The sequence below is a fragment of the Macaca nemestrina genome, chromosome 7 (genome assembly GCF_043159975.1).
Source record: "Macaca nemestrina isolate mMacNem1 chromosome 7, mMacNem.hap1, whole genome shotgun sequence".
In the NCBI taxonomy this organism is placed as follows: Eukaryota; Metazoa; Chordata; class Mammalia; order Primates; family Cercopithecidae; genus Macaca; species Macaca nemestrina.
The window spans coordinates 93528985-93673163 of record NC_092131.1 but is presented as its reverse complement, the minus strand read 5'-3'; the positions used below and the strand labels follow the sequence as shown (position 1 = coordinate 93673163).

At 38.7% G+C, this 144179-nt stretch overlaps 1 long non-coding RNA gene across 1 annotated transcript; it reads left to right on the top strand.

Moving 5' to 3' along the window:
- The first annotated feature begins 61005 nt into the window (after positions 1-61005).
- Positions 61006-91296, top strand: LOC139364117 (uncharacterized). The gene is made up of 3 exons (XR_011625398.1): positions 61006-61088; positions 76004-76086; positions 90898-91296. It is a non-coding gene; the product is annotated as an uncharacterized lncRNA (long non-coding RNA).
- The last annotated feature ends 52883 nt before the right edge of the window (positions 91297-144179 follow it).

The following is a 144179-nucleotide window of genomic DNA, read 5'->3' as shown; positions in this document are numbered from 1 at the left end:
GGATATTAGAATGTTTACATCAACTTCATTTAGAATCATGAAAACTCAGAAATAGCTCAGTGTCAGTCAGCAGGTAAACATAAATGAATTGCAGCATATTCATACTGTAAGTTAAAATTCAGCAATAAAAATAACTACTGCTATATGCAACGACATATATGAACCTCAAAAACATGTTGAGTGAAAGAAGATAGACGCAAAAGAAAATAGAAAGAGAATCATTCAATGATTCTATTATTTGATGTTCAAGAATAGTCAAAACTAACCAATAGACATAGAAATAAGAACAATGGTTGCTTCTGGGGCAGGTTGTTCATGGAGGAACTCTAGAAGATGATAGAAATATTTTACGTTTTAAAAGAGGTTGTGGGTTACAAGAGTGTATACATTTGCCAAAATGCATCAAATCTCATGCCCTTAATATCTGGGTGTTTTGTAATGTAATGTCAGCTATACCTCAATAACTGGTGTTAGAGCATATAACTAGAATACCAAGGCCTAAATTGGTTTTAGGGATATCTGAATCTAGGACTTCAAATAAGGTCATCGGTCCTTTTCTTTTCTCTCTCCCTTTCACAGCACCCCTCCAGCTTGCCTCTTCTTGCCTTTGTTGACTTTATTCTGAATCTGCATTCAGTATGTACCACATAGCCGTATGAAAGTTCCTGCAGAGATTTTAGCAATCATGAGATGATCTTCAATGCTAAAATTATGCAAGGACAGAAATGCTATTTTGACTGAACTTATTCACATAAGAGAAAAAACTAAACCGATTGTAATTCTCATTTTAATTGTACATCGTAACTCTCTAGTCTGCTAAAGCTGTTCTTGGTAAACTAAATCTTAGAGTTGATATTAGTCATGATTTATCTGATCCACAGAGGTAAATGACCAAATTGGGGGTTGCCCTCAGCCAGTTTAAGAAACTATCCTTATGTTATTTAGAATTGCACATTTATCAGGACATTTATTGCTGTTTTTATGAAAGTCATGAGAAACCTTAAAAGTATCACAGCCAGAGCTTTTGAGACAGACACATTATTGATTTTGCTCTCTGAAGAGGTCACATTGTGAAAATGGAACAGGTCTGAGTGGGAAAGGTGATGGCTCGAAGTTTCATTTCAGATGGAATCCTGTTGCATGACAAAAAAGTAAAGCTCTGTCTTTCACTCTACGCCTTTTACAAATACGGTTTGACTTCTGCATGCTTGTCTTCCTGCAAATGTTCAATGAGTCTTTCTAGAAACCATTTGTCCTGCAGTTCCCAAATAACATTGTCAGATAATTTTCTTCCCGGGCCTTCAGCCAGCTGGAGATAGGCTCTTTTATTTCTGCATCCCTTTTTGAAACTAAAAGCTAATTTTATACAATTTCTCTTTACATTCCCTAACTCAGAAAAATTGCTTTTCTTAAGTTCTGTGATAGTTGACTTAAGTGTCAACTTGACGGAATTAAGGGATACCCAGGTAGCTGGGAAAACATTCATTATTCTCAGTGCTTCAGTAGGCACTGACCCTGTTCCTCTTCTGCTGTAAGGAAAATCCAGGTGTTTTAGCTTTTGATTAGAATGAGTCGGCTGCTCAGGTGTGTCTGTGAGGGTGTTTCTGGAGGAATTGGCATGGGAGTTGGTAGACTGAGTGGGGAAGATCCTCCCCCAATATGGTGGACATCATCCAATCAGCTGAGGTCCTGAATGGAACAAAAAGTCAGATAAAGAGCAAATTCACTCTCTCTTCCAGAGCCTGGATGCCCCCAAAGGACCCAAGACTTAAAATATTTACTATCTGGCCCTTCACGATGGAAGTTTGCCCATCCCTGACCTATGCCATCACGTTCCTCTGTTTCCCTTCACAGTGGCAAATCTCCAGTCTTCTTTTTGAAATGGAATTATCATGCCAGGAGCTTAACAGAGAAACTAAGTCATGTGGGGCTGGCCATATCTATCTACATTTGAGACAGAAAAGAGTGTTACGGGAAGGTAAACCCCATATCAGCTAGACTTGGAATTTTCTTCTACCAACACCGTAATGACGCTCAAGATCAAAGCACGCCGGCAGTACTCTCCATCCCAACTTCCCACCCATTCACTCTTCCCCTCTCCATGAGGCCCCAGTGGAAGTTAAGTATTTATATACATATAAGCATGTTCTAATTTATAGATGATCTCTTTCAAAAAAGTTATTTTGTTAATCTCCCATGATGGTTAACCATAAAAATGTTATAGAAAATTCCTGAAAAAATACAAAAATATATTTTTGATCATTAGAAAATCCTTGAGAAGTCAGTAAACAGGTTGTCAATGGAAGCCTAGTATAGGGAGAAGATTGCTCACATAGGATCCAGAGAGATGAGGGACTCACGACTGATGTTCGGAGAATTCAAGAAAATTGTTTCACTTTAGATTCATGATGTGTTTAAGAGTAAGAACTGTAGGTGAATTCTCACTCAGCCATCTAAAATGAAGCTTCTAAGATTAGGTGGAGAACAAAAAGCACCACCGTCTAAATGTACCGTCTGAATGCACCCATCTGTTGTCCTAGGACCACCCATCCTCTCTCCCACTGATTTGGAGGATCCCTGAAAAACAGGTCAAGGTATGCATGGGCTGAACCACTGATATGAGTCATTGGACATGCTACTTACAATTATCTCCTACATCAAAGTCAAAGCAAGAAGAGGCCCCACCCTGTTCTTAGTCCTTTTTTTCTCCACAAAAGTAATGTGATATTTATCTTGCCCATGTGTTTTTAAAAATATTTTAATGCATCTAGATGTATATTAATATTGGTCATGTATTTTAATATAAATAAGTTTACTATATTGCATGTTTCATTCTACAGCTTGGCATTTCTAGTCAATACAATGTTTTTGTTTGTTTAGGATGTTAATGTATTGATTTGCTTTTTAAGATGTTAATGTTGACATATATGTGCATGATCTATTTGTTTTGATTGCTGTGTATTATTCCATTCATTTGAGAGATATTCAGGTTATACATTTTTCCACAGTTTCAAGCATTGTTCTGCAGACATCTTTATAACCTTACATTATTTTGCTTTTTTTTAATTGTTTTTGGTTTTTTTTTAATACTAAGTATTCTCATACACCTGACCCCACTAATCATTTACTTATGATTGCTGTTGCAGATATATATTGCCAACATGCTTTTTTCAACTTTTATTAATGGTTTTGTTACACTGAATTTTATAATTTTTGTGAGTTGAACTTATCCTAATTTCTCTTTGTAATTTTTGTGTCTTATTTTCAAAATGTTTTCTATCCAAATATCATCAATAGATTCTTCTATATTTTCTAAAGGTTTGGAAGATTTACTTTTTTTAGTTATAACTGCAATGCATCTGAAAGCATTGTTGCATCTAATTACTTTTCCAATGTGAATATCCAGCGATCCCAATGCTATCTGATATAGTCCATCATTTCTGCACTAGCTTGCAGGGCTACTTCTGTCATTTATCAAGGTTTCCTGTATATCTAGTCTGCTCCTGGGATTTCTATGGTTGGTTTATTTATTCTAATATTTTAGAATCAATTTGTCCAATCCAACAAAAATATCCTTTGAGGATTTTAGCTGTCATATAATTTATTTTATAAACCTAATTAGATAGGATTATCTATTTATACTTCTAATACTTCCTGTTCAAACATAATAATTTTTCTTAATTTAGAATTTTTCTTCTGTTAGATTTGGGACTAAGGAACTCACCAGTAATTTGGGGTATACAGGACACTTAAAAGGTTTTGTATTATTTTTATGATGGTCTTATAGCTAGCAAACTTGCTGAACTTCCTTGTTAACCTTAATAGTTTCAGTAGACTGGTTTGTATTTTTCTGTATTAGAAAATCATATTGTTGGCCAGATGTGGTGGCTCATGCCTATAATCCCAACATTTTGGGAAGCAAAGGAGGGAGGGTCACTTGAACCCAGGTGTTTGAGACCAACTTAGACAACAAAGTGAGACCCCATCACTACAAAACAATGTTTAAAAATTAGCCAGGCATGGTGGTGCACGTGTATAGTTACAGCTATTCAGTAGGTTGAGGTGGGAGGATTGTTTGAGCCTGGAAGTTCAAGGCTGCATTGAGCCATGAAAATACCACTGTACTCATACATGGGCAGCAGAGAGACCTTTTCTCAAAAAATATATACTGTGTTTCCAAATAATGTCAACTCTTCCATTCTAATATTAATATCTATTTCTTCTGTTAGTCTTATTGCATTATCTAGAACATCCAAAACTGTGATGAATAATAGCAGGGATCCTTGTCTTGTTCCTGATTTCAAGTAGTTGAATCTTAAGAATTTTACTTGTTTTATAGTATTAATAGAAACCATTTAACCAAGTAAGGAAGTCCCTTTCCATTTATAGTGAACTTGAAGTTTTTATCATCAATAGGGTTGAATATCATATAAAGACCTTTTTCTTTACCTATTGAGATTTTAATGTTTTTCCTTAATCTGGTAATTTAGTAATCACATCAATAGACATTCTAACATTACACAATTCTTTCATGCCTGAGTTAAACTCTACTTGTTTGTGATAAATTATTTTTAATACATTGCTAGATTTAGCTATCTTTCTAATTTAGTTTCTGAATTGCAAATATAAAGATTACATTTTTCCTTTAAGCTTTGGTAAACCATCTGGGCCTGATACTTTCAGAGAATCTACTGTTTGCTTTTTTATTCTTTTTGTTTGTTTGTTTGTTTAGTTTTTGTTTTCATTTACCCTTTCTATTTTTTAAAAAAAAATTATTCTTGATGTAACAAATTTTTAACTTGTATTTACTCACTCATTTTTAGCCCTCTTTGTTTTCTAATATAAGCATATACCATTTAGATTTCATTCAAAAGATACTATTACAGCTACATTTGCAAGTTTTATTATATAAAATAATTATTGCTGCTTAGTTTGCTGCTTATTTCTAAATCACTACGTCCCATTATGATTTCTCCTGCAACTCATGAATTATTAAGAAATGTATTTTATCTTTACATTCACATAAATGAGAATTCACAATTACATTCATAAACGTGAATATAAACACTTCAAAGACAACCTTCACTGACTGGTGTTCATGCCTTTGTGCAGTCCCCTTCCTTTGAATGTGACTAGAACTAGTGACTCTCTTCATTTTTTCTCATTAATTAATGTTTTATTTAAAATTGATACATAATAATTGTACATGTTTATGGAGTAGAGTGGGAGGTTTCAATGCATATATTACTTGCACAATGGTCACATTAGGGTAATTACAATTTCCATCACCTTGAAGTAACGCTCCTAAAACTCCATTCTTTTTTTTTTTTTTTCCAGTCAAGGTCTTGCTCTGTTACCCAGGCTGGAGTGTGGTGGTGCAATCATGGCTCACTGCAACCTCTGCCTCCTGGGCTTAAGGGATCCCTCTACCTTCAGACTCCCCAGTAGCTTGGACCCCAGGCATGTGCCACTACACTCAGATAATTGTGTGTGTGTGTGTGTGTGTGTGTGTGTCTGTGTGTGTGTATTTTTTGGTAAAGACAGAGTTTCACATGTAGCCCAATCTGGTATTGAACTCCTGAGCTTAAGTGATCCACCCTCCTTGGCTTCCCAAAGTGCTGGGATTATAGGCATGAGCCACCGTGCCCAGCCTTAGAACTCCCTTCTCATGAACATACTGTGGCAAAGATAAAAGGATGTCGCTTCCAAGGTTAGTTACAATGAGACTGGCTTCTGGCTTGGGCACTCATTCTCTCTTGCTCTTGCTCACTCTGAAGGAAGCCAGCTGCCGTGTTGTATTGTGAGTTGTCTTTTGGTGAGGCTCACATGGCAAGCAACAGAAAGAGACCTCTAGCCTACAACCTGGAAGCAACTGAATCCTGCCAAACCCATGAGTGAGTTTCTAGGCAAATATCCACCGATCCTCTGGTGCCTAGCCCTCAGATAGATCCAGTCCTGGGAGTTTGACCACAGCTTCATGAGAAAACTTAAGTCACAGCAACCCAGCAAAGCTGGCGTTTCTGAACCACAGAAACTGTGAGGTAATAAATGTTTGTTGCCTTAAGTACTAAATTTTGGTGTCATTCATTATATGGGAAGATACTAATACAGATTTTGTTTGTGAAAGAATAATTAAATACATTGATGCCATTATTATTTTGAACAAGCTCTTATATGATAGATCAGTTAAGAATTCAAAAAATAAGTTTCATTTTACCTTCATTTATTCCATCTTTGATGCTTTTTCCTTCTTTATGTAGACTCAAGTTTCTGATTTGTATTATTTTGTTTCTCTCTAAAGAATGTCTTGTAACTTTTCTTGCAAGGCATTGTTACTGGCAATAAATTCCCTCAATTTCTGTTGGTCGGAGAAAGTGTTTATTTCTCCTTCACTATTAAATGATAATTTTTGCAGGTTATAGAATTCTAGGTTGGTGGGGTTTTTTGCTGTCTCCGTCAACACTTTAAATATTTCATGACATCCTCTTCCTGCTTACATGGTTTCTGAGAAGTCAAACGTAATTCTTATTTTTGTTCCTCTATACGCAAGGTTTTCTTTTTCTTCTATTTTTCTACTAAAGTTTTAAAACAATTTGGCCGGGTGCAGTGGCTCACGCCTGTAATCCCAACACTTTGGGAGGCCGAGGCAGGTGGATCATGAGGTCAGGAATTCGAGACCAGCCTGACCAACATGGTGAAATCCCATCTCTACCAAAAATGCAAAAATTAGCCAGACATGGTGGTGCATGTCTGTAATCCCAGCTACTCAGGAGGCTGAGGGAGGAGAATCGCTTGAACCTGAGAAGCGGAGGTTGCAGTGAGCCTAGATTGCACCATTGCACTCCCCAGTCTGGGTGATAGAGTGAGACTCAGTCTCAAAAAAAATTTTTTTTAATGTTTGTGGGTACATAATAGGTGCCTATATTTAAGGGGTGCATGAGATGTTTTGACACAGGCATGTGATGTGGAATAATCAAATCAAGGAGAATGTGGTATTCATTCCCTCAAGCATTTATCCTTTGAGTTGCAAACAATCCAGTTCCAGTTTTTAAGTTACTTTAAAATAGATAACTAAATTATTATTGACTATAGTCATCCTGTTGTGCTGTCAAGTAGTAGTTATTATTTATTCTTTCTATTTTTTTTCATATCTATTAACCATCTCCACCCCCCACCCCCAAAATCCCCCTACCTTTCCCAGGCTCTGGTAACCATCCTTCTACTCTCTATGTCCATGAGTTCAACTGTTTTGATTTCTAGATCCCACAAATAAGTGAGAAAACGTGATGTTTGTCTTTCTGTGCTGCCTGGATTATTCCACGTAACATAATGATCTCCAATTCCAACCATGTTGGTGCAAATGACTGGGTGTCATTCTTCTTAATGGCTGAATAGTACTCCATTGTGTATATGTATTTTCTTTATCCATTCATCTGTTGATGGACACTTGGGTTGCTTCCAAATCTTAGCTGTTGTAAGCAGTGCTGCAACAAACGAGAGTGTAGATACATTTTTGATATACTGGTTTCCTTTCTTTGGGGCATATACCCAGCAGTCAGATTGCTGGATCACATGGTAGCTAAATTTTTAGTGTTTTGAGGAATCTCCAAACTGCTCTCCATAGCAGGTGTATTCCTCTATAGGTAAGATTTTTTTCCTTCGATTTTTCTTCTAATTTTTTTTTAATTTTTAAAATTTTTGTGCGTACATATTAGGTGCATATATTTAAGGGGTACATGAAATGTTTTGACACAGGCGTGTGTTATGAAATAATCACATCATGGAGAATGGGGTATCCAAACCCTCAAGCATTTATCCTTTGAGTTACAAACAATCCAGTTACACTTTTTGAGTTATTTAAAAATATATAACTATGTTATTATTGAGTATAGTCAACCATGATGTGCTGTCAAATAGTAAGCTGTATTCATTCTTTCTATTTTTTCTACACCCATTAACCACCCCTACCTCTGCCACAGCCCCCTACTACCCTTCCCAGGCTCTGGTAACCATCCTTCTACTCGCTATGTCCAGAATTTCTGCTTGATTCTTTTTTAGTATTTCAATCTGTTTCTTAAATTTATCTGATAAAATTCTAAATTCTTTCTCTGTGTTATCTCGAATTTCTTTCCGTTTCCTCAACACAGCTATTTTGCATTTTCCATCTGAAAAGGTCACATATCTCTGTTTCTCGAGGATTGGTCCCTGCTGCCTTATTTAGTTCACTTGGGGAGGTCATGCTTTTCTGGATGGTGTTGATACTAGTAGATGTTCTCTGGTGTCAGGGCATTGAAGAGTTAGATGTTTATTTTAGTCTCCACTGTCTGGGCTTATTTGTAGGCAAACTTCTTGTTAAGGCTTTCCAGTTATTTGAAAATACTAGAGTATTGTGATCTAAGCTTTATCTGTTATAGGGGGCACCCCAAGTCTAGGAACACTGTGGTTCTTGCAGATTCATAGAGGTACAGCTTTGATGATCTTAGACATGATCTATGAGAATTCTCTGGATTACCAGGCAGAGACTCGTGTTCTCTTCCTTTACTTTCTCCTAAACATACAGAATTTCACTCTTTGTTCTGAGCCACGTACAGCTGGAGGATGAAGTGACACAATCACCTCTGTGGCCACCACTAATGTGACTATGCTGAGTCAGATCTGAAGCCAGCACAGAACTAGGTCTCACCCAAGGCCTGCTTTATCCACTACCTGGTTACTCTCTGCATTCACCTAAGGCCCTGGGGGCTCTACAATCAGCAGGTGGCAAGGCAGCCAGGCCCATGTCTTTCCTTTCAGGATGGTGAGGTCACCCAGGCCCCAGGTGGCTCTAGAAGTGACATCCAGGAGTCAGGGACTAGAGTCATAGACCTTAGAAGTCTACCTGGTGTTCTATTGTATTGTGGCTGAGATGTCACTCAAATCATAAGATGTAGTCCTTGGCACTCTTCCCTCCCCTCTCCAAAGGCAGAGGAACCTCACCCTGTAGCTGCCACCACTCCAGCCCACAAGAAGTATGGTCAGACTACTGCTGGTGTTCACCTAAGGCCCAAGGTCTCTTAAGTCAGATTCTTCCGAATGCTGCCTGGCCCAGGACTCATCCTTCAGGGCAGTGGACTCCCCTCTGGCCCAAGGCAGGTCCAGGAATGCCATCTAAGAGTCAAGTCTTAGAATCAGGGACTCCAAAACCTGCTTGGTGCTCTACTCCTCTGTGGCTGTGCTGGTACCTCAGATGTAAGACAAAGACCCTTTTACTTTTCCCTATGCTTTTCTCAAGCAAAAGGAGTTTGGCCCCATAGCCACCATAGCTGGTAATGTGCTGAGTCTCTCCTGAAGCCAGCAAGTCTCAGAGGCTCACCCAAGTCCCTCAGTGTAGAACCTGGGTATCGCTGCTGGTTATTTAGGGCCCAAGGGCCCTTCAGTTAGCAGGTGATGAATGCTGCCAGGACTAGGTCCTTCCCTTTAAGGCAGTGGGTTCTCTTCTTGCCCAGCGTGTGTCTAGAAATGCCATCTGGAAGCTAGGGCATGGAATGGGGGCCTCACGATTCTAATCGGTGCCCTATCCTGCTGTGGCTGAGCTGGTATTCTAGATGCAAGACAAAGTCCTCCACCTCCTCCCTCTCTTCAAGCAGAAGGAAGAAGTCTCCTTTGAAGCCTCAAGCTGCGCAGCCTGGGTTTGGGTCAGGGGGTGGGGTGATGCCAACACTCCTTTGGCTGTCCCAGCTGGTGTCTTAAGATGTTGTATGCACCCTCAGTCCACGGTCTCAGCCTAGTTCAGCACTAGGACTTGCCTAAGAGTTGCAGTCCTCATGGGCTAGACTGCCTTTCAACTTTATGTGGAGACACAGGCTGCTGTAGCTGTCAGTGGCAAGATTTGCAGGCACTCAACTTTGAACCAGTGGGATCAGTGATTCTCTTCTGGCTAGAACTGGTTTAAATTCTCCCTCTGTGGGTGGCTGACAGTAGAGTTTGGTCCATTTTTTCTTTCTGTTCTAACAGGACAGCACTGAGTTTAATGCCTCACAATTGCTGTGTTTTCCCTCCCCCAGTGCCCTGAGATAGTCTCCACACCAAGCTGCTGCTACTGGGGATGCAAGAAGCGTGGGGTCAGTAATTCAAGATTGTTTTCTTCTATCTCTTCAGTGCCTCTTTTAGCAATATGAGGCTAAAACCAGGCACTGTCAGTGCTCATCTGATTTTTGGTTCTTATGAAGGTGTTATTTTCTGTGTAGATAGCAGTTAACTTGGTATCCCTCCAGGAGGGATGATTGATAGAGCTTTCTATGCTGCCATCTTGCTCTGCCTCAGTAAGGTGTTTTTAATCCAGCTTTTTTATGAGAATTTTTCTTTATCTTGGATTTTCTGTAGTTTGAAAACGATCCATCTAAGTAGTTTTTTGGGACATTTTTCTGGCTTGTTGTTCTCTGAGTTTCCTGAATCTGTGGTTTGATGTTTGACATTAATTTGGGGGGAATTTTCAGTCACTATTTCTCAAGATATGTCTCTATTCCTTTGTCTTTCTTTTCCTTCTGATCTTCCCATTGCAGATATATACACCTTTGGTAGTTGTCCCGCAGTTCTTGGATGTTCTAGGGCTTTTTTTCAGTCTGTATTCTCTTTACTTTTCCATTTTGAAGATTTCTATTGATATCCTCAAGCTCAGAGATTCTTCCCTTGGCTGTGTCCAGTCTAGTAATAAGCCTATCAAAAGCATTCTTCATTCCTATTACAGTGTTGTAGTTGGTTTTTAATCTCTAGCATTTCTTTTTGTTTTTCTTATAGAAGTTTCATTCTTTGCTTGAATTGCCTGGCTGTTTTCGCATGCTATCTACTTAGCCATTAGAACCCTTCGCACATTAATCAAAGCTGTTTTAAGTTCTAGGTATGATAATTCCAGCATCCTTGCCATGTCTGACTCCGTGCTTGCTCTGTCTCTTCAAATTTTGTTTTTTGCCTTTTAGTATGCCTTGTAAATTTTTTTAAACAAGACATGATGTAGTTAGTAAAGGAACATTAAAGTTTGGGGGAAAGGAAACATTTATGTCTGGCTCTGTGCTTGCTATGTATCTTCAAATTGTGTTTTTTTGCCTTTTACTATGCTTTCTAATTTTTTTTAAGACAAACATGATGTACTGGGTGAGGGACATTAAAGTTTGGGAGAGGGGAAGCATTCTATAGTGCCATGATTACGTCCCGGGCTTTTGGTGAACGTGTGCCTCTGGACTTGGAATTTCACAAATATTTCTTTCTGTTTGTTTCTTTTTCTAATTTTATTTTCTCCCTCCTTAGACAGGACAAGATGTCCAGAGTTGGCTGCAACTGGTATTTTCCTTTTCCCAGGTCTATTGGGGTCTAATAAAACCCCAGCAATTTAAGCTCTGGTTAAATAGTTTCTCTCTGGTGTATTTCAAAATAGTTATTTTTCCCCTTCCCCTGTTGGAAACATGAGGGGAATTTTCCCTGATATTATTGTGGGAACTTGGTTGTGCTCCTGGAGGTAAGACTCACAAAAGCGTGCACACTGCCCCAAAACAGGATCCCCTGGAGTTTTTAACTTAGTCTTGGCCACACTGAGTCCCCAAGGAACAATTCATCAATTACAGTTAAGGCTTTCCTACCCCAGTAGTGTTTCCCAAGGAGGTTTCTGCTCCAGGATGTTGTGATTCTCTTTACCTGCATGTTTCTCCAATTGGGAGAGCAGGAGTTTGCCCTCTGAGCTCACTTCTCTTAAGACATAAGAATATATATGATTTTTCAGTTTGTTCAACTTTTTACTTGTTGAGATACAGTGGCCACTTCCAAGCTCCTTGCATGTGATATGGAAAATCAAATTCAATATATATCTTTTTAATATTTAATACTAAAAAGTGACAAAGCGGTACATATCTTAAAGCACTTCTACGTATTAAAATATAATGTGTGGCCAGGCGCGGTGGCTCATGCCTGTAATCCCAGCACTTTGGGAGGCCAAGGTGGGCGGATCACAAGGTAAAGAGATCAAGATTATCCTGGCCAACATGGTGAAACTCTGTCTCTACTAAAATACAAAAATTAGCTGGGCGTGGTGGTATGTGCCTGTAGTCCCAGCTACTCAGGAGGCTGAGGCAGGAGAATTCCTTGAACCCTGGTGGTGGTATGCACCTGTAGTCCCAGCTACTCAGGAGGCTGAGGCAGGAGAACTGCTTGAACCCTGGAGGTAGAGGTTGCAGTGAGCCAAGATCATACCACTGCATTCTAGCCTGGTGACAGAGTGAGACCCTATCTCAAAAAAAAAAAAAAAAAAATTGGGGGTCCCAATCCAAACCCCAAGAGAGGGTTCTTGGATCTCATGCAGGAAGGAATTCAAGGCAAGTTGCAGAGTGCAGTAAAGAAGAGAGATAGTTTATTGAGAGCTATTCCATTACACAGTAGCACGTCCTCAGGAAACAAGTGAAGGAACGCACTGTCTTTGCTTTACGTTTTTTGTATATAGGAGTTTTGTCTATATAAAGACTTAACTAGGCTGTGAGATTAAACTACATGTGGGTGGGCTGACAGCATGACAAAATTTATTATTCTATTGTTTTAAAGAAAATTATCCTTTGACATTTTAACGTGTAAGTACATCAAAGCATAACTCTAATTTTCTTGAAAACATATATTGTTATGAGTATTGAGACATCTGGACTTTCCGTTGTGGTGGGAGTTTGTTTTTGCAGACATTGCAAAACTGATTCTTTAGCTGTAAACATCTTGGATCCATGGGTCATGACTGGCAGGAATGTACCTTGTCAGTTTTAAGATGGACTTGATTTTAAAATAGTGTCACGGTGGCTTTCCTAGCTTCCTGCTTCCCTAACATTTTGTTGTTATTGTTGTTGTTTGCTTTTTAAGGAAAATCACTTGTGGAACTGTTTGAATCACAAGATGAATTAACCATTTTTTAAATGGAACATCAGTTTTCCATAAACAAAAGATAGAAAAACTATTGGTAATTCAACATGGATATTTGGCAGATACTTTCTTGATGATAAACTAAGTGAGCCTGTAGTTTTCAAGGACAACTAATAGTGCAATAATTTTGCTCCTGAAAAAACAGAAGTTTAAGTTTGCAAGCCTTGTTTCTTGATCTTGACAGCTTCTCAATTTTTAAAAACTTTCTGATGAGACTGGTGTTGATATTAAGAAATATAAATGTTTGATATTATATACTGAAATGTGTTAATATTTGGATGATCTATATAACTTAGTAATACAATATTTTTTCAAACAACCAACACATAATGTTTCAAAACCATGCATGAGTAAAAGAGCCATTTAAAATGCAAGATAAAATAATATATTTTACTAGTATAGAATATGAATATTACATTGATTTTTTTAAAATTCTACATTGCAACTAATTTTTAAGAAACCATGACTTATAAAGTTTTAGTATATTATTTAAAAATCTATCTGAAATTATCTTATAAGTCTATTAGAATGGTTTGTCTTGTCCCAACTACATTTAGGTGTGAGGCTAGATTTTCTTTATATATTTTAACTAAAATAATATATTTTAACTGATTAAATGCAGATACAGATATGAAAATATAGCTGATTTATTTATTGTATGTTTATTTATTTGAGACAGAATCTTGCTCTGTCACCCAGACTGGAGTGCAGTGATGCCATTTCGGCTCACTACAACCTCTGCCTCCCAGGCCCAAGTGATTCTCTTGCCTCAGTCTCCCGAGTAGCTGGGATTATAGGCAGCTGCCACTGCGCCCAGCTAATTTATGTATTTTTAGTAGATGCAGGGTTTCTCCATGTTGGCCAGTCTGGTCTCAAACTCCTGGCCTCAAGTCATCCACATGCCTTGGCATCCCAAGTGCTGGGGTTACAGGTGTGAGCCACCACACCTGGCCCTAGCTGATTTCTACTCATTTAAACACTATATAATTTTTTAAAATAGAAGGTATTATAACTGTTCTTATTAATTTTTGTTTGCTTTGGAAAACAGTTACTTTCATAAGAATAAGTTATTTATGTTAATGTTAATGTGTTTATTTTTACTTTTAGATGAATTAATAACTAAATAAATATAAAACTTCTTAGTTTCATTTCTATTATGATAAATATCAACAGATAAAACCTACCTAAACAAAAGTTGTTTGGAGTTGTCAATAATTCTTAAGAATGTACAGTGTCCTAAGACCAAAAATTTGAGAACTACTATATCAACATATTAAAGACTATAGAGAGTCCAGTGGTATAGAGACTTGCTTAACTTTGGTAAAGCCCAGTCTTTTTCAAATATATTTTATCATACTTTTCTCTTTCACATGCAGTGTCCTTATCTCTAGAAATACATATTCTGTAAGGCAGAGTTGGGAAAATTCTTGCATAGAGAATGATCTTACCTCTTGTAATTCTTAAATTACTAAATCTTCAAAACGCAAGATCTTGAAAAAGTCATCTCATTCAGTTTTATCATTTCCCCAGTGTTCCTGAATGTCCTAGCCAAAATTGCCTTTGTGATGAATACTATCTTTTGTTCACAAATATGGTAAAGAAATTAACGTTGCCCAAAGAAAGGTCTGACCTTTAGTCTTGGCTCCTGAGAGGTAACCTCTAAGTCCTTGGAATGTCCTACCTGATGGGAATATCTTTGTTTCCTTGTGGGTCTTGGGACACACTAGATTGTCTAACAATGTGATTTCAAATGAGGCTGGCCATACCCCATAGTCTTAGGATGGGAACAAGCCACATGAGAAATTCAAAAAATATGATTTATGGTGACGACTTTGGGTCCCACCCAGAGAGGCTGGAACTAGACATTTCAGTAAACAATTATGCCTACATAATGGGGCCCCAATACAACTTCTAGTCACAGAGGCTCAGGTGAGCTTCTCTGGTTGGCAGTCCTGTGCATGCTGTCACACGTCAATGCCAGGAGAGTAATGCTGTCCTGACCCCACAGAGATAGGGCAATGAGGACACTTCACATTAGGTGCTGCCCTAGATTTTGCCCCGTGTGCTTCCTCCTTTGTCTAATTTTAATTTGTATTGTTTTTCAGTGTAATAAATCACTGCAAGAAGTACAACAGTTCTCAGTGATTTCTGTGAGTTTTCTAGTTAGTGTAGGATCAAATGTGAGCATGCTTTATGGGGAGCCCCCCAAACTGCAATTTGTATGAGAAATAAAAGGGAAATTGTGTGGACTTGTTAAAGGACTGCTCCCTTTAACTTTGCAGTTGGCTAAACTCTTCCTACTATACTTATTCCTTGACTTCTTTACCAAGTAAAAAAATAAAATAAAGCAAAACGAAACTATTTTGTTCAGGTAGCCATTGAAATCTCTTGATCTTGGAGAAGGCAGGTATCTACTTCAATGGCTGCTGAGAGTATCTAGACTAAACATTGGTAATTTCTTTTCCCTTGGCCAGTGATAGATCTAGTGGTAGCCATGGGGCCTAGCTATGGTTGATGAGGGATAAGTGAATTCTCTTAAATGGAGCTTAGCGAAAAGCCTTTATTCTGTTCTGTCTGGAATGTAGATATATTATCTGGAGTTGTAGTAGTCTTCCTGCAACCACTGGGTAATAAGCATGGAGATAAAAGCTAACTTAAGAATAACCCAGCAGAGATATAGAAACAGTCTTACAGAGTCACATAAGAAGGATGAATGGATAGGAAAACAATTGTTTGAATTGGAGATTAGCATGCAATGTAAATATTCTTACAAACTACTTCAATAAACACATCCTTTTCTTTTGTTATGGAATGTTGTGTCTCCCACATTTTTAAAATAAAATATTAGCTTCGAAAAAAAGTGATGTTAAAACAGTATTTATATCAGTATTTGGCCTACCAAAACACCATTGTGTATCTACTATCATAGATAGTAGATAGGAGAAGGCCTATTAGGGGGAGGGAGCTTGAGTTGGAATTTAGGGTTAGTATTTGTTGAAAGTCTCATGAGTTGTAATGTAGGAGAAATCATGCTATAGCTAGGATAAGACCAATGTCGGCAATGCGGTTGTATAGGTATCAAATATACTGTGCCAGAAATGTAAAACAACATTAATCAATGAAGAGAAAATGTGAAGTCTTAGCAAACAAGCTAAAAGGGACCAGAAAAGCAGCAACATATTATTAGTATCAAAGAATAATTTATATCATCTTTCAAAATTAGTAAACTGCAAAATTAATCTACAAATGAAACCTTACTGAAGAGACTACTCAAGTGTATTCAAATTTACTTGAATATCTCTTAATCTTAAGCATAGTATCTTCAGTTTACACTGTTCTTTTCTCTCTCCCAAATTGCACCTCATTTACTCCCACTTAAACCAGCTATTCCCAAAATAACTGTTTTCCTTCACTTACAGACTTTCAAAAATCTTCTATTTGAATTTCATATCTCCAAAACTAAACATTTTAACATTATGTTAACATTATGAATATTTTGGTTTCGAAGGGGGGAAATACGATGAAAATGAATTTACCAGAACTTACTGACTTAAATATCTCATCCTTGTCAGTCAATATCAATAAACATTTATTAAGTAGCTACAGTGGCCAAATCACTATGGCATACAGAAATGAAGAGTCAACGCACATAGCAGTGAGGAGACACATGCCAAACGAAAAATCTGGCATGTAAGTGACAAACGGTATGTTTCTGATTTAAAACAATTTGCACATCTGTACCTATCCTTCACATTAATTTACAAGTGTAGACAGATAGATATAGTATGTAATATTGTTTTATGTTATGCCAGCAAGAAAATCAGTGCCATTAAAGGGTTGAAAAAAGAGATATTTGCAAGCTGGAGAAGAGTAGGAGAGAAGGATAGAGTGTATATGGCCATAGAGAATGTCGTCATCCAAGCAGGAAATATTGTTAATTCTGAGCAGAAACCATGAGCCTATGAGTTGGACCCAAATGGAATGTAACTATGTCCTGGGGCAGCAAGAAAGAGCCAGAGGGGAACTTCAAGCCTTGGCCTAAGGAATAACATGATTCAAAACGAGGCAGTCAAAATCAGTCTCAGGTGCAGGAGGCAACCACAGACACTCAGCAAATGCAAATACAGAGGTAGAGCTGGGAGCAGAGGACAAGAAGGAGAGAAGTTTCACCTCTAACATGACTCCCAGAGGCCTGTCAGAGTCAAGGTCCTGCATTCTTAGATGCAAGCTGAATGCTGAACGTGTGGGAAGCACAGAAGGCAGTAGGTAGGGAGGATGTTGAGTGATGGGACTACAGATAATACAGAGCCCAGAAACAGCCCTGGGCTACTGCAGGAGTAATAGAAGTAAGTGGGATTGTTAGGTGATGTCATCCCCCTGCACAGCTAGGTTCCCACCCAGACTAGTGGTGGGGCTGAGGCAGTGTGCATTCCATCTGTTACACAGGTGGACAATTCCTAAGTCAACAGATGATAAGAGAAAGCACCTATAATAAAATTTTCATTTGATAACTGAGAATAAGCTACAAGGTAAATTTGAGCTGGGAAAATCCATGCATGTGTTGGTTGGACAAACTATTTCTTAAATTGGATTTGAATATTTGAAGCAGACATACCATCCTTATTAGTAACTTTTACCAAAGTTCATGGTAACAGAGTGGAAAGATGGACATAGTGACAGTTACTAGTTTTATCACCTTACAGGAACTTCTTCAAATTAAATATGTTTTTATGTAAATTAAATATGCAAAGCACAGCCAATATATTTCTATCTCTTTTCTTCCTGAACTAGCTGCATTGGTCAGGGAAACTAAATTTGGAAACTAGAGCACTGGCCTGACTGGCTCTGAACTGTCTCAGTTCCACGTGAGTGATCTGGTGGAGTCTCCAGAATTGGAAGACTTGGACTCTCATACTCATTCTGCCTCATCAAGCAATGTGCCTTTGGGTGACTCTTGGACCATTCCTGAGACTCTACTTATGCCCTGAGAAATGGAATGGCTGTTGACAAAGTACTATCTCCCTACAAGAATAAATGCTAATCTGCTATGAAAATTCTCAAGAACTCTGTAAATACAGCCAATAATCTTAACAGTGGTCAAGGAGATATAGATATCTGTCTTAAAGTTTTGGGGCTTATGCACAAGCCATATGTATTTGAGATTGTCCTGAGCTCTAGTGTTTCCATTCTTGCAATTTGCCTGCCATCCAAATACATCATCTAAGAAAAATAACTCTATATCACCTAACTTCACAATGACCAGAAAAAGAGAGAAATATGCTGCTGAAGCCAATTGCTGAATAGCAGAATTAAGTCCAAGGGGATGCCACATTGAACTGGAATAGAATGTCCAAATTTGAAGGTCCAAAAACAGGTTAAAAAATCCGGAAACCAAAAGGGCAGGGAGGAAGATTGTAAATGCTGAAATGAGAGAAGATGGTCTGGATGAAGAATGGCTGAATTTTTACATCACTCCACCACAGACTTAAAACAGTTGAGGTGCATTTGCAAATTCTGTCTTAGCTGAGTCTCAGGACATGAGATATGTATTATAATTATTTCTCTTCTATCAGGATTTAACAATCTGCGTTTAAGTTCTCAAGAAAAACAATGTATCTAAGTGTTGTTAGGAAAATATACTGTATAAAGATGTATATTTTTCTTTCTGTTTTTTTGTAGAAATATAGTATCACTATGTTGCCCAGTCTCTTCTGGAAGTCCTGGCCTCCAGTGATGCTTCTGCCTTGGCCTCGTAAAGTGCTGAGATTATAAGCATGAGCCACCATTCCCAACCAAAAGACACATTTTTAAAGAAGAAGATATGCATAGTTTCTGAATAAGAAGCATGTTCTTGGCCTGGTGCAGTGGCTCATGCCTGTAATCCTAACACTTTGGGAGGCTAAGATGGGTGGATCACCTGAGGTCAGGAGTTCAAGACCAGCCTGACCAACATGGAGAAACCCTGTCTCTACTAAAAATACAAAATTAGCTGGGTGTGGCGGTGCATGCCTGTAATCCCAACTACTTAGGAGGCTGAGGCACACTTGAACACGGGAGGAGGAGGTTGCAGTGAGCCAAGATCATGCCACTGCACTCCAGCCTGGGCGAGAGAGCAAAACTCTGTCAAAAAAAACAAACGAACAAGCAAAAAAACATGGCCTTCAAGGAATCTGACCCTCCAAATGCTGGGGTAGAAATGTAGTCAGATGCACAGGAAGAGCAGAATGGGGTGAGGAGAGTGGATGAAGGAAAAGCTCTGGGCTCTAGATTGGATTAAAGCCTTTGAATTTAGAGCTCTTTGTAAACTATCCCCATCCAACCCTTACTACCAAAGATCTAATTATAATGGCAGGGACATATTTAGCTAAAGAGGAGAAGGGAACCATGCCAATCTATGATTCAAGTATGTTTCCTTTAATCTGGGGTACAAAGTCACCCTTCTGGTTTTGACCCAAGTTAATAAATCTTATTACAAGGACAGTCTCCAGGCTGCCCATGAGAAACTCAGGAGGAGCTTTTCAAAATCACAAGTTCATAGGAATACTCTACCCCACACCTACTGAATCTGGACCTCCACTGATAAATCTGTAAATCAGTTGAGACACTACTGAATGAAAGTAAAAGAAGAACAATTGCAGAATAGTTTATATAAGAAGGTGATTTACAGCCAGGCACATTAACTCAAGCCTGTAATCCCAGTACTTTGGGAGACCGAGGTGGGTGGATCACCTGAGGTCAGGAGTTTAAGACCATCTTGGCCAACATGGTGAAACCTTGTCTCTACTAAAAATACTATATATATATATATATATATATATATATATATATATATATATATATATATAGCCTGGCATTGTGGTGGGTGCCTGTAAGCCCAGCTACTTGGGAAGCTAAGGCTGGAGAACCACTTGAACCCAGGAGGAGGAGGTTGCAGTGAGCCAAGATGACACCACTGCACTCCAACCTGGGCAACAAAAGCAAAACTCAAGAAGGACAAGGAGGAGGAGGAGGAGGAGGAGGTGGTGGGGGAGGAGGAGGGGGAGGAGGAGGAGGAGGAGAAGAAGGGGAGAGAAGAGAAGAAGGAGAAGAAGAGAAGGAGAAGAGAAGAAGAGAAGGAGAAGAGAAGAAGAGAAGGAGAAGGAGAGGGAGAGGGAGAAGGAGGAGGAAGGGGAGGAGGAGGAAGGGGAGGAGGAGGAAGGGGAGGAGGAGGAAGGGGAGGAGGAGGAAGGGGAGGAGGAGGAGAAAAAGGAGGAGGAGGAGAAGAAGAGGAGGAAGAAGAGGAAGAGGAGGAGGAGGAGGAAAGGAGGAGAAGGAAGAAGAACATGATTTACTATCACATGACATATCCAGAAAAGCATTTCAGTACTGACTAATTCAACAGCAGTACTGCCAAGAACCCAGATATTTTCCTCCCCATCATCTTCAGTGTGTTGGCTTCTGCCTTCAGACTTATTCCCTTATAGTTGCTGGATGGTTGCTGCAGCTCATATCTTTACACAGCATGCCCACAATGGAAGAGACAGTCCCTTCCCTGGTCCTTAGTCTCCCCATTTGATTTACCTTCACTTTCCCTTGACCAGAATTGCATCATAGGTCTATTCCTAAAAAAATTTCTGGCTAAAGAAATTGAATTGACACAATTTGTAACTGATTAAGGTCCTCTACACTGGATTTGGAGAGGATCTAGTCACCTAAAATACGTAGCCACCTTGCTACCAAGGAGTGGTGGGCAAATAACAGTTAGCTAGGCAACCAAAAATGCCCCCAAAATCTGCATGTGTTAAAGACAGCCTGGTAAATTTTAGGCAGCCAGTCTAACACAGGTCTATAGAAAATCAATTTCTTAAGTTCCTTAATTCCATTAGGTTATATTTCACTACACAATTAAATATATAATAGCACAGACTTGTAGTGTGATCCTTGTCCTGACTTCTGCACAGAAGCACACATCACTCCAGCATGTTATATCTTGGGAGAATCAGGGGAATCATCATTTTCCTGCTCACAGTGACTAATGCCTCTGGTGAAACCAACAGAATCCCATCAAACAATGCTGCAAGCAGAGAATAGGAAATATAGGTTAGATGTACTGACTTCATTATTACCCCAGAAAACCCTTTTGTTACTCCCCAAAATATTGGGATTTGTAGGATGACATTGCAAGACAACGGGAAGTTCTTAGTGATATGTCGGGAGCAGAAATAAGCGGAAAACAAAAGTTCTTTAGTAAACAGTTGATTCTGATACAGTTTGGACACCTATCCCTGCCCATATCTCATATTGAAGTGTGATTCCCCAATGTTGGAGGAGGAGCCGGATGGGAGGTGTTTGGGTGAGCTGTTATGAGATCTGGTAATTTACAAGTGCGTGTCACCTCTCTCTGGTTCTTGCTGCTGCCTTCATCATGTGAGATGCCTGCTCCCGTTTCACCTTCTGCCATGATTGGAAACTTCCTGAGACCTTTCCAGAAGCTGAGCAGATGCGAGCACCATACTTCCTCTACAGCCTGTAGAACCACGAATCAGTTAAATCTCTTTTATTTATACATTACCCAGTATCAGCTATTTCTTTGTAGAAACTCAAGAATGGCCTAATACAGTTTCAAAGATATGAGGTCATATGGGACATTTTATATATATATACACATAGTAGATCCTCATTATTCATAGATTCTGTATTTGCCAGTTCTCCTACTTGATGATATTTATTAGAATCCCTAGAATTAATACTTTGGCACATTTGCAGTCATTTTTCATATATTATCAGAGTGGCAATAAAATTTGAGTCAACCAACACACATGTTCCCTGCTAAGGTGGAAGAAGGCTATTCTCTATCTTCCTGTTTTAGCTCTCATCCTGTAAATGAGAGTTATTTCCACCATGTATTTCAGTGGTTTTCACATTTTTGTGCCTTTTGTTGGTGATTTCATTGTTTTAAATGGCCCTCCTAGCCCAGTGCTGGCTAGGATTCCTAAGCACAAGAAGGTAGCCATGAAGGTATCTCATGGGGAAAATATGTACACTAGATAGGTATTATCCAGGCATGAGATACAGTGCTGATGTTTATGAATTCAATGTTAATGAATCAACAATATATATTAGATAAGGTGTCTTTAAACAGAAACATACGTAAAACAAGATGCACTGATATACAGGTGCACCTATGTATTGATCTGTTGATGAAGATATTGTGACTAGAGGCTTGAAGGAACTTAATCCTGATTTCCCTAAAACCAATGGTTCTATATTCACCAATTCAGTATTTATGGTGACTTTATAGAACGCAACTACCAGAAATCATGAGAATCAACTCTGCACGTGTGTGTGTGTAAAATTTCTTCAGCAGTTTTTTTAGATAGTGTAATAATTACTCTTTGTGTTTCTCCTAATAGAGTTCAGAACATATCACCCCAAAATATGCTGCTTTGGCATGTTGATTATTTTCAGCTGACTGCACTTAAGAACTAGCAGATGCAGAAAGGGCTTTCTGACCTCCCTTTTTCTACCTAAAAGGAAGTCATACAATTTCCCACAGGAAAGGTGCCCTCCCTACACCAGAAAGACAAGAACATTCTTAGCAAGCACCAGAGACTGGCAGTCAATGCCAAAATAGACCTGTAACACAAATCAAGCTACTAAAGTCAACCTTGCCATTAGTTTCTCCCATCTATTTTTAGTCACTGTCGAACAATTTACTGCCCCTAGGACCACACCCTTTGCCTTGTCACATCCCCACAATTTATCTTTTGTGTGTGTGTCCAAAGACATACAAGCTTTTGGGCCCAGTGACTTCTTTGGGTCTTCATTGTTCTTCGAAAGATTCCCATGTACACATCAAAATAATGAATGAATTTGCATTCTTTTCTCTTGTTAACCTGTCCTAGTTAGTTGAATTCTTAAGCCCAGCCTCAGAATCTAAAGGAGCGAAAGTGTTACCCGTGGAAGGTGTCCAGGTTCTTGGCGTTTTGAACAAAGAATTGGACAAAGCACACAAACAAAGCAAGGAAAGAATGAATCAATAAAAGCAGAGATTTATTGAAAAGAAAAGTACACTCTACAGGGTGGGAACCCCCTCAAGCATAGGAGCGCAAGAGCCCGACTACAGAATTTTCTGGGGTTTAAATACCCTCTAGAGGCTTTCCACTGGCCAAGTGGTGTATACTCTATGCAAAAATAGAAGTGGCCTGAAATCAGTCTGATTGGTTGTGGAAAGCAACCAATTAGAGGCTGAAGCAAAGTTACAAAGTTACACTCCTAGGCAAACTTTCAAATTTCCATCTGCCATGCAGAAAAAGTTGGGGTGAGTGGGAGAGGGGGTGGTGTGGTTTGCAAAGGGAGTAGCTTCCCCCTTGTCACTTAGGTGTGGAAAGCTGAGGTTCCCCTTTAGATTCAGTTCCAGTAAGGCAGTGTGAAACGGCCTTAGGTTCCCTGCCTGCACACCCTATTCTCCTGCCTCAAAAGGAAGTTTTTCTCTCCCCTACATCTCCCAGCCCCTCCACACTATCAGGAATATACGAACTTGTTGTATGCCAGTGTCCAGAATTTAATATATAAGGAATTGGCATTATGAGTGCTGGATTGCTTAAAGAATAAAAGACAGCACCAAGTTAAATAACCCAAAGACAATACCTGGAGGAATAAAAGGGAAGATCTGTGGTTATCAGATCTTGGGAGCAAAGAGGAGGAACTCCGTGGTGCTTGGGCTCAGACCTCCAATGAGGAAACACCTCTAGGCTGCTCCTCAAACTTCTGAAAGGACACAATAAGGCTGTTCTGTGAGCCGAGAATGAAACGAGGGGCAGGAAACAGCATCCATAGTTGGAGTGATATTGAAAGGCACAGGAAGCAAACAGGCAAGACTGGGTGGTGCCTTCCTCCTCCTTTAGCCTCACTCTCTCTATCGCCCGCTATTTGCAGAGCCTATAACAGGGGCTAACATGGGCAGCTGGCAAAGCAGAAGTGTGGTTTCAGAGTCTCTCCCTCAATACCACAAAAGGTGTTTTGGAAGCTGGGAGCCAATACGCACACGACTGGCATTGCATTCACCTCTTTCTCCTCAGCGTCCAATTAAAAAATGCCTAGGGAAATGATGATTGTAGTTAGCATGTACTCAGGAAGCATCCGGGGAAAAATAATTTATATACGCTCTCCTCTGACCATATTTAGCACTGATTGTTTCAAAAACTGGAGGAAAATCTAATACAAACACCATTTTAAGAAAAAAAACCATGTTGGTTTAATGATTATTCTTATGCAGTCCGTTCTAAATTATTATCTCTTCATTTACTCAGAAACACAGTATATTCATTTCGAATCTTTATGATATTAGTTTATAGATCACTAGAAAAAACAAACAAACATAGAAAGATCACAGTGTATCTACCCTTTTCCCTGTATGTATCATACCAGCCTGTAACCAGAAACTAAACAATTCTGACCTGAAACATAAGAAAATAGAATAAGGACACATCATATTTCAGAGAATTCTAGTAATAGGTATATTTATCAAAAATTTTAACCACTGTTTCTATGTGAGAGCTTGAAATCTTTTTGTCAATGAGAAAATAAGTACTTTCTAATAAGTAAAAATATTGACAAGAGCTCTTGTCCCATTAGGCTGTTAAAAATACACTTGGAAATAAGTGAAGAAATTGGTTGCTAAAGCATATAATCTTTACTGGCAATAGCTAAAAGATTGGTTATGTTTTGTCAGCAATTGAGACAAAATTTGAGTCTGAAGTCAATAGAGGATTTCACTTTCCAACTCTACTGCTTATTTATCAGCTTTCGTAGAGGAAATTTGCAAAATAATACTGAATACATTGCTGCACATCAGGTTCTTTGTGACTGGGATGCTTACTCTCCTCTTTTAAGTATCCATAAAGATCACCTTTCAAAGGGTCTACAATAGAAGCGAGATGCAAATAACTAAAAGAGGAAATAACTGGACTGTGTCTATTTTACCCTGTGAATTAATTTCCTACTCATATTTATCACAATGCTATGAAAGAAAAGGAACCCAAAATGTTAGTAGAAAAAGAGAGAGAAAAAACTAATTTATCAGCCTCTTTAGCCCTGTCGAGGCATGTATTCACTTTTCTGAAGTATTAAACTAAAACAACAAAAGATGGTTATTTGTAACCCACCCATCCCCATCCCCAGATTCAGATTCCACTACACCATGAAAATTCTTAACATGATTTGGGAGGTTCCATCATTTCTCACACACACACACACACACACACACGCACACACACACAGCAGAAGCAAATTATATTGCACTGGAGGTGATTCCCTGCCCTCCAGGGCTGGATGGTAAAGAAGTTTATTTTATTTTATTTTATTTTATTATTTTATTTATTTTGAGACAGGGTCTTGCTCTGTCACTCACACTTGGTTTGCAGTAGTGCAATTGTGGCTCACTACAGCCTCAACATCCTGGGCTCAAGAGATCCTCCCACCTCTTCCTCCCAAGTAGCTGGGACTAGAGGCACACATCACTGTGTCCAGCTAAGTTTTAAATTTTATGTAGAGACTTGGTTTCACAATGTTGCCCAAGTTGGTCTCAAACTCGTGAGCTCAGGTGATCTTCTTCCTTTGGCCTCCCAAATTGCTGGGATTACACAGCTGGCCAGTAAAGAAGTTTTATCCATAAACGCCCTGAAGTAGCAGTTGAAATGAAGATACTCTTGGCCAACAGAATGGGGTTTCATAATTGTGTCTGATTCAATCTTTCTCATGTAGAACATGAGGTCTTTCTTCACTCTTGGAATACGTGAAGTGTGTTGTATGTGACACGGAAGTTAGTTCCTATCTCTATCCTGATGATAACTCAATTAAAACTTTCTGATGAATCAACAAATGTCAAGTAAGCAAAATAGAAGTCTATTCTGGAGACAAAACAGGGAAGCATGTTGTCTAGTGAAAATGTCATCCATTATTACAAAAGAAGTGGAAGGACAAAGAAACCTTAGACCTATGAAAGGTAAGGGGAGTTTTCTTGTGGGTCTTTCTTCTGTACCATTCTAATTCTCTGTATATATCTTTCTAGCCCTCACTCTTGAAAAGAGTCATTCTAGGAACCTAAAATTAGGTTGAAAAGGAAGAACAAAGCCTACTGGGTGCATTGCGAAGAGCCAATATTCTTTTTCCCAAAGTTCATTTGCGGTTAATTTCTAGCAAGTCCAAATAGGTAAGATTCCTTGAGGTCTGCATGAAGACTATTTCTTCTCTGTTAGCTATGCTGGGGCATGTTATTGGGCTGTGTGGTCCTGTTTTTCCAAGGGCTCCTACCACCAGCGCTATCTGAAACCATCAGACTCTTTTCTTGTCTTCATGAGATAACTCGTTGCTATGAACCTGCCATCAAGATCATTCTGGTTTCAGGGGCACAAGGCAAATGGACTGTTAGTGCATGGAGTGAGAATGAAGCATAAAGTTCCGTTCCAATGATCATATATCCAATCCAGAGGCCAGGAGGGAGCAGTCGTTCTCAGATATGGGCTACACAGTCCAGGGTGCAATCTCTTTTAAATATTTAAATATATGGTATGTGATCCTCCATCTGTGCCCTTTCCCTGGGCTTCCTAAATGTTACCGGTGGGTTTGGGAAAGTGCTTCATAATTTTTAGTTGGACTGACAGTAATCGACTGTGAATCACAATTAGTCATAGTCCCCAAATTGCTTGTAAATCCATAATTTAAAAGCATACGTTTTTAGCAATTGTCTAAGCTATATATGCAAATAATATATCAGTGTTTAGATGGAAAACACATCTAAATGGTTGAGGCAGGCAATGTCAGTATTACTTATCTCCAGTTGACTGTTTACAATTCAACCAGAACTTGGTGAGATACATTTTAGCTAGGATTGTGTTATATAATGATGATGGTGGTGGTGATGATGATGATGATGATTTTAAAACTGCTAACATTTACTAAGAATTTCTTAGGCTCTATTCTAAGGACCATATGCATGGTAACAATACTTATAACCACTCTCTAACATTGATACTATTTATTTCTATTTTAATAAAGAGGGAACATAAGCACAGAGAGGTAAAGTAACTCACCCAGTATCACACAGTTAGGAATTGCAGAGCAAGCCTTCAACTGCAGGCAGTTTTACTTCAGAACATGGATTCTTAAATACTATGCTGTCAAGTAACTCCCCAAGCAACACTCCATTTAGAAGCGTCTGATGAATTCTGAAATGTGAGTCCTGACTACATCACCCTAAGCTCAGTGGGGATATATGGTCACACTAGAAAATAAACTTTAGAGACCTAAGTCCTAGCAGTGACTATCTAGATAATGTTTGAAAACATTTATCTAATGATGAAGTCATTCTATCATGATTGGATCAGGAATTTTATCCCATGAGGAAGACAATTTAAGGAAATAGGGGATATTATATAATCAGTGTGGTAAATAAAAATAAAGAGCTTACTGGGAATGGGGACCCCAGTTTTATAAAGGTACACAGAACCATCCAGGCAAAGTCATTTTTTTTGTTGTTCTTAACTAGAGGCTGTTAACTAAGCATAACATCAGAATCATTCCATCCCGGTTCTCATAAACAAGAAGCTGACACAGAAATAGAAAAGGGGATGGCTGAAGGCAAGTAATGACTGAAAAACCAAGCCAACATTGAGAATTAGATCCCAGTTTTACTCTCCCTTTGGCATCTAGAAGGACAGTGGTGATGAAATTCTAGGGTGCTAGTCACACAGTCTCAGGTTTCCACCTGTGTCTGTCACTGCTCCTCTGACATGACCTTGGCAAGTGACTTCAATTCTGTAGCATGGTGAGGATCTTTAAGCCTAACTCACTATGGTTTCATGATTCAATGAGTGAGATAATAAATAAAAAGTGCTGAACACAGAGTCTGGTGCAGAGCAGAAACTCAGTAACCTTAGCCAAAAGCCTTGTAGTGGTTCTTGACTCTTCCTTTTCATACCCTACATGGGATTCCTCAGACAGTCCTTGGGCCCTGCCTTCAACATGCATCCAGGTTCTGCCCTTGCTCACTTCCATGGCCACCTGGTCCAAGCTACAGGAATCTCTTACATGGCTATCACAATAGCCTTCTAACAGGTCTTGCTTCTTCCTCCTGTTTTTCACAAACAATTTTCAGAGTAATCAGCATATTCTGCTAAAACAGTTGTCAGAATACATCACTCTTGTTAAAACAGAACCTTAGACAAATTAAATTTAAAATAGTTTAATTGAGAAAAGGATAATTCCCAAATTGGGCAGCCCCTGAATCAGAATAAGTTCAGGCAGATCCTGGAGCTGCACACAGTCAAATAAAATTTATGGGCAGAAAAAGGAGAATGACATACAGAAAACCGAAGTGAGATATAGAAACAGCTGGATTGGTCACAGCTCAGTGTTTGCCTTATTTAAACCCGGTTTGAACAGTTGGCCACCTGTGATTGGCAGAAACTCAGTGATTGACACAAGAGTAGGTTATAGTCTGTTTACACATCCAGTTAGTTTACAGCTCACTATGGAAGAGACCTTCAGGCTGAACTTGAAATATGTGAGGAGGCAGCTTTAGGATAAGCTTAATTTAACAGTCTACTGCTTGAAAGTCTCCAGTAGTTTACCATCTCATCTAGAAAAAACATAAATACTGCAAAGAATTACAGCATCTGTGCCCCCATTCATCACCCCTTTCTCTCCGGTTTTAACTCCTACAGCTCATCCCCTGCCCCTGCCTACAGCAACCCTGGGTACCTGGTGCTCTCCAGCCCACAGAGCACAACTCCTGCCTTGAGACCTGCTTGTCCCACTGGAAGGCTCTTCTCAGTCCTGTTCACCTTACTCCTGCCCGCTCCTCTCTCAGGTCATTGCTAAGATATCCACCCTTCAGGGATATTCTGAGGGCTTGACACCCAATCACGGCCACTCCTCCTCCATGTTTACTCTTTTTTCCCCCTAGTACTCACCACGATTGGACATACTATACTGTACTATACTATACATATGCGTGTGTGTGTGTGTATGTGTGTGTGATGTGTGTGTGTGCGTGTATTTTACTTATTCATTTCTCCTTTGTCTCCCATTTGTCTCCCATCACTAGATTGCAAACTCCATGAAGGTGCTGGGGCTCAGGTAGTGATACCCTACAACTGGGTGCTTTGACATGCTGAGTTGAAAAAGGAGCATCAAGTTCTCTCTGACCTTCTTCATCCCCTCTGTCTCTCCCAAAGCACAGGATGAAGTTGCTCTCTGAAGTTTCCTTCTCTGCCTCAAGTCCAGACTCACCAAAGAAGGAAACAATTACCTCTGGTCCCTTTTTGGAATTTTCATTAACTGAACTCATATCTCAGGAAGAAAGACTACAATCTGTCAACACACCAGGACAGAATTTTGTCACAAGCATTGTCTGCTGTATGGGCTGAACACTTTGTCCCAGGACACTGTATGTGTTTCAAGCCCATTGACTTCCCATATAAATCATTTACTATCCCTCTAAAATTATCCACATTTACCCACCTCCCTTCCCTTTAAGAAAAAGGGTATGTAACCATCTGTACCCCATTGCATGGTGGGATAATCACTCTTTGATTTCCCACCCCCTTCCATGCATGTTATTAAGTTTGTATGCCTTTTCTCCTATTAATCTGCCTTTTGTCAGTTGACTTTCAGCAAATCTTCAGAGGGAAAAGGGACATTTTCCCTTGGCCTCTAGAAAGACAAGACACAATGACATCCCCAGTGGCTATACCACAGTACCTAGCACACAGTGAGCACTTAACACATATTTGACAAATAAATGCATTAATAAAAATAAATTAGTAAATATGAGCAATTGTTACTTTGCAATGACTACTATTATTTATACATGGTGGTAATTATCTAGCCTATAAAGCATGCAGCCAAAGTGGAATAAATATGAAATATGGACAAGAACACAGAACATGCGCTAAAGAAGAAGACATGCCCATTGGGCTAAAGAATCCTCTTAAAGGAATATCTGAGGGGGAAGAATGTTAAAAAAAAAAAAAAACCTATTGTATTAGTCTGTTCTCATGCCTCTAATAAAGACATACCTGAGACAGGTAATTTATAAAGAAACAGAGGTTTAATGGACTCACAGGTCCACATGACTGGGGAGGCCTCACAATCATGGCAGAAAGCTCAGGGGAAGAATGACGTATCTTACACGGTGGCAGACAAGAGAGAGCTTGTGCAGGGGATCTCCCATTTATAAAACCATCAGATCTCATGAGACTTATCCATTACCAGGAGAACAGTATGTGCAGGGGATCTCCTGTTTATAAAACCATCAGATCTCATGAGACTTATCCATTACCAGGAGAACAGTATGTGCAGGGGATCTCCCATTTATAAAACCATCAGATCTCATGAGACTTATCCATTACCGGGAGAACAGTATGGGGGAAACTGCACCCATGATTCAATTATCTCCACCAGGCCCTGCCCTTGACACAGGGCGATTATAATTCAAGGTGAGATTTGGATGAGGACACAGCCAAACCATATCACTTACTGTTTGTAAAACTAACCTCTACTTTAAAAGTCAACCCGACATAATAACAGTTACGATGGGAAGGGTTTGAAGATATATCAGGATATATTTTTCTATACCTTTGACCATGTTTCTCCAAGTAGCTATTCTGGCAAAAACTGCTATTCTGTTATATTTTCCAGGAGGATTTCACTCCTCCCCTTCATGCCCTAAACAAAAGTGCCAGAATACAACAGACATCACAATGACCTCAAGACTGATGAGAAAGATTAGCAATAGCTAAATAACTGTCTCATGTTGCAAGGGTTATTTATTATTCATTTTATGTTAGTTATCACCTAGAACAGGTTGGCAGAGGTGAACAACAGTGGGGAGAAAGTCAAAACATTCTCCAAAGAAGCAAGTAGAATCAGCTCACATTGACACCAGGAAGAAGTCTGCAGGGCCTGTGCAGTGGAGACAAGAGCTTCTATTGCAGGAAAGACTTCTCCTTATGGAACTGAAGATGAAGTTAGTGATTCATTTGACATGCTGAACTGAAAAAGAAGCATCAAGTTCTCTCCGACCTCTCCATCCCCTCTGTCTCTTCCAAAGCACAGGATGAAGTTGTTCTCTGAAGTTTTGTTATCTGTCTGAAGTCCAGACTTACCAATGAAGAAAACCCTTATCTCTGAGTAATTGACAATGACTCTAATAGCAGCTAATAGCAGCTATTTTTTTTGTTGTTGTTGTTCAAATCTAACTCATTCTGTAAACTTCCATTTCTCAAAGAACTGAAATCTCCAAGTCTGGACTGCCTCTGTGCCCTCAGGGGTTAGTGACAGGGACATGCAGACCCACCCTGTGCTTGTACCCCAACCATTCAGGATGAGTCTCTGACACCTCTGGGGTGACACATCAACCCTGCCACTCCCTGCCCAGATGCATTGCACCACCTACATGGGTCACCATCAGGCATAACGATGAGCCATCTGAATAATGACATCAGTTATGGAATGTAAATGAGACAGCCGCCTATTCCATCCCACAATGTGGAAGTTGAGTCAACACAGTCCTTTGAAGCTACAGCATATATTTTAATCAATGTCTGTGTCAGAGGTGAGACAGCTACCCTTTACCTGCCAGATGGCATGTGACCTTTCCCCTGTCAACAAGACTCATTTGCAACAACTAACTCTTAGTCATTACCTAAAAATTCCATGTCATAATAGAATGCTCATGCCTGAGAGGCCAGTGGAGAGATGGAAGGCAAATCCTGCCCAAAGCCAGCATGGCACCTTGCAGAAGAGAGGCAGAGCTGCCTGTGCTCCCCCACCCAAGTCAGGTGCTGTTCCCCTTTCTCAAGCAGACCCCCAATTACTGTAGTTTTCTGGGCTTCATGGCTAGCCAGCTCACCACGACAGCACAATACCGTGTTCTCACTCTCCACGCAACCAGCTATTTATAACTGCAGGATGCCAGGCTTGCATAGAGCAGTGTGACACTTCCAGAAAGTCGCACTGCTATTTTAGCAATCTCCTAACGACGAGCACCAACAGACACAGCCTGTCCTCGTCAGGCAGAGGAAGTGAAAGTGTTCAGAAAGAGGAAGACTGCAATTTGTGCTTGTGTGTGTGTTTTATTTTTTAACCTGGGATGCCATTTCGCAATCTTAAAGGGGCTCTCCTTCTCAGCCACCTCCCCCAACCCCCCAGCTGTCTTGATTAGTGGCTCTGCGTATGCTGGTCAGATCTGGGGATTAATGATGGCTAATTTGCCCGAGGTTGGTGCAGCCCAGGCAGCAGACTTTGCACAACCAGCTTTTGCTGCCATATGGGCGGAAGCAGCTGTTTCAATTACTTTCTGTGCCCAGATGTGTCAGACGAGCCACCAGTCCTCTGCGGGGTACATCAGCCGCACGGCAGCTAATTGCTTCAATCGCGTGTGGAAGCGTGGTGCTGGGTACCGTGAAAGGGGGTTTTGGGGACAGCCAAGTGCCAGCTGTCGTCACGGCTCACAATGCCAGCAAGCTGAGAGGCTGAGACTAGACTTCAGTCTTCACTTGCTGGCCCGCCTCGATGATACCTGGTCTGGCTGTGTCTTTGTGAATTGCACACAATGGCGGCACAGAGACAGGTAACTTAGCACGCCCTAGGCTGGGGAGTGTTTACCTCTCTGTGTCAGGAGCTGATGAAATTTGGGGCCCATGCTCCGTGGATACCAAAGACGCCAATTATATGATTTCCATTAACATGCAATTCAGGCTGGCCGTTTGAATTTGAAGCTTCCAGGCAGATTTTTAAAGGTTATCATCCCTCCTCCTGGAGCCCAGACTGTGATCAATGAATCAATGTGTGTGTTATGTTTTCTTGTGTATAACTGAGCCAAAGAGAGATGGGAATGAAAGGTCAGCTACCACCCATTCCTCTAGTCTCTGTCCTGGGCTCTTTAGAAAAGAATCAGAAACATACCTTAAATATACACAATAAAATTTCCTTAAGGAAAAAAAGAAATGGAAACAAATATCGCACAAAGATGTCATCTTTCCATTGTTTGGAGTAGGAGTGGTGATGGGAAAACCTGGGGTAAATAGGAAGCTGTTATCATCATCATAATACATCTATTTAGGAAAAGAACAAACATTTGTTTTGTGCTAATTCTATGGTAATCAGGGTGATTGTACTGTACATAGCTACTGGTTGTTGCCATGGTTATTTCAAGCAGTTTGTGGTTATTAATGGCCTAGAATAATCCACAGTACTCAGTTTGAGACCGTTCATCAGAAACATGAGTACTAATTTCAGTCTCACATCCCAACATTTTTGGAGCCCAAAATAAGTTTCCTTTCTCTTAGCTTTGCATACTATGTGGCATCTAATCTGTGTTATGAAATTGTTTGCTCCCTTTTTCACATTACTTCTCCTCAAAAACACCTTAAAAAAAAAAAACACCTTTTGACTACAGGTCTATAGTACGATTAACAGAGCTCAGCGTTTTTTCTACTGATCTACTGATGAATATGTATTAATGCAACCTAGCCAAAAACTGCATTGAGAGAACGGACATGTAATCAGTGTTCATGAACTCCTCTTTCATAGTCAAACCATGCATGGAGGCTGTGAACTACCCATCTCCATCACAGTAAACCAGCACTTCGACACTGGCCCCGCTGTGAACTACCTATCTCTGACCCAGTAAACCAGTGCTTCAACACTGGCCCCGCTCTGAACTACCCATCTCCAGCCCAGTAAACCAGCGCTTCAACACTGGTCTGCCTGCCTAATGTTACATCTCGAGTTGAATCTTCCTGGATTCTGGAACACAGTTATTCATTTCCCTTCTGAAACTGGCCACTCCAAGCAAATCACAATATACCAGTTTTGTTGTTTTTGTTATTATTATTAATAGTGAATGTGGTAGTGGTGTGCATCTATGTGTTTAAGAAGATAATCATGAAGAACTATGTTTCGTAAGAAAAATATCAATAGAATTTTTAGAGACGGAGTACCAAGGAGCATTGTTTGAGATATTTGTGATCCTGAGCACCAGATAAATTGGATCAGCTCTTCCTAAAATCGGGAAGCTGGCATGAGTTTCACCTATCAATTGAGATATAACAAATGACCCCCAAATTAAGTGGCATAAAACCATAAGGACTTTCTATTTCCCATGCTTTTGTGGTTGGTCTGGACAGTTCCGCTATACACACCATTCACAAGGAGGCTGGGTTCAGTGGGCAGCCAAGCTGGGATGGGCTGGATGTTCTCCAGGCAGTCCTCCTGCACCCAGGCCTTGGTGCTGACTGTCAGTGGGAGGCTGGCTCTCCCTACCCTTGCCTCTCCCTCTAGGGGTTATGTCCTCCTCCAGGGTCTCTGGACTTTGCCTATCTCTAGCAGACGAGCTCAGTCACCCTTGTCGGCAACTGATTTCCAAGACAGCAAGGTCAAAACCTTCCAAACACATGTTCTAGGCCTGTGACAACCCAGTTCTGCCCCAGAAGAGGGCCTGCATGCACAGAGAGGCCAGGGGAGGACCATGGTGAAAGTTTAGAGGCCTCACAGAGTGAGTTTGAGGGTTTGCAGACATGGAATAAAGAGATTGTATCTGAAATAAGTAAATAAGTTGGAATGTCTTTATATTAATTTCATACAACTTTTTTTAAAATGAAAGAAAAACAAAAAAAAAATCTTTTTAATTCGATAGTATGGTCCTCTGTTTTATTAAGACACATGGAATATTGAAAAACCAAACAAGCTTTCTTCTTTTTAAATCTCTCTTCTGAAAACTATCAAAGTGGTATCGATTAGAATATTTCCCATGTCTTTTATCTGCCATTGAATAACAAGAATTGAAAAGCATAATTTGCTCTGTAAGAGAGGCCCAAAATTGTCATTCATAGGTGACTAGAAAAAGAAATTCTCCTCCAAATGTTCCCATTCATGTCTGTGCTGGGTCTTAGCCGAGCCGAATTTATGTATTGATGCTCCAGTGCCTGCTGATTCCTTGAGGCATTCCAAGATTCTCCTGGGAAAATGCTGCCTCCATCTGACTGTGGAATATCTATGGATTAGGAATCACTCCATTTTGAAGCATCCAGGGGAGTCATAATCCTTTAGATGAGCTATCCTCTAATAAATGATGCCCTTCGCCAGAGCAGGGAGAGCAAAACTGACAATGTCACCAAGTTTTGGACTAAATCAGCTTGATACTTTTAAACATACAGAATAAGAAAATAACTACATACACTGTAGTGATGTCTAACCAAGGCTGCACATTAGAGTTTCTTGGAAAGCATTAAAAATAATTGCTGGACCCCACTCCAGGCTATTAAATTGGAATCTCTAGGGGCGTGAACGCTCAGTATTGATAATGTTTAAAGGCTCTTTGGGTGATTCTGGTACTTCCAAATGAATTTAGAGAAAATAATACTCAGCTGGCCCATCATTTTAATTTTGAATGAAATAATAAAATTTATACTAGACAGGTCAGTGTTTAACTCTCAGCATTCTCTTAAAATTAACAATGATAGATAACAATGATTGATTGCTGACTCTGTGCTAGGCACTATGCTGACTTCATATATATATATGTTTCATATATATGTCATATATATATATATATATATATATATAACTATTTCATCAATAAGTCTGAGTTAAATGTTAGGGTGGTTCCATTTTCCAGATGAGCACACTGTCGCCATGAAAACTTAGGCAAAATGCCCAATGTCATCTAAAAAGTAAACAGAGATTCTTAGATGGGAACACAGAGAATTTACTCCACAGTGCCTGTTTTTTATTTTTGTTTGTTTGTTTGTTTGTTGAGACATAGTCTCACTCTGTCACCCAGGCTGAAGGGCAGTGGTGCCATCCCGGTTCACTGCAGCCTCCACCTCCCAGGTTCAAGTAATTCTCTGTCTCAGCCTCCTGAGTAGCTGGGATTACAGGCACAAACCACAATGCCCAGCTAATTTTTATAACTCTTTTTAGTAGAGGCAAGGTTTCACCATACTGGCCAGGCTGGTCTCGAACTCCTGACCTCAAATGATCTGCCCGCCTCGGACTCCCAAAGGGCTGGGATTACAGGCATGAGCCACCACGCCCAACCACACGGATTTTTAAAGTTTTATTTTGAGGAAATTGCAGATTCACTTGCAACTGTAATAAATAATACAGAGACTTCATGTGCCCTTTATCCAGTTTCTCTCACTGATAACATATTGCATAATTATAGTAAAAAAAATCATAACCAGGAAATTTATACAACAAGTTGACACCAATGAAACCAAACAACAATGCTGATATTTCAGCAGAAGTTGTCTGTGAGTTTGTATAGTTACATAAGTGTGACCACAATACAGACACAAAGCAGGTGTGTCACATGAATCCTTTATGCTACCCTGTATAGCGATAGTCACCTTCTCTCTTTCCCTGTGCCTTACACCCTGACAACCACAAGCACTAATCTCATCTCCATCTCTCTAATTTTTCATTTTAAAAGTGTCACACAAACAGAATCCTGTGTTATGTAATATTTTGGGACTGGCTGTTTTCACTGCATGCATTTCTGTTGTGATACATCCAATTCTTTGCACAGCTCAGTGATGTTTCACTTCAGGCAGGTCTATGAAACTCCACCCCAAAACCTGAGGAAGCTGAAAGGCCAAAGAAAGATGCTGACGCATCCGGTTTCTTAAAAAGAAACATTTAACAGGGACTTGGGAACAGAAGCCATGTCTGTGACTCTGGCAGTGGCGAGACAAAATGGTGCATCATAACCCCTGCGTCAAACACCCCAGAACCAGGGATAATGTGCATGAGAAAACACTTTACATGATTCAGAAGGCATGTGCAGGACTACTGAGGTAGGGTAACATCAAGGTTGTTTGACATAGGGTAGGATTCACAGTAAGTACCCGCTGTTACACAAGGAGCAATAGATAAACTGGAAACTTAGAAGACTTCTTGGGACAATTAATCCAAAGTCAACATGGCAGATTAGAATCCAACATGGAGTTGCTTTGGACCTCACAAGTGGTTTCAATGTTTGATTTCTCTCAGACTCATGTTGAAATCAAATTCCCATTGTAGCGGTATTAAGAGGTGGGGCCTTTAAGAGGTGTTTAGGTCAAGAGTGCTCCACTCTCATAAATAGATTGCCATTATCTGAGGAGTGGGTTTCTCCCCTCTTTCTCTCTCTCTTAGCCTCTCTTTACCTTTCTGCCATATCATGCCCTATGCCATGTTACAACTTTGGAAGAAGGCCCTTGCAAGATGCCAGCAGCTTGCTCTTGGACTTCCCAGACTCCAGAACTCTGAGAAATAAATTTCTGTTTATTATAAGTTACTGAATCTGTGGTATTCTGTTACAGCGGCACAGCACGAGCAAAGACAAGTGGTTTGTTCCTTTTTATTCCTTAGTAGTATTCCATGATATGGATGTGCCAGAGTTTGTTTATTCACCATCAAAAAGCATTGCATTGCTTCTAGGTTTGGACTATTATAAATAAAGTTACTATGAACATTCACATACAGGCTTTTGTATGACATAGCTTTTAACTATCTGGGATTAACACCCAAAACACAACTGCTGAGTTGTATGATAATCACATGTTTAGTTTTGTAAGAAACTACCACGCTTTTTCCAGAGTGACTATACCATTTTACATTTCCACCAGCAATGTGTGAGTGATTAAGTTTCTCTGCATTCAGTCCAGCATTTGGTGTTATCATTATTTTGTTGCTTTAGCCATTCTGATAAGTGTGTAACATTAACTTACTGTGGTTTGATTTTGCATTTCTCTAATGGCTAATGTTGTTAAAAATATTTTCATGAGTTTATTTGCCATCTGTATATCCCCTTCAATGAATTGTCTGTTCATGTCTTTTGTGCATTTCTAATTGGAGGTTTTTTATAGTTGAGTTTTGAGACTATATGTTATTTGAAAATATTTTCTCCCAGTCTGTAGCTTGTCTTTTTATCCTTTTCACAGAGCAGAAATTTTTAGTTTTGATGAGTCAAATTTATCAACAAATCAGAATTTTTTTCACAGAAGAAAAACTTTTTGTTTTCATGTGTCAAATTTATCAACATTTCTTTTTATGGAACATTTTTTGGTGTTAATCCTAGACACAAACCTTAAGGTGTGATTTTCTTCAGACTACTCAAATTCTCTAGACCTCATATATTTTATCCTTAGAGTTTGGGTAATATGAGGTAGGCTACAGGGTAAAAGTGAGGTTAAATGAAATAAATAATATACATAAAGTGTATGGTTATACTGCTTGGCATATTAAATGCAGAGTAAACAATAGCTGTTTTTCTGAGACAGAACTGCCAAAAAATATATTCCTCATCCTATTCATTTTATATTTTTATTCATTCTATTTGTAGCATGATTTTCAATTTATGAAGCTCTTTTATTAATTTAGTAGAGCTTCAGAACAACTTTTAAGTAAATTTTTATTTTATATGGATGAGCCTCTCAACACACAGGGAGCTAAAATGCTTTGTCCATGTTCACTCAAATAGTAGGTCAGGGATGCATGGCACACACCCAGTTCCTCTGACCCAAAGCTGGCATTATTATTGTTACACGCATCCTATGTTTTAACTTGCTTTTGAATTGAATAATTAACCACATTTTAACAGAGTCAGTTTCTCAATAAAGAATAGTGTCAATTCCAAAGGATAAGTAATGGAATATAATCAGTCTCTCTGACTCTTTTCCTCCATCACCAATAAATACTATGATACTATCACACCCTGTGTTTAACAACTGACATCTTTCAACTCTCGGAGAGATTGTCTGATTTATTTTTTAATATATCTATTTTTTAATCTCAAGGAAAGATTCTACTTACCTGACTAATCTGTGTGGCTTCATTTGAATATTTTCCCATGGATCAAATCACTGTGCCTAGAAGTATATCTACAATACACATTCTGTGAATCTACAATGAGAACCACATTATTAGAATTGGGGGATATGCAGTCGCCAGAAGGAAACAAATAATGTACCTGAACAAGATGAAGACATAAATAAGTAAATTAACTAATTAATTAGTTCATTAAATTAACTTAAATGTTTCTATTACAATCCACCCCTTGACTTCCCAGTAAACAAGTGTCCTTCTTCTCATATATATGATTTTATTAAAATGCTAGGATTTCTTTAGTGTGACTTCAATATTATACTCAAGAGTATTTTTCCTTCTTTTCAAGTATTGGATTTTTAAAAATTATCATGTGTTACCACAAATGTATTTCTTTCCAGTCCTTCCAAATAGGAATAAGCTAGTTAGTTTATCTAGAGATAATGTCATAGACCCACTCTTTCCTCTTAGAGGTATTTCTATTCCTTGTAGAGTTTAGAACTACATGTAGCCCCTTATACATCTGAAATATATTATCTAAATTTTAAATTCAGTAAGCCTAAAACATTTGAATAATGGTAGGTAAAAGGCAGAAAAAGCCTCAGTAAAATTCTCATTTAAAAAAGAGAAAAGCAGAAAGATCAAATGGTGTTCAGTGTCCCACTGTGTGTCATTTTCTTCTAACAGGAATGTAAAGAGAAATGATAGCCTCAAAAAAGCATTCAGGTATCCATTAGTTTGTTCATTTTTTTATTTTGAAGTGAATTCACTCCTCAGCCACTCTAGATTACCCATACTTTGCCCCATGTGATATTTTTATGCCTCATTCAATACCTTTCATAGGCAGGCAACAAAAAGAAAATGAAAAAAATCCTCTAACAATAAGTATACATTTTTAACTTTGCATTTACAGTTAATGTGAGTATATGTGTCTAGTACAGATTTTTAAGGATCCTTCAGAGTGGTATTCCCAGACAACCAGCATTTGAATCCATGACATTTAAAAAGTATAAAAAAAAATAGATTATTGGGTTTTAACACAGACCTTGTATGGAGCTTAGCAACTGATCTTTTAACATGATTCCTGGTTAATTCTTACACACAGTAACATTTGAGTACTACTACTATAGGGTTATTCAATCAAAGCCCTTCTTCTAATTAAACCTTAGTCATCTGTGCATCCATCTGAATATGGTCATCTTTCCATATTGCCAATAGTCAAACTTGCCAATAATCAAGACTTTATATAAAAATTTATTTAAAATAAACATATTCTTATAAGTATATACACGTTTGTATACGTTTATTATATTTATATATAATTACAAATATATTTAAAAATAAATATACTTATATACATATATATTTATATATATACCCTAGCCATGGCCTTTGAATCTGGACTTTGCATTTACATTTCAGTTTCTTAGTCCCAGACTTAAGGACTCTGCTTTGGAGTACTAATGAGAAAATATATTTTAGGTTAGCCAGAAGAGAGTTGATGCCAGTCCTCTGGAATCTTTGTCAGAGAGGGGGTTAGCAGGAATAGGCATTTCTATGGGACATGATTATCTGTGATTCTGATGGTTCTTCTGGGATATCCCCATTCAAAATTAAAGGTTTTGGTTTTCCAAATTAGTGCTCTAATATTAGGGTAAGGCACAATTTGTTGCTCTATAAATACCATGAATTACACACAGAAAGTGCTTCAATTCATACACATCTTATGTATGAATTTTTTAAAAAGTCAAATACTTGCAAGTAAGGCAAACAGAAAGGATGGAGTAATCTTCATTATTAAGTTATGGCATTCTACAAGTTTACCTAAGCATCATCTGACTACTTACTATTGCTTACGGCCCAAACACTTTACAAACTTTTAAAGATTGATGTCAGTTTGTGGAAAACTGATGAGTTTAAAAACTGTAAAAATTTCGATTACCAGCTGCAAGCAGTTCTCACTTTTTACATGTTACTATTCCCCCACCAGAAAAGGATGACCGATCTCTCAAAGTACCAGTTTTTTAAAAAAAAAAAACTCCCAGGGAGCACTGTATGTGGCCTATGTAAAGATTCCACCCCTGTCTAAATCTCATATAGCAAAGGTCATGGAGTCTCACATGCTCCTACAGTAACTTTCTGATTAGAATGTGGGGACCAGTCATTCACAAGGAAGCCAGGGGCAGGGCAGAGAAAACCAAGAGTTATACACTGCAGGAGGTTTCACTGAGAACAGGATAATATAGGGTCTGGGATATGAGGGGAAGATTAAAGGCATGGTGGGCATTTAGCCATGGGAGTTAATCTGCGTGAAAGAAACATCAGCTCTGCAGTGAGTCGTTTGGGACTCCAGCCTCAGCTTTAACACTGCTGAGGGACCTTGAGGCCATTTCCTTTCTGAACCTCAATTCTCTCATCTGAAAGTGTCAATAATGATGTCTCTCTGGTGATGCTCTTGACAAGATTCATGAGACGACGTGGGTAACACATCAAGGATGTGCCTTGCACAGCTCACATCCACTAAATAGAAGCCGTTACTTCATCTGGGAAAGAAAAAGCATTGGGAGGGAGACATGAGGACTGTCTTCACATTTTTAAAAGCCTGTCATATGCACACAGGTTTCAACTTTTCTGTGTACTCTGGAGCACAGAGCTTCTGTGAAGAAGTTATGAAGCAGCGAGTTTTACTTCAATAAAGAAAAATAATGGATTGAAAGCATAAATGAACCAGGGAAGACTGAGTAAATTTTCTCAAAGAAGTTTCAAGGGAATCTTGGCTTTCTCCTTCCCAGGTGTAATGTGAAAAAGTCATGAGTGATTTGGAGGTCAGCTTAGAAGGCATTATCACTGCCCTCCACCTCTGGGAGTCTGGGCTTCCATCAGCAGAGACTGAAGGGCATTCCAGACCAAAAGCCAGAACTGCAGCCTCCAAATCCAGGTGATGTGGCACATCCACTTGCATCCTGGTCCACATGCAGCTGGCCAGGGGAAGTCTAATAACTGCAACTCCATTGCACAGTGCTGTTTTAAGTATCAAAAATATTATTTTAATTTCTATGTCAGTTGTGTCCAGAGAGTTATATTCTACCTTACTGTTTCAAAAGGAGCCAAGGTCTATCATTTAGAAACAATTACTCAGCATCCTTTCCTGACCAAGATTATTTATCATTCCACAGCATCATACTTTTGGTTTAAATTCCCATTTCCCGGGGCATTAATAAGATTAAGTATCTTTTGTAATGTTTATTAATGGGAATTATTAATAGTGTTTCCCAGAGAAACACTAATATTACTCTATCTACTTTTTGTGGGGTGAGGAACAGAAGTGTTAAGGAAAAGAGGAGCAGAGTGTGGATGTGGTGGTGTCTAGGGTCAGAGACCAATAAAATGATCAGAGAGTCTCCCTGATACCATTTTCAGCTCTCCCATTAGAGACTAATCACGTCCTCTTGCTCAGCACTCTCCTCCAGCACCATATCTATCCTTATGGAGTCATTCCTAGGAAAATTTTATTTTACCTCCAAACTTCTTCATTTATCCTTCTTGGGGGGTCAGGAGGAATTCCAACAGGAAGCACAGGGGAACCTTGGCCCTGAACTTTGACTCTCTGTCAGGTGGGAATATACAAGACCATGATGACCTCACCACACTTTCAACAATAATATATCACTATCAATACTAGATTCTAGCATAATACCTTAGTACTCCATAGTATTAACATGGTCATTGTCCCCTTATTTGTAATCACTACCAGCTGAGTCATTAACCACATCTAGTTTCCATGTGAATATGGGAAGAAGAAACAATTATTATTATATATTTTTCAAATGAACAAAATGTACAGTATTTCTAAGACGATTCTGTTCCAAATGAATGTATTCTTCCTAAATGTTCATCTAGTTATTCCAGCTCTCTGGCCACTGATCAGGTATCTAGGCAGCTAGGTATTCATGCATTGGTTCTATGTGTTAGGTGTTCAAAGCAATTGATGCAACACCTTTTCTAGATCAACTCATCTCAGGTATTGTGACTAGATAGTCTTCTAGCCTTACACCATGTAGAACTGCCACTTAGTGATCTTATTATTAAGATCAAAAAAGCCCAACTAAACAGATTGTTGTATTTTAAACTACTCAGAAGACCTCTAATGACACCAGTATAATAAGGCCATATTTTTCAGGGTTACATTTTACACAGCTTGCTTAAATATGTTTTGAGGGCATACAAAGTTATGTAATATTTTGCAGAGAGACAAAGGAGTGGGCAAGAAAGGGAATAGAGTGGAAGAAGTGGCAGATTTTCACATGATATTTGCATATGGTAGCTCATGTAAAATAGATTAATATGGTGCTTAATATTTCTAAATGCATGGTAATTCAATGGAGGAAGATTGGCTTTTTCAACAAATGGGGCCAGAGAAAATCACATTCAGATACCAAAACAAAAACATCAACTTAAATCTCATAGCCTACCTCAAAAATAAGTAATTCCAAATGGATTACAGACTTATAATTGTAAAACATTACATAAAACTTTTAGAAGGAAAGTGAGAGAAAATCTTTGGGATCTGGGGCTAGGCAAAGAGTTTATTGACTTGACACCAAAAGTACAATTCATAGAAGTAAAAGTTATAGACTGGGCCTCAGCAAAATTAAGAACTTCTGCTCTGTGGAAGATACTGATAAGATGAAAAGACCAATCACCAAGCGGGAGAAAATATTGCAAACCACAAATCCAACAAAGAACTTATATTCAGAATATATGAAGAATCTTAAAACTCACCAATAAAAAATAAGCAATCTAACTAGAAATTGGGAGAAATACATGAATAGATAGGAAGAGGATATATGGATTGCAAACAGGCACATGAAGAGATATTCAGCATCATTAGCCATTAGAGAAATGCACATTAAAAAAACAATGAGGTGATACTACACATCTCTCAGAATGACTAAATTTAAATGATGATACCAAATCCTATTAAGAACACAAGAAAACTAGATTACCCCTACATGACACAGCCACTTTGGCAAAGTTTGGCAATTTCTTAAATAACTAAACGTGCACTTACCATATGACTCAGTAACTGAACACGGGGCATTTGTCCCAGAGAAGTGAAAGCTTACATCACACAAAAACCTGTGTATGAATGCTCATAGCAGCTTTACTCAGAATAGCTAAAAACTAGAATCAACTCCAATGTCCTTCAGCAAGTGACAGGTTAAATGAATTCTGGTACATTCATACCATGGACAAACTATTGTTATAGGCGACTCCTTGGATGAATCACAAGGAAATTAGGTTGAGTGAACCACCAGTTCCAAAAATTTACATACCAAATAATTCTATTTATAGACCATTCTTGAAATGACAAAATTAAAGAGTTGGAGAAAAGATTAGTGGTTACTAAAGTTGAGAGTGGAGGGATGTAAGGAAGGTGGCTGTGCCTACAAAGATAATCCCTTGTGTCCCTGTAGAACAAGGGGTTATTGTTCTCAAACAGTTTGCATGCTGACTGTGTTAGTAGTCATGAAAGTCTACACAGGTAACAAAATTATGCTGAACTAAATACACCTCCCCCCACCACACACAAGAGTGTATATAAAACTGGAGGAATGTTTTAGGTGGATGGTAACAATGTTGATTTTCTGGTTAAGATACTATACTGTAGTTACGCAAACATTTCCATTGTGGGAGGCTTGGTGAAGAGTACATGGAATCCCTCTGTATCATTTCTTACAACTGCATGTGAATCTGCAGTTGTCTCAAAATATAACATTAAAAATGCATAAAGAAATGAACAGTAGCTGAGCATATACCAGTATGTGCTTCATAAATAGACTGAAGATACCTGGAACTGTCACTTACTTGTTTTGCACCTGTGAGCTAAACTTACCCCCTCACAGCACATTAGCATGTTATGTTCCCTCTGCCTAAGAGCACTCTTCCCTGGGATCTTTTGCTTCCAGTTTAAAGTGGCTCCATGAGTCTCCCTCCCGCAGGAGCTTCTCCAGGTGTAGGGGGATGAAATGAAGGCTCATCTGGTGTTAAAATCTCAGCTCAGCCCGGCATAAGCCTGGACACAAAATGACACACTTCTGCAGTATATGCTTAATGTACAGTCATGATTTCAAAGCCCACCCCATTGGCTTGGATAGGAAAGGACTCTGGTCTTGGTTCCATTCTGTTTCTAAAAGCTACATCTCCAAAAACAGTTCAGTCGTGGGATTGAGCTTTGGTTATCTATCTTAAACTTCCTCCTCGGAAGCTCGGCCAGGTAACATTTCCCAGAGGGTGTCACTATCATTGGAAATGTTCTATCAATGTTATTTTCAAAAGGGCAGGGCGCCTGAATATTTATTGTTCTCTTCCAGAAGATTACTTGGTCCCTGTACACACTTGCTTATCCTCCCCAGTTGCCTTCAAGAGCATTGTTAAGACAACGACATACTCTGTCATTGAAACCACCTTTGGGAGTGGCAGCATGGTTTATCTCAGAAATAGAAGGCCTCAGATAACCAAGGTGTTTTTATTTTCTCAAAGTATCCAAAACATGGGAGTGCCCAGTACAGCTACCAGGCTCCTAGCTGAAGAACAAGTAGAAGTTCCAACACCAACTCAGATCTCCAACAGCTCTTTTAAACCTGAACAAAGAGAAACTTTGTGTTCCTCTCCAAGGTGACAAGCAGAAACACTGCCATTTACCCAGATGCAATTATTCTGTATTACCTTGGCCCCAGGCCCCTTGAACTATTTGCCCGAGCCAATCTAATAATAGGACCTTCCTGGGAAGACTACTTGCTTTGCTTGCTCCTAACCTCCTTCCAATTTTCCAAGGGTAGATACCTCCAGAAAGGTTCTAGGAATCTTCACAACATGAACTTTGGACCAATGTGTCCCCATTCTGAGAGAGGTACATATTTGTTCCTCTCCGTGTCTCTTGCTCTTTTCTCAGGAGCAATTTCTTTCTCAGGTGAGTAATACTGGGGGCATCCATTCCCTTCAGAGAAAACATACACACACACACACACAGAGAGAGAGAGAGAGAGAGAAAGAGAGAGAGAGAGAGAGAGAGAGGAGAGAATTTCCTAATGCCTAGAATAGAGAGCTAAGCCATGATGTTATTACATTTGCTGAATTAAGAGTTAATGTAATTCCCACAGGTGGATAAAAGCCACTAGGTAGAGAGGACATTAGGAGCAAAGTTCCAGACAAGGAGTGCTGCATGGGCCACAGGCATCTAATGTGTGCACAGAACTAAAAAGAGACAAATGTCCAAAACATAGCTTGGGGCAGAGATGGAAGACCTTCAATGCCAAGAGCAGGAGTTGGGGCTTTATTGGTAAAGCTTTCCTGGGAAGGATGCAGAAGAAATGTGTCAAATTGTGCAAAGCCCGTTGCTTTAATTGCTGTAGTGACACTCTCAGGGCTCAGCTGTTAGAACTGATATTCACCTTTTAATTAGTGGAGATAAATGCGCTTCAATCATGTCTGCTTTTCTCGATTCAGTTATACTTGAGCCTGTCGGAAGAGTGAAAGTGGCCTTGAGGAGAAACTTGGACCAAGGACAGAATGATAAATAGGGAAAACACACACTCTCAGTTTAGAAATATGATTTAACAAAAAATTCTGTCAAGCACACTGAAAACCAGGAGGTAAAGGGAGACTGTCAGTAAAAAGGATTCAAATGACAGTAGATCCTTTTCTAGAGCTGCCACCTGGGGATGGGGAGGAGCTGCCTTTGTTGGCAAATGAGAGCTTTGTCCATATGGGGCCCCAGCTCCTGGCGTCTCCCAGGCAGCTCATATAATGTTCTTATCTTTATTAATGGATCTTCATCAAATATCCGATTAAATGTAATTTTCCTTAAAATTTCTTAGAAAACCTCTCACATGAATAAGCTTACAAAATAGGGGTAGGGGAGCCCTACTTTGTCAGTTCATGTGTGCTAAAGGTGGGCTGGCAGTCCCAGGCCCCATGCTGATGTCTCAGAGGGGCTCAGTGTGGCCGAGACGGTAAATAAGATGACACAGGTGAGCAAACTTTGTCAGTGGAACCCTCTGTAGGAAAACAAGATTATAATAAAATCATATATTTGTTTATTCAGTCAAGAAATATGTTCAGTGCCTCTCATGTGGTGTGCACTGGGACCGGCAAACAGGACAAACCCTGTTCCTGCACAGGTGGAGCTTACAGCTTAGGAAGGGAGGGACCAGAGGTACACCCAAAGGAACAGTCACAGGTCAAAAGGGTAAGTGCTAAGGACAGGAAGCTGGTCCCAAAGGATCACATGGTGGCACCTGGGTCACGGGAGATTTTCCAAGGGAAGTAGCATATGACACTTGGAACTGAGATTACTCTGTTGAGCAGCATCATCCACAGACGGAAGGGTGAGTCCAAAGGCGTGAGGGGAGTAGGAGCTCAGAAAAAACTGTAGGAACTTTGAGGAGCCCAGCAAGCATGCCTGGGCATAGCAAGAAAGCGTGATGGAGGGTGACCAGGGCCAGATTAGGTGGGCACTGAAGAGTCACGGTTGGGAAATTTGGACATGGAAAAAGCTAATCCTGGTACTTTGGGAGGCCGAGGCAGGCAGATCATGAGATCAAGAGATTGAGACCATCCTGGCCAACATGGTGAAACCCTGTCTCTACTAAAAGTACAAAAATTAGCCAGGCATGGTGGTGCGCACCTGTAGTCCCAGCTACTCAGGAGACTGAGGCAGGAGAATTACTTGGACCCGGGAGGCAGAGGTTGCAGTGAGCCGAGATCGCACCACTGCACTCCAGCCTGGTGATAGAGTGAGAAACTCCGTCTCAATTTTTAAAAAAAAGAAAGAAAGAAAGAAAGAAAGAAAGAAAGAAAGAAAGAAAGAAAGAAAGAAAGAAAGAAAGAAAGAAAGAAAGAAAGAAAGAAAGAAAGAAAGAAAGAGAAAGAAAGAAAGAAAGAAAGAAAGAAAGAAAGAAAGAAAGAAAGAAAGAAAGAAAGAAAGAAAGAAAGAAAGAAAGAAAGAGAAACAAGTGCAAGAATACAAATAAAGTCTGTTAAATTTTATTCAACCTAAACTTTCTGGCAGGAGATCTTGTATATTATACTGATCTCCAGTCCTTGCTGTATACTGAATAAATTATCAAGAATTTATGTGTCTCTTTTGAGTTTGTATTTCTTCACTATTTTAGTCCTTAGAATTCACAAATGGATTTCCTATTGTCTAGGTAGGAGACTAAAATCCAATTCCATGAGTATCTGAATCTGTAGTAGGTCCCCAAAAGCACTGAACTGTGGTTTCTTGAAATTAACTCTTCTTTTAAGATGTAAAGTATGCACCCATAGGATTCTTAGTATTTGGCTTCTCTTTTAATTCCTTACATAGGATGTTTGCTTCACTTACAGTGTCTAAAATGTTATTTTATTAAATCATGTATTCATTTGTGAAAGTTGATCCCATTGCCAAAGCTGTATAGGATTAGATAGTGTACAACATAGCAAATTGAGTGTTTACACTAAAATTTCATAGTACATATTTATTTTTATTTTCAGGTTTTTAGTAAAATTATAGATTACCAGTATTATGTCACTTATATTTTTCCCCATTGGAACTCACTGGGAGTCCCTGAGATCATGGAACCATGGAACTTGACTGCCCTGAGACCTGAGAGGTGACATGGTAAGGGCTTTTACCTCAGGCATACAGGTTTGAACGTTGTCTTCACTGTGTGATGCTGGGCAAGATGCATACCCTCTCTGTGCCTCAATGCCTTCATGAAGATGACAGTGGTTGCTACTTCACGGGCTATTGTAAGAATTATGTGAGACCGTCATGCAACGTCTTTCAAACAAAGCCTGGCAGGGAGGTGGTTAATTACTATTGCCTTTATTATTAATGATTATTCCCTTGCTATTCTTATGAAGCATTGAGGAGAATATATGTCTCATAAGTGAATTTTCCAGTGATTAAGGCTTAATACTTTGAGCAATCACACATACCTATTTTTTGATATTTTCAGATGGAACTCTTGCTAACTGTGAGATCTGTCATTAACACATATTTACATATTGGAAGAATTGGAATTGCCTCTAGGAATCATTATACTGAATATTAAATTTAGCATTAGGGTGCAATAGGAGTGTCTTTAGGGAGACAACTTATCCCTATCCTAAGTGGCACCAAATAATTCTTTTTCTACAATTGTTACTTTTCAATAATGCTGTTGTTACTATTTTTTGATCTTCTATTTTGAGGAGCTCAGTTGGCAGTTCATGTGGCTGTGAGTTTACCTGCCTCTAGGAACTTCTCAAAACTTCTATTTTTATTGTTAAATTGTTGTGAATTAGAAAATCAGGAGATAAGCTTGCTGTTTATTAAAGGAATATTTAGTAAAGATTTCAAGGATACCCTTCGCAATGAGTAAAGTCTCTGTATTTTGTGCTATGTATTTCATATAGCTTTTATTCTCACTTTCCCCAAATTCCTATCAGTACAATTTCTCTTTTAAAGCCATTTTATACTGAGACAACACATTTAGCTTATAATAAGAGAAATGTGGCCTCCTCATCCACTCTTGAGTAAAGTCTGACACACCATGTACTCAGAAAAACAGTGAAAATGAAACAGCCAGCTGCTTAGCCCATTTGAACCTAATCCAGACTTATGGTGTGGAGACTTTTACAATGTTTAAGTTAAATTTGAGTTCCCACTTAGAACTGGAATAGCTATATCAGTATTATGACTTATTTAAGTATGTTTATAAAAAGAAAACAGTTTTGTCTGTTTAGTCAGAATTCCAATTGTAGTGATACATACACGAATGCAAGAAAAACACTTTAATTTTTTTTCCATTTGATTTTCTGTTGAAGTGTTTGGGCCGCATTTAATGATTCACATTGAATGACGGCTGTACGTGCCTTTCAGAGATCAGAGATATAATTAACATATATAACCATTCCTATCTCTAAGAAAAGATCTGTGTGTCACTAAAAGGCCAATTTTTATGGCCAGTTTATTGAGGCACAAGGAGGTCACAAGGCCAAGTGTCTGGAGTGTGGACGGTAACTCCAGGTTGTACTGTTTTGCTGTCCGTAAATGACCGGTTGTCTGATGCCATGTAGGTTTGCACCTTTCTTAATAACAACAGCAGGCGAAAAACGTGTTTTAGATGAGTTACTTGTTCCTAGGGTTGGTCTAATAACAATAACTGCCAAAGTAATAAATTGTCAAGTCAAGTTTTTAAAGGTTTGGCTTAGAGGTCACACTTTCATGTTAACTTCACTGATTAAAAGTGAGACTTCCCAAATATTGTTTCTGCTTTCAAAAACCGAAAAAAAATAAGTTTACAGAGAGACCACAAACACATCAGAAGAAAGCTGGACTTGTATGCTACCATGTCAGCTGCTAGAACTTTCTTGTAACAAAGAAAAATCAATTCAAATAAAAAGTGAGATAAATAAGCTCTAAGAAAGGAGTGCAATGGTGTCAGGAAGCAATTGCACAGTTAAAACAGTAAAGAGATGGCATGAAATGCACGGATCACAAATGCTAAGGGAAGTTTTAAAGGATTGGTGAGGAAGTGAAGGTCAGAGAAGACAGGGGCTGCAGAGTCCTGGATGTCAGGTTGACCTTAAAAGATGCAACAGTTCATTTTATTAATTAGTTTCTTTCTGCACTGCATCTCTATCATGAGTGAAACACCGTGCTATGTGCAAGGGCCACCAGCAGACCAAAAGCAAAGCCAGTGAGGCCCAGGAGCCACCAATACCCCAGGTACTGAGCAAGAAGGGTGAGCAAGAAGAGTTAGGAAAGAGGATTTTTGATGAAGCTTAACACCATGGCAGTGATAAGCCACCAAAAGCCTATCACCTTTTAGGAAAAGGGAAATATTTTATTTACATGTGTATTTATTTGCTGGTATTTACATAGCAGTTACTTTACATGAGGCACTAATAAATTACAAACATACACTCATTAAATCTACAAAACAACCCTATGAGATAGTTACTATTATTTTTCTTCCATGCAGCATATGAAGAAACTAAGGCAAGCAGAGATTAAATATCTTCTCAACATTACACAGCTAGTAAGAGGTGGAACTGGGATTTAAACCCAGGCCTCCCAGTTGCTGCATTCATCTTCTTATTCACTGCACCGCACTGGGGGAAGACTATACTTTTGTGTCTATGTCGAGTACTTCAACCCGTGACTGGTACAGAACAGGCACTAACCACATGTCTGTTGTATGAAAGCTGCATGATAACACAAGTAAGCATCAACTTCAGGGGTTTAAGGGAGGCATTCTGCCTTAGAGAGGGAGCACTGCACAGATGGTTCTGTTTTCTGTTAGAGCAGGAGCCAATCCCAGGCCCTAACCATACAAAGCCTGCAGGTGGATTCAACAAAGAACAATTGGCAAGAATAGGGACAGGTTCCAAGTGAGCTTACAGGTTCATTATTCTCCTCAGTTACAATGTTTAGAGCAACTCACTCAGGCTTATGCATCCATTTAATAGATATTTCTATTGCAACTCCTTGGTGCCATGCACTGTTCTCAGTGCTAGAACAACAGCAGAAAACTAGCAGACAGAGCCTTTTAATAAGAACAAGATGATATAATCAAGTTAATTGCAGATTGTCAATAGTGCTATTAAGACTTGTTGGGGCGTAGGGTATTGGGCGGGTGGCCAGTTTCACTAGGAAACTCGGGTCTCCTTAAGGAGTTGTTATTTGAGCAAGGACCTGAGGATTAAGAAGGATCCATCTATGCAGTGGAGCTAGGGAGGGAAGAGAATTTCCAGCAGATGCAACCTCCAGTATCAAGGACCAGATGTGGGAAGGTTCTGGCATACTCACCAACCAGGGAGGGGCAGCAGAGGTAGAGCCTCCTGGGCAAGGGGCAAGTGATGTGGGATGAGCTGGAGAGAGATGAGGCCAGACTGTGCAGGACCTTCTGCCCATGGCAAAGAGTCTAGAGATTATGATAAGAGAATGAGAAATCCTAGGAGAGTTCAAAGCAGTGGATCATCTATGTTTGAAAAAGGTTGGCACAAATTGCATGTGAAAGATAAATTGGTTAGGGTAACAGTAGAAGCAGGAAAGGTGTTGCCACAGGGTCTGTGATGCTTATTTTTATGTGTCAACTTGCCTGGGCTAAGAGATGCCCAGAGAACTGGAATAACAATCTTTCTGGGCATATCTGTGAGGATGTTTTCTGAAGAGATTAGTATTTGAATCAGGAGACTAGTAAAGAAGATCCAACCTCACCAATGTGCGTGGTCATCATTTAACCCACAGAGGGCCCAAATGGAAAAAAATGGCAGAGGAAGGGTGAGTTCTCTCTCTTCTTGAGCTGTGACTTCCATCTTCTCCTGCCCTAGGACATCAGAGCTCCTGGTACTCAGGTCTTTGGACTGTATGTTTTAACATTGGTGGACCCCACATGGTTAAGCCTTTGGCCTCAGACTGAATTGCAATACGGACTTTCCCTTGTTCTCCAACTTGAAGATGGCATATCTCCTACGCATCTATATCTACATCTATCCTATTAGATCTACTTCTCTGGAGAACACTAATGCAAAGCCTATGGAGGAAAGATAATGTCTGGGAATTGGGTCTGGGAATTGGGTAGAGCCAGAGGAGATGAAGCAGCAGCAAGAAGTTGACGGATACTATAAACACAGATAAGGTTTGGCAATGCATCATAGTGGGGGAATAGGGAAAGGAAGAAGTTAGAGGTGATTTGTAGAATTTTGTTTTGAGCTACAGGGTGTAAAATGGTGCTATGGTTTAAGATGGGGAATGCTAAAGAGAGGGGAAGTATGGGAAAATAAATCACAACCTAGAACTTTAACAACAAATACACAAGGTATTTCACCTGATGGAAAAACTGTCTTCAGAATCAAGGCTTGTACTAAGTTTAATACGACATTAATTCTAGCCATCTATAAATATGATACAGTAAATTAGATGTTTGGTAAGATGATAATAAAATATCTATTTTAATTTTAAAAAACTCAAAATGTCCTGAGGTCAGGGATAATGATTGATTCATACTAGGTGTTCAGTAAATCTTTGTTTGTTGAAATAAATCAAAATGAAGGTAAAGAGGTGAAAAGGATCCAGACAAGACATAATAGGGTTTCTCTAGGCTCCACCATATCTCACCTGAGTGACTTTGGGGAAAGTTAAACTCCTGGAATTTCAATATTCTTATGTGTGGAATGTGGATTGTAAAGGAGACCATAATGGTTAAATAAAATATTACATGCAAATGTACAACCATCTACACATGGGACTGGCAAACTTCTGTTCCCCTTACTTCTTACAGCTTCAGCTATAGTTTGCTCCCAAGTTTGAGTGTCTAAGCATTTTTGCACAACCTCTGCATCTACTTAGATTACCTCTTGTATTAGCATCTAAGACAGTATCAAGCATAGAGAAAGAACTCAGTTTCTTTTTGCTGGTTAACAACTTATTTTAACTAAATATAAACCCTCAGAAAGCACATATAAGTACCACAATGGACCTCAGTCTACAGGAATCTGTTGCCTATCTTTGCACTGAAGATCAACCCTCTGCTCTCTTCTTATTGACAGGCAGCCAAAGAATGGGAGTTTGCCTTTCAGTCTATTGTGAGCAAAGTGAAATGATTCTCTCCCAGCATAACAAAACCTATAGGCAGCTATAAACTATAATTTCCTTTCAGCTTCTTGACAGACTTGTTATAAATTTCAGAGCACAGAAAAAAAAGGAGGGGCCACTTTAAAAGATAAATTTCATCATGTATGTCTGACAAACGTGTATACATTCAGAGGCCCCCTTTTTTTAAGAGAGAGGGGAAAAAAGCTATGCTTTTAAACAGTCAAAGGTTAAGGTTCACTCCGTCATTCATGTGGTTTCATTCTCTTATGCATATTGAAATAGCTCAGAAAGATTTATAACCCTGTTTCATACAGTCAGAGTTCCAGTAAATGAGTCCCTTTTTGAAGGTTAAATATTTATGCTCTTATTTTTCTGCCTGATACAGAAAGCAAGAGTAAACCCACGTTAGTCAAAAAGCCATGGTGGCAGGCTGGCTTAGAACAAGAAAAGCCAGTAGGCACAATATTCAGATCATCCCCCACGCTCTTATACTCTTATTTGTTTGGGAAATTAATGAATGAATGAATGAGTAAGTGAAACCTCTTCCATGGCCTGTCTCCGGAAGCAGAAGTAAATCATTTTGGCAAATGTGACTTTAAGTCAGTCTAAAAATTCCCACATGGTTAGCCTATTGAGTCAGATCTTTGAAATAATAATCATTATCCATTAAGGAACAGCAATTATAGCTAGTGAAATATTTTCACATGTACTTGAGCTTCATAGCACTCTACAGAGTGAGCACGCAGAAATTAGGTTACTTTATAAATAAACAAGTTGATGTTTTGAGCAGATGAATGATTTGTCCTGTTTCACACAGGTAGTGAGTGACAGGCCTGTGATAAGATCTCCATTTTCTTGATACCTATTATAGTGATCTATTCATGTTGGGTTCTATTATGGTGACAATAATAACAAATATTTATATAGCAAATTACAGTTTAACAGGGATATGTTGCGCTATCACATTTGATTTTCAGAGCAGCCCCTTGAGTCTTCTCTGTATTATTCTAATTTTTCTTAATATTTGTATAAAAGCAAAATGTACATTTTGTAATGTACAATACAATGAAAAACAGCAATTCCTTGACCCTTCACTCTCGAGATCCTCATCCCTCAAAACAAACCATTTTCAACTCTTTTATTTATTGCTTCTGGTATTTATCCCCATGTTTATAAATAACAACTTTGCATTGCTATTTCTCAATTGTTCAGTTTTAGACATTACCTATTGACTTCTACCGTGGAAGATAAGAATCAAGAGCTCTTAATCCCACCCCTCTCACACACAGGTACATAATTCGTTAGTCAATTTCTCACTAGAGTTATAAAACAATTTTGGTTAAGTCAATATTTAGTGCTTACATTACCACAACCACTTAAATATTGTTTACAGTTACAGCAGAAAGTACTAAATTTCCTGTCTGTATTTCGCGGTTTTGTTCAACTTCTTGTTTTTACTTCTCCCCTGAGGTTAATAAATGTAATATTTTTTCTTCGTTTTCTAGGTACCTATCAAGAATCTTATCCCAAACTCCTTTCAATTTGATCATATATTTTAGGTAATGGTATAAAACAAACAAACAAAAACAAACACACACACACACACACACACAAACATACATTCTTCTAAATACTCAGGCTGCCTCTTGTCCCAAATTGGACGAGTTTCTCCAGGCCCACTGCACAGCTGTCATCTTGGCAAGTCCTGCCTGAGTCTAATGGCACACATCCCTACTTTCTCCTTCTCTCCCTTGACTTAATTTCCTTATTTAGGTGGAGCATATCCTCTGGTAGCTTTCTGAGAAAGAAGCATGAAAGAATAACACTTTGAGAACTTTTAGAAGAAAATATCTTTATTTTTCCTCACAACTGATCCATAGTTTAGGCCTGTCTTATGTTGAAAAAGAAACCTTCAGAACTGTAAAGATATTCTTTCAGTTTCTTCTCTTCTGTATTGTTTTTGAAGTGGCCAAAGACATTCTGATTATTCCTACTCTGTATGTATACGTGATCTGTTCTTCGTTTTGAGAACTTTAAAAACTTTTATTACTGAATTCCTGAAATGGCACAATATGTTACCTGGATGCTGGTCTTTTCTCATTCATTACTTTGAATTCTTAGTGGGGCCATTTGAATCTGGGAATCCATGGCCTTGGATTCTTAGAAAGTAACTTGTTTAATTTATAATTTCATTCTGTTGGTTTGCTCTGAAAATCCTATCAGTTCAATATTGAATCTCATGGATTTTATATCGAATTTCTTATTTTTTAAAATAGTTATCTCTCACTTTTTCTTTCCTTTTTTTTTAGGATTTTTTAAATCAAAGTAAAAAGTATTTGGAGCGAAATGCAAAGATTTTGTGTGTAAAGTTGAAGGAGTTTGGATGGCCGTATACCATAGTTACCACTTATTTGTAGTTTCACATTTCATAGTCTTAGTTACCCAAGGTACAGTACAATAAGGTATTTTGAGAGACAGGCTGTAGTCATATAACATTTTTTATAGTATATTGTTATAATTATAGTATATTATTAATTACAGTATATTGTTATACAGTATAATATTATTAGTTATTATTATCAATCTCTTATTGTGCCTCATTCATAAATTTATCATAGGCATCTACATGTAGGATAAAACATATTATATATAGGATTTGGTTCTGTTCATGGTTTCAGGCATCCACTAGGAGCCTTGGAACTTATTTCCTGAGAATAAGCGGGGGAAGACTGTAGGCCTCTGTGACCACTTGGCCCATGTGACCACACAATCACAATATAGAACATTTCCATTACCCCATCTGGACAGTTCCACCCACACTCTGTAGCATAATCACTGCTCTGATTTCTATCACCATAGATTGGTTTTGCTTATCCTTGAATTCTATATAATAGAATTGTGTAATATGTACTTTATTAATATTTTTTGTTTAACATCTAACCTGATTACTGAGATTTTATTTTGGCTGAAACATTTTTTAGTTTCCATGAGTCCCTTCTTATTCTCGACTCAATTATTTTCATCTCAAATTGTTCTTTAATGAGTGAGATATCTGTTCTTAACTGTCTTAGGATATGAATTCTTTGTTTTCTTTTTTTGTGGAATGAAGAGGAGTTTTCTTCTACTTTCTTTTTTCTCCAGATTCCTTTTCTATGTTTATTTCAGTTTGTCTTCATTCTGGATGTGTTCCTCAAATGTCCTGTGATTTTTGGCTTTCCAGTCCTGTTTAATATGGAATACAATTTGATTAAAACATCAAAGATCTATCTGGGTTTAAAGGCATTGTTGACTGGTAAGACTTACTCATGAAATAATTGAGGACTCAAAAATTATGTTGTGGAACAGCCTTCTTCATTCAATTGGTAATGCCAGTTGGCATGCTGGAAGCTAAGTTAGAAGGATCCTGATGGTCTCTATAAGTCAGGGTTCAACCAGAGAACTAGAACTTGTAGGAGATACAGGTATCTAGATGGAGATAAATATGTAGATTGATATAGGTCTATATCTATGTTTATCTATATATGTCTATATGTACATAAATAAAGAGATTTATTTCAAGGCATTGGTTCACACAATTGTTGGGGCTAGCTAGGGAAATTCAAAGTTCATAGATGAGGCAATTGGGAAGGGCAGCTCACAAGCCGACTGGAACTCTGCATACAAGCTGAATTTTGTGTCCACATGCCTCAGTCAAGAAGGAAAACCCAGAGGGTAGGGAAAGCAATTGCATAGCCAACAGCTGTTTGAAGTCTCTGGACCAAAGAAAGACCTATGCCCTTTCTTAAAGAGCTTGCCTTATTGGGCAGGGCTACTCAGAATGATCTATTTTTTTATTAACTTAAAGTCAATGTATTAAATATTTCATTCACATGTTCAGAATACATTCACAGCAGCACCTCCATTCATGTTTGACAGAATAACTGGGAGAGAATGTGTAGTGCTACTACATGGCTGCTCCCTTTCTCTATCCTCCAACAATTCTGTGTAGGCCACCCTAACAAGAAACATGCATTGCAGGTATTCAATCTGCAGAGGCAACTAGGATTATTAGTTTCTATTTTATAAGTAACAAAGAATATCACTGAGAAATTAACTGACACAAAGTGATACATCCAACACATAGACGGCCTCAAACCTTAAGTTCTAATGCATAACCTAATTTTGGTGAAACGTTAAGGGTATCATTTGTAGGAAACAAAGCAATTTTTATGTGTGCTGGAAATAGTCCCATTCTTATTACAGTTGCCTAGGGAAGTTGAAATGGTATTTCCTGGTCACACCATGTACTTATCATCTATAAGCAGTGGACATAATAGAATATTGGAATGCTGATATGGTTTGGCTTTGTGTCCCCAACCACATCTCATCTTGAATTGTAATCCTATAATCCCCATGTGTCATGGGAGAGACCTGGTGGGACACAATTGAATCACAGGGGCAGTTTCCTCCTATGCTGTCCTCTTGATAGGAGTGAGTTCTCATGAGATCATGGTTTTATAAGGGGCTTCCCCCCTTGCTCAGTACTCATTCTGTCTCCTGCTGTCCTGTGAAGAGGTGCCTTCCATCATGACTGTAAGTTTCCTGAGGCCTTCCCAGCCATGTGGAACTGTGAGGCAATTAAACTTCTTTTCTTTATAAATTACCCAGTCTCAGGTATTTCTTCACAGCAGTGTGAGAACAAACTAATACAAATACCCTGTTGAATATTCAGCTGTAGATTTAATTGTTGAATATCACTGTCACAATATTGTCTTGTAGTATATGGCATATGAAACAAATCAGTTACTAACATATAGAGATGTTTCTCCCACAGTCAAAAGCGTAAAAAGATTTAAAAGCAAGTGTGCCACCATGCAGAATTACAACACATGATCTGCAAGCAAAATGTCAGCTATTCTAATAAAGACTCTAGCTCTGTATATCTAATGGTTTTAAATGTAAGAGTGAGATGCTTCCATCATGGTATCAAACAATAGCTCCTCTAAATTGAAAGCTGTTACTGCCACGTGGCCATCGTGGATTCCTTCAAGTTTTGGTGCAGCAGAAGAGGCATGGGATCATGTCGCTGGCTACAGTCTTAATGATCTTGACTGTCAAGGACACTACAAAGAGGGGAGGATGACAGGTTAAATTCCTTAGATAGTTCTCTCAAATTAAAGGAACAAGATTCTTTGCTAAGAACCTCAAAATAGCCTTAAGTCCCACGTCAGTCTCCATGAAAGTTGTGGGAGATTGAATTATGGGTCCCGATACTTGAATCCAGTGAATAATAAGGATATATTCACACGCATTGCCATGAAACTTTGCAATACCCTCCCACTTTGAGTGGAATCTAATTCTCCATCCCACTGCTATTGGGCTTGGCCATGGGAATCATTTTGGCCTGTAGAATATCAGCAGTCAAGATGGTAGCAAAGCCATTGATGTGCTTATGTCATCTCCTTGGTCTCTTATGCTGCAAGGGTCACCTTGAGAAAAGCATGCCATGGGTAATTACTGCTCCTTCAGTCCATCCCCAGAATGAGATCTGGTAGAGCATACTTGAATCCTCTGATAGCCTGGAAAGTCTGTACTCTCCCTGTAGAGTTACAGCTAGACAATAGACCTGGGAGAGAGAAATAATTGTTTGCTATTTTAAGCCACTGAGCCTGGGGCAGTTTGTTACACAGCACTCTGCAGCAATAGCTACAAAAGATAGAGGCTCAGTGCTGTAATTCTGGTATAACTCCATTCCTTGAATTTTCACAAAATTCCACTCATCATCCCTTGTCATAAACCCCTCCACCTAAGAAAGTTTTAGTGCATTTCTCTTCTTTGCAACAAAATTATCTTAAATTAAACACAGATGAAATCATACTTCTTCTTTACAAAGTTTACTGACCTAGTAGGAGTAAAATCAAAAGAAATAATTGAGATCATCATTAATACAATAAAATAATATTAAATCTCAACTCTTGTAATACTAATTAGCCCTTTCTTGACAGAAAAATAAGTTTTAAATTTAGAACAATTTCATCTCTTTAGGAAATATAGAAGATGTCATAAAACAACATTTAAAATGAAAATTAAGAGTAATATATGTGAGATAATTTTAATTTTATTTATTAATTATTATTGCACTCCTGCCAATCAGGCTGGAGTGCAATGGCACAATCATAGCTCACTGTAATCTTGAACTCCTGGGCTCAAGCAATCTTCCCAGTTCAACCTCTGAAGCAGTTAGGACTACAGGTTCATGTCACCATGCTCGGTTAATTATTTTTTACATTTTGTAGATAGGGATCTTTCTGCATTACCTAGACTGGTCTCAACCCCTAACCTCAAGTGATCCTCCTACCTTGGCCTTTCAAAGTGCTGGAATTGTAGGCATGAGTCACCATGTCCAGCCAATATTCTTTCAAAATAACACCTTATCACCCTCTCTTCGCTTCCTTCTCAAACATATGTTGTGTTTCCTTGACATCCCTACATTTGTCAGTGATACCTGTGGCAGGTATCTATAGCTTTTATCTCCAAAATACAGTTTTTACATAGAGATATGCTGAAGGCAGGTATTTAGATGATTAGAAAGGAATAGATGATATGAAATATATTAAAGCTTATTGGATTGATTATAATAATTTATATTAGTCAAAATAAGAAAATATTTTCTATAATAGAGCAAAGAAGGTAGTCAACCCTTCAAGAAAATGACGAGCCATCAGATTTTTCAAAAGTATTTATTTTGACAATGCAAATACAAGAAGAAACTGAAGTAACATTAAGCTGGAGTTTTAGAGATGTTTTGATATCCGGAATCAGTATGTACAAGTCGGATAAATATTCACAGTTGACGAGGAGTTATTTGCATTAAAAACATTGCTTGTTTGGGGCATAATATTTATATTTATAAATATGTTAGTATGTGTTTGTTTATACTTAAAAAACAAAGAAAATCTGGAATAAAACTTGGAGTTTATTATGTTTATACTCTTACTAAAATTTCTAATAAACTTGTTTTTCACTATCCTTTCTCTCTTAATTCTGTTATTCTATTAATTATTTGTAAAATAACATAAATACATAAGAATAAAATTAAAATGGTCAGTACAACCCCAAGTAAATGATAATGACTGATTTTTTTCTGTTTTTATGTTTTTTTAATGCTCTGAATTGCCTCTTTAGGACATTCTTTAATACAATTAAAGAAAGAAAAAGATAACAGAATAAGAAACAGAAACATTACCTATAGGAAAACAAGTGAAAGTTGTTTCTTTGGAGAAAGAAATAAATAATAAAATTTGCAACTTCAAAGGGCATGCATAAGGATGCTCACGGTATTAGTGTCATAAATGAGAAAAAAAAGCAAGAAACTATCAATATAACTATTGACAAGAAAATAGATTGATCCTTTTTAAGAGGGGACTTTTAAAAGTTTGTGGAAAAATGGAATTAAAAGATTTTTTAAGAAATCCTTTATTTCTCGATGTAAGCTTTGTCAAGGTTAAGACATATTTAGAAGAGATAATGCAGTCATTTAGTTCATCTCTAATGAACTGAACATCCAGGGAATTCAACCATGTCAAGGCAATCTTTTTTACGTTGTTATTTGCAGGAAAAAAAAAATGAGTGCCCTCTAAAGACGTTTTAAGATTAGGAAACAAAAAGAAGTCAGAAGGAGCCAAATCGGAACCATCAGGTGAGTGCCTAATGATTTCCTACTAACAATCTCACAAAATTGCCCTTGTTTAATGAGAGGAATGAACTAGAGTATTGTCATGGTAAAGACAAACTGATGAGGTTTTCCTGGCTTGTTTTTCTGTTAAAACTTTTTCAAAACACTTTCATAATAAGCAGATGTTAACATTCTTTGGCCCTTCAAAAAGACAGCAGGTAAAATACTTTTAGCATCGAAAAACTTGCCATGATCTTTGCTGTTGACTGGTCTGTTTTTGTTTTGGTTGGACCACTTCCACCTCTTGGTAGCCATTGCTTTGCTTGTGCTTTGGCTTCAAGATCATACTGGTAAAACTATTTTGTATCACCTGTTGCAATTCTTCAAAGAAATGTTCAGGATCTTGATTCCACTTGTTTAAAATTTCCATTGAAAGTTCTGCTCTTGTCTGCAGCTGATCTGGTCATAACAGTATCAGTATCCATGTAGTAGAAAGTTTGCTCACCTCTATTTTTTCAGTCAGCATTGTGCAAGCTGAATCAATTGAGATGTCTATAGTGTTGGCTATTGCTTCTGCTTTAACCATAGGTTCATTTGCAATTATGGCATATACAAGATGAATTTTTTCTCACAAATTGATGTGGATGATCTGCTGCTGCAGGCTTCATTTTCAATATTCTTTTATTCCTTCTTAAAATGAGTTATTCATTTGTAAATACCGATTTACTTTGGGCATAGTATCCGCAAACTTTTCATAAAGTATCAATGATTTCACCCTTCTCCACCCAAGCTTCACCATAAATTTGATGTTTGTTCTTGCTTCAAAACTTATGTTGCTCTGGTAGAGGCTGTTTTCAAACTGATGTCTTATCCTTCTTAGTACCTCAAACTAGATTCCCTTCATACATGTTAAAACAAGTTAGTACAAGTTTGCTTTGGTGCAAAAAAATGAAATCCATGCATAGTTTCTTCATAATACACATTTTCTGTGAACTTTTTGAATTTCCTTTGTACTTACACAATGAAATGTTCACAGCAGTGGGGAAATAACTGATTTAGGGTTACATGCCTCATTGGGGATTAATTTTACAAGTATAATGTCTGTGTTGATTTACTCTAATCAGAATCTACCCAAGTTGGAGGAAGGAAGTCAGGTGAACGTCTAAACAAAATCAGATCTCTGCCAGTAAGAGAATGGGAAAAGTTACTGAATAATCATTCCATAGTGCCTATTTTAATGGTAACTTGAAAGGTGTGATCACACAAAGAATCAGTAAATGTAGATACACTAATTTTTACTTGCTTAGACAGGTAGTTTACAGACTTAGAAACTGCAATAAAATAAATGTGGCCCTGTGGATTTCTTTATTAATTTATTTACAGAACCATCTCTAAAGTTGTAAGTAGAAAAGAACTATCATTAAATGTCCTAATTTTCTTCTGTTAAATTTTGTTTTGCCGTAACTAACTATAAAGTATTAAATAATATTGCAAGTTACGATAAAAAGTGAGAGTCCCACTACTGTCAAATACGATTGTGTGATCATGAAAAAAAAGTCTCTTAAACACCTAGGTTTTCTGACATGGATGCCATGGACTGTATCATAGATTACCGTGGAATGCAGATGAAACCTTTGACATTAAAAGCATTTTGTAAATGGTGGAGTTGAAGCTGTTACCAGTGTCTGATTGTTGTGTCTAACATTTCACATGAAAAATGAAAGTTTTGTCTAATTTTATTTTTAATTGAAAAACTTTTAAAATAATTATTGAACTAAGTTATATTTGCATAAAACCTTGCATTTTACAAAAAAAAATAAAAATCCAGAATTGATCTCAAGCTTGACAACATTATGCATTCTTATTACCTTCATTCCACATTTGAGGAATCTGAGGCTCAAGGATGTTAAGTGACTTAGTTAAGGATCTCAGGTCATATAAAGTGAAAATGAGATTTAAACCAGGTGTTTTGACACTGATACCAGTTTTCTTCCCAAAATACCATGCTAGGAATGCATATCAGTTAGGATTTTTATCCTACAAACAAAAGACAACCCAGCAAAAAGATCTTTAAAAAACATAGCACACGACTTCTGCTTCTGGTGAAGATAAACTAACATTGGTAGAATTTACCCTCCCACATGAAACATCTGTAAAACTGAACACAAGATATGAAACACAAGTTTTCAGACAATAGGTATAGGCAGCACAGACAGTCATTTCTGAAACAGAAGAAAAAAATTGAGGTGAGCCCTGTGATTTCCCCAGCTTATAGCCTATAGAAATCTGCCATGCCACAATGCAGAGAAAGAGAACCTGTCAGTCTACTGGTCTCCAGAAGTCGAGGAGACAATACTAGAATTCTAGAGAGACAAAATCAGCTAAAGTCTACTGGGCAGCAGACCAGACAAGAAAGTGCTGCATAGATAGCTCCAGACATTAGCAAAGGGTCACACTTGATACTTCAGCTAAGTACTTCTGGGTGCATGTGTGTGAAAAAAAGAAACAAAGATCAGAGAAGGAACCACCTAAAAGGAGCAATAGGAATCATCCCTGAAGCTTACACAGTTATTGCTCTCACTGCCAGACAGCAAAATATCGTAATTCAAAAATAATCAGGCAGACAACTGAGAAGTGTATTGCCTCAGTAGTGGAGCAAATTTAGCCTTAGAATAATGATGCCCTGAATCCGGTTAATAAAGTTTAAAAGCAAGCTGTAATGGATCAGAATTTTTCCAAATAACTAGGATGAATAATCATCAAACTATTCTCTGGATAGAAAGGTTCCTTGGATGTAGGATGTTTAGTTTTTTAAAAAAGACACTTCCAGGTAAATTGAATGCGATAATCACACTACAAAGCAAGAGGATAGTTACCAAAATATAAAAACATCCAGAAATGAAGAAGGAAAATTCCACAAAATTTGAAATTCAATAAAAAGCTAACAGGTATATACATAATTAAGTATATGTGACCCATAATTAAGAGAAACATAAATCAATAGAAATAGACCCAGAAATGACAAAGATAATAGAACACATTACAAGTTATTATATTATACTCTATATATTCAATAAAGTAAAGATTGTCCATATTAACAAGAATATATAAATATATATTTTAATAGATCATTGAATTTATAGCAATAAAAAGCATAATGTACAAGATGATAAATACAATGGACTGAAATAACAGTAGATTAGATATGGAAAAGGAAAAGATTATTGAACTTCAATATACAAAAGAATCCAAAATAAAAAAACACACACACACACAGAGACTGAATATAGTAAATATAGCATCAGTGAGGCATAGGACAACTTTAAGCAACTTAGACTTAAGATACATGTAACTGCAGTCCCTGAGAGAATAAAGGAAAGGGAAAGAGAAAAATTATTTAAAGAAATAGTGGCTGAAAATTTTCCAAGTTTGATAAAAGCTATAAACCCACAGATCCAAGAATCTCAAAGAACTCCAGGCATAAAGAAAAGTGATGAAAACTTTACCAAAATATATCATGATGAAATTGTTAAAGAAGTAATGAAAAACAAAATCTTAAAAGTGGTCAGAGGGGGTGGGGGGGTGCAGAGAAACAGATTATTTGCGAGAGAACAAACATCTAAATGACAGCAGATTTCTCAGAAATGATTCAAGCTAGACCACAGTGAAGTTTCTTTAAAGTACTAAACACGGAAAAAGTCTCTCGACCTAGAATCATATACCCAGCAAAACATAAGTGCTTTCTCAGACAAACAAAAGCTGAGAGAATTCAGCAGCAGCAGAGTAATGCTACAATAAATGTTAAAAGTTGTTCAGGTAGAAGAAAAATTATACCAGAGAGAAATATGAACATAAACTACATAAACTAATGAAGAGCACCAGAAATAGCAACTACATGGGTAAATATATATTTTTCTCTTTAATTTAAATAAGCTTGATTATAATTTCTAATCTGCACAGAAATGTGATTATTTAAAACATAATAATATTTTAAAGGGTTTGTAGCATATGTAGAGGTAATAAACAATAATAAAGAAAGGGTAATATGGACATGGAAGAGTAACATAGTAAGGTTTCTGTAATATGTATTAATTTATGTGCTACTGTTTGAAGGTCAATACTGATAAGTCAAAAACGCATGCTATGAACCCTAAAGCGACCACTAACAAAGAGTACTGCGACAGCTAATAAACTAATGATGGAGTTAAAGGGAACCATACAAAAATTTCAGTCCCAAAGAATGTAGAAAAAAGAGGGAAAAGGGAACCAAGAAGAGATGTAGCATATCAAAACATATAGAAGCATGGTATATGTAAATCCAGTCATATTGATAATCATTAAACTTAAATAGTCTAAAAAGTTGATTAAGAAGCTAGAAAATATTATTTGAATAAAGTAGCAAGATCCAATTTTATGCTGCCTATGGGAAATGAATTTCAAATATAAAGACACAAATAGATTAAAAGAAAAAAATAGGGAAAGTTACACACTGCTAATAATAGTCAAATAAAGTCGGAGTGGCTATTTTATATCAGATAGAGTATGTTTCATAGAAAATATATCACTATGGATAGAGGTGAACATTTCCTGATGATAAATGGATATATTTCAATCCTAGGATATTTAGGATAACAATGTTGAATGTTTATGTACCTAATAACAGAGCTTCAAAATATGAAAACAAACACTGATAGAAATTTAAGGAGAAATTCAAAACTCCCAATTATAGTTGGAGATTGAATTAACCTTCCTTAATAGGTGATAAAAAAAAATTAGACAAAAAATCAGTAAGTATGTAGAAGATGTCCAATACTGTCAAAATATTCTAGCTAATTGGAACTTATAAAACCTCTACTCAAAAAATAGAAGAATGCACATTAAAATGCACAGAGAACATTTACTAAGCCAGACTGTATTATGAGCCATAAAAATGTGGATAAAATTTAAAAATCAAATGGTACAAAGTATATTCTCTAACTAGAAGGGAAATAAATTAGAATTTACTAACACAAACATATCCAGACAATCTCCAAAGATTTGCAAACAAGACAACACACATAAAAATAACCCATAACCCAATAACTGAGTTTAAAGGAAAAAGTAGGAAGCATTTTGAACTGGATAGAAACAAAAATGCAACAGGTCAAAATATGTGGGATGCTTCTAAAGCAAGAATTACCAAAAAAAAAAAAAAAATGGATAGCAAGAAACTTCTTAAATTAGAAAAGCAGAAAGACATCAAATTCATATCAGCTTCCACCTTAAGAAAAAGAAGGAAAGCAAGAGCAAATTAAAACAAAAGTAAAAAGAAGAAAGAAAATTAGACAGGTCAAAGTAGAAATAAAATAGATAACCTAAAAATAATAGAAAAAAATCATTGAGGCAAAATCTGGTTCCTTGAGGAGAGCTGCAAAATTGACAAACCTCTAGCTAACCTTATCAGTAAAGAAAAAGAGAGAATTCATAAATTATAAATACCATGAATGTGAGACGGTAGCATCATTTTAAATTCTGCAGATGTTACGGATATAATACAGAAATATTAAGGACATGATGTCAATACATTCCACAACTTAGATAAAATGGATCAATTACTTGAAAGATACAAACTACCAGTGCTCATTCAAACAGAAACCAATAATCTGAATGGCCCTATATTTGCTGAGGAAATTAAAGATATGCCTAAATAATTGCTCAATAATAAAACCCCAGGCTGAGATGGCTCCACGAGTGAATATTAACAAACATTTAAAGGAGAGAAAATACTAATTCTACATAAGCTCTTTCAGAAAATTAAGGGTGAGAAAATACTTCCCAATGTAATCTCGGAGGCTAATATTACAAGCATACAAAATTCAGGCACATAAATTATAATAACAAATAAAGAAAATATCCTTCTAGGCCAGGCACAGTGGCTCACACCTGTAATCCCAGCACTTTGGGAGGCTGAGGCGGGCGGATCACAAGGTCAGGAGTTTGAGAACCAGACTGGTCAATATGGTGAAACCCCGTCCCTACTAAAAATACAAAAAATTAGCCGGGCGTGGTGGTGCATGCCTGTAATCCCAGCTACTCAGGAGGTTGAGGCAGGAGAATCCCTTGAACCTGGGAAGCGGAGGTTGCAGTGAGCCAAGATCGAGCCACTGCACTCCAGCCTGGGTGACAGAGCTAGACTTGGTCTCAAAAAAAAAAAAAAAAAAAAAAAAAGAAAATATCCTGCTTGAACATAGAAGCCTAAATGCTAGACAATGTTTTAGTAGATCGAATCCAACAATTTATACAAATGATATTATAATATATTATTTTAAAAAGTGGAGTTTATCATAAGAAAGTAAGGTTGGTTTACATTCAAAGATGAATCAGGACAATCCACCATATTAACAAACCAAAATGGATCAACTACATAATTATTTCAATATATGCAAACATAAACATTGGTAAAATCCATCTATTTAATATTTCCGATAAAAATTTTCAGCAAATCCGGAATAGAAGGAAATTTTTTAACCTGATAATGGACATTTATGAAAAATTTACAGCTAACATCATATTTAATGATAAAGAACTGAATGTCCCCTCCTATCAGATTAGGCGTAAGATAGGAATGTCTGTTCTCACAACTTCTATTCAATATTATATGGGAGTTCTAACCAACTGAATGGGCAAGAAGAATAAACAAAAGATATCCATATTGGAAATAAAGAAATAAAAGCAAGTTTACTTATAGATCACATATTGTCTATTTAGAAATCTGTCATTTTCTACAAATAAAGATCCAGAATAAATGAGTTTTAAAAGGTTGCAGATACAAGACTAACATAAAAGGGATATTATTATAAATTATATACAGAAAAATATACTAGCAATGACTAATTGGAAACTGAAGTTTACCAAATAATACCATTACAACCTGCAAGAGATCTTCCACTGAAAACAGTATTGACAGGTGTATAACTATGTCAAAATTGATCAAGTTGTGCACTGTTAATATGTTCAGCTTAATGAACATTATATAGACTTCAATGAACTCTTGCAAAGTTATGGTGAAACCATCTTTTGTGTAGTATTTCATCATATCATTTAGCCTTCATAGATTACAGACATGTGCTTATTTCTGTATTAAATCCTTCCCTGTTGTTTGTTTCATTGCCCCATGAAAATTAAAGGAATACACAATTTCAAAAAATAAAAAGGATACCTTATTTTTAGAGACAGTTGATCTCACTGTTCAATAAAGTCAGCTTACCATCACTTCAGAATGCTGGTAAGAGCCAGGCATCTATACCTGGGCTTCTTGTCTTGTGGTTACAAGACAGCTAGAGAAGCTCCAAGCATCACATTCTAACATAACAGTGGCCAAAGGCAAACAAGTTTAATTTCTTCCAGTGTGCCTTTCTTTACAAGTTCCTCTCAGAACCTCCTCCCTTTCTTCATGAGCACACACCCAGCAGGTTTCCACTGATGTTTTATACCTGTCTCAAGTTGGGTTATAAGTAGATTTTAGCTCACATATCAAGAAGTCTGCAGATAGTGCAGTTCCAACCTGGCTTTTTCAGAGCTGAACAACCTCATCAGAGAAGCAGATTTTTTCTATCTTTTTGCAATGCTGCACTGAGCATGCTATTATTTTCCCCTCAGCCTTGTCCTATCATGGATAGAACAGCTCTAATCATTACCTTTTCACAAAACAAAGACCAGAAGATAATGCTCTCTTCTTCCGAAATGCTCATTAAAGCTAATAAAATTGAGCAAATTGTGACTTAGAAAAGAGACTTTCTTGATCTGAATTGCCTCGCATGCCCTTTTTCAAAACACTGCCAGGATAATAGATCTACCACCAACACATTAAGCAAAATGAACTTTCTCTCCACAAAAACTGGGCAGAACGTAGCTTTCTCCTAAGCAGATAAAGTCAACGAAGGTAGGACCAGCAGTGTTTGCTATACCGAGGCTGAATCACAAGAGTCACCTTATTATTAATTATAAGACAAAATAGAAGTCCATAATACCCCTGTAGTATCTGGGATCTCAGGGAATGAAAGGATTCTTTAGATAACCCAATCCAGGAATAAAAAAAAAAAATGCAGTGTGCATGCCACTGTTCCTGTCAATACCCAAACATATGCACATAGAGCAGATGTCAATAATCTAACATCACGTCTCTATCATTGAGTCCAGGTGCAATCTTAGCATTCCCTTTAACCTTGTACTCTAGGTAACCCCCATTGATGAATCAGTGGTCACATGTGATAAAAAAATATTTTTTCATTCTTCTTGCCTTCAAGGAAAGAACACATCTGAACTGTTGAGAGCTGACGATATTATCTCTAAATTCAAATTTCCAGTGAAGATATTCTCCAAGTTCAGAATTCCAACTCAGCTCTCATTCTTACCTGTAGACAAGAGGCTGCCCCCAGCCATGAATGGTTGGATTTTTCTGTTGTTTTCCCAAGGCTGTGACTTTGTGTAGGATTTCAGTAACCGTCATAACACCGCCAAGTATCTAACTTCTGAGAATTTAGGAAAATATGCCAATGTGAAAGTGACCAAAAGGACTGTCTAAAATGAAAGACCAGACATATTCCAAAACCAATGGCTGGGTTCACCTTATTTCTCCCTAAAACATATTTCATATCCAAAATGCCAGAAGATATTTTCTTCCATGGCATAATTCTACCTCACCTACCTTATAAAAAACTGGAATATTGTTTTAAGAAAACATTACTCTCCCCCTACCATGCAGAATTTTCCATCTTACATTTCTTCCTCTCCTTCTTTATTGAGAAAATAATAAGCCTTCTCAGCAGAGAGTTTTGGAATCAACTGGCAATAAGACTTAACCAGCCTGAGTGCAGTGGCTCACACCTGTAATCCCAGAATTTTGGGAGGCCGAGGTGGGTATATCACTCAAGGTCAGGAGTTTAAGACCAGCGTGGCCAACGTAGCGAAGCCCTATCTCTACTAAAAATACAAAAATTAGTCAAGTGTGGTGGTGCGTACCTGTAATCCCAGCTACTCTGGAGGCTGAGGCATGAGAATCACCTGAACCCAGGAGGCAGAGGCTGCAGTGAACCGAGATTGTGCCACTGCACTCTAGCCTGAGCAACAGAGCAAGACTCTGACTCAATAACAGAACGAAACAAACAAAAAAGACTTAAACATCTAGCCTTGAAACTGCTGTCCATTTCCTCCCCACCTATCTGAGCTGATCACTTTTGAAAAATCTGATGGCGGTACCTCTGGTGTGCATTGTGAGCAGTCTAGACAGAAGATCGGTACCTGCCATGCTGCTGGAAACTGAGAAGTTTTCAAAACACTCTCTGTTATCTGAAGCTTTCTCTCTATCAGTGACCCTAATTTCATCCTCTCATATTGCCATGAGACATAATTAAGAGAAAGGAGGCATTTGATCACATACTACAAGTATTTGCTGCATTGCTTGTGAAAAAGCTAGTTAGAGTGACAATAAGATCCACTTAATATTTTCATATAGTGCTTGAAACTAGCAATCCTTAATTTATTTTTTTAAGTCTGGAAATTAAGGATGAATAATGATCTCCCAATTGCCCTTCACAATCATCATTCAGCCTCAAGAATTAATAAGCCACCTCAATACCACCCCCACCCTGAACAGACATTTTTTCCACATGGATGAGCACAAAGAAATAATCAGATAGGAGATTTTTCTTCTAAATTAGGCCTCTTGTTTGTAAACTGAAAGAGTGCTAATGCAGTTCAAACCCGGCTGTGCACCACACATGCCCATTCTGCCCCAGAGTCTTACAAAGAGCAGGAGAATGGAGGGTTTTGTTCTATTCTTCAGGCTCCTTCTGTGTGAGAGGCCATTCAAGCGATCCAGTACTTCTCCCTCACTCTCTCCCTTGGCCCCTCTCTCTCTCACACTCACTCTCCATGTCTCTCTATAATGCCAGCATTAGAGGCAAGCCGCTGGCTGGGAACGAGCTTTGATGTCGACCTCTCGCTGCCACTGACAGACCTGCACTGGGGGGTGAGTGGTGGAGCCATGAGGGCATGTGTGGGAGAGAGGAGGATGAAAGGAGGCACGGCCGGGGCTGAGAATGTGGACAGATTCCTGCCTGTTCCCTTAGATTCTTCAGGAAGAAAAATGCCAAGCCTTGTGATTACAGAGGTTATGAACCAGCTAAACTTCAGAAATGACCATTAAAAGTACTGCCGAACATAAAGAATCAAATTATTGTTCAGGCTTTTGGCCTCAAAAAGAAAAAGGAAAATGAAACAAGCCACAGACAGAGCCAAAGAGATAAGGACATTCAGATTACATTCTAACGAGGCTGGTTAGTCAAGGGTGCAGGGAGCCCAGCACATAGATGGGGTTTGAGTGACAGCCATAGGCACACTTGCTGCCTTTCAGCTTTGGGCTGTATTGTCTTGATGACTTGTGCCAGATGTCAGGAATAAATCTCAGGCCCTGGTGCTAAGGTTACAGCTGTGACACAGGCAGGCAACACATGAGAATGTCAGATCAGCAGTCTACTGTGATCTGCCATGGACCAGCATGGCCAGGGACATCCCGAAAGGGTGAACCCACAAGGGAACTTACACCCTGCATGAATTCTTAGCATTCAAGAACTACCTTCAGTTAGATCGTGGGATTTCATGGCTCCCTCTGAATTAAAAGGTTTTCCATTGCCAGGTTGTCAGAATAGATCTGACCTTATTCTCCTGCAATGGACAACTGCTTCCTCCTCCCTCATCTATCTGTTTTGTTAATCTGACCATATAAAGGAGTGAGGGCCCGTCCACATAACCAGTTTCCCAATACCATAGTCTCAACTCTTTGGAGAAGATACGGGAGAGTAGAATAAGGCAGAGAAATTAAACACTAAATCCCCTTCTCTTTTTCTTTCCTTATTTCACTGACTCCCAGAGAATGTAATTTATGATTACCCAGCAAAAACTCACTGAGGTCCTACTGTGTGTAAGATCCACATTCAAGAAAATTCAGAAGTTTAAAGAAAAATCCTTCTCCTCTGCATATTCCATCTGGAACTGCTCTTTAGTACTAAAATGAGTCTTCTACTATTAAAATTAGGTCTCTTTTTTTTAAACCTGATTTTAGGAGATTATAAAAAGAAAAGAAGTCCTTCATTTTCTCCATGTCTATTCCTTGAATTTGGGCTTGCATGACTGCACCTTACCTATGATCAGATGGCTTGGTGCGTGTTTTTATACTGGTCAGAGCATTCGTGGGAACTATTCGCTAATGGAAAACTCTGGATGGAATCAGAAGCCACATAAACTGCCTGTTGCCAGTCAAAACAGCATTCATAGAAGACCCCATTCTTCTTTGACAAGGCTGCCCTGAGACGAATTGGCACCTAGCTTGCTTCCAAGAAGCCTTCAAAACTAAGCCTGCCTCTCCCTTGCTCCCCCATTCACAGCCCAGAAAAAAACTCCCAGAACTCCACTTGGCTCTATCCTGGGTCCTGAAAGAGAAGCAAGAAGACGGTCCTTGCAGGGAAGTCTCTGCTCAAAGCAAAACCTCTTTATGGAATGGGGTGAGCTATCTCATTATCAAATTCACCAGTAACCAAGAGCCTCTGGTTGTGAACTGAGGTCAGCATAGTAAAAATTGTTTGCTCTCCATTTCTTTTAAATGACCAAACACAGAGGGATCTGGCTTAGATGGAACGATTTGCTGTATGGGAGGAATATATCCCCAGTGATAGAGTATGTGTTTGAATTTAAGTGCGTGTATTTTGTACATCTGAATGTTTTTGCTTTTTAAAAACAGTATCCTGACGTAGAATCTTTCAAGTGTGAAAATCACCAAAGAATAAAAGTAAAATAAAATAAAGCAGGGAAGTTGCATGGAGGACTGAGTAGCAACCCCCAGCGCCCCCACCAACCACACACACAGCGGGTCACCTCTGGTAACTTCCCCAGCATTCACTCCACCCTTCAATTATGAAATCAGCAAAATTCTCAGGGGAAGAAGATCCAGAAAGAACAAATGTGGCAGCAAGACACAGAAGGATCAATACCTTCAGAGTCTGAGAATGTAATGGGCCCTGTAGGTCTGTTAATTATCAAACAAAAATTCTGTTTCAAGAAAGGAAAAAACACATTTTAATAGCAGCTCTATAATTAGCCATTTCTGTTCTTGGTTTCTCAGTCGTTTTTATGTTTGTCTGCCTTCACCTTTATTTCCTTTAACAATGTTCACATAAAATGGATCAGAATTGCTCTGCCTCTAATTATTTACTGTAACAACCAACAAGCTGAGAGAAAGATGACAAAGTAGTAGAGAAAGATCTTTGTACAGGATGTATTATTGACTCACCACTGTTTCCTTCTTACTCCTTGATATTTTATTCTTCTTTTCTAGTATATAATTTGTAAATATGCATACACGACTCCCCTGAGTTTCATTTTTTGATAGAGTTATACTTTTGGTCTGTGAATTTGCTTTTCATATAGATGCATAGTTTGCCCAGCTTTTGGTAAAAACCAGTTTTATTCCAACCCTAAAGTCACCCTTTGCTGAGATGGAGTGATGTGACCCAGGTGTTTGTTGGGGATTAGAAAATAGGAAGGCGTTCAGAAACATAAATGTGACAACCCAGAGAGAGTAGGAGCTGTGATGTCATGACTGAACTGTAAGGCAGAGAATAGTTCAGGGAAAATCATCAATGCCAGATTTTGGTAAGGCACATGAGAAATTAAATCCTTAGCGGGGCAAACACAAGAGACAAAAATCCCTAGGCTGAATCAGGATCAAAGCCACCACAGTCTGAAGAAGGTAGGAGATTCACAGCGTCTAGGGTAGTCACCCAGGGATCATTTTCTCAAATCTGAAATTGTTTGCATCCATCTTTCTGAAAGCCCATCTTAAAAATGTAAGACTCTGAGTTCAGCACCAGAAACTATGAGCCTTATTATGTGAATAGTAGTGACTCTGTACTCAAGAGACATGTGATATATGGAAGAAGAATGAATTTAAGGGTCAGAACGTGGGCCTGGGAGGCAGCAGGTTCAGCCACTATTCGTTGTTCTACGATGGGTAACATGAAATGATCATTCCCAACAAGTTGTCATCACTAAGTGATTGAAATATTATGGCTGAGATATGACTTGGAACTTGAAGAAATTAGAAGCTGCTAAAAATAAACTTCCGAAAGATGACTATTGCACAACTTTTGAAGTAATCCATCCAGTAGCACCAGGGTGAAGAAAAAGACATAGAATACCAAGAAATGAAAAGCATTGTTAATCAAGAGGTTCCCTTCAAAATCATTCATAAATAAGATCTACAGGCCTTTTCTGTATTATTCCAATTTAAATTGCTTCAGAGATGAGTTAAATCTCACTTTGAGTTCATTTGAATGGGATGTTAGGGAAAGAAGCCTTCTCTCAGAATCTAGGATTTCTCTCTGGGTTAAGCACGAGATGTCCCTGCATTATGAAGAAAAGTCCCAAATTACCTGTGTTATGCTAGAGATCTCAAGCAAGATAAAGAACAAAATAAATTTTGCTCTGTTCTCTGAGCAGTTATGATTCTTGGTGATAGGCTATTGCTGTAGTTTATTGGTCCATCTTATAGGTTATTAGATCTAAGCTTGTGTCAGAACTTCCATCACAAACCCATATTTTCTGAGTTGAGAAATCAACAACAAAATGGCGCTAGGATTGAGCCCTAATTTTGATATTTAGTCCCTGCTCAAGAACTTAAGAAAAGAAATTAAAGAGAGGTGGGTGGAGAAATAGAGAGATAAAAAGAAAAGTTACAGATCTGTCACTGCAATTTTAACATGTGTGTGTGTGTGTATATATATATATATATATCTACCATCTTAGCAGTTTTCCTATTGTAAGACTCACTTTTGTTTTATTTTGCTTCCATTTTTCATGGGACCTATTTGACAGAGGAGAAAGTATTTGACAGAGGAAATAGTAAAGATAAAATCAAATCCATTTTTTCACTCTACATATTCACCATATTTATATGTCTATGGAATAACCAAATCTTTACTTTTTGCTACTCAAGTCACATAAGAACATGAAGATTAACACTGTGAAAAAGCCAGAGGAGAGAAGAAGGTAGTGATGTTCTTGTTGATTTTTTCCTTTCCTCTGGATAGTAATGAGCTTTTGGCAGACTTTCTTCAAGGTGAACTTCTTTTGATTTTCTTCATTTAAATAGAAAACAAATAGTGCAAATGTACAAATGTTTTTGTTTTACTCACACCATAGTTAAGAAAATTATTTAAACTTGTTTAAAATGCTTCCCAGGGCAATGATATCTAAGAAAAGATCATTTGTAAAGGATCCATTTTAAAATGCACAGTCTCACTATAATGTCCACTATACAGAAAGACCTTAGCTTAAATTATACCACAGCTATTTTAAATGGATTTTTAAATTATCTACCTTTGCATTTCATCATGAATGTTTCAGGGAAATTATCCTGAGATAATGCCAACAAATGGCTGCAGACTTTAGGTTTATAATTGCTCTTGTTCATTTAAGGTTCCCAGCAGACCATATCAGGAAATTCAATGCCTGGCAAGTCGGGGTTGATAATATACCGTAACTGGCATTTTCTTATTAGACGAGCACCCAAATCGGTTTTCATTTGTAGCAACGACCCTAATTAAGAGAGTTATGATTTAAAGCAGAGTCTTTGCATTTTAAGAGTCAGATTTGGATACAGTAGAGTTAGCCAAAGGGTTGTATTTTTTTTAAAAACTGGCATAATCTGACCTTAATTTTAATTTTTCAAATGTATATCAAATACATTTTTTTTCCAGTGGCTCTCTCTCTCAAAATGAGAGACTCCCTTCTAGCTACTGAGCAAATATATGAATAAGTAAAAATGTTCACATACACATACATTCACATGGACCTAAGTATACTCACCTCAGTCTTCACTAAATTATTTGGTTTTTGATCTGCAGGAGGTCTTAGAAAAAAGAACATCTAATTCAACTAGCTCCCAACACTCCCACTATCTGAAGTAGAAGAACCCATGGCATGGCAGGTAAAGCATTTTGCTTTAGATCATCAGCTGTTAAGAGGTAGAGCCCGAACTACATGAATCTCTGAGATCCTAATCCATGGATTTTGATGGTAAATGTACAAAAGGATTCCGCTCCAAAAAATACCTATTTAAAGATGCTACCTGTGCCGTACTTTGAAGTGTCTGACTTTCTAAAAACTCATCGAGTCAGCAGAAATTATTAATTGCTGTGTACCACGAAAGTGTCCTCACTGAAACTTTATGACAACATTGCTCTAAGGGGTCATTACCAAAAAATAATTTTATTGTCAGGAACTTTAATTATTCCATCTGAATGTATAGCTAAAATTTGATAACTCATAGGGCTGCATACAAAGTAAATTCACCTTACCTAACATATCAGTAAAAGGAGGTACAGCAAGAACAATAAGCAACTTTTGGAGATCATTTTACAATTTATGAAGAATATCAACTTAGATTATTTATTTACTTACAGTTGTCTTCATGGCCACACTTTAAAGGGGCAGGGCAAGAAAAGCATCAGATATTGGGCCATTATCATTTGCATTTCATTGTTTGGAAGATAAGACTCATCAGGCTTTCAAACAATAGATCCTTGTACTTTCCACTATACTATTCTAACTTCCTGAGAGCACAAAATATTTTTGGTAATCTATTATAAATTGAAAAAAGCAATATTATTCGTGAGTTATTGTTATAATTACAGAAGTGATAATAATAGCCATGATTGTTTACCACTTTGCTTCAGATGACGCCCTGAGCAGCCTCTTTGACATTCACAGACATGAACATCTCTATGGTAGATATTATCACATCAATTCACAGAGAAGCAAACAGAAGTCAGAAGCCTTATCTGATTTCTCTAAAACCATGTAGCCTGTAAATGGCAGAACCAAGATTTGAACCAGATTAACTTCACCCCAAGCCAAGTGTTTTTAACCATCTTCTACACTTCCTCCATGAAAGATAATGCATGTGTTTGACAAGATCCCAGTGCATTGGTAATATAGAAGTATAAACAGAAATCAGTGCAAAGATCACCCCAAGCCAAGTTTCAACTAGTATAGGATAAAACTTTGAAAGAACAAAGAAAAGTTTATATGACAAACGGCTTTCTAAGAGCTGTATGTGTGTATGTGTATGTGTTTGAGGGACAGGAGTCTCAAATATATATATACATATAATATAACTATATTTTCATTTTACATATGAGTGCATATACATATATAGAAAATAAATATTTTAAAAACTAAAATTATAAGACCAAAAGGAATAACATATTATTAAGCTCTTTCACAAAATTCCTAAAAAGTTCTAACACTTATTAAGTAGAATTTATTTCCTAAGTTTGGTGCAGGAGACAGAATTACTACCAGTGTTATAGGCAACTTTTCATCAAGATCTAATTGTTAGAGATGCTTCATTTCAAGGAAAATGATTTAGCCCCCAGGATATGCATATCACTATTCTAATAAGCCACATTTTTTAACAAGGGGAGGGCCTTCAGCTATTCTTGCAAGAGCGAAAATTTCCAGGAATTATCCTTACTGCTATTATAAATGAATAAATTTTAGTAGTGCCACACCGCAAATCTTTGGCACTGACCTATATAGAAACATTAATATCTTATGATATTGATTTCAAAGACAAAGTCCAGAACCTTATGGTAAATCTAGAGGAAGTTTGTCTCTCATGATAGATGCTGCCATAAGATTCCCCTAATAATATCTGAGTAAATCATAATCTCCAATAAGCTCAAGATGGGCTCACTGAGCATGTACATCCTCTCCAGGGGACTCTGGGCCCTCATGTGCTCTGGGCACATTTCCTATAAACGGCCACCTAAAACATTGCTAGCTCCTTGTTCTTTGTGACTGTCTCTGGTAGACTGAGTTACAATCCAGTCAAGCTATGTTCATACCATCCATGCCATTTTAAGGGTTTCAGATGTGTCCCCCAAAACAAGGACATTTGCAATGAACAGTTAGTCAGTCAAGAACTATTAGAAAGAATTGGGAAAAACCCAGACAGGGTCATGAAACTAGTGTGCTTTGGGCTTTGATAGGTGGACAGGCTGAGCTCTGTTCTTCCAGATTCTCTGTTCCTTAAACAGGAATGACCAGCCCTTCAACAAATAAATGAACTGTGGTATACACCAGCAGTTGGAGAAATGAGTGCTTCCTCTCCTAGCCCCTGCACCAAGTTTACTACTTTGAAATATTATTATAATTTACAAGTTGTTAATATATTTTCCAAGCATGGTCCTTTTTAAGTATTAAAACTAGATAGCAGCATATATAAATAATAGAACCATTGACAGGAACAGTCAGTAAGTAAGCCAGACTCTAAAAAGTCCCCTTAATGTCTGGCGGTAAGGAGAAGAGGGCAGGGAACCTCCCCTTCCAGCATTTCTAGCTATCAGCCCTATAGGCCATTATTCCAAAATTGCCAGCCTGGGTAAACACTGGAGACAGATGTTTTCCATTTTGTTTATCTTTTTCCTGTCATTTTCACTGATACTCTCTGCTCTTCTTGGCAGCTGACCTTTCACAAATGCTGGCTTTGTTTTAGAAATGTCCAATTGTAAAAAAAAAGAGGGCAGAATTCACAGAGCAAAGGCCAATGTAGCTGGAAGCCTCTGTGGGGGCCATGGAGCCTTGTTTCCTCTGCCAAAGGCCAGTGTTAACTTGCTCCCAGCCATGAGGAGGAAAGGGGTCAGCCCTCACTTCCCAATGCTTCATCCCATTCAAGCTTTGTTTCTTAACGTTTCCAAAGAGAACATAGTTAACAGTATGGAACTGTTGGTTGGCTAATCTACTTGCTGTGGTGGTATCTTAGGAAAATAAGAGTCAGCTAAAATCTGGGTGACTTTTACAAGGAGAGAGAGAAACAAACCAATATTCAACAGTACAAGTGAGGACTGGAAAATGTCCTAGTAGAGACTTATATTTTCAGTATTGGTTAGTTCTTTCTACTCAGAATCCCTAGAGAAAAAGAACTAATCTTACATGTAATAGAAATCATTGGACTAGAAATCATAGATAACCTGGATTTATGCCCCAACTCTATTTCTATGAGACCTGGGATTCTTGTTGGTGGATCAAATGACTTCTTTGAGCAATTCCCTCTTTGGCAATAAAATAAGGATAACAGTCCCTCTCCACCTACCTCGAAAGAGTGTTAAATCTCAAGTAAGATTATACATATAAAAGCATATTGTAAATAGCAAACACTCACAAAGTGTACTGTGTACTTGGTACTTGGGCCATGGAGCTTGGGCTAACATCATTCACCAATTGTTTTTTAAAAAAAGAAATTTCAGATGATCAAAAACATGGGGCATTTCTAAATTAGAAGAGCTTGAATAATGATCCCTTTCTGGTTCCTGATACTGTGGGGAGAGGTTAATAAGTAAGACAATGGTTTCCCATCAGGAGATGGAGAACTCAGTGTTTGAGGTATAATGATAACCCTGAAGTTACTAAGCGGAAATTCCTTCTTGCTCATATCTCAGAAGCAAAGAATCCTCAGGGTTAAGGAACACGAAGCCCACAGAAACCTTCCTGAGGCTTCCCAGGTGTTAGCATGCTCAGGCCTTGCTCAACAGACAAGACAAAGTGATGCTAATGCACTCATGATAGGAAATAAACTTCTATTGTTTCTTCAAAGCATCTCTGGATAAGAGCAAGGACCAGAAGGCTTTCTCCCATGGTACCAAAATCTGGAACAGAGAGAAAGATAATTTTTCACCACAATGTTAAAACATCCATCTCATGCTCTGAGGTGCGTGTAGCTCTGAATGCTTCCTTCATAGTAGGGAGGTAGGCCTGAGGTTGCTCTTGGAAGGAGTCTCTAGCACAGAAAGCTTTGTAGAAGCTCCATCGGATCTCCACTCTGCCTCCTGATTAGCTGCTGCCTTCACCTCCTCTTTTGCTTTTCTATTGCAGTTGTTGGATTTGTGATCTTTGCCATTTCAGGAAAGTTTCAGCACATGTTGTATTGTAATTTAGCTTTGTACTGTTTTTCATTTGTAAAAGTACTTCTTTAAAGAACAGAATGGAAACAAACAGTTCTTCAAAGGGTTTCAAATGAGAAATGTTCAAGTGTGTGTGAGTGGGGGCACTGTGGTAAACCCAGCAGCTGCTGGGCAGAGGTTATTCATTTATACACTCAGTCATTCGACTTGGATTCCTAGACCTCTATAGTAGAGGCTGGCAATGTAAAGATGAATGAGAACAACTGGCTTCATCCCTAGAAAGATGTGGCCCAAGGAAACTAAAACTCACTTCTCCCTCATTGTCATCACCATCAGCAGCATGAGCAACCTCAATACCATAACACATTTTTTTCCATGGGTAACCCATTTAATATAAATTCTTCAGTCAATTTATTTGTTTGTTCTGTTGTTGTTGTCTTTTGTTTTATTTTTATTTTGGGTTCTGGGGTACACGTGTAGATTTGTTATATAAGTAAACTTGTGTTGTGAGGATTTGGTATACAAATTATTTAATCACCCAGGTAATAAGTACAGTATTCCATAGGTGGATTTTGATCTTCACCCTCCTCCCACCCTCCACCCTCAAGTAGGCCCTGGTGTCTGTTGTTCCCTTATTCATGTCCATATGTACTCAATGTTTAGCTCTCCCTTAGAAGTGAGACTATGTGACATTTGGCTTTCTGTTACTGTGTTAGTTCACTTAAAATAATGGCCTCCAATTCCATCCATGTTGCTGCAAAAGGCATGACCTTGTTCCTTTTTATGGCTGCATGGTGTATATGTACCACATTTTCTTTATCCAGTCTACCATTAGTGGGCATTTACATTGATTCCATGTCTTTGCTATTGTGAATATTGCTGCAATGAACATACATGGACATGTCTGCAGTCAATTTCTAATTCATCTCTAAATCTTCTGTATCACTTTCAACTACTTTGAACACATAGAACTTAGTGGCATCTAATATTTACGGAAAGATGATCTTGAAGAATAAAATAAACATCTAAAGTGGGTTGATACCATTTGAGCAGGAAGAGTAAGGGTGGGTTTAGCAGTTGGAGAGCATTGGGGACAACTGAGGAATAATGGAGTAATTAATTGTACATGATCCCAGGCCCTTTGCACTCACTAGATACTGGCTTCCTCCTGCATTCTTAGTCACAGCCAGATTCAGCTTTAATTCATCTCCACTGAGCATCTAAAGTGAACCAGGAATTATGTAAGTATTCTTGTATGGCATAGTATACCTAATATCACAAAACAACCCCTTACGTCCAAACAATCCCTCATTACTGGGGTGGGAAATGTGGCTCAAAGATATTAAATAAGTTGTCTAGGTTCCATAGCCTAGTTATGTTAGACCCAGAATCCCGTGTCAGGTCTTCTGCCTCTGACTAGCGTTGCATTATTCTTAAGCATCAGAAATAGATCTCAGAACATGAATAATAAATGAGAAAGACCCACTAGTTAAAATGACTGTAATTTTTTAATCCATTTGGATGATCAGAACAAAGGCTATAAAAGCATCCTTTGAAAGATCAGGCCAGTCAGAGTCACCTCCCCTTTGCAAGGAGGAAGTCACATAGGTCTAGCTCATCCTCTTACGAGCAGAGCCCCTGTGAGTTTAGTTCCTAACCAGCTCATCCCAGCCTGGCCTCTCTCTACTGCCTCAATGCAAATGACTACCTGAACCCGGGTAACCTTATAGATTTTTTAATTCAGTAGTTATTTAAAGTCACTGAACAACTTATTTAGCAGATAAGATAAAGTTCACAGGATAAAATGTGTAGGCATGCAAATGTGAAGCATTTCCATGTGGCACACCGAAGTCTGGCACTGTGTGTTTTAAAAGCCTTCAGAGTGCTGTGCATGTCCTCGTACTTTTCTATATTCCAGTGTAGGATTGTGGAGATCTAATTTCCCTCAATTAAGTTCTCATTGCTGATGAAGGCTGAATAGAATGTGAAATAGTTTGAAGTGAGGAGTGTGTCCTTCAACGTGGATCGATGGGCAAGAACAGTGTGACCAAAGCAGCCATGGGGCAATGCTCTATATCCTCCCTGAAGAAGATGGATGCTTTGGGAGTTGAAGAAGATGATCAATAGCATTCTGACTGACATTGATACAAGAAAAGGTCACTCAAGAGTCCAAGCCATAGGGTGTTACCCAGCCCCCGAGGGTGTCCTTCACATTGTATCCCCTGTAAATAGCACCTCCTGGACTTGGTAGACATGGTGGCCCTATGGATTCCTTGTCTTCTCTATTCTCTAGTACTATTATCCTTCATTTACGACCAAGACGGCAGAGCAGGCAGAAGGAAGAGAAACCACCATATGTGGCCTTGGCCCCAGTTCATGACAACATCCCCATAGTCAATAGCCTTTGAGTGCCCCCAGGAAAGAGGATGTGGGAGTGAGGAATACCATGTGCCTGTTCTGTATCAATGTCTGCATTTTATTGATCCGTTCACAATGCCTCCCAAGAGGGGTGGATCATTACGCTCTGTCTTTACAGTCAGTGCCTCCTCTGTATGAAAGCCACAGCAGAACAATCCCTCTTTACCATTCTCAACTTTGCATTTGTCAATAAGTGCTGAAGACATAAAAAGGGAAGACGGGCTTTGCTCCTGAATGAGAGTTATTTGACTTTCAATATACAGACTGTGGCAAATACCTTTAGATGCTGTGTCCCGTGGAGCCTTTTAAGAGGTAGGTTTTGTTTGCAGAGGGCTCTTTCCTCCTTAAACCAGACCCAGAGAGCCATCCTCTCTTAATTTGACCTTGTGGATGCATCGTGGCATGGGTATGCCAAACCATGCCCTGGTCCTTTGGTGGAAATGATGGGCTCACAGTATTTTTTCCAGGCTGCATCAGCCATGCCATAGTGAGCAAACATCAAGTTAAACAGAGCTTGCCTTTCTCTTGTGTGTGGGCTGCTGCCCCTTCCCTCTCTGCACAGCTCCAGACCAGCAACATTTTAAGGCAGAGTTTTAAAGTAAGCATGAAATTGCCACATTTAGCTGTTATGCTTTTTGCAAGCTTTAGGGCACAAATAAAAAATGTAAATGCATCCCAAATAGTACTTGATAACAAGAATAGGCATCTTTAAGGTACTATGCAATGGAAGATTGAGAATGGGGCAGGACCACAAACATAAAAATTAACGTATCCAACTCATGGCTCCTCCCAACTCAGTATTAAAAGAAGCAATGGGGAATAAGAACACATTCTCTCTTGGCAATCTTCAGAGTAGTAAAAAGCACTTTATATTTACACATAATGAGCTACTTTTGTGCTTTACAGACCATCTTGTGCATGGTTTGTACCTCATATTAAATTTGATGATGGATATGAAAGTATTTTATAAACAGAAAACTGTTATGCAGATTTTTGCTATTATGAAAATAATGATGAGTAAATAACTTCAGTTAGTGAGGCCGTCATTGGACCAATGTGGAAGCCTCTCTCTCTCCTGTTTCCTCAGTCTTACCCTTGAATGCAGAAGAAAGAAAAACACACAAGAAAGAAATTTTAGGAGACGGAAACTTTTTAAGTTACTGACATTTACTAATAGTCACAGAACTGCAAATTAAACAGTAAAATTCCATTTCAAGTTATAAGAGATTGGCAAATAAATAAAAAAGATTGAAAACAATCAATTTTGACAACACTATAGTGAAATAGGCAGTGTGAAATGTTAAAATGTTAAAGATCCTAATTATTTGATATAACAATTCCACTTTTGTGAATTATCCTACCAAAAATGAAAACACAAGTCATTATATCCCATTGTATCCATGTATGTATAGATAAGTAACTAGCTAAATAGATATAAGTAGACATCTATTGTTGTTCAATATGGGATTGTTTGTTCTGCAGAAAACTGAAAATAAACATCCAAACAATAATTCATAAGTCAATAGTTTTTTTTTGTTTCGTTTTTTGAGGTAGAGTCTTGCTCCATCTCCCAGGTTGGTGTGCAGTGGTGCTATCTCGGCTCACTGCAACCTCCACCTCCCAGGTTCAGGAGATGTGACTTCAGCCTCCCAAGTAGCTGCGAACACAGGCATGCACCACCACAGCTGGCTACTTTTTTGTTGTTGCTTTTGTATTTTTACTAGAGATGGAGTTTTGCCATGTTGGCTAGGCTGGTCTTGAACTCCTGGCTTCAAGTGATTCACCCACTTTGGCCTCCCAAAGTACTGGGATTAAAGGCATGAGCCACTGTGCCCAATAGTCATTCTTGAACAACAAAATTTTAATGTCTTTGCACTAATGCTCTGTCCTCAAGATATACTATAGTTTACTGAGCCTTACACGTATTTGTCAATGTTTAAGCTGATTCTAATGTTTTGCCATTATAAAAAAAAAAAAAAGGCAGCATTGTATACAAATCTCATTCTACAACTCTGATTATTCCTGTAATGTTTATTCCCAGAAAGAGAAATGAATAGTACTTCGAATTGTGATGGCAGCTGAGTGACCATAGGACAGAGAACAGGGTGGCTGGGAGCAGGGCTTGGCAGTGTGCACTGGAGGGGAAGGGTGGGGAGAAAACGTTCTCTGAAGAGGGGGTACTTGACCAGGAGACCTACATGATGGGAAGGAACCAGGCATGCATAAGGCTGAGCTATCAGCCTCTTCGGCAAAAGCCATAGCATGTGAAAAGGCCCTGGCTCAGGAAAGCTCCAAAGCTTTAAAAAGTCTAGAAAACTCTCAGGAGGTCTTTAAGTAAGATAAATAGAGTGGCGCGATGTATGACTAGGAACTGCTTACACTGGGTGCAGATGAGATGGAAGAGGATGAGGAGAGATGGGAGTGTGGTTATGTTAACTCATGCAGGAGGCAGTGATGTGGGCCTCATCCTGGAGAGGGGGACAGTGTAGATGGAGAGAAGTGGACAGATGGAAGAAAAGAAGAACTCAGGAAAAATACAAGGATTTCCCTGCAAGAGGGAAGATGGCAGCTTCTTACTATGGTACGATGAAATAGGCAGAAAAAAAATGTTAAGAGAAAGACTGCATTGAGTAGGGGGAGAAGTATACGTTCCATTTTGGTCACATCCTATCAGAATCCTAGTAGTGGTGCCAAGTAGGCAGTTGAACACCCTAACCTGGAGTTCAGGGAAGCCCTCAGTGCTGGAGGTGTGGTAGGGAGTCAGCAAATGGGAGGTACTTAAGTCCCGGTCCCACATCATAGGACTGGACATGCTGAAAACAATGAGAAAGAGAAGACACAGGAGAGAGGAAGCTGAAGGACTGAGTCCTGGGGTTCGTAGAGGAGAAATTGTAGATAGTGGAAAAGTTACTTAGAATGACTAGTGAGACAGAATAAAAATTAGGAAAATGAGAGGAGGACATTTCAAATGATGCTCTGAAGTAAAGACAAAAAAAAATTGAATTGGGCTTGTGTGTGTGTGTGTGTGTGTGTGTGAGACGGAATCCCGCTCTGTCACCCAGGCTGGAGTGCAGTGACAAGATCTCGGCTCACTGCAGCCTCCGCCTCCCGAGTTCAAGCAATTCTCCTGCTTCAGCCTCCTGAGTAGCTGGGACTGCAGGTGCGTGCTGCCACACCCAGATAATTTTTGTATTTTTAGTAGAGATGGGGTTTCACCATGTTGGCCAGGATGGTCTTGATCTCTTAACTTTGTGATCCACCCGCCTCGAGACCCAAAGTGCTGGGATTGCAGGCATGAGCCACCGCACCTGGCCAGAAACCACTTCTATGAGACAATGAAGACAGAGTTCATTCTCTTTTGTGGGCGGAAGGTGAAGGGAAGAAAAGAGCAGAGACAGTGAGTGCAGAGCTTTCTGTAGACCACTGGGGCTCTAAAGTGTGCGGAGAAATGAAAAGCTCTCCAGAGGGGTACTAGACGAAAGGAGGCTTAGGTTTTACTTTTTCTTTACAGTACATATTATAACAGGTTTGCATGCTCAGGGATGAGATCCAGCAATGAAGGAAAAATTGGTGACAGAGGAAAGAATGTGAATGAAAAAGTGAAGTCTCTGAGAAGGCAAGAGATGATAGAATCCAAAGCACAAGTGGTTGATTTTTCAGTCTTCCAATAAAAAGTAGGGTGGAAAACAGGAGGGAACAAGATGTAGATAGAATCATAGATGAAATAGGAAATATGAGGCAAGGTCAGCTAATGAGAGTGAAAGGACAGAAGGAAGGTTGAGGAGAAAGGAAATGATACAAAAACATAATCTTCCATAGAGGATACCTGAGCTTACCAGGGAACTTGCCAGTAAGATTCCCAGAAAGCTTTGATGTCCATTTGAGGAGACGCATTTGAAGTAAACTCCCTCAGTTCAGCTATGCCATTTTCCCTGGCAACTTTCTACTTTGAATGCAGATGATAATTAGGTTGATACAAAGTTGCAGTTTTGCAAGATAAGCAAGGCAGGGGATGTTTGCACTGCCATGATTATAATGGCCTATTTTTGAAGAGAAAGAAAGAAAGAAAGAAAGAGAAAAAGAGAGAAAGAGAGAGAGAAAGAAAGAGAAAGAAAGAGGAAGGAAGGAAGGAAGGAAGGAAGGAAGGAAGGAAGGAAGGAAGGAAGGAAGGAAGGAAGGAAGGAAGGAGAAAAAGAAAGAAGGAAAGAAAGAAAGAGAGAAAGAAAGAGAAAGAAAGAAAAGAAAGAAAAAAGAAAGAGAGAGAGAAAAGAGAGAGAAAGAAGGAAAGAAAGAGAAAGAAAGAAAGAAAGAAAGAAAGAAGAAAGAAAGAAAGAAAGAAAGAAAGAAAGAAAGAAAGAAAGAAAGAAAGAAAGAAAGAAAGAAGAAAGAAAGAAAGAGAAAGGAAGGAAGGAAGGAAGGAAGGAAGGAAGGAAGGAAGGAAGGAAGGAAGGAAGGAAGGAAGGGAGGGAGGGAGAGAGAGAGAAAGAAGGAAAGAAAGAAAAAAGAGAAAGAAAGAAAGAAAGAAAGAAAGAAAGAAAGAAAGAAAGAAAGAAGAAAGAAAGAAAGAAAGAAAGAGAAAGAAAGGAAGAAAGGAAGGAAGGAAGGAAGGAAGGAAGGAAGGAAGGAAGGAAGGAAGGAAGGAAGGAAGGAAGGAAGGAAGGAAAGAAAGAAAGGTGAGAGTTCAGAAGAGGGGCTGAAGGACAGAGAGAAAATATTTCTCCATATGATCAAGAATGATAGTGGCTGGGGTAGCAGAGGAAGTGTGCTGAAAAGCAGAGGTGTGGTAAGGTTAAGATTTCAGATGGAGTGAGAGTCCAGGATGTGAACTTGCAACGTGTGTTCAAAGTAGAGCAAAAGTAAAATTCACCTGCAGTCAGGAGATCAAAAAAACAAGTGGCCATGTGTTGGATGAGCCATCCATGAGGATGGGGAGCTCACCAAAAATGGTAACAGAATCACATACAGAAAGTAAAACTATGAACGAGGAGCTTCAGTCTGCAGGGGATGAGTGCCTAGGATATAGGAATGACAGTGGATGTACTGCAGAATGACACTTCTTCTAAACCAGGGGTGTCCAATCTTTTGGCTTCCTTGGGCCACATTGGAAGGAAAAATACTGTCTTGGCCCCCAATAAAATATGTTAACACTAACGATAGCTAGTGTTAAAAACAAAACAAAACAAAAAAACATTTTTTTTTTGTTTTTTTTTTTGTTGTTGTTGTTGTTGTTGTTATTGTTTCTTGAGATGAAGTCTCACTCTTGTTGCCCAGGCTGGAGTGCAATGATGCGATCTTGGCTCACTGCAACCTCCACCTCAGGGTTCAAGCATTTCTCCTGCCTCAGCCTCCTGAGTAGCTGGGGTCACAGGCACCTGCCACCACGCCTGGCTGATTTTTTTTTTTTTTTGTATTTTTAGTAGAGATGGGGTTTCACCATGTTGGCCAGGCTGATCTCCAACTCCTGACCTCAGGTGATCTGCCTGTCTTGGCCTCCTGAAGTGCTGGGATTACAGGCGTGAACCACCATGCCTGGCCAAGTCTCATAATGTTTTAAGAAAATTTACCAATTTGTGCTGGGCCACATTCAAAGCCATCCTGGGCTACATGACTGTGAGCCACGGGTTGGACAAGCTTGTTCTAAAGGCTGTAGTATTTAGCCAAGAAGAAGAGGAAATGCTGCAGAATGGGCACTGAAAACACTCCATCTCCAGATCCTGAAAAATGAGACTGTAAGAGAAAATAGCCTCCACTGAAGCCTCAGGGAATAGCCTAGCAGAATTTTCCACGTCCCAGGGAATGCTCTACAAAATGTTGAACATGTAAAGGAGTTCTTGCTGAAATCAAGAAGACAAGATTAGAAAAATTAGCAAAGGTTGAAGGAAAGAATAAGAGTGATAGACTAGGTCCTTGTAGGGTACACACAAAACAGACTGCAGATGATGAGAATTCAGGGTGCAATAGTAGCCAGGGAAGCCTGGATTTCTGCAACATCTGCAGCAATTACAGATGTGAATGTTCTGCCATAAATTCAAGCATAGTGGTTCTGTGTTCCTACCTTGATGCCACTTCAGGAGGACTCCTCACTCCTCCAGGGCTGTTTAAATGATATATTGACATGATCTTCATTTTTGTCAATACCGATTGTCTCAACCCCATTTGTTTGGGAAAAAAATTACTAATTTGTGATGTCACTTTAAACATTTGCTGAAATATATCTGCATTGGAGGGTCTATCTCAAGGTGCTCTATTCTTTTTCATTGATGTCTTCTACTAATGCTCATATCAATGTGCCTTTCTAAATTATGTCCAGTTTTCTTTTAACAAAATTACTATTTACTAGGACAAGTCTTCCTTACTTAGTCTTTGTTCAGGGGTTGGGTTATTCCAACTCTCCATTCAGCCACTGAACTTTCTAATAACAAAAAAAAAGTGCCAAAACCATGCCACTAGGATTTCAATGACTTTGTTAAAACCATAAAAAAAATCAGCATGGAACTGCAGTAGCCATATTCTCTTCTGAAAATACCTCCTAATTAACATAGGATTTCATGTGCCTCTCAATTAATTCTCTCCTCTGAATTAGCTGTTTCCCTTATACTTCTAAATGTTTATTGCTTATACAGTATATAGGAAACATATAAGAGTTTCACATTTATTTCTGTCGTATTCTGTCACCTTAACAAAATATCTTATTAATGTTAATTTTTTTTCTAAATACTATTCAGAGTTATTTTATCTTTTGATGGTTTAATTTTTATCACATTATCCATAATAATAAGGACATCATCAAAATTCATGTCTTGTTTCTGAATCTTATGTGAATACAGGAAATGTATTGTTAAGTATATGTATATTAGTCACTCAAGATGTACAGTCCCAGTTTTAAAAAATAATTACATGTAAGATTGCATTTATTCCTTTTGCATTCCTGGAATAAGCTCTCTGTTGTATTATTTTAAATATTGATTCAATTTATTTGTATTCTAGCCTTTTAAAATCTGTAAGTATTCATTTATGCTTTTAAAAATGGTATTAGAGCACTCAGAATATTTTTTCATCTGGAATTAATATCAGTATTTTATATTTTCCAAAAAAGAAAATCATTTATTTTATTGAGTGCTTCAACATTCTGGCATAGATTTAGAGGTCTTATAATTTCTATCTCCTTTATATTTGTTGTTTTATCATTTCTAACTTCTAATTTTATTTGAGCTAGCCATCTTATTATCTTAAGGAGAATTCCAGACATAGGTCTTGAAATTGTTCTCCTATAAAACTAGTGTCTTAGATTTACCTCTCCATTTACTTGTCAATTCTATTCCTTAACAATATTGCTTCTTTATATATACAGAGTTTTTATCTAATTTCTTGAGTATAATGATTAACTCATTTCATTTTATTTTTGTTTAGTAATGCTATGAATTTGCTTTTTACTACTGTTTTGGAAGCATCCAATGTCTTTATGAGTTGTATTCCATTTTCTTTTTAAAATACTTGTATTCATAATTTCTTTCTAGACCTGCTAGATATTTGCAATAGTATATTTAAATTGCTGAATAGGTTGATTTAAGTTTGGTTAGCACACGTCAAATTTTGGAATTTTGGGGAGGTCTTTTTCATGGCTTAGAATATCAATTTTCTGATTTTTTTCTTTTAATTTCTCAATAGATGCCTACAAAAGGAATTATTTTTTATTAGCAGAGTAAAACATGTGTGCTTTAGTAACTTTTCATTGTTATGCCTGATGGTAACATAAGCCTAGCAGAACTAAATGATTAGCAACTAAGACAACCGACAACCGAAGTACTTTAGATGGGCATTTCCTTTATACATACCTAAATGACTTTTTTTCTCCTTCTCAAATTGCACTTCTTTTTAGATTCAGATAAAACACTGGAAATTTTTAATTAATGGAATATTTGATGTATTGCTTTAACAAATAGCTCTATTTTGTGGGAAGCCATATTCATAGATGGAAATCACACAATCTCTGGATCCCACATAGTTCATCTAACAGACCTGAACCACCCTTGTTGGCACCACTCCCACCTAGCGGCCCTTTTCAGAATTACGTGGAGAGCATCTCAGCATGAAAGTTATCATCTTCAAAAGTAACCTGTTCACACAAGGAAAGAATCACAATAACACATTAGGAAAATATTTATTAGACTGAAGCACCTTCTAACATTTAAATTCCAAACACAGTTTGTTTGGATTTTTTTTTCTTTGTAGGGTTAAGGGAGGTAAAATTATCTATTTGAAACTACATGTAGCATGTATTCTACATAGACAATAAAATATCCAAGAGTAACTCAAATATTTTATTAGAAATATTTAGAAATAACCTTTTTGGAATTTATTATTATTTTTCATCTAAATTTAGAAAACTTCTCCATTCTGTTTCTCCTGATTACCAGGTTATGTTCGATAACATGACGCAGTCATTGATGCATGTGACAGCTGAAGGGGCTCAATGATGTGAAACTCGTGTGAGAAATCATGACGGGAGATGCAAGTTTCATAACCCTGCACCGTCTGCTAAAGCACAATAATCAAGCCACTTTATGAGATTGGTGATTACACTATAATGACATCAACCTGAGGACGATTTAAAGGAATATTCAATTTTCAAAATTATTCTGGAATACAACTGAAGAGACAAGCCAATAGAAGAAGTAATTTAAGTATTTGTTCCTAGTTAATTTGTGTAATCAGCTTGACAACTTGCAAAGTCAGTTTAATTCTTTACCCAGCCCCATAAGATCTGTCTACCAATAACAGCAAACTTTTCAACTAAAACCATTTTTCCTTGTATTACAAAGCTTATAAGAATAAAATCATCAAATATTTTCATACTTTAAATTCTACAGATTCCCAAATAACCAGGTTTGTATTTTAAGGTCCTACAAAGTTAGAAAATATTCCGTCAAAATAACACTTCAGATATTTGCCAAAAAAGCATATTGTCAGCTGACCTATAGCTTGCCTTCTGTCCTTCAAGGAAGGGTAGTAACCTATCTTAATTGTTCCATAAATACCTAAATAAGGGCAAGAATTTAAAGTACTACTCATGGCAAAGTTATGGTCCTAAAATTAAAAGGCTGAAACTCAAATAATTTTAAAAATTGGTTTGCATGTTATGCACGAATGGGTAGTGGGCCTTTCATTTGCCTTTTGATTATTTCAGGTGTGCTTTGTATCGGGGAAATGTAATCTGGAGCTAAGCAAAGCAAAATGATGACACATACCAGAGGGATCCGTTTTAAATGAGAAGCAACAGAAATAAGGGGGCAAAGTCCTGAGACAGGGTCATCCGAAAGATGAAGAGACAAAATCCATCCCATTGAAGAGGTTGCCCTCACTCTCACTCAGCCACCCCATCCCACCCAGTTCTAAGGCATTCTCAGAACCACCCAGATCCCAGTTATGACTAATTGTTCCAAATAAGGATACTCACTCAGCCATGTAACTATAGAGAATGGCAGTCATCATTTTAACTGTCTTCACGAAAACATTTAATAGCATAAAGCAATGATAAATAATTTTAATGAATGCAGATATATGCACACATACCCAAATTTATAAAGCATTAAGTAGAACTACAAAGTTGTTGCTGGCATTTTTAGCTCATGGCATTTTTCCTTAGAAATCTGGGAAGTTCATTGCCAGGCCCATAGGCTCTGCAATCCGAGGAGAGGCTGAATTTTCTTGCACATGGAGGCATCTCTGCATCTTTGCAGAGATTTTTGACAGGTTCTCTGATCTGCAGGCTGCAGAGCCACCTTTTCGGGGCCACGTGCACACAGTGGGAAACACATTGCATGCCGAACTGTAGATGCAGTAAGGGCTCTTAAAGAATCACACACAACTTCCTGGCATCCCGTGGCTGTTGCAATGGGCAAACAGGAAAGGAACCTCCTCTAGACCTGAGCCAGACCCAGGAGGCTGCCCACAGCTGACCCTGCCTTCTCCCAAACTCCTAATTAGAAATTGCTCTAAAGTCCTCTACTTTAATATTATTATTATTATTATTTTATTAACTCTCTAATATCTCCAACTTATCACATTTCAAGCATATGAACATTGAAAACAAAACAACATATGGAGAGAAGATTTTTGTGGAATTGTCAACCGGTCTCCAGGAGCACACAGCAACCGTTTCTTAAGCAGCCTTAACCCTGGTATTTCTCAGTACAAGTGGGGAAGACTTTCAAATAATTTAGTACTGTCATTAGGTAATATATTTGGGGAGTAGGATGATAAATCAGGTATAATATCGCTTTAAAATATTAAAGGTTCAAGAAAAAAAAAGACATTAAAGATAGATGCCAGTCAGGGAGCACTCTCAGGGAAGAAAGGGAGGAGGCAGGCTGTCCCTCTGCCCTCGCTGCTTCCCTAAACACAGTGCTGTCCTGAAGAGCCCCCACGGTGTCCTCCTTCGGCCCCCTATCCTGCTGCATCCCTCCCCCTCCTCCCATGACTGAAAACAAATTGTTTTGGGCTATAATACTCCGGGCTGTGCCTTGACCTGCACGGTACAGTGACACTGTGCGACTTGAATTTTTACATACAGCTGCATAAAGCAATTTTCATGTAAATTTCTAGGTAAATCAGCCTGCAGTTGGTCTATGACAAGGACACATACACAAAAACCATTAAGTTCGACAGAAGATTAGAAGTTGCCCTTGTTCCTTCCTATGCCTTTCTCTGTGCCTTCGACAATGTGTCTGAAATGGGAAACTGAGAATGCCTAAGCACCCCAGAGAAGCAGGACTCTCATCTTGGGACTGTACCTCCCCAAGGCTGGGATGTGCTAAGATCAGAAAGGGCTTCTCCGGGAAAGAGAGAAAACTTGGTATGAAAATCAACCCTCAAAAGAGCAGGGGGAGCTGGATAATTCTCTCTCCCTGCCAGGGAAAGACTGGGCCACCTTCCATTACCTGACTTCTTCTCGATGAGGCGATGGACACATAAAAGCAGCCAGCCTGGGCCCCCAGTGGCCCCACCACTCCTATGGATGCGGACAGGCCAGCTCAATTAGCTCACAGCAGGTGGAGAAGTTTCCAGGGTCAGAAGAGCAAATCAATCCTTCAGAGGCACCTTTCCCTGGGAGCTGGGAGCCACCATCCCTCCCTGCCCAGCCAGCAACAGGAGTTAGGCGGGCGGCCCAGCCATCTGGCAGCAGCCTATCTGGGTCCTCCATCTAAATGCGTTCCTGCCCAAAGGAGGCTCATTTCTTGAACATGTTCTTTTAAGGCAACAGCATACACAGAGCACAAAGTGAAAGATGTAACCAAAACCTGGCCCAGGATGTTTGTTTATGCAATCCTTAAATAATTCATCTTTATCCCTATTGAGCCCATCACAGCATGTCAAAAATAAATGTGTCGCCTTGGCCTATTGTTTGCAGCTCAGGATTGTCAAGCGAGCAGAAAATATTACAGAGACGGAGGGAGATACACGCAGGAGTGTGACCTTTAACTGCACTACCTATAACCAATCTCATCAAATTAAAGCACTGTATATTTTCCTTAATAACCTCTGATTAGGCTGGGGCTATGAGTGGACACGAACACCCGCCATTGCTATGCAGCGGGATGTCTGCTTAGCACCAGCAAAGCGTTTGGGAATAAGTGAGCAAAATGCTTTAATTTGATAGGGTTAGAATCCTGCAGGCTCTGGGGTGAAAGGTCCCCAACAGCTCCGCTCACACTGAATATGCAGAAATAAAAAAGTAAATTGCTTACATCTGCTGCAGGCGGCAGGGAAAATGATCTGATTGGATGGTCCGAGGGCTCTCCATCTCTTTTGGGTTAGAGAGAGGGTTTCAGAGCATCAAAAGCTTGTAATTGGAGTAATTCTGAATTAATGGACACACACACACACACACACACACAACATTTTGAGGCAGCTGTTTGCAGAAGCCTGCGTGTTTAGGAATGCTTACAGATTGCAAAGAAGCAACTTCAAAAATAATCTTTTCTTCTCTCCAAATGAACCCTAACTATGGGTTTGAATTTGACAACAGGTAACAAGCACAACATTCTTATCTGTCTCATCCTCCTGCCACAAAGCCTGGGAGCTATCAGACCTACGTATCTGCTTGCCCACCATGTATATCTTCCTGAAATACATGTGCACTCCAGCTCTCCTTCACGCATAAGAAGATAATTCAGAAAGGGCTTCACCGGGATTCCTAGAAGTTGACAGAGAAAGCTCGGGTTTTGCCTTGTTGTGTGATGTGGGATTTAATCTGCGTATTTGATCAATAAGAATCAAAGGCAGGACTCAAGGTCTTTTGGGCACGAGCTGGTTCAGTTTCATGCAGGATGTCAGGAGGAGGCCTGCCGTGTCAACCTGGTGCGTTCACAGGACAGTATGAGGGAACCTACCTCGCAGATGACATTAGGCCTGGCTCAATCTGCTATTCTGTCTGGTGTATGATGGCAACAATGAGGCTGAGGTTGCATTTCAACTGTTTACATTTTATTTTATTTTATTATTTTATTTTATTAAGGTTACACCAGCTTGCAGATCTAAATGAGATCACCTAGTCCCATTGTCAGCAGGCTCCTGTCACGTACTGAAAGCAACTGTGGCCTCCTGTGGTTGAGAGTAAGCCCCCAAGGAGGGAGATTTACTGAAACTGAACTGGACGAGAGAATGCATTCTGTGAGGCAAACTTTCAAGAGCTATTTCTCAGCCAGGCATTGATCTAGGAAGGCAAGCTTGGCCAGACAAGCCGTGGAGGCTGAGATGGAGGTTCCCGAATACTCTCGGATGCATCAGCCTTATAGGGACATCTCCAAGCTCCTCTGATACTTCAGTTGTAAATGGGGCTGGTGTCTAAAATCAATTTTTTTCCATAATTCTCATTACTGTCCAAGACTCTTTGAAATTATCTGAATAGCCTATTGTGTTCCTGCAAGAATCAGGTTGATAAGTTTTACAATGCCATAAACAAGCTAAAAAATATTCTAGGTATCAAATCTCATACACACACACACACACACACACACACACACACACACACACACCCTTCTCTCCCTATATATAATTTTTTAAACATGGACAAAGTAATAGATTGGATACAAAACTGCACAAACGGTCTGTGTTCATCCCTCTCCAGCAAACTCTGTGATACACGGAAACAATGAATCTTTTTTAATTTCTCGATTTTGATAGGATTGCCCAGGATTGGCCACAGAGATGCCCTGAGCTGGTTTCCCTTAGTAAGTTCACTATGTGCAAAGTCCTTTCCTCTGTAAGGCACTGCCTCTACCAAATGGCTCAGCTCCGGTCTCTATCATTCTGAAATCTTCTTTGTCTGCCTGGGCGCTGCCACAGTCTATTGGAAGGTATTTGTCAACAATTATATGTCTATTAAAGAGTAGTCAATCAGCGTGGGCCCAAACAGCCAGGCCTCTAGGGTCTAGCTATTGATAGGAAACTGTCAATATCCCATCCACTCCATTTCTCAGCAAACACAGTCACCTACCCGAAATGATTGTGGGAGAAACAGGGAAGGCCTGCTTTCATTCCTGGGTCTCTGACTTCTTCACTTTCTGATCTAATGCTCAGTTTGAATAAATAGAAGCCTTTAGACTTCTGCTGAATAAAATATGTATATTAAAATGCTACATAAACTGAGTGGGGGTAGATATTTAATACAATTAAGAATATTATGTGAAGACTGTGCATGTAGGTGGCTGCAATTATTCCTGAAAATTATCAAACCGGAAGAAAATTAATAAAGGATACTTTAAATTAGCTTGACTGTAATTAATATCTATAAATACCTTCCATTCCACAAACACAAAGTTGAGAGCTATTCACCCAATTTAAGACAAAAGTTGTGATAGTATCCAATATAGCTTCATGTATGTTCAATTTACAAACCTTACTGCAGATTTTATAATTATTATTATAAAGGACTTGTCTTTTCTTGAAAGAACAAAGACTGAGAATTCCATGTGAATGCTTAAAACTAAAGCCCCCCAAGCAAAACCCACAATGTAGTGGCCGGGGAGGGGAGAAGAAAAGAAAGAAAGGAAGGAAGAAAGAGAGAAAAGAAACCCGAAGTAAGGCTATATCCTTTGAACTAGCAACTCCCCTGCATCACAGAGTACACGAGTTGTCCTACAACAAAAGACGGCATCAAACCCTCTCCACAAAGGCCTGAGACTCCCAACAATATTTAAAGCAGATGTAGTATTTAGCGTCTCTGCACTATATAAGACGCCCTTTTAAGATCTGTTACAGCCAGGGTTTGTAAAATTTATGAAAACAAACATTTTCTCCTTTCCTTCGAATGTTTCCCTGGGATTTTCAGACTTTCAATGAGAGGGAGATATAAACACCAAGCTGGCTGTCCCAGAGTTCAGGTAGCACACAATTAAATTCGGAATTAATGCAGGAATAGATGTGCCCCTCAGATTGAGCTCTTTTTATTGTACTCTTTCCATTTTCACTAAAATGAAATAATTCAGATCGAGAGAAAGAGCATGGAAAGGTCAAAATGAAGCCCAAATGTCCAGTAGAAGTTTTATAAGTTGGCATAAAAATGTAAAATAAAAATTAAAAGTACTGAAATAAACTGAGATGCGTCAGGATTCATGTAGAGTTTTGCCCATTTCATTTCTGCTCTTCAGAATGAAAACAAAGTAGATTCAAGGTGCATGTTAATCAAATAACCTATATCCTGTCTGAAGAGTGTCCCCAATCCCCCAAGTACTCGGAAATCCTTTTTGCATTTTATGACCACAATTTAATGGCATTTAATGCATATTTAGTTTTGCAGGTACTGTTGATGTTCAAATCCACTTATAGATACTCAAATCTAATCTACCATGTAGATGTAACGTAGACCTGTGGTTCATTTTAGATGCTCAGAGCAGGGAAATTATAGATGGACTTCACAAAATATTCCAAGAGCATAAATAGTGAAATGGACTGGGTCGGGAACCCAAGTCACAAAGGGTCTCTGAGTAGTTACTTCCACAGCAGACGGCCATCGTTGCAAGGGGCAGCTGATCTCCTTTTTTGAAAGCTCCATTATGTGTATTTACAAAATAAACAATGCATGCGAGTTCATGATTGTCATCATTAATAATATGCATTATAGCAAACCGTTAAATAAATATACATGCCATATATGTCTGCCAGACCCATCACTCCTTTTCTCCTACATCAGATGCAAGGCATTGTCTTTGTTGAATTGAAAAAAAAAATCACTCTTCATGAAACAGCAGCAACAACAAAATAGAATCATTATTTAAAATAACTCACCAATGTTCAAATGCTCAGATTTTAAATCAGATAAGTCAGCAAGTTCAGAGTTAGGGTGAGAACTTGCTCTCATTAGTCTCACGTTTGCAAGACACAACCACAAGCCAGGAATGTAAAATGTTCTCAATGCTTCAATAATTAACTATCTTTCAAAGGAAAAGACAAATAAATAACATGATGTTTTATGAGTTCAAGTTGAACAACTTGTGTACTGTGAAATGCTTGTATCATGATACTCTCCAAAAAATTGTTTTGTGAGCATAATATTTGCTTATTGACAAATTCTGTCACATCAAGATATGTTTAAAAAAACACGTGACTTACATTTGAGTTTCAACTTGATAATCTAGAAACCAGTATACAGCTGTTCAGATATCTTAGCAAGTTTCTTATTTAAAGCAAGTCTCTAAAAGTTTTACATTACATGTTCATAAAAGAAGTACATACTATTCCAGCCTCTCATTAAATAATATTCAATATTTTAAAAAGAAAGCAAGAAAAAGTATTACCTTAAAGCAGTACTCTGATAAAAATTTATGTATTAAAGAACGAATGCTTGCATGAAAGAGCTTAAATTTTACTTTGTTACATTTTTAACCCATGCAGAAACACTGAAGTAAGAAAAACATGTACAACATATTTTTATACATTGTTTCTACACATATAGGAAGATTAATATATGTGTCTGTGTGTGCCTGTGGACTGTGTGTGCATACATATGTGTATAAAATAGAAAAAGAACAATAGCATTATTTGCTAAAATAAAAAAGAACATTTAGTCCTATCAGAATTTTTCCTTTAAACGGTGATATAAAGGTTTTGTAGGGAAAATGCACAGATGACCATTAATTATGATTATTTTACTAGCCAAAGAAGAAATTCTTTGATAGTTCTAGATACAAGCACGTTACTTTCTTTTTACATAGAGCTTTTTGTTATGGGAGTAACAAGAAAACTTTTCAGACATTCATTTCATAATTCTTGGCCAAATTTCCATCAGCAGAAGAGGAAATTTGTTGATGACTAAGCAGAGTGAAATTCACAAAGCCCAGGGACCTGGCGAAGGTCACACGGCCTTTCTGTAATAGGGTGTTGATCTCCCAGCTTCCATTCACTCCACAGGGGAGTACAACTCTGTTCATGTTTCTCATCAATTGAAATAAAAAGGCGAGCGAGAAAGTGAGAGAGAGAGAGAGAGAAAGAGGGAGAGAAAATGAATGGGAAAGAACGTGCTTGAATGGACTGTATGGTTTGCATGAGACTCATGTGCAGAAATTGATATTTTGCTTGTTTTTTTTTTTTTTTTTTTTTTTTTTTTTTTTAGTCTCAGAGATAATCTTAGAAAATGTCTGCCTAAGATTCTATCAGGGATCTCCCAAAACTTGGAAATTAGCTTCTCGCAGTCCTGGAGAGTCCCAAAATGTTAGCAAATTAAAACAATTTGTCTCCCTGGAAGCCCGGGGTATATTCACTGCTTAGAATTGAAGAGGAATAAGGGACCCACATGTGCTTTTGTGACTAACTGCTCTCCACGAACAACTTTTTAGACACGCAGCCAACCTAAATACGCTGCTCAGAGTTAGATGGGAAAAAGGTGTTGCTATGCTAGATACTTAGAACCTAACAGACAAGAATATCATGCTACACTTTCTGAAAAACAAAAAATGTAGGGAAGGGGTGGCATCAGCATTATCTTCCTCTTTCCAAATTAAACATCAACATGTTTTATTTTCCACACGTTTTGGACATACATCCACTTCTAAAGAATATTTATTAAGGCTTGTGTGTCTCAAAATACAGGCCCTTCTTCTATTGCAACACTCCCAAAAAAATTCAAAGGGAGAGAAAAATCTCATATAGATTAAAATCTCCCAAGCTGACCATTCCTGAACAAACTTTATTTTACAAAATACCAGGAAAAAAAATAATTAATTCAGTGCATTTATGAAGAATACACACTTTTATTTTACAATTCATAATGTCTAAGTACAAAACGTGCTAGTCTAAAGAAGAAAATAAGATTTTTTTCAATACAATGCTTCATAGAAATATTTTCTATTCAATTCAGTCATGTATTTTAAAAATTTTACACAAAATTAGTATATTACATTTTGGAATTATTTAAAACAAACCAGACCTTTCATTTACACACACACACACACACACACACACACACACTCTTCCTACCACAAATTTTTAGAGGCCAATAAAAAAACAGCATGATAGCATTCAGGCAACATAAAAGTATTTGCTACTCATTATTGTCTATTTAATTAGGAAGTATTATTTCCTGTTTTTCAAATCAGCAATTTCTCTCTGAACAATAGATTAGGACACACCTTCCAATAATAATTAGAAAAAAATCATCTACTTCCAGCATATTAAAGGGTGAAATTCCAGCTGCTACTGGTAAAATCTACGGTATCCTACCGCCATCTACTGACCATTGTTCAAATATGTTTTAAAGGTACAGGTTTAAATTTATAAAATTAAGGAATTTTAGAAAGGAAACACTTTGCAAGCTCTACTGGAACAACTCATTACTCCGGCAGTTGTTCCAAATGTTTGAAAATACTTCCCTAATCTGAACTGAACTCGATCTACCTGTAAATACCACCTCCTGGGCTTTGCTTTGCCCTCTGTTGGTACGAGGAGGATGCTAATTTTCTCCTAAACTCTTCAGAATTAAGAGGGCAATGCTCAAGCCCTTCCTATCTCTTCCCACCCACCCAACATACACACAGTCTCTCTCTCTCTCTCTCTCTCTCTCTCTCTCTCTCTCTCTCTCTCTCTGCTTCTGTGTTTTTTCTCTCTCTCTTATTCGCTCAGTCCTTTCTCCAAGCTAAGCAGCCTAACTTTCTTTATTAGCTCCACATCTGACATGGTTTGAAGTCCTGTCAAAAGCCAGATAGCTGTCCTCTGAACAAACTCTTTCACGTACTTTTCTCATTAAATGCTGCATCTGAAAGAAAACACTTCACAGAATAGATAGAGCACCTCCCTTACTTTGCATGCTCTACCTTTGTCAATGCAACCAAAGGTCACAGTCAATATTTTGGCAGCCATACACACCATGTAATAGCTTGCACTCAGGAAATCTCCTAGATCTTTCTATCTGTGCTACTGGCTGCTAAGCTATGCTCCCCTAATAGACATATGCAGTTGTATTTGAAACTAAGAAAATACCCATACGTTCATTCAGTGTTCTAAGATATATTCTTATTGGTGATGGTCCATGGTTCCAGCCTGTCAATACATTTGTATCCTAATTCTGCTATCTTTTCCAATTTCATAGCAGTCTTGTATTTGTTATTGATCAATATTATTTGTTTATTTATTTATTTTTGAGACAGAGTCTTGCTCTGTTGCTCAGGCTGGAGTGCAGTGGCATGATCACAGCTCACCGAAGCCTTGACCTCTCAGGTCCAAGCGATCTTCCCACCTCAGCCACCGAAGTGGCTGAGACCACAAGCATGGACCACCATGTCTCGCTAATTTTATTATTATTTATTTAACTTACCATCAGCTACTCCCCTCCACACCACTTTTCTGTGTTTCTCTGGACATCCTCCAGTATGATCAGTATGGGAAAAGTTTCAAGGACATCATTCAAATGCTTTGTGCAGTGACTAGCACATGACAAAACCTTGATGTGACAGCTCTTCTTATGATTATCGTCAATAAAAATAATTACTACAAATACATGATACAAATGAAATCTATGACATAAATAACCATGAAACAAATATCAGTTCTAATAATACAATCACTCAATCAGTTATCATTCGCTCATCTTCTGCCCTTTCTGCTCTTCACGCAAGCAAAGGAGATCCTCTCCTCCAGCAGGACCCTCAGTTCCCAGAGGATATCATCTTAGCAGGAGTCTCAGTGCTTTTGGACAATTAGGAATATTATTGCAAAATGCCCCTTCCCACTGCCCCATTCTTCCTTTTGAGGAGGAAGCCACATTCTGAATCACAGAGAAAGTGGAAGCAGAAGAGAAGAGAAAGAGCCTGCACCTTCCACCCCTGCTCTGCAGCAACTTGTGGAGCCACTGAGCTGAGCCAGGACCTCTGTCTGCTGCCGGCTCCACCTCTTGCTGTTAAGGCATCAGCAGGTGACACCATGTCCCTGAGCCTGTCTCAGCGCATCCTGGGACTGGCACAGACTGACACAGCTCCAGTACACAGTCCACGTTTCCTGTTCCTTGACACAACCCAGAATGAAGATGTTTAGGTCAGACTTATTTAGTTTTAATAAAACTCTGTATGTAGTGGGATCTAATACCTCATTTTTTAACTCCCGAAAATTGGACCAATACTGACAGCTTTTGCTTAATCCAGAACAGCTCATTGAGAAAGCGGTCAATATCTCTCCCACTAGGAAAAAAAGACAAATCGAACATTCACCAAAATTTCAAACTGTATATTTCTTTAAAATAAATTAGCTTTTAAATACTAAAAAAAAAAAAAAAAATCCAATAGTTTAAAAAGTCCATTGATGTAGGAAAACCCAAAAAATCACCTAACAAGTAAAACAATCCTCTTCTGATAAATGTCATAAGAACCAGCTAAGACTTTCAACCTTTTGCTAGATGCTAGGGCCTGGAACAGCACATTTTTATAAAAATGTTATAAAATATATGGGAACCAGAAATAAGAGAAACAGGCACTAATAAAGGCTGATTTAAAAAAATACCTTCTTTGAGCACTCTGGTAGGGGCAGCCAGAGAGTGGAGCTCTCTCAGACAGCTGGTCTCCTCGCCTGATTTCCAGAGGTCTTTAAGGCACTGGGAACTAACTGTGGACTGCAGCCAATGCAGATCCTCCAAGGCCAGTGCCAGCAGCCATACCTGATACACAGGAAGACTTGCAAAAATGCAATGGAAATAGCGGGTGGAAGGTTCCATGTTTTCTGCCATATGTCCCTCTCTCCTGCTTCAATCTCCTATCATGAGCCTGCACTAATTAAACAAAGTAATAGTTCATTGTTCTCCTTATACCGCACTACTTCTTCCCCCTTTATCCAAGTTCCTCCGAACTCCTAGGCTCATTCATTCACCTTTTCCAGCTTCTCTCTTTCTCTCTTACTCTTGCTCTATCTCTCATTCTCTTTTCATTGAAGTTTTGTTTTGAAAACAATGTTTAATGCTATAGAATTATAAATGAAAATACATTTTAAGAAAGCAAGACCCGAGCTTCCTGCCTCATCACACCCCAGTTTTTTCCCTAGAACTCTTAACTGCATTTTTTTTTCCTTTTCAGCAGTTACTTCCATAATCTCTAAAAATCTTATTTGCACAGGTACTGCTATTTCTTGATGTATCTACTTTAGACATTATGTATGACTTTTATGCCCTTGCTTTCATTAAACAAACTTGGTTTAGTAGGGCTTTTGTCTACTATATTTGGTGCTCTGTCTGTGGATGTATTTGGAGTGACTACAAGTTTCGTTGTTTCTGTCTTCCATTTTTTTCCCAAAGAAGTAGCATGATGGAAAGCATAGATATAGGTGCTTTCTCATTTGGGAATCTATTAAAGTATGCATCTTTTTCCTGAAGTGCTTCCCAAACTAATCCCCTCCACTTAAACAGCCATCAGGATCATCTCATTTACTCTGAGCAGGAAAAATTGAGGAAAATGCCATTTTTCTATTACCGCTATCATAGCTGAGATTACTTCATTTTTTCCAGTTTTAAGTTCATTTTTCAGCTTAAAGTTCATCTTTCTATGTCCTCGTCTGTAAGAGAAAAAATAGATTACCATGACACTAAGATGCCACAATATTTAAAGTTTCAAAAACATTAACTTAGATTAATAGGAATTCAAGTAGCACAGAGAACAATTTTTAACAATAGTGCTTGAAATCCAAAGGGGATCCTGATTAACTGTGCATCATTTGGGGAATATTGTTACCGAGGAGTCACCACTCACTTTGGGGCCTATCGTTCATGCCTGACTTGCTGGGACACAGCCCAGAGACAAAACACTCGGAAAAGCAGAGAAAGGGCTGCTCATTCTTTCACATCTCCTGAATCTTCCTTCCTCCAAAATAGGCATCACATGGCATGAAAACCACTCTTCCACACCTCACACACATTCCCAGGTACACAGGGCGCCCAAAATGTGTACAAGTACACCACATGGCTTCCATTAGAAAATCAAATTTGTCTTGTTTTGTTTTAGTGAGAATGAAGAGAACCAAAAAGCCAATAAACAAGCACACACACACACAGGCTCACACATATGCATACATGCAAGCAAACATGCACACACACACACATCTATGTATACACTATGACTCAGCAGCAATTGTGGCTTTAATGGAGGAAACCACAATCTGTGAGACATATTTGAAAAAAAAAGGAAGCAGTTGAATTGGAATGGGGTTATTTTTCTTGGGAAGATGCCTAGTAGAGTGCTTGACAAATGATTGGCATCCTATGTACAGTTTCTCTCCGTATCATTCTTTCTAGGAAGCCTAGTTTCTTTAATTCATGCAAACAAGAATCCTTCATATTTTGAATAAGAGGTTGTTTATAAGTGGCCGCCCAAAATTTTAGAGTAACAAGCTAAAGTTGAGACCCTCCTAACTCTCAACAACAAATAAATAAAACAGAGCTAAAAAAAATTCATCCATTTTGCTTATCTGTTGAATGTTGGAAAAATTTTATGTGCTAAATAAAATTTGATTTTATTTTTTATTTCCAAAGCAATAACACTCAATGTTCATGAGGGTTCAGGAAATTTTCTAGAAAATTATTCGGTCTCATAGAACATCGGTGGAAGGGCAATGCTACGGCTTTTCCAAAAAGCGGTTTGGTGACACGCTTCAGAGGCAACCAAAATGTGCTTCTCTTTCATCTATAACATTCCATTGTTCAAAGTTTATACTAAAACACGTCAATCAGCTCTATACAAAGATTTGTATCCAAAAATGTTTGCTATGGAATTATTCACAGTGATTTCAAAAATAAGAAAAACTATATACATATGCAAATAGGACAAGGAATGTATAAGAAAGACCTGAGCTTCATGCCTCACTGCACCCCAGTTTTTCCCCCAGGACTCTTAACTCCCTTCATTTTTTTTCGTTTTAATAAAAAAATGAGAAAAAATATGTATGTATAATCATTGTTGGATATAACAACAAGGGGTATTTGTGGTGCATGTTTATGACGACATACTCCACAGCCAAAGATGGCATAATGGATATTTTATTTAATAAAAAGAATGTTATGTTACACAGTTAAGCAAAGAAGGTCATTTACAAAATAGCATGTTTCACATGATTTCTGTTTTGTTAAAAATAACATGCATAGTATTTCTATAACTTCCAAAAGGTAATGCCTTTTTAGTAGGATTCAAGACATTCTTTCTCTTTTTGTATAGGTATATGTTCCAAATCTCTTCTGATGAATTTATACAATTTTATTATGAAAATATTACTAAAGAAAAAAGAAAAATTTACATGATAACAGCTGATGAAGTCAATGAGAGCTGGTATAAGTGCTGCATGGGGAAATGTCAGTGATGGGGAAAAAAACTAGGGGAAGACTGCGCCTTAGAGTTTTGGAATAAAGCCAACAGAGTCCTCTAGTTACAATTATGGCCAAATTTTAAGAGCACCTTATTCTTTTCAATCTCTCTTCCTTCCTAGACTGCAGCTGTCTTCAAGCAACCTACGAGTAATTAAAATGTGGCTTATGGACAAGCTTTCATATTTTCATAAATACATGTTGATAAAGGCAGACAGAGAAATGAATACGTGTTTCTTGTGAAAATAATCCTCTCCAAATATGCTGTCCTGTTTCCTTGTAACTCCGCATTTGTGGTATATTGCTAATATACTTTTGATTAAGAACAATATTTGTATCATATATCATCCACTTAAAAGGAAAAAAAAAGACCTGGCCCCATAAGACAAACCTATGTAGAAATCTTGGCCTTAGTTCCCTGTGAATTAGACACCTTGTTCTCCAACACTGGGCAGGAGCCAGCTGTGCTGCAGAAGTAGAATCAAGTGCAGTGATTTCTAACACATTAGGAATCCCGACACCTCCGAACGAGTTGCTATTTCAGCATAAGCATTGCCTGTGAAATCTGTCTCCAAATTATGAAGGTAAAGATGTCTTTGGTATAATGGCTAAGTTAAACTTGAACCAACATGTCCTAAATATGTAGGTTTCCTGAGACCTGGAGAGGTTTGAGTGCTGAGAATGGTGAGCAAAGAGCATTTTCTTAAAAATGCAGTGGGATATTTCAACAGAAATTTCAGCCATAGCCTGAGACCATAAATATCAGCTTCCAATGTGATATCTCAGAATGGATGGAACATTTTCAAAAAGTTTGCTAAAAATTGATTGCAAGATATTTAATACTTCACCTATATTGTGGACATAAAAGGACCTGGAATATTTTTGAATCTGACCACCATAGATTTGGCAGATAAGATACAGAACGTCCAATTCACTTTGAATTTCAGATAAAGAATGGTTTTGTTTTAGTATCGGTATGTCCCAAATATTGCATGGGACACATTTATACTAATTTTTTTCTTGTTTATCTTAAATTGAAAAATAATGGGCATGTTTCCCCAACTCTAATCTTGGCAACCCTTTATCACTACCTCCTGGAGAAACAGGCTTGAATAGCCCAATGCATATAGCTGAAATGTGAGTCTGGATAGCTTAAATGTGTGTCTCCGTTGTTTGGAGTCACAGTGCCTAGGCTGGTTTCTCTGATGACGGAAGACGGTAGTGGCTGATGGTATGTGGGCACAGACTTGCACCCCAGAGTTTGTCAGAAGAATGAATGCTTGATATTTCCTGTTGTCCAGCTGTGATCCACACAGGATAAAGGTCTAGGCTTGCCTTAGATACATGACAGAGGGTCACCAGGAAAGAAGAGAACTTCAGTAGAAAGTAGTCAGAAGCAGCGAGGAAGTCACAAGTGACCAGTTGAAGCAGGGGGGTATTAAACCCACCAAGAGAGAACAATTGGTGAGAGGGGCTCAGAGATGTATGTGTATGCATGTGTGTGTCACTGTGTGTGTGTGTGTGAGATAGATAGATAGATAGATAGATAGATAGATAGATAGATAGATCTCAGAATAGAATATTTTAAATATATTCCAAGATCGGAGAGTACAGAGCTGGGTGACCAGGTCAGTAACAGTCAGGTAAGAAGTCACCTGTAAAACTAACCAGGTGTGGTGGTGTGCACCTGTATTCCCAACTACTCAGGAAGCTGAAGAATATCCCTTGATCCCAGGAGGCAGAGGCTCCAGTGAGTCACGACTGCACCATTGCACACTAGCCTGGGTGACAGAATGAGACCCCAGCTCTTAAAAAAAAAAACCACCTGTTTTTCTGTTGGTCTTAACTCTTTTCCTTGCTGCGACTCCAATCCTGTCAGCCTCATAACCATTCTGAGCTGGAGGGAGGAGGAAGTGCGGAGAATCTTGCAGGATGAAAAGGAAGTCAGCCGGACCTCCCGGCCATCTGGTCAGTGGCCAGTGTGAAGTGAGACAGAGCTAGAAGAGGAGAGGAATGCTGAAGAAAGGATATTTTCTCATGATTAACAGGACTAGACATTTAAATAATTATATTGAGGTAGTGCTTTTGTGACTCCTGTGGTTGCAGAAACTAACAGTGATAAGCAACATCATAGATGAACCACAGATCAACTATGCAGAGTGGATTTAAAGGTAAATGGGAGACAAAAATACAACAGCTGCCTTGTAACTGCACCCACGGGCCCCGCTTGTTGAAGGCCAAGACTACATTTATTTTTATTAAGGTTCAGGTGCATCATAAGAAAACTAGGATCATTTGAGGATTGTATTTTGTCCTTATTATTTTTAATTTAAGCTTTTAACTACAGTAGCCATGATTTCTTAACATTTCCTGGATTTGGATGACATAGGTAACATACAAAAGAAAAAAAATGGTGGCGTGATAACATATAAAAGAAAAAATAGCGGTGTACTTCTCAAATTGGTAAGACTGAGGTCCTTGCTATTGGTTGTAACCATTTGTTGCTATAATAGATTTCATTTGACTTCAGAAATGGTTCCCACTGTAATCTACACCCAGGAAGTTGAGGAAAAAGGAACTGAATGTCCTTTGGCCCCATGTAGTGTATGCTTTATCTTGGTTTATCTTCACAATAACCCACTAAGTCCATTATTCCCAATGGACGGATGCAGAAACTGAGGCTGCAGTAGCTAATCTGGTTAGATGCAAAGTCAGAATGACCCTCTGAGGGCTCTACACACCAGTGTTGCCATTATCTGCTACAAGAACAGACCACCACAGCCTGAGCACCATTGTCTCTGACCAGAGGGAAAGACTCCACCTATGCATCTCCATCAGCTGTCCTGGGAGGACTGGACTTCAGAAGCACTACTGCTTGAAACTCCTCTCTGGCTCCCTTGGTCCATGTGTTTATTGCACCCCACTCCACCTCAGCTCACAAAGGAGTCCATAAGTGGGGTGAGAGTTAGTCTGAGTTCTGAACCCTGAACCTCAAGAAGGCAGAGTGACAGCAGGATAGCAGCCCAGGACTGACTAGGGCTTACCTACAACCAAGAGTGTGTGAGTGGACAAGGCCCAAATGCTGCATGGCCACAGATTCCATGTCTGAGAATGAGGCAGTCGGACTCTATGCTCTCAAAGTCTCTTTCTGTCAGAAAACCCATGACTTTTCCTCCCCTTAGCGAATTGGAAAGATCAACTTACATTTCAGCAGAAATAGCCCAAAACCCAAAACTGAACATCTTTGCCCAGTGGCCTTTCTGTAGGGGTCAGGCCAAGAGCAAGATTTCCCTAGACGCCCTCTTCAGGGCTTCTTAGTGGTCGAGTGAGACCTAGGACACTTTAATCCTTTTTAATTTTTTTAAATTGAGAAATGCCAAAATAGATTTATAAAAATTATAACAAATATTCATCATTTACATTTAAAAATTAAGTAAAATGATAATGTTTCTCACAAACCTTATCAATATATCTGTGACTACAGGTATGATCTTATATGGAAATGACCCCACAAGTCTAAAGTTAAAGCCCCACCTGAATTAGAGATTGTCCTGCACTTGCCTTATGATGGGTCTTGCTCCTGAGGTTCTAACAGACACTAAAATATTGAAGTTTATTTCACCACTTTTCAAAGTGAAAATGCCAGCAGTCGTCTAGCAGTTTCTTATCCTAAATCATATATCCTAGAGTTGAAACATCTGAATTGTCCACAGACTAGTCTCTTCCCGTCATTATCCATAATTTGTTCTAGAGAACCGTCAAAGGTATGGCCTCTGGTTTTCACTCCCTCATGAGGGATAATTATTCCTGAAATCATTGTGAAATTAAAGTAATGGGTCACAAGAAATATATCAAAGTAAACTCGGAGACCTGCAGGGAGATAAAAATAATAGTAAGAATTATAGGAACAGCTGTACCAATTGATGTTACTAGCGGCCAGTGAGTGTGTGTGAAGGTTAACCACATGGACTTTGGAATCAGACAGACTTGAGCTTAATTCTTACTTGGGAGTTATATGTAAATACTCCCATTTCACTAATGTCCTTTTGTCAATCATAAAGAGTTTTGTCAGGGTTAAAGATAATCTGGCATGGTGTCTGGTGCCCTGAAAATATCCAACAAATATTAGTCATTGCTATTCTTGTCATCGACAGTATTGGTGGTGGTGGTAGCAGCAGAAATAGAAGGAGTAGGAGGAGGAAGAGGAGGAGTAGTGGTGGTAGTAATAGTGATAAGAAAATATTTGTCTTCTATCAGCTCATGCCTAAGTAAGCACGCAAGAGTCTCACACAAAATAATTAGGAATAAAAGAGAGCACACAGAAGGACGCTAAGTGGTTGAGGACATTTTAAGAATGATGACAAGGCCTTAAGGGTGAAGAGGAATTGGTTGAGCACAAAAGAGATGAGAAGTATAGTGAGCATCAGATACTCCTGGCACAAGGAGAGTTTGGAAGGTTGGAAGGAGCCCAGGGTGCCTGGTTGAAATAGCACCACGGGAAATAAATTCATGAACCAATATCACCTCTTTCCTCGGTGCCAGCTTCAGGACGAGGAACTTGGTGGCCAAGGCAGCAGGGAGCCCCACTGGCTGCCAGTGATATCTGTTATTATTCATTTATTTGCTCATTCAATAGATATGGGACTCTAGAATGTGCCAGGCCCTGCAACGTTGCATCCAAGCAGTGATAAAATGCCTCCTGCATTTGCTCCAACACCAGCACTAGTTCAGCACCCACTGAGCTCCTATAAGCTACCCTTGCCTTGAATTTCTCCAATACCCTAGCCATCTCAAGTTCTCTGAGGCCTCCTCTTGATGTGGTATTGTCTCAAGCCCTCTACAGCATTATGGGTTAAATTGTACCTTCCTCAAAAAGATGTGTTGGAGTCATAGCTCCCAGGATCCCAGAATGTCACCTTATTTGGAGACAGGGCCTTAGCAGATGAAACTAAGTCAAAATGAGGTCATTAGGAGGGCTTCCAATACAATATAACTGTTGGTCTTATAAGGGAAATTTGGACAGAGACATACATAGAAGGAAAACAATATGACAAGACACAGTGTGAAGACAGCCCTCTACAAGCCAAGGAGCGACACCTGGAACAGACCTCATAGCCCTCAGATGGAACCAACTTCCTGTAGTCTTGGACTTCTGGCCTCCAGAACTATGCAACAAATTTTGTAGTCCAAGCCACCAGTTTGTGGTACTTTGTAACGGTAGCCCTAGAAAGCTAGTACAAATGGGAATCTTCCTCTAAAAGACGTATTAAAATATGTGTTTTTAATTTTACCTTTAAAAAGTCATCAGAGCTGTGACATTGGTTCAACCACCGTTGGATTTAGCCCATAAGTTCTCTATGGATCCCCACCTGGAATATTCTTCTGGTTTCTAACATCTCAGTGATCTTCTCTTCTTCAAAACCCAAGTCAAACATCGCATGCCCTGAGAGACATCCCTGGTTCCCCATATCCCATAAGAAAATTCCTTTTTCTGCCATTTTCTGTAGAACTTGTACTCAGCTTCTCTGTTATCCTTTTATTTATAAGTGTTCCTTCTCCACCAAATTATGGATTTATTGAGATCATAGTCTCTTCATTGACTTTGTTCCCCCAATAGAGGAGTTGATACATAGTAGGCACTGAAGATGTTGTAACAGCATACATGTGAATGGATCATTAGAGATCGCCATCATTGTGAGGCAACTGTGACTTCTAAATCTACATAAATTAAAAAGAATCATTAGGGCTGGAGAAAGAAACATAAACTCTCTCAACAAACCCTTGGACAACAGACCTAGAAAGACATCATCTATCCCTTAACAGGAGGAGTGTATAGAATAAATAAAAATATGTGCTTGTTGATTTTGTGTTTCATGTGATATTGTATTAGCAGCCACTCTTACAGTTGTTTCTGACTGAAATAGGAGGATTCGGAAGTAAAAAAATGTTTCTAGATCACTCAGTGATCACCCCTTTCCTGTATGCTCATGGTGGCCTCTAGAGTCAATTCTTCTTGAGTCCATCACCACGAATGCTATTCCCATACCAATTGAAAACTAAAACGTAATAAAATAATTGCTTTCTAGGGAGTGTGGTTTGACCAAATAAAAATGAGATAGAGAAGGACAGAGAGAGAGAGAGAACATGAACTTTATCTATTCAGAATGACAGATAACCGGGCAGTTGTGGTAGAGTGACTTTCAGGTCAATTTCACAGAGCTAAGGCAGACCCTGGTCATTCCGTTGATTATGGGTTTAAGGTGACCTCCCAAAGAGTCATGACCTTTTGTATTCCTCTTTCCTAGAGTGCAGGTGGAACCTATGACTTGCTTCTACCCAATATGGCAAAGGTGAAAGAAAAGATGTCATTCCTCAGATTAACTTATGAGATTGTTTGTGTGTGTATGGCTTGGGGCAGTGGGGGATATGCTCTGAGAAGAATAGAGTGAGAGAAAGATGCTCCTGGTGACCTTGAAGAAGCAAAAAGCCCTGTTTTGAACTATGGAGGGGACCACATGGCAAGAAACTCCAGGGTGTTAGGTAGAGACGGGGAGGCAGGCTCCAGGACCTACAGGCAGTCTTTAGCCTCTAGTCAGTAAAAAGACAGGGATCTCAGCCATATAAGAAACAGACTCTGCCACCAATCTGGATGAGCTTGGAAATGGATTCCTCCCTAGTCATGTTTCCAGATGAGACTGGAGCCCAGCCATCATCTTGATTGCAACCTTCTGAGACACTGAACAGAGAGCATAGCTAAGCTCCGTCCAGATTTATGGTAATTGTGAGACAGTAAATGTGCATTGTTTTGAGCCACTAATTTGGTAGTAAGTTGTTATGCAGAAATAGAAACTAATTTGTCATAGTACATGTCAACTCATTCTTGAGCTATAGATCTGAGAAGGAGGATGATTGGCAGCCAAATTGCTAAGAGTGGGATCAACTACAATCACAATCTTTTACAAAGCACAATACTAAGAACCTAAAAATCTTTCTTCATTCTATATTAGAAACCAAAACAAAACACAAAATCCTATCAGTCCTACAGGAAATGATTCAGAACGAAAGAAAGAAACTAGGGGGAAAAATCACAAAGCTCTGAAAATATTTTGCTGTAAGATCAGGAAAATAAATGTCAAGCTACTTGGCAATCCTAAATATAATTTAAAAACAAAATGGCCTCTATAAAATCAGATTTATGCAATTATGGGAGACAGAGAAAATAAAAAGGATTGCAGGAAGAGTAAGCAGGCGAATACATAGATAACATCCCCATCAGAGGCAGTAAAGACAAGGACTAAGCCTCTCAATTAGCACTTATTTATTATCTTCTCTGTAATAGATGCTAGGAAAACACAAAGAGTAAAACCAAGAAGGTACTTGAACTCATGAAGCTTACTTCCTACTGTGGGGATAGACAATCAGCAAATAAACAAGTAAATAAATGAAGCAATGATATTTGTGATTATTTTTTTAAAAACACACTTCTGTGATAGAAAATGAAGGGGAAGAGCTACTTTAAACAGGACATTAGGGGAGGATATATTTAAAAGTAAATACCTTTACCTTGCAAGGAGCCAGTCCTGTAAAGAACCTAGTGAAGAACATTATAGGCAGACGGAACAAGGGCAAATGTCCTGTGGCAGAAAGGAGACTGAGATGGTTTAGGAACTAACTGAAACCTTGTTTCTAGAACAGAATGGGATCAAATACTTCAAGGTCTTGTAAGCTAAAAAATGGAGTTTGAATCTAATTCAAAATGTGATGGGTGCCCAGATTGTGACTTTGTATAGTATTTCCCAGCAAAATGAAGCAGGATGGTTTGGGGAAATGACTCATTCCAGGGCTGGAGCAGGGAACATACAAGATGACCCTAGAGCATTTGCAGTCCCATAAGTAAAGAAGTTCAAGAAGTTCTCAAAAGAGAAAATGATGAGGGTGTGCCAAAGGGACATAGGAGCCAAATGAAAGGGTTCTCAATAATTAATGCTAGAATAATTTGAGCAACAAGATTAAAAATGTAGATTACTTGAAGATTATAATCTAAAAAAGTATGAAATAAACATCCATGAATCCACATGTATATAAATAAATGATTAAGTAAATAAACAAAAGGGAGAGAAGTAACAAATCTTCCATATAGAAGAATTTGAAATAATCCATATACCTATTCCTTCCTTGAAAATGTGGTGCTTAATTTGCTGCTTGTTAAGTTTAGGTGTACTTTGTGGCTTAATTATAAAGAGAAAAGTATGAAGGGGTAGTAGCTTTACACTGGAGAAAGTGGGAAAACACTACCTCAGCAGGGTGATCAAAGTTAACATCATTGGTGGCATGTCATGTTAACATTAGGAACCCTTGATAAGATGTAATGATAAGGTTACTTCACCTTTGTGATCTTCCTCACAAAAATTCATAACTCAAGAATAACCATGAGAACATATCAGATAAACTCAAATTTAACTTAAACTCAAATTCTACAAAATATCTGGCTACTATGCCTCAAGACTGTCAAGGTCATCAAAAAACACTCTGGTATTCTGAGATACTACCAGAGTCCAGAAGAGATTAAGATATAAGGCGACTAAATGCCATGTGGGATTCTGGATGGATCCTAGAATGGAAAAATGACATTGGGTAAAAAGTAATGAAATCTGAATATATCAGCATTAGTTCATTAGTGGTGAAAAATATACTATAATTATGTAAGTTGTTAAAAATAGAGCAAACTCAGTACAGGGTGTAAGGAAACTCATCAAACTATCTCTGCAACTTTTCTCATCTAGACAATCCTGTAACCAAAAAAAATGTTATTTAAAAAATGTGGCCGGGTGAAGTGGCTCATGTCTGTAATCCCAGCACTTTGGGAGGCCAAGGCAGGCGTATCATGAGGTCAGGAGTTTGAGACCAGCCTGAAAAATATGGTGAACTCTCATCTCTAATAAAAATATAAAAATTAGCTGGGTGTGGTGGTGGGCACCTGTAATCCTAGCTGCTCGGGAGGCTGAGGCAGGAGAATCACTTGAACCCAGAAGGCAGAAGTTGCAGTGAGCCAAGATAGTGCCATTGTACTCCAGCCTGAGCAACAGAGTGAGACTCTGTCAAAAAAAAAAAGTAAGGCAAAACCATAAAATGGGTTCAAGCAGTGGAAAAATAAAAACTATGGATATAAGTGGAGAATGGTTTGGGGAAAAAGAGAGAGGACAATAAAGAGACCACTCATGAGTCTATCATATCAAGCTGCACAGATGATGCGGCTGCAATTTTGTAGGTGGTAGTGGAAATGGAGATCAGTGGACAGATTCAAGATATAGTTTAAAGAAACAAAAAAGAGTTATTGAATTGATAAATGTGTCATGAAAGAGAAAGAGAGAAGTTAAGTATGACACCGAGATTTTGAGCTTTAGATATTAAGATGGAGAAAACCTGGGTGCAACAAAATATTTGAAGAAATAATACCTTACAATGTCAAAAATTAATGAAAACTATAAAGTCACAAGTCTAGGAATTTCAATAAACCAAGCACAGAAAACATAATGAAAACTACACTAAGGTACGTCACAATCAAATTGTTCAAAGCCACTGATAAAGAGAAAATTTCAAAAGAAGTCACAGGAAGGAGACATGCAATATAAGGATGACATCAAATTTCTCATCAGAAACAAAGCTAGCCAGAAGACAGCAGAGCAATGTCTTTGAAATACTGAATTTTTAAAAGTCAACTTAGAATTAAGAAAACATAATTTTCAAAAATAAAGGCAAAAGTAAGATTTTTTTCAGATGTAAAAAAGCAGAAATAATTTATCACCAGCAGATCCACACTAACAAAAATTGTCAAAAGACATCCTTCAGGCAGAAGGAAAAATGATGCTAGATGAAAATATGAATCTACACAAAGAAGGAAGAACACCAGAAATTTTCAAGGATTAAAAACATATAAAGTACATAACTTATTTTGTTATTTAAATATATTTAAAGTTAATTAATATTTAAATAATAGTAACAATTTAGTATTTGCTTAAAAACACATTTTAAAAAAATGTGTAGCGCCTGTAGCCCAAAGATGTTGAGAGAAGAAAAGGAAATAGACGAATGTAAGGTTCCATGGTATAATATCACTTGAGGATGCACTGTGATAAAATGGAGGGTTATACTATATAAATCAAAAATCAATCTATAAGCAACAAAAGAAGTTACAGCTAATAATCCAACTTGGATATGAAATTACAAAAATGGAATCAATTAATCCAAAAGAAGTTAGTAAAGGAGGAAAGGGAAACAAAAACCTAATGAATCTAGTGTAAATCACAGAGCAAGATGGCAGATGTAAATCTAACTATATCAGTCATTACATCAAATGTGCATCATTTAAACATCCCAACTAAAACACAGGAATTTTTTTTAAAAAAGCACGAGTCAAATATTTGTGACCTCTAGGAAGTAAACTTAGACTATATTACCAAGTTAAATAGAATTTTTAAAAATGAGGAATGATACATCCTCTTAATGCTGATCAAAAGAAAGCTAGGATAAGCACTTCTGGAATGGTAGAGTAAGGACCTGTAGAAATGTACTCCTTTATAAAAACAAGGAGAACACTAAGAAAAAATGTCAAAACCTACTTTTCAGGGCTGCAAATAAACCAAAGTTTTGTGGAAATTAATGAACCTTTTCTTTAAGAAAAGCATGAATTTCGGTAAGAATAGTAAACTTTGTAAATTTTAACATGTCTTTTTAAAATTCTTTTTTCTTTTGTCTCCTTTTACTGTGTATTTTCAAATACCCTGTCTTCAAGCTCACTAATTATTTCTTCTGTTTGATCAGTTCTGCTATTAAACAACTCTCATATATTCCTCCACATGCCAATTATATTTTTCAGTTTCAGAATTTCTGATTGTTTTTGTAAGTTATTTCAATTTCTTTGTTACATTTTTCTGATAGAATTCTGGATTCCTTCTCTGTGTTAACCTTGAATTTCTTTGAGTTTCCTCAAAACAGCTATTTGAATTCTCTTTCTGAACTGTCACATATTTCTGTTTCTCCAGGATTGGTCCCTGGTGCCTTATTTAGTTCATTTGGTGAGGTCATGTTTTCCTGGGTGATCTTGATGATTGTGGATGTTCTTCTGTGTCTGGACGTTGAAGAATTAGGTATTTATCATAGTCTTCACAGTCTGGGCTTGTTTGTACCCATCCTTCTTGGAAAAGCTTTCCAGATATTCAGATGGACTTAGATGCTGTGATCTAAGCTGCATCTGCATTAAGGGGCACCCCAATCACAGTAATGCTGTGGTTCTTGTAGACTCATAGAGGTATTACCTTAATGGTCTTGGACAAGGTCTGGAAGAACTCTCTGGATTGCCAGGCAAAGGCTCTTGTTCTTTTCCCTTACTTTCTCCCAAACAAACAGAATTTCTCTCTCTGTTCTGAGCAACTTAAAGTCAGGGGTAGAGTGACACAAGCAACCCTGTGTCCACCACCACCAGGACTGTGCTGAGTTCGACCTGAAGCCAGTGGAGCACTGGGTCTCACACAAGGCCTGGTGTAACCACTCTCTGACTACTTCCTATGTTTGCTCAAGGCCCTGGGGCTCCATAATCATCAGGTAGCAGAGCCAGACAGGCCTGTGTCCTTCCTTTCAAGGCAGTGAATTCTCCCAGGCCCTGGGCATGTCCAGAGGTGCTATTGGGAGCCAGGTAGTAGAGTCAAAAACTTTAGAAGTCTACTTGGCGTTCTGTTGTACTGTGGTTGGACTGGAACTCAAACTACAAAACAGTCTTTCCCAGTCTTCCCTCCCCTTCCAAAGGCAGAGGATCCTTATCGTGTGGCCACTGCCAACACAGACCTGTGGGGAATACTGCCAGACTACTGCTGATGTCCTTTGAAGGCCCAAGGGCTCTTCAGTCACCTTGTGGTGAAAGTTGCCTGGCCTGGGACTCACCACTGAGGGCAGTGGGTTTCCCTCTGGCCCAGGGCATATCCAGAAATGCCATCCAAGAGACAATTTCTATAATTGGGGACCCCAAGAGCCCACTTGGTGCTCTACCACCTGTGGCCAAGCTGGTGCCTAAGGTGCAATACAAAGTCCCTTTTCTTTTTCCCTCCGCTGTTTTTCAAGCACAAGGGGTCGCATCTCATAGCCACTACAGCTGGTAATGTGTTGAGTCTCACCTGAAACCACCAAGTCTCAGAGTCTTATCCAAAGCTCATGATACATTACCTGGGTATCATAGTATGTTCTGGGTACCTGAGTATGTTCTCACTTATAAGTGGGAGCTGAACAATGAGAACACATGGACACAGGGAGGGGAACAACACACACTGAGGCCTGTGAGGGGAATGGGGGGAGGGAGAGCATCAAGATAAATAGCTAATGCATGTGGGGTTTAATGCACGTGGGTGGTGGGTTGATAGGTGCAGCAAACCATCGTGGCACATGTTCATTTACCTATGCAACAAACCTGCATGCCCTGCACATGTATCCCATAACTTAAAATAAAATTAAACTTAATTTAAAAAAACAAAATAATTTTAATTATATGAAGTATATTCTCCAACCAAATAGAATAAATTAGAAATCAATAACAAAAGGAAATGTTAGAAATTCCCAAATGTGTGGATATTAAACAACACATTCCTAAGTAACCAATGAATTAAAAAGGAAATGTTAAAGAAAATTGGAAAATGATTGTAGATGAATTATATATAACATACCAATACTTATGAATACAGCTAATGCACTGTTTAGAGAGAAAGACTAATTTTTTAAAAAACCAGAAATATCTCAAATGAACAACCTAAAATTCCACCTTAAGAAACTGAGGGGGATGGGGCAGGGGGTAGCAAACTAAACCTAAAGCAAAAGAAATAGAAGAAAAAGAATAACAAAGAAATAAAAGAAACAGAATAAAAGAAATAATTAAGATTAGAATAGAAAGAAATGAAATAGGGGATAGAAAAACACTATACAAATCAATGATCACAAAAATTAGTTCTTCAGAAAGATCAATATTAACAAATCTTTAACTAGATTGACCAAAAAAAGAAAAAAGAGTCAAATTACTAAAATTAAGAATAAGAGGGGACATAACTACCAACCTTACTAAAATAAGAGGAATTACAAGGAAATAATATAAACAACTGCATACCAACAAATTAGAAAACCTAGATGAAGCGGCAAAGTGCCACAAACTGCTAACACTGACTAAAAAAAAGAAATATAAACTTATGTATAGCAAGTTAAAGATTGTTAGTAATTTTAAAAATTTCCAGAAAGTAAAGCCTAGAATTAGATGGCTTCTCTAGTGAATTCAAATAAACATTTTTTAAAAATTTATACCAATTCTTTGCAAACTTGTACAGTAAACAGAAGATGAGGGAACACTATCTAACCTATTCTATGAGACTGATGTTACCCTGGTTCTAAAACCAGATAAAGACATTACAAAACCAATATCCTTTGTAAACATAGACACAAAAATACCCAACAAATTTCTAGCAAACCAAATCCAACAATATAAGAAAGGATTATACCCCATAACCAAGCAAGATATCCAAGGAATGAAGAATATGGTATTTGTTGGTAATTATTCCACGTGTTTGAAAAGAATGTATATTCAGCTATTTTAAATGGAGTGTTCTATAAATACTAATGAATTCTAGTTGGTTGATTGTGCTATTTAGATATTCTATATTATTACTGATATAGTATATACTTGTTCTATAAACTATTGAGAGAGACTACTGAAATCTCTGACCATTGCTATAAACTTGTTTATTTGTCTTTGGACTTATATTAACTTTTCTTCATATATTTTGATGATCTCTTACTGGGTACATAATCACTTAGGAATGTTCTCTCATGTTGATGATTTCATAGCTTTACATGATGAAATGACATTTTATGTATGGCAACCCCAATTAAAAGCCCAGGAAACCTTTTTAGAAGTTGACAAGCTGATTCCAAAATGTATATGATAATGCAACATAGAATTCCCAAAACAACTTTGAAAAAGAACAAAGTTGAAGAACACTACCTGATTGAAGAACTTAATATGAAGCTACAGTAATGAAGATACTATAGTATTGGTATTACAATAGGCAAGTCAGGCATGGTATAGAATACAGAATTCAGAAATATATAAAAACATACATAGCAAAGTAATTATTTTAGCAAATGTATAAAGACAACTCATTAGAGATAGAATAGGCTTTTCAAAAAAATGTGCTAGCACAATTGAATGTCCTGTGCAAATAAATAAATAAGCGTTGATCTATCTTGTAACATGTATGATTAACTTGTAATAGATCATAGAAATTAAACTCAACCATAAAATGCTTAGGAAAATAGATAACCACACAATAATACTGGAAGACTTCAACACCACACTGACAGGATGAGACAGATCATCAAGGTGGAAAAAATAATAAAGATATTTGGGACATGAACTTGACACTTGACCAATAGACTTAAAAGGCATATACAGAATGCTCCACCCCAAAACAACAGAATAAACATTGTTCTTGTCTACACATAGCATATACTCTAAAACTGGCCACACAATCAGCCATAAAACAATCCTCAGCAAATTTTAAAAAATGTAAGTATTACAAAACACACTCACAGACCACAGCACAGTAAAAATAGAAATTGATACTAAGAAAATTACTCAAAGCCATACAATTACATTGAAATTAAGCAACCTGCTTCTAAATGACTTTTGGGCAAACAATAAAATTAAGACAGAAATCAAGAAATCCTTTGAAACTAATGAGAACAAAAATACTAGAATCTGTAGGATACAACTAAAGCAGTGCCAAGAGGGAAGTTTATAGCACTAAACACCCACATCAAAAAGTATGAAATATCTCAAATTAACAACCTAGAGAAACAAGCACAAACCAACTCCAAAATTAGGAGAAGGCAAGAAATAACCAAAATCAGAGCTGAACTGAAGAAAATCAAACATGAAAAACCATACACAAGATCAATGAATCCAGTAGTTGATTTTTTAAAAAAGAATAACTAACGTTGATAGATCACTAGATAGACTAGTAAAGAAAAAGAGAAGATCCGAAAACATACAATAAGAAATGACAAAGGGGACATTACCACTGACCCCACAGAAATACAAAAACAAACAAACAAAAAAAAAACAAACAAAAACCCTCTCATTAGCTAGAAAACCTAGACAAAATGGGTACATTCCTGGAAACATACAACCTCCTTGGATAGAACCAGGTATAAGCTGAATCTCTGAACAGATCAATAAGGAATTCCAAAATTGTATCAGTAATAAAAAGCCTACCAACCAGAAAAAGGCCAGGATCAGATGGATCCAGAGTCCAATTCTACCAGATGTATAAAGAAGGGCTGAATCTCAGCACTTTGGGAGGCCGAGACGGGTGGATCACAAGGTCAAGACATCAAGACCATCCTGGCTAACAAGATGAAACCCCGACTCTACTAAAACTACAAAAAAATTAGCTGAGCATGGTGGTGGGCGCCTGTAGTCCCAGCTACTCAGGAGGCTGAGGCAAGAGAATGGCATGAACCTGGGAGGTGGAGCTTGCAGTGAGCCAAGATCCTGCCACTGCACTCCAGCCTGGGTGATAAAGCGAGACTCCGTCTCAAAAAAAAAAAAAAAAAAAAAAAAAAAAAAAAAAAAAAAAAAAAAAAATGAAGAGGTGATATCATTCCTACTGAAAAATATTCCAAAAAAAAAAAAAATTCCCTCGTTGTCTAAGTCCAGAATCACCCTAATACCAAAACCTGCCAGAGACACAAGAAACAGAAAACTTCAAGCCAATATCCTGGATGAACATAAATGCAAACATATTCAACAAAATACTAGCAAACCAAATCCAGCAGCAGATCAAACAGCTAATCCACCATGATCAAGTAGGCTTTATCCCTGGGATGCAAGATTGACTCGACATATGCAAATCAGTCAGTGTGATTCATTACATAAACAGAACTAAAAAGAAAAACCACATAATCATCTCAATAGATGCAGAAAGGGTTTTCAATGAAATGGAACATAATTTCTATCTACCAACAAGGTCCAAGCTGAGAGTCAATCAAGAATGCAATCCTATTTACAATAGCCACAAAAAGAATAAAATATCTAGGAATACAGCTAGCCAGGAAGATCTTTGCAATGACAATTACAAAACACTGCTCAAAGAAATCAGAGATGACATAAACAAAGAGAAAAACATTCCATGCTCATAGATAGGAAGAACCAATATTGTTAAAATGGCCATACTGTTCAAAGCAGGTTATGGATTCAATGCTGTCCCTCTCAAACTACCAATGCCATTCTTCATGGAATTTAAAAAAAAAGTTTTAAAATGTGTATGGAACCAAAGAAAACTCAAATAGCTAAGGCAATCCTATGCAAAAAGAACAAAGCTGGAAGCATCACATTATCCAACTTCCAACTATACTACAAGTTTATAGTAACCAAAATAGCATGGTACTACTACAAAAACAGACCAGTGGAACAGAATAGAGAGCCCAGGAATAACACCACACACCTACAACCATCTGATCTTTGACAATGACAACAAAAACAAGCAGTGGGGAAATGACTGTCTATTCAATAAATGGTGCTGGGATAACTGGCTAGCCATTTGCAGAAGATTGAAACTAGATTTCTTCCTTACATCATATACAAAAATCGACTCTCAAGATGGATTAAAGACTTAAATGTAAAACTTAAAACTATGAAAATCCTGGAAGATAATCTAGGAAATACCATTCTTGTTATAGGCCCTGGCAAAGATTTCATGACAAAGACACCAAAAGCAGCTACAACAGAAACAATAATTGACAAATGGGATCTAATTAAACTAAAGAGCTTCTGCACAGAAAATGTAAAGAATCAACAGAGTAAATAGACAACCTACAGAATGGGAGAAAATATCTGCAAACTATGCATCTGAAAAAGGTCTTATATCCAGCATCTATAAGGAACTTAAACAAGTTGACAAGCAAAAGCAAACAACAACACTGAAAAGTGGGCAAAGAATATGAACAATTTTCAAAAGAAGACGTACACATGGCCAACAAGCAAAAAATGCTACACATCATTAGTAATTGGAGAAATGCAAATCAAAACCTTAATAATATACCATCTCACACAAGTCAGAATGGCTATTACTAAAAAGTCAAAAAATAACAGATGCCGGTGAGGTTACAGAGAAAAGGGAATGCTTATAGACTGCTGGTGGGAACGTAAATTAATTCAGGCACTGTGGAAAGCGGTGTGGCAATTCCTCAAAGAACTTAAAACAGAATTATTCAACCCAGCAATGCCATTACAGGGTATATACCCAAAGGAATATAAATTTTTCTACCATAAAGACACATGCATGCATATGTTCACTGAAGCACCATTTACAATAGCAAAGTCATGGAATCAACCTCAATCCCCACCAGCGGTAGACTGGAAAAAAATGTGCTACATATAAACCATGGAGACACACTATGCAGCCACAGAAAAGAACAAAATCATGTTCTTTGCAGCAACATGGATAAAATTGGAGACCATTATCTTAAGTGAATAACCCAGGGACAGAAAACCAAATATTGCATAGTCTCACTTATGAGTGAGAGCTAAACATTGAGTATATATGGACACAAAGAAGGGAACAACAACTACCAAGGCCTGCTTGAGGGCGGATGGTAGGAGGGTGAAGATAAAAAAAACTACCTATGGGTTACTATGCTTATTACCTGGGTGGTGAAATAATCTGTACATCAAATCCCCATGACATGCAATTCAGCTATATAACAAACCTGCACATGTACCCCTGAACCTAATATAAAAGTTTTTTTTAAAACTTAGAAAAAATAGGAGAAAATCCTTGTGGTTTTTGGTTGAGCAAACATTTCTTTGACAAGACATCCAAAGAATGATCCATAGAATAAAATTTTCATATTTTTAACTTAATCAAAATTAATAATGCACTCTCTTTGAAAGGTACAGTTGAGAGAATGAAAAGACAAGCCACTCATAAGGAGAACATATTTGCAAATCACGTATCTGATAAAGGACTTGCAAGCAGAATATATAAAGACCTTTCAAAACTTGATAATAAGGAAACTATTAAAATTTTCAAATGAGCATACAGATGACAAATAAGACAAAAATAGTTGCCTAACGTCAGTAGTGGTCATTAGGTAAATGCAAATTAAAACTACAGTAAGAAACCACTTACACATCCATTAGACTAGACCCTCCATGTGAAAGACTGGCCCTTCCAACTGTTGGCATGAGGTAGAGGACTAGAACTCTCATACAATTATGGTGAGAAATGGAAAACAGTATAATCACTTTGGAAAAACAGTTTGGCAATTTCTTAAAATGTTAAGCAATGATATACCAGGTGATACAGCAATTCTATTATTTGGTATTTCCCTGAGATAAATTAAAGTCCATATAAAGACTTGTAGTAATATCCAAACCTGGAAACTACTCAAATGTTCATCAATATATAAATGAACACATTTTGGTACATCCATAAAACAGACTACTTACTAGTGAAAAGGAAGGAAAAAATGAGAGACATAACATCAATGAATAAAAAATAAGTATTCTGAGTAAATGATGCAAAGCAAAGAACAATGCTATGGTTCCATTTACATAAAGTTCTAGAGAATATAAAATAATTGATATTAAGAGAAAATCAATTACTGTTTGCATGGGGGATGGAAGTGTGGGGAAGGGCAAGAAGGAAGGGATTACAAGACAGCATGAGCAGTCTTTTGGGGAGTGATGAATATGTGTATTATCTGGATTGTACTGACGGTTCCACAAGTATACATGTAGGTCAAAAGTTAACAAAATCGTACACTTTAAATATGTGCAATTTATTTTATGTCTATTATTCCTTAATAGTCCTGCTTAAATATGTCAAGAATTGTCAGGTGCAGTGGCTCACGCCTGTAATCCCAACACTTTGGGAGGCCGAGGCAGGTGGATTGCCTGAGGTCAGGAATTCAAGACCAGCCTGGCCAACATGGTGACACCCTGTCTCTACTAAAAATACAAAAATTAGCCGGGCATAGTGGCGCACACCTGTAATTCCAGCTACTTGGGAGGCTGAGGCAGGAGAATAACTTGAATCTGGGAGGCAGAGGTTGCAGTGAGCAGAGATCATGTCACTGCACTGCAGCCTGGACAACAGAGCGAGATTTCATCTCAAAAAAAAAGGAAAGAAAGAAAAGAAAATTAATATGTAAAATAATTATTCCATTTTAGTAACTATTTCAGCTATATGACATTTCATAACATGGCATGATATTAAAAATTTATGGATAGGATATAAACACATGAAATTAATTTGAAAAAATTAAAAGTAAATAAGCTGAAATCATGATGTAATATCGTAGGTAAATTATTTGCTTATTTTCACTTTTAAAAAATATATAGGCTGGGGTATTTTCACTTTTAAAAAATATATAGGCTGGGCACGGTGGCTCAAGCCTGTAGTCCCAGCACTCTGGGAGGCCGAGGCAGGCGGATCACCTGAGGTAGGGAGTTCGAGACCAGCCTGACCAACACGGAGAAACCCTGTCTCTACTAAAAATACAAAATTAGCCGGGTGTGGTGGCGAGTGCCTGTAATCCCAGCTACTCGGGAGGCTGAAGCAGGAGAATCGCTTGAGCCCGGGAGGCGGAGGTTGCAGTGAGCCGAGATCGTGCCACTGGACTCCAGCCTGGGCAACAAGAACAAAACTCCGTCTCAAAATATATGTATATATAAATTACCTACAATGAAACTAAATTGCTTTCCTAATACAAAACAATTTTTTTAAAATACTACTCACACCATAGATAATAAACTTGTGGAATTGTTGTTTTTAGTTACAGAGCTATTCACTACTAAAGAGGCCATGAAAAGTGAAGATATATTTTTAAAAAGATGCATGACATGTTTAGCCCATAATTGAGGGATATTTTGGTACCATATGTCTAATTCTCTGAACTTTAAGCCTTGAACTCTATCCTGACCCTGTAGGACATAACACATTTGCATACTTTGGAAGAAGTAGCATAACTTGACCCAGTGGGTCAGTTGGGGCTATTTTATAAATACTAATTTCCCCAAACTGGATATGCAAATAGATGCATGAAAAGCCAGATGGTGACAAAGTGGTGCAGCTGGGCACAAAACCCAACTCTTTCTCCCCTTCCCCTTCAATTTAGAGAAATGTTGTATCTTAGAAAGAATAGAAGCAAAAGATTTGGCTTTCACAGGAACTGAAGAACTGCAACTGGCTGGCTGCGTAACTCTAGGGGCATCATTTTACCTCTCAGAGCTTTAGTTCTTCTGTAGGACTGAAACACCAACACTTGCATTGTGAAGATCAGGTGGAGTCCTATGCAGAGGCACTGTGTATACTGTAGGACCCAGTACAAAAGTGAGTTTACTCCATGACCAATGTTCACTAGTAGGCTGAATCTGAGTCTTTAACCAGAATGGAGAGAATAGATTGTCAGAACAGAGAAAGCAAACACAGACACAGTATTCCTACTTTAGAACACAAAAGTTTGTATTCCTGGCAAGATTTTCTCCATCTGACCATCAACACCTGTATCCTTCTTGCCTCTTGACCACAAGTTTTGTTTGTTCTCCTTGATGTGCTCCAATGATTCCAATAGGCTTAAGAAAATGACGCTTCAGCATTGCAGCTTTCTTTGCCAGTAGAACTGATATTTGCTACATAAGGAAATGTTATATAGAGAGCTGTGTGATAAGTTGTGTCCTCAAAAAAATGCTTCCAGTGTTTATCAATCCTGTTTCTCCACACTTGGATCTTGGGGTGATATGGAAAAGAGATGTAAGTTAACAAATGACCCAAGCATTATAAACCCTTCTACTGCTGATAATATGTGAACTGTGGTTTTATGTAACCATCAGATGTTGTCTGTAGGGTTTAATCTACCAGTGACACAGAAAGCTCCATTAATTTGTAAACCTTTTTGTTAATGATGAAAGCCTTAAAGCTGAAAATAAAATGAGTTGTCCGTAAAGAACTCACTCTCTGCTCTTATAGAGTGTGGGTCACTCTGTTTCTCCATTACCAATCCCCCTGCCTCTCTTTTTCTAAGTCTGTAACTCATCCACAAAAATTAATATAACTTGCACGTGGGATAAAAACTGAGATGAAATGGGCTTGTTTCTGCAACTTCTGAAATACATTCTTTAGGCAAATCACCCATTTCCAGGAAGCAAAACTGCCTCTGCTTTGAATATTTCCCTTTGCTTTTTCTCAAACAATTGCTATTCACAAAAAATTGACATTGAGCTATTTGTTTAGGGATATTTATAAACATCACAACAGCTTCTAAACAGGAAGAAAAACAACAACCAAAAAAACCTCAAACTTCCAGAAATGGGCTGTTTTTTCCTCCATGAACATGAAAATATTGCCACATGTAGCTCTAAAAAGTGAAAATATATTTTGAGCATATGCTATACATAGAGGAAGATGTCCTAAATTTTATATTTTTCCTCCCAAGCTTCAAGCTATGTTTCCAAGGACAGTCAGCATTATAGGTCTATGAGAGAAAATAATTTCATAGCACGTGTACGTTGTGTCATAACAAGAGGTGAAGGGACTATTTGTTTCAGACTTATCCTAAAACCATCCTCAGAGGAAGGGCATCTGCCTCAGTGCGCGATTAACAAAGTCCTTTGCAATCCTGTCTCCAATGTCCCAGGTGCGATGACTGCATACCAAGGCTACACATAACACTGAGTTCATTGTTTCTTATTGTTTATCTCTATGGATGAAACCTTTTTGTATGGCAAAAGAAAGAATGGAAATTTGTTTTTAACAGAGATAGGGATAAATCAATGCTGCTTTAATTGGTCTCCTCCAAAGAGACTTAGATCAGACGAAACATCTGGCATGCTGGGAGATTGCTGTATTGTATTTTAGCCAACTTTCCTGTTGGGGTAGACAACACTCAGGAAGTGTTTGAAAAATCCAAAGCCTTCGTGTATAAACCGAGTAGTCCTAGATCCGGAGATCTATCACTGAAGGACTAATCTACAAATCAGTTTTAAAACTCTGGTACAAAAATGATTTTATTTCCAGTTCACTATTTATGCACCAACATCACTAAAAACTAAACAACATGTAGCAAACCACAGAGTATAGCTCTAGGAATTGTTATTATGCTGGGATAATGCAGAGAATTGCAGCCAGGAAGTCCCAAAAAGCAAATATCAGGCTCAAGTTACCATTGTAATAACTTTCCAAATGGTTTCATCATAGGTTGATTGTTTTGAAACAACTGGAACCTTTTATATTCTACTTCCAAATGCCTGAAAGAACAAGAGACTGAGGATTCGTTGCTGAAAAGTTCCAGAATATATGGAAAAGAGATCTTGTAATTCTGCCTCTCCTATGGTTCTGTGACCATTTTGGCCTTCACGTCTGTGTTTGAGTCAATGACTTAGCTCATGGGGCCTGCTATAACAAAATACCATAAACTGGATGGACTATAGACAACAGAAATGTATTTCTCTCAGTTCTGGAAGCTGGAAGTCTAAGATCAAGGCACTGGTAGATTCAGTCGGCTGAGGACTCCCTTCCTGGTTCATAGACAACTGTCATCCCACTGTGTCCTCACATGGTGGAAGGGGAAAATGAGCTCTCTTAGGCCTCTGTTATTAGGGCACTAATCCCACTTACGAGAGCTCCACTCCCATGACCTAATCACCTTCCAAGACCCCACCTCCTAATACCATCACTTTGGTGACAGATGTCAATATATAAATTTTGGAGGACATACACATTGGAATATAACAGTCGGGATCTTGATACACCATGCAATAGCGCAGAAAAGCATCTCCTTATACTTTCCAATTCTTCCTTTCCGTGGGATCAGCCAATCAATACGCATTCAGTCTACGTTTATGGAGCATCACTGTGTTCAATGCCCATGCTAGGTTCTGGTGAAATGCAAAGACAAGGAAGTCTTGATTCTTACCAGTATATAAGCCAACTAAGAAGGAAACTTTATTGCTTGCTATACAGTGATCCTTTAAAAAACAAACAAAAAAAAGGAATGGTATATTTTTATGGATGAGGTACAATGCTCAGGATCCTGTGAGATGCTGTCCATATCACACAAGGGTGGCAAAATAACTCGATTTATGGTAGCACATGACTCAGCATATGACATTTGCTGAGTTAGGCAACGTTTTATAATAACGGCTGATGGTAATGGTTATTTTCTCCATTCACATAATAAGTGAAGATGCAGCCTTCCCATCCCACAGAGATCTGACTTCCACCTAAGAAGAACTAAAGATCTCTGGAGGCTGGGAGCGGTGGCTCATGCCTGTAATCCCAGCACTTTTGAAGGTCAAGGTAGTTGGATCACCTGAGGTGAGAAGTTTGAGACCAGCCTGGCCAACAGGGCAAAACCCCGTCTCTACTAAAAATGCAAAAAGTAGCCAGGTGCAGTGGCTCACACATGTAGTCCCTGCTATTTGGGAGGCTGAGGCAAGAGAATCGCTTGAACCCGGGAGGCGGAGGTTGCAGTGAGCTGAGATCTCACCATTGCACTCCAGCCTGGGTGACAGAGAGAAACTCTGTCTCAAAATAAATAAATAAATAAATAAATAAATAAATAAATAAAATAATAAATATCTCTAGAGCACCAACATAGGGAAAAAGTCCAAATGCAAAAAGTATAAACTTATTTCACTTTTTCATTGAGGTTTGCTTTGACCCAACTATGTTCACTTGTTTTAAATATCAATAACTAAGCAATCTATAAATTGCATTTTAAGGTACCCTCCTACTTCTATTCATCTGATGCATAAAATGATGCCATTTGTGATTAAATGATAAACCCTGAAACATAATTTTCTTTTTTTCTTTTTTTTTTTTTTTTTTGAGATGGAGTCTTGCTCTGTCACCCAGGCTGGAGTGCAGTGGCGTGATCTCGGCTCACTGCAAGCTCCACCTCCCGGGTTCACACCATTCTCTTGCCTCAGCTTCCGGAGTAGCTGGGACTATGGGTACCCACCACCACGCCCGGCTAATTTTTTTAGTAGAGAAGGGGTTTCACCATGTTAGCCAGGATGTTCTTGATCTCCTGACCTCATGATCCACCTGCCTCAGCCTCCCAAAGCATAATTTAAAAATTAAATTAATATTAGGGGGATGTTAGTGTGATGGTCACCACACAATCACCTTGGAAAGGAGATTCTGCAAATGAAATTCTCAGATGAATGATCTGAAGTAGAAACTCTATAAAAATGCCACTCTTTCTTGCAGTTCTAAACTAAATTACTTTTCCAGAAGATTGGTCAGTACCCACGATGAAAAGGGAAAGTTAGGAAATATTTAAGTAAAGGGGGAATTTTCTATATTTCAAAATATATGGAGGCTATAATGTTAGTAGAGGAAAATAACTATGAAAATTTGATTCTGGGTAGCACAACTGTAAAGAATTTTATTGGAATTTTCCGAGGTCCTGGAGTTAAAGGATTTTTTCATTTACTATATGAAGACTGTGTAATCATATAGATTATGGGTATGAATCTTGCAGATATGGACATAGGTAAGAGATCTCAGGACTTTAGCATCTGGTAGAAAGCTTTCAAAGAAGACCAACGCAGGAGGAGTTGGGGCTCTTATACTTTCACGTAAAACTGAACGAATGTGGGAAAAGAAGAAAACCTCTTTGCACTCCATTTCTTCTATCCACTATAAGAATGTAATGAAGTCATCCCCAGGAATGGTAATGTGCAGTATAATTCATCATCAACTTTATTAAATCATAGCTGTACCTGAATTCAATAAATTTAAAAGATGATTATAAAGCTTTCTCAGTGAATATGACCACCCACGAGGTTAGAAAAGACATTTGGGTGTGTTTCTCAAATGTTCATAAACAACATTTTCTCTATAGTAGCCAATTTCATTTATGGGGTAGTGTAGCAAGGAACTCTCAACCAAGGATTTCCTCATCAAAACTTGAGATACTTTACGATAGCCAACACTCTCAGAGTGAGACCCATTATTTGTGGAGAACATATGCCCTTCATCCCTCTAGCAACTGGGTTAATATCATCAGCTCTAACTATTTCCAGCCAATGCCAATCCATCATCAAGCTTTGGGGACCAGAAAAGAAACAAGCAGAAAAACCATTTGCCAGAATGATTTAAGGCCTGGCATTTAGAAGTTCCTCATTCAATTGCTCTCTTGATGTGGCTGTTGGCCCTTCCTCTTCTTGAAGAAAGCTCTCATATATTCACTCACAAATGGCCTACATGTGGGGATGCACAAAAACAAAGCAGAGAGATGTTCTTTTCAAGATTGGAATTGTTTAAGAGTGACGAACCATTGCTTAAGGAACATTCAGCATGGTCCTTAAAAGGATGACACTGAGCAGGCAGGCAAAGGATCCCAGCACATCCAAATGATGAGTGCAGCTCTGTGTTTGGGTCCTGCTTTCATGATGGTAAATACCTGAGCAAAAACTGTAAACGCAGCCAGGTATCTAGATATTTGGAGTTCATCAACGACTTACGCAGCCTAGAAAACTGATTTTTTTTCCACAAGTATATCTTACAACAGTGGTCCCCAGCACCAGGGATGGGTTTTGTGGATGGGGGCTGGGAGGGGGAATGGATTAGAGATGAAACTGTTCCACTTTAGATCATCAAACACCAGTTAGATCCTCATAAGGGGCACACAACTTAGACCCCTCGCATGTGCAGTTCACAATAGGTTTGCGCTCCTATGAGAATCTAACGTCACTACTGATCTGACGGGAGCTCAGGTGGTCATGCTCACTCACCCATTGCTCACCTTGTGCTGTGCATCCCAGTTCCTAATGAGCCATGGACCGGTACTGATCCAGGGCCTGGGGATTGGGGATCCCCGTCTTACAACATATAGACCCAAACTGAATCTAAATTTTTTCTACAGAAGCTGATGAACCAAAAGATAATGTTGTAGCAGATATTTTGGGACAGGGAAGTCAATGGACGTGGAGTGTCTTCAGTGCCTTACCTCGGAGAATGCAGAGAGTGAGGAGGCCTCCAAGGTTATGTGTCTAAGTTGTTATATTACAAAGGAAAGGACTGAAGCCAAAGAGGGCCTTTGCCCTTTGATAGAGCTGGTGGGCAGGACTAGAACCCAGACCTTCCCTCAGGTTCAGTGCTCCCTTTATTTCACCTGCCACATTCAAGGTGAGTGCAGCACTTCCACTGCCCAAGTATTGTTATATTCTTGGGTTATTTCGATAACCTTCAGGCACTGTGCATTCAGAGGCCACGTCTCCATTATCCAGTACCAAATACCCAGTGCTTCACACAGTACAGGTCAGCCTATTGATAAAGTAGCTACTGATTTTAGTTAAATGGAATTAAATTTAACTGGAAAACAGCTTTAATAACCAATAACAACACCACCACAACGATGAGAGTAGCACACACTTATAAAATGCCTACTATGAACAAGGCATCATCCAAAGCTCTTTATGTACATTAACTTGAGTTAATGTTAATAATAACCCCATGAGACAGGTTAGCACCATTACTGACATGGGAAGTGCATTGATTTTCATTATTAAGATCATGACCAATGCATTGCGCAATCAATCGTGAAAAGAGAGCTCTTAACCCTGAGCCTCGTCATTGCCACTGTGCAGCAAGACCGGGCAACCTGGGGCAGTTGGGCTCAACCCAATCTTGGACAACTGACTACACCATATTGGGGAAGTTACTTTGAATAAAAATCAGCATTTTAATTATATAAATTTTAAAAGATAATTTAGGCAAATCTGGAAACACCCTAAGTTGTGAAAGCCCAACAAGCCTCAAGGTAACCCTGGAAAGTCCGGCTGAGCCTGCTGTTATTTGGCATTTGTAGTTTGAAGATTACTCCAGACTGAATGTTTGTGTCTCTCCAAAATCCATATGTTGAATCCCTAATTTCTAGTGTGGTTGGATTTGAAGATGGAGCCTTTAAGGACGAGGCCCTGATACAATAGATTAGTGTCCTTATAAGAAGACACACCAGAGCACTTTCTCTCTCTCTCTCTCGCTCTCTCTCTCTCTCTCTCTCCCCCTCCCTCTCTCTCTCTCTGTCTCTCTGTCTCTCTCTTTCTGCAAACAGTGAGGAAGTCCCTTGTGATGACACAATGAGAAGGTGGTGGCCACTTACAAGCAAGGCAGGAAGCCCTCACCAGAAACTGAATGAACTGTGAGAAAAATTATTTCTGCTGCTTAAGCCACCCAGTTTGCCATATTTCCTTCTCTCAGGCTGAGCTAATACAAGAGTTTTGTCTGTTTGTTGTTCTGAGAAGTAGGGGAAGAGTCAGCAAGCTTTCCCTGGCTGCTTCCAGTCTGCATGATTGCCCCCGCATTGTGTTCATAGCCACCCTGAGGCTAGTGTCTGCAGCAAGATGAAGGCATCCAAACAGCCAAGTTCTGCCATCCAGGAAAGGCCAGAACAAGCTCGCTTTGCTTTCTTGCGCCCATTGCCTCACAGTGTGGCTGTAAGCATTAAATTAAGTAACATCTGTAGAGCCCTCAGCACAAAGCCTGGCATAGAACTAGAAATGGCAGTGACTGTTAGAAGAGGCTGTGGAATACGTGGGTGAGGACATATAAGGCTTTGATAGAAAGAGATTAAGTGCAGGCCTCTCATCCCCACCAACCTCTCATTAAGTAAGTAATTCATCCCTCAGAGCCTCGGTCTCTTCACTTGTAAAATGCCCATACTATCTATCGCTGTGGCTCTTGGAACATTGCATCACTCCCTGGCTTCTTTACACAGAGGTGACTATCTAGAGGAAGGGGAGGCTTACAGGGTGGATAAGATTCCCAGACTGCGGCTGATGTTCTATATTTTTGGCCTTGGAAAGAGGTGGGGTGGAGAGCACCAGATCTACTAGGCCCTGCAAAAGGCTCGACTGTGAGGCCTAAGCTGGGCAGAGGATGTGGTGGTTCTGAAAGAGCACACTCGGGACTTTCTGGAGAGATCTCCCTCAATTTAAGGAGCAGAACACTGGGCTAGGACTCTGGGGACTGAGCCCTGGGAAATGCAGGTAACTAGCCCCTCCAGGTCTCCACATCTTCACCTTTAAAGGAGGGGTAAAACATGATGATTTCTCAGGGCTCATGTATCCTGTGATTGTAAAGAGTGCATTCTTTTTTTGTTGAATTCTATATTAGTAAAATGTGAACACAGGGTGATTTTATTCTGCGCACTTGGTCAGCATGATTTGTATTCCATAGCCTAAGTCCCTCACAGCAAGGTTGATGTGTGTTTAGACTGCAATAACCAAGTGCTTTTATATTTTATAAAAGCCAAATTAATGATGAAAACTCACTAACGGTACTTTTCCTTTTTTCAATTCAAAGAAAATTGGATTCTTCATGTGTGTCAAGTTGGTAGCTCACCTCCATTAGGAAGGGGGACTTATTGGAAATCCAGAGAAAGTGTTATAATCAGGAGGAAATTTTAGTAGAAGAAACCAAAAGACCATTACCAAAGCTTGCATACAATGCACCTAGCATAGCTCGCTCAGGGTGTAATGTTCCTCAAAGGGAAACTTCCAAAGCCAGAAAAGGCCACCCGAGGTCCCACAGTGAGAAGCTGAGCCACAAAAACAATCCCAACAAGGAGAAGAAAAATTACTCCCTAGACTGTAAGCTGCTTAGAGGTCAGGATTTTGTCTTTCGTTTATATTGTGGAGTCCCCAAATACTAGAAGACTGAGTCATTGCACATTGAATGAATGGAAAAGTGAGCCATTCATATTCTGGTGCCTATTCTTGAAGAATCAGACCAATGATAGATCCATAGATAGATGATAGATGATAAACAGACATAGAGATGATAGGTAGATAGATGATAGATAGATAGAGAGATAGATAGATAGATAGATAGATAGATAGATAGATAGATAGATAGATAGAGACAGGATAAGATACTTAGAGAGATGTCTGTATCTATCCACCATCTATATCTATCTATCCATCTGTCTGTATCTGTCTATCTATCTGTCTATCCATCTATTCGTCTATCTAGAGAGAAAGACAGAGGAAACACTCAATATAAGATGTAATGCCTCAGTTTCTTCCATAGTCCACTTGTTTCTTTCCTTGTAGACTGTGAGTATTTTCCTGCTGAGGACTTCGGTTCGGATTTGAAGTGGCCATTTAGTACCTTTCCCCTTAAGCTGCTTTCTGACTTCTCACAGCTTGGGGAGCTTGAATCAAAGCTTAGAGAGTTTGTTTCTTCCATAACAGAGGTCTTGTGTACAAGGTCTTGAGTCTTACTGAGGAGAGAGGCCTCTTCCTAGAAAAAGCATCTTTGCAGCATGACTCTCTGAATGTGGGGAGTCTGTGTGGACACCAGACTGCATTGTCCATGGTGTCAACAGCACAGTCAGCCCTGTCAACTGCATTCCCAACCACATTCTTCACCAGTCTAGAACTCCTGCCTTCTTACAAGATTCTGGGAAGAGAAGACAGAAAAAGACCCAAGTCAGCAGCACACTCTTGCCTTGCCCCTACCCTGGAAGCAAATGGACTTGAGATGTTTTTGCCTTCTGGTGCTATCTGTTGTTCTCCAAGGGATGAGAATGGGTTCCAGGTGGTCACTGAAAATTTTCACAGCCAGCAATCAAATACCCTTCTTAAGAGAAGACATTTTCAGGCCAGACTTACATGCCAAGCTCATGTCAACCAGTCCAAATACCTACTCAGTAGTCAAATAAATATTTATATTCAAAATAAAACTCACCTTCTCCTCCCTGCCAGACCAATGCCTGTATATCCTATCTCACCAAACGCACCATTTGCCATCCAACAATTGCCTTGGATAGAAATAGGGTGTCCTTAGAATCTCTCTTCTCTTTCACTCATCATTAGCTCCAAGCCCTGTAGCTTCAGCCTCTGAAAAACTATGTGGACCCATCCCCACTGCCACCACAATGGTGTAGGTCCTCCTCTCTGCTCACCTGGAAGAATGAAACAGCATCCCACCTACTTCCTGCCTCCATGATAGCTACAACATCAATCTGGTTAGGGACTTCAGAGGTGGCTCTTGTTTCTCAAGGCACCGTTCAAACCTTTGATGTAGCTCCTGCCTTCTGCACCAACCTCATCTTTCTCCTGTTCTTGCAATCCCTCCAACACTCACTTCCCTGGGCTTTCCTGGATGCTTACCGCTGCCTGAGCACACTTTTTCCATCCTTAGCTGGACTCCTGAGCTCAAATTTTAACCAAGCTCAAGTTTGCCGCGTGCTTCCCACTCTGGGAGGTGCTTACAGGTCTGTGCCTCTCATTTTATTTTGAAGTGTGTCTGGCACCCAATTCTCACCAATCTCACAGTAACCACCTTGCCACACTCTCATTTCTGTGTCTCTTCCAGAGTAGGGGCACGTCTTACTCTGCATTATAATCCTGGCACCCAGCACCAGGCTTGCCCCATTAAGAAGTCAGTGTTTCCTAAACATCTATTGAATAAATGAGTGACTGGATCCTGAGGAATGCATGCCATGGGGGGTTGGCTTCTCTTTGTTTCCCCTACAGTTTTACAGCTTAGAGAGTTTGTCTCTTCTCTAGCCAGAGTGGACTCTTCCTGCAGGGTAGGTGGTTTGCCAGGCTCTCCTGGGCTGTTCCGAGGATGACATTTAGCCTCACATGGAAGAAGGTGAAAAAAAAAATCAGGCAGTTTCGATCCTGCAAAACATCAGTGACAACTCATGGTAGAAGTTTATAACTGTGTTGAGGTGTTATTCGGTTGCCAGGACTTGGAAAAGAAACGAGCAAACAAAGGCACCAAACGAGGTGTGGTGTGAGGAGAGGCCTGTCATTCCCGAGAAACAGCCCCCACGCTGGCTGGGAAGGGGAATGCAGAAAGCAGCAACAGCTCCCACCGGAGGCCCCCTCTGACCCAGGAGAGAAGGCTTGGCCTTAAATCAAAAAGACATCCTGATGAGATGGGGTAAGTAGAACAGATGGGGGAGGGCCGTCAGAAAAAAAAAAAAAATCAGTTCATCCAGGAGAAGGGAGATGAGAGGGGCCAGGAGCCTGGATGCAGCAGGACTGGAGCCCTGGGGTCTAGTGACTTGTCAGCGTCAAAGAGACCAGAGGGAGGCACTGCTTCAGGGCAGCCTTGCTGGAGGGATACACGGTTTCTCTCCTGCATATCACAAGCACATAACCTTAAACATACGCAATGAAATTTATTCAGAGAAATTCTAATTTCAGCAAAATTCTAATCTACTATACAAAACAAAACAAGAGGAATGATGCTATAGCTATCATGCTATAGCAAAAGAGGTTCATCATTCCTCTTGCACAGGCAATGTGGAAAGGTAACAGGTAAGGTTACCGATTGTGTTTCTTGTTAATCCAAGTAAAGCAGGGACTTTAGGTCAAGGCTGGTTCATTCCCGGGCTCCATCACTGACTTCCTATGGTCTTTGGGTTCACAATAAATTGCTCAATATTTTTGGCCTCAGTTTCCTCATCTGTGAAGTGGTACCGTTTGCTCACATCCCAGATGATATATAAGGTGGAAGATAATATATGAGATGGAAGGGAGGATGGATAGGTGCTAATACTTTTTGTAACCTGAAATAAACTGTACAGATGTGTTAAAAAGACAAGTGTATATTTGCGATTTGGGCAAAAATCTCCAAGCATGTATAAAACCAGCATTTGGTCAAATGTATGAGAGGAAGAGTGAAAAACAAGAAGAGGTCCAAGGGAATGGTGGGCTGGGAGGAAAATGGGGAGGGACACCTCCTTCAGTCCTGGGTCCTGGAGATGGGTGGAGGAGCTTGGCTGTTCTAAAAGTGTTTGACTCAAGCCCATGGGAATTCCCTGGTCCTAGGGTCAGCACTCCCTGAAACCATTCCAAGCCCTATGTGCCAGCAGGACAGAATAGCCCTCTTCCAAACAACTTGGTTTTATTCCCCCATAGCATTAAACAAGCCTGCCCACCCCCCACCAACTCAACAGCAATGCCAATGAATAGCTTCAAAAGGAGTCAATATACCAAGTTGATCAGAAAGGCCTTCAAGGCAACCTCAGTGCTACTGCTCATCCCTCTGAGCCAGCTCTGAGTTGATGCCTGATGAGAAGGCTGGAAAAGCCAAGCCTGCTTCCTTTTAGCCTAACACCCTCTCTTCTTTCAGTCTCTTCTTTCTGGCAAACCTAGGTCCTCACCCTAGGTCATTAACAATGCCTTAGCATGTCTTACAAAAGCAGAGATATTAGGTTCTGGCTATATTTCAACCTAGGTAATTGCACTCTCCCTAGCAAGGTCGTTCCTTAAAAAGACAGTCATTACAGCAACTTGGACACTCCCTCCCACCAATTCCTCCCACCTCAAAGAAAAAGTAATGATTCTCTCTGGGATTTTGGCCAGAAGCCAGTTTTGGCCAATTTGATTTCACCTGCCAGGACAAAACTTTTCCAGGACCTTGGGCAGCAGAGCTGCTTCGTGTTTCATAGGTCATGGGTTCAAATGCCACGGAGGTGGTGCTTTCAATAAGACCTCTGTTAACATTCAGGTGGTGGGTAACGGGCCTGGGAACTCTTTCTTCACCCTCCTTTCTTTGCCTCTACAATTTTCTTGCTGGGAAAGGTAACAGGTAAGGTTAGCTTTCATTTCCCTTCCCAATATGAGCCTTGTGCCCGGAGCCAAGTTGGCGCTCTACCATCCCATAAGGCATCTGGCTCTATTTCCGAGAGCTGCAAGTCGAATCACTCTCTCAGCTGCCTGGGGGAAAAATGGACCTTCATTTCCTATTCAGGCTTATGATTTATGCAACAATATAAATTACTATGATTCAATAAAGTAAAGTTGTATAACAAGTACATTAAATTCAGGTGTTCAATATATGAAATAGGATAAAATGTCTGATCAACATTTTTTTTTTTTGACGTGGCAACCAATGCCTGAAAAACTCTGCCACACATAAGCATTGACGTGCCTGTGCATGGAGGGAGGAAATCCTAACACAAAAAATCAAATGGTGATAGCTGCATACATCAAATACTTATTACGTGCTAGGCATCAGAGTGGGTTCTCTGAAGGGATCGCCTTATTTGTTTCTTTAAAGTTATCACTACTGTCCCTGGGATACAGATGACCAAACTGCCTAGGGTCACCCAGCTAGTAAATACTAGTGTCTAAATTAATGCCCCGGGCAGCTAGGGTCAGAGTCTATGCTCTCGAACACTGTATGCTATTTCTTCCAAAATACAGAGGTTGAGGAGTGCAACCCCTGGGAGGTGAGGTGGAGAATCGGCTTTATTATCTTATTTATCCTTCTCTAGGTTGTAACATTCTTTGTAATGAAAGTATATTATATTTATAATCAGGAAAACATATGTCCAAGTCTTCATCTTTTCATATTGTCCGCATTTTAGACAAAGTAAAAATATCTCAGAACAAGAAGCCTTTTTCATGAGGTTCTTTTTGGAGTTTCTAGGACGAGAGAAAAGTATTAGAATACAGCAAATTGGCAAGCTCCTTTACAAAGATGTCATCTCCCTCTAAACCTGCTTTTACTCCTACATAAGCACCATGTTTCCTCTTTCTCTCACAAATAATAGGGCCTCTTGACACATATACCAAAGAAAGCACAAGAAATCGAGGGGCAAAAAGTCGCATCTAAATGCCCAATCCTGCCATGCTTCAGGAGGATGAACTTGGCCTCTGGGTACAGCAATTGTAAAGGCTTCTGCAACTTGGCAGCATTTTAATAGCATGAGATAATTCCCCATCGTAAAAGTAAGAAATATGGACTTGAGATCAATACAGGGTGAATTAGTAGTCAACAGCAATCAAGTACGACAGAGAAAATATGATTCATTTCTTAGAAGGGCTAAGATCTCAAACAGTTTATTGAGACGCTTTTGAAGATTGGAGAACTGAGCTGGAAGGAATGCTTTAATTTAATCGACAAGTGGGTTTGTGGAGCAAGCACAGACACTTGAAGGCTTTTGAGACTTTATTTTCTCTATTTCTGCTGTGACTGCCGAAATCTTACGGCTATACTTCCTCCTGCAGCTGTTTCTGAAAGCCCAAGATCAGTCCCAGGCAGGCAAAGCAGCTGACCTCACACCTTATTGCATGAAAATGAAGTTTCCAGCTCAGCATACCGGACAGTAATTAATCTAATTAACAATTATTGGGTAGCGATGAAGTTAAGATGTCACATCTCATGGCATCCTTTTTATTTCAGATGGGCTTTTGAACGTGATTTTTCCTGACATTTAACTGCCTTACCGTATGTCTTTCCTCTTACAGAGAAACAAAATTTATTCATCAAGGATGCCAGTTCGTTTTCCTTGGGTGCAGGAGATATGAACAAATGTGGATTACCTTAATATGAAAAGTGCTGGCCCTTGGCGCCTGCCTGAATATGAATGTTGGAAGGAATGGAGAAGTCATTTTCCTTGGTGTATTTTGTTATGAAGTTTGAAGGGCAAAAGCATTGAATCTAAGCTGTAGTGACACTAGATAGCATTTTTGTAAATAAAAACTGATTTTTAAATAGTTTTAAACTGTGCCTAACAAATAAATTTCTCACTAGACATGTGTCTCTGCCCACGTATAGGAGAGGAAGGAGAGTTTATAAATTCACAGGCTCCTCTTTCCTGCCAGGTGGGGATCCAGAGATCGGGAGACGGTGGCTTCAGTTGCTGCAGAACTTCTCCAGTGAGGCTTTTTAGATTCTAGATTGAGAAGAGAAATGTGATAGTCCATGTGTCTCCCCCTGGGGACTGTTTCGAGTTCAGTGTCTTTCCAGTCAAAGCCTGGGGGAGTCACTAAATACAAAAATAACTCTAATTCATTTTGATGCAGCATCCTCCAAATTCTACCAATCAGCATGTGTTTCCTCAGGGCAGTGTGCCATTCTCTAAAGAGAGAAGTAGGGCTTGGAGGCTAGACAAGGAATTCTGAACTGACTTTGGGCACACAAGGGGAAGGAGAGATTGATCTCAGAATAGTCAATGAAGTGTCCCCGAAGTCTGTTGCCCCAAGAGAGTTGAGCTGATCCAACCAAGTGAACTTAAGGGTAAGTAGGACAGAGGACCTCCCAGTAATGAACAGCCAATTCCAAAAAACCCTGTGTTCCGTCTCATTCAGAGTTCAGTCCTTTCGTGGAGAATCTACAGGAAGAATAGCTGGTCACCGAGGTGGTTCACATCTATGGCATGTTACTCATCACTAAAAATCCAGGGAGCAGGACCCTGAGCGCTTCTCCAGACCTTCATTCCCTGTGCACACCTGTCAGGAACAATGAAGTTCTGGGTATGAAGCGAATGATGTGGGGCAGTGGTGGACAGGTAGGGGGAAGTAAGGGGTTGTTAAACACCCACAAATTCTGTGAAAGAAACATTGTCCCCCACTTTGAAGAGATAGTAATTGAGTTTCTGAAAACATAAGTGTTATTTAAATAGCATCGTTAAGTCACCCAACTTGGAAGTGGTAGAGAGTGGATTCTAACCCAAGTGTGGCTGATGGTAGCAGCTACCCTTTCAACTTTACCAAGCTGCACGTAATCAACACAAACTGCCTTGAGCAATATCTTGACCATTCCTAATCTTTGTGTTTGTTCCAGTAATAGCTCGATTAACCAAAACATTTGGGGAAATGGGCGTTCTAATAAATTGAAATTCTACCTTAGCAAAGAGATACTAATAGAAATAATTAGATTGTCAAAATCTGTTTGTCCCACAACAAGTAACTTCTCCACTCCACTATTATTATGTGCCTGATTTGCACATAATAATGTGCCTGCAGCAGTTAAGATTTTTTATCATAACCATTAGCATACTTTATTGTGGTCTTTTTTTCTGTTGTAAGTTCAGTCCAGCAGGACAGAATCTTTCTTGCCACATTTTATACCCAGTTTATGGCATACATTTAGTCCTCGGTATGTATATATGTGTGTATACACATGTGTATGTTATGTACTATACAGTATGTATACTATTATATAATACATATTGTAATAGAGTATGTTATATGCTAAAATGATATGGAAAATGTATTATATAGTATCATATGTTGCATTAATATGATACATAATGCATAATATAAAATATATTTTACTATATAATATAGCATACACTATATGCTACAGACATGTAACACATACATATAAAATATGACAGAATGAATGAAGGCAAAAACTGTACAGTCTGAGATGAAAGCCGTGAAGAACATTTTTCTGAATGCGCACTGATGTGAGGATGTCCTCAGACACAGTTGACACCCAGAGTTTGAGTCCAGGTGCTATCTCTGATCAGCTGTTATTTATGGGCAAATCTCTTAATCATCTGAGCCTAGTTAAAATGAGGATGATTATATGATTTGACACATTGACATCTTCTATGGACCAGGCTTAACTAACCTTTCAATAGTCCTTATCACTCAGATATTATGATTGGCCTCGTTTATGGGTGAGAAAACTAAGGCACAGTGAGGTTAAGTAATTTGTTCAAGGTCACACAGCTCAACCATAACAGGCATTCTGAATCCAGGGTCTACTTGTTCAATTTCTTCACCTGAGAATAAATGAGACAGTATACATATAGCATCTCATACAGCACCCAGCACATACTAAACACTCAGTAAATACTAGCTAGCTAGCCATGGCCTTCCTTCTTTAATGAGGACATTCTCCAGCTAAACACATGTGCTGTTAAAACTTGACAATATATTTGCCTTGTAAAGAATAGAAGAAGAAGTCAGTTTGCAAATATTTTATTTTCAAACTATCTATAAATAAAATGTTAAGGGAACTTGCCTTTCTTATTTAAAGGTCTAATTTAGATTCTTTATCAAAATGATTTAAAATGCCTTTCACTGGGAAACCATATTTCAAAGGCTTTATTTATTAGACTTCTTGAAAGTGTGTTTTTAATGCACATTCTGACTTTTTGCCAAACCTCTTCTCTGAAACAGTAAAATTAGAGCAGCCCCCTCTTTAAAGAGTTATATTTATTTGATTTTTACATATTGATACAGTACAATTTATCAAAATAAATCTAACTGAGAATTGGCACATAAATCTTCCAACATTCTTTATATCCAGAGTCTCTACTGTCATTTTCCTCTGATGAACATTCAGAGAAGTCTCATGGCAAGAAGCTTCGTTTGAAAAGAATCAAAGCTGTGTCTTCAAGTGTAACTTTTCTGCCACCAACTTCACTTTCCTCACTGCTGTGGTTCCACTTGGGCCGGAGTGGCTGTGTGTGTTTTATCTGACACTGATAATTAAATGTAATTACATTTTAAACCTCAGCAGCTGTGAACTCTGTAAAACGTGTGGAGCTCTTAAGCCAAGCTCTAAAACAATGTTTAAGCTTCTTGGGGCAATGCAGGAAGAATGTCCCCATTTTTGCCTCTTTTCATGCTGTAGGCCTTTTGTCTTGTTGTTGTTGTTGTTTAGATTATGGACAATTACTTTGAAAGAAGATGCCTACTTCTAAAAATTATGGCAATCAGATTTTGAGTGATTTCAAATAGTACAAGCATTACCTAAATCACCAAAGTGATTTTGGATATGAGTCTTTCTTTTCTAGAACTCCTAGATCTCCCGGCTGATATGTACTAAACACCAATAGCAACATTCAGGGTGGCTGACATGCATCTCGTTTGATATATAGGTTACCTGCTTGACAGTGTAGAGGTAAGAAATCCTAGTAAAAAATTAAAACTCAACTCCCTTTTCCAGGACAGAATCATTTTAATCCTCAAAATATAGAGCATTGTGAGTACATGCATTATATTTCCTTTGTTCGTGGACCCATTAAATAGTCTGTGAGGCATGGGGCTCCAACGGCACCAAACAAATAATGACAAATACAAACGTGGTCATTCATGCAGACTAATTTGACTCTTTGTATTGAGGGAGAAAATCGGAAGCATCAGAGTCCATTTTTTGCACTACTACCAAAAACAATGCTTTTTGAAAATTGAAAGCTGAAAATGAAGATGTGCCAGCACTTGTGCCTTGATAAATGCCCAGTGCTGCTCCTTCTCCTATCCCCATGTCCCATCCCACTAATATAGGGTGATCTTCCCACCTCTGCCATCTCCAGTAACTGTGCTCTACTGGCTGCAATGCCAACAAGTCCAAGCTTCCAAATTCAGAATCCCAAACCCTTTCTAATCAGACCTTACCAATTTCTCTAGCTGCTTCTCTTGAAAATTAAGCCTCTAATTGACAAGCATTGCTTGGACCTGCCCAGCATTCCTTTCTCTTTTCTAGCTAAAAAGCATCCTGTTTTCCCACTGTTACCATCCTCACCTGCACACTCTAACTTTGACCCCTTTTCAATCCCTGCGTTTAGTGAATAGAAACTCTTCTGTACATCCAGGGCTAAAAATATCCTTCCGGCTAAACAATCAGACTGTGGCGTCTCTTGGGCACAGTGATTAGTTTAGGAAAAACTTCGAAAACCAGTGAAAACCAAGCAGACAGCCCTTTGAGACCTTGTTAGGAATACTGACAGAAAGAAACTTTCTTTCTGAAGGGTGAGGGGCTGCCTGGTTTTAACCCAGACTTACTGGGGACCACAACGAAAACAACCCACGCCTATGGATGAAGCCAAAATAAATAGAAGAAAGAAACTTAGTCTTGAATAAATTGTACCTGATTCTACTATGTCAGAATCTCCTTGGACTTTCTGAGTCTATCATTCAGGAAATTGCCTACGGGCTCCAGCTAAACTGAGTTAGTTTTTCTGTGATGTTCAACATGAGTCCGGATGAATATTGCACCCAGTGCACCAAACGGCTTGCATTTCTCTACTCAGGGTTTGGGATTTTGTATGTCTTTGGTGTCTGTC